The sequence below is a fragment of the Colletotrichum fructicola genome (assembly GCF_000319635.2).
Source record: "Colletotrichum fructicola Nara gc5 chromosome Unknown KSG_Nara_v1_contig01, whole genome shotgun sequence".
Taxonomy (NCBI): Eukaryota; Fungi; Ascomycota; class Sordariomycetes; order Glomerellales; family Glomerellaceae; genus Colletotrichum; species Colletotrichum fructicola.
The window spans coordinates 3867649-3973499 of record NW_027094051.1 but is presented as its reverse complement, the minus strand read 5'-3'; the positions used below and the strand labels follow the sequence as shown (position 1 = coordinate 3973499).

Genomic DNA, 105851 nt, shown 5'->3' with positions numbered 1-105851 from the left:
AATGCACTCATGGGCCACGGATGAGGAGGGACGGCCCTATGGCCCTCTCTGAATGGACGTCCGGTAAAGTTCGGCCCAGCGCGCATCGTGGCGGATCGGGCGCGCCACCAATAGCGTCATTCGACACCCATGCCGCCATGCATTGGATTTGGGATTTGGGGGAGACAGTCCCGTCCCAATCGCTAGGTTGTGCAACCCAAGACAGACAGCCCTGAAAGACACCGCATTGCTGCAGGTTCGGACCTGGGCCGCCGTTGTCAATGCCTGTGACCGCCCAATTGGAGCAAGTCGTACCTTGCGGATGGGTGCAGGACGTCCTGCGTATGTGCCTGTTGAGGCATGAGTGAACTGCGTCCCCCCCCACGCATCTCTCTGAAGAAAGCAGCTGATAGCGCTTGAAGAGGAGCCCGGCGGATGGCAGAGGATGTTGAGAATCAGTAATACATATGTAGCTCGACGATCCCTGGTGAGGAGCATACTGCATAAGGTAGCTCGAGACTCTTGGCCAGATGCAGTATGCGGTGAGAAACTTGTTTGCGCAATGCCGTGCGTTTCGGAGTCTTGGTCTTGTCATCTTCAGTCTCGCTCTCTTTCCCTCTTCCCAATGCTCATCCGCGCTCTCTCAGGTGATGGCAATTCCTCAAGGCCGACATGTCTAGCCCCAAGCGCCATGGCGATAAACGCCTGCTAGCGAAATTCGGGACAACGCCCAATCTCATGCCCAACATATGTCTGGCTTTAGTGTAGTGCCCTGCCGTTCGAGGAGTGCCCTGGTAGAGACCCAAAGACTGAAATCCCATTCCACATTCCTTTCACCTTCCCTAGGTACCTACCGTACCCCACGGCCCGTGTCTTGCCTTTCCAGACATCATCGCCTCGGTACGTAGTGTTGGCTTACTGCTCAGTGCTCAGCCATCTGAAGACTGACGAGTCCCAAGGAAACGATGACCGAGGCCAAGCAAGCGTGGGAGTCCAGCGAAGCATCCGCCCTCCAACTAAGCCAGTGGGACGCGCGTGGATGACTGAGATGACTGACTGGCCCAGCGGCCCCAAAACACTGGGACCCTACCTCTGACCTACCTAGGTACCCTCCGAGAGCCCATGGGTGGGACGGCACGCCGTCCGTCTGCAGGACCAGCGGGCATGGCGGCAGCACCGTCCTGCTACCCGCGTCCACTGACCAGTAAATCCGCTCACTGTGGCACGGTCCCCGCGGCTGCACCAATTTTCTGCAACGTCCGCCTTCTCCCACTCCGCCTTGCTTCTGTTGCGTTGTTCTACCTAGCAGAGCTCTCCATTCTTTGAGACTTCTTTGATCCGAGGCGAGACGAAGCAAGGCGAGCGAGGCCCGAAGACCGGAAGAAGCACACGCACCGGCGTACGTACCTCTGACCCTTGCACCAAAGAAAGGGCCCCCGTCCGTCCCGCCTAAACGACGCCCGAGCCGTTCTTTGTCCCGCTCTCCGAAGCAACACCACCACCCCCCTGTCCGATTCCGATCTCATCCTTCAGCCTTGCGAACGCGGTCGCGCAAACCGGGGCCAGACCGACGACGCGATCCCCAAACGACTCAGCCGCGTTGTACGCTTCTGCTATCGACGGCATCATCTCCCACCCACCCGATTCCATCTCCGCAGCATCATCCACCACAAACCATGGCGGTCAACGACCTGGTATCCGACCCGAAGCTGTCCGTGGTCCTGCAGACCTCCGGCTACGCCCAGGACCAAGCCGCGAAGCTCCTGCAGCTCCTCACCGAGGTGTCCGCGGCCGGCGACGCCCTCACTCCGGAGCTGCAGGCGGGCCTCTCCAAGGAGCAGAAGCTGCTGCTCACCAACATCTCGCACCTCCGCGGCCTGCACCGCGCCGCCAACTTCACCGCCAGGGAGACCAAGGCGCAGACCGCCGAGGCGCGCCACGAGGTCGACCGCCTGCACCTGCAGCTGCAGAACCTCTACTACGAACAGCGACACCTCGAGGGCGAGATCGAGGCGTGCGAGTCCTACGAGTACGTTGCAGTCACGAACCCATTGAACCAGAGTTTGCTGACCGCGAATTGCACAGCCATACTTACCAGAAGCTTCCCCTCATCCCCGTCGAGGAGTTCCTCGCGCAGTTCCCCGAGCACGCCGACGCCGATGAGAACGCCCTCATGATTGCGCGCATCGGCCACGAGCGCGCGGAGCGCGAGACCCTCGAGCAGCAGCGGCTGGAGCTCGTGGGGAGGAAGCAGAAGCTCATCGCCGAGAACAAGAAGAGGAAGGACGACCTGGCGAATCTGGACAAGGACCTGGAAAAGTTCATCGATGTTAGTCAACCACCCGCTATCCGTGTGAAGGCTCAAGCTAACGTTCGATACAGGCTGCGAAACCAATCCAGGAGCTCTTCGAGAAGGTTGTCTGAGTGCCCGGCGTGTCAGATACAATCCTCGGCCAGCATATGTGTCACGACCGCAATTCCCTGGCTGGGCTTTACTTTGACCATGATAACTGGCCGACATGGAAGATGGACTACGATTACCAATCCCGCGAACCGGTCCGGCATATATCTCCGACCAAGTATGGAACAACCCGAATTGACGAATCGACGGGGACGGGGAGTCTAGACGCAAAGGACGCCGTAGGTCCTGGTATATCAAATCTCACCTCGGCACGGGTCCCCCATCAGGGAAATAAGAGGATAGTCGGGAATGAGATAAAAGCGAAGGAGCGACCGAAAATGTCCGCTCCCCGCCCTCGCTTGGGAGACGGGGCCCTCATGGTAAGGTGGTCAAACGGTTGCGCCCAAAGATATTTCGGCATCCTCATCACCAGGTGGACACTGTATGCACCCCGGCGGAGGAAAACAAAAGTTGAGGGATTTTGGGTTGTAATCCCTCGAGCCGCGTTTCCGAGAACCGGCAGATACGGACAGCAGCGGGTTTACGGACATGGAAAGCGAGAGCGTGACTGTTGGAGTTTCCAATGGGAGGAGACTGCTGGTACTACTACGGTCTACCATATTCGAGAGCGCGACCAGCGTCATCATCTTTCGTCACGCTGTCGTTGCTTGCGAGCTTGAATATTAATGCAATCCGACACATACGCCGTTCAGCCCTGTGAATGCCATTGTGACACTGTGACTGCCGCGACACACTCTCCCCGGCATACCAGGCCCGCTAAGAATTGCCGAGGCCGTTGGGACATGGCATGCGGGACGTCCAATTTGTTCCCCGTCACCGGCCCGCCGCCACTTGGGGACTCCGAGCGAGACGGCATATGGCCGGTCGTCGATCAAGCGGTCCGGCGACATGGCAAACTAAGCACGCGTGCGTGGGCTTGATTGAGGATTGCTCCGTAAGGCACAGAGAGCGCACGCACAGGGCAGCCCAAGGTCTCACCTCGGATCCGGCATGATACGACAAATGTCAGCCCCGTACGCTGACTGGTTGGTCGATCCGTCCGGCTGTCGGGGATGATGTACGTTGGCTTTTGTGAGACTTTATAAACCCGGGGGATTCTTTTTTGGCTTTTTCCTGGTCGGAAGGCGCCTGGGGCAAGGCCGTTTCATCGGTGCCTTCGACGAAGTACATGTCCCAGAACAGCCTTTCCCCCCTCGACTCAGTCAGGGAGCATGCGGCATGCGGGTGCCAAAAGGGCCCCGTCAGCTTGCTGTCACTGAACTTGATCAGATGTAGATTGTCTCACAGTCGCTTGGGCCACACTGTTCGAGAAACAGGTCTGAAGGAAGGAATGGTGGGGGAGGGCGGCGACGAGATGGTGGTCGTCTCCAGTTCATGAACCTGTCACAACCCGTCGGACATTAGAAAAAGTCCCTTGGGCCCAAACGAATTGCATATCCCTCCTCACCACCCTGCCCGGGGCCTGAAATCTGCACGCGCGGAAGTTGCGTAGAGTTCGCTTTGCGTGCGGCGTGGAGAAAAAAGTGTGCCCATCCTTTGAGTGTTCTTGCAGGAGCCTGTTTCAAGATCGTTTCCTGCATTTCGACGCAGAAGTTGGCTCCCCGTCGGCCGACTAGACGGGTCCGCCGATACACTCATTGGGAGTTGGGTGTGCAGAATGGCAGCCCGACGGCTTTGGGGCGAACCCTCTGAGTCGCAATAGGTTGAGACATGCCACTTTCCATCAACCGGACGAGTCCGAGAGCTCCCATCGTCAACGGGGTGAATGTCTCAAGGGCGAACCCTCATCCATACCGCGGGTTAGGTGGTTTGCGAGCGAGACGGCAAGAAAGTGCGCAAGGTTTCTTTAGAGAGCAGCCTCGCTGCTGATACTTGCGAAATTGCTCGCATACTGCCCGTGGCTCAACCCCGTCCACCCCGTTAAAGTGCCCCTCGACATCGGATGTATTGTACCGATTTCGTTGTTGTTGATGAATCAGCGTGCCTTGCAACCGAGGTCGCAACCAACTCGAGTCAAGTGCTTCCAACTTTAACTGCAAGTCCACATTGGCAGTGATCGTGGGCAAAGGAGCCAATAAGAATTGCAAAGCGTGGCTGGCTACTTGTGAGTCTCTTGGACCACCAAGACAGCCAAGACAAATGCGCTATCAGTAAATCATAATCACTTACTGTCGATGGCAGTTGGATCGAGCTAAGGAGCCAAGACACATATAGGTGGATGGGGGTCCAGTGGTGCAGTACCAGTCGCGGCCGTTCACCGTTGGTGGTGTGATGGATGTGAAGTGCAGGGCACGCCTTTGCAGCCTTCCTGGCCCGCTTGGCCTGCTTTCCTTTTCCAATCACCCGCCGACGCGTCTGCATGTGGTGTAGTTAATGGCGATCCGCGGGTGCGGGTCAACGTGGGTGCCGCGATACCAAGCTTGGAGGGTGGCCGGTTTGGGGGAGGTCGAGTGTCAACTGACAACCGACACAAAGACTCCGATCCCAGCCCAGCAGGCCTCAAGACGCCGACAGCGACCTCCTTGAAGAGCCCGATGGAATTGACGAGAAAACATGTTGGCAGCCGGGCAATTCTTCTGGCAGGATTGGTTGGTTGGTCAGGTATCGCGTACGTGGAAACCTGGAACTCCAGGTCCGGCCTTGTTGGCCCACAGCGGCCAGTCAGATTCGGAGCTTCAGAAACGTTCAATCTCAAACGCCGGCCCGCCAAGGGTTTGTCCACTCCACCATCCGGCACGTCCCCCTTTCACTTTGTTCTGTTGCTTGCGCTGGGTGCCAACCGTCATTATGTCACCGCCGGGCCCATTGACCATGGAAGTCCGCGGCACCGGTATCTCCTTGTTGATGCCGCCGCTGATTAAGTCTTGGGAGCGCGCGGGGGATGCCATGGCCTCTGCTCTATCAGCGTTTCTCAGCTGAAGCAGCGGATGATGTGCACATCGCCTCAGCGTGTCTCCAGCCTGATACAACCAGCTCGCGAAAACCAGGAAGCGCTCGATGCGCTCGCCCGTCGTGCTGACGAACAAAAGCCCGTATCCGTTTCTTCTCAAGGCTGCATCGTCCAGTACGGCGAAAAGCAAGCACTCGCTTGTGATTTTGAAATTGCGGAGGGCTGCGGAGACGTTTCTATAAGCCGAGTGATACTTGGCCAGAGGGCGGCGGCGCGGCGAGACGTCAAGTACCCAAACCATTAAGATACCTCTCGAGTTGGGACTGCGCTGGAAGGACAAGCACAATCTGCTGCAGGGATGGTCGCCGCCGTCTTTTCCCTGCCTGCCTTAGTCCTTGGGCCCTGGAGGCGCCACTCCGTCTCCGTGCACCGTGGTGAGATGTTCGCTGGTGTGCTCGTGTCGCATACGAATCTCAAAAGTCTCATACACCGATACTTTCACTCTTCTCGCCCTACCTACTATTAGCATAGCACGCGTCTAACCTCGCCGTTGCTGTTCCTCATTAGGCGCGAAGGAGAGGCGCCAAGTCATGCCATCAACTGCGATAGCACGGATATCCGAGATGGCTGGGATTGCGGTGAGCGCAGGACCTCGAAAGAGCTAGCTGGCGGCGCTGGTGATTCGGACGACATGTTGCGGCTCCTCGTGGTGCCATGGCTGTTGTTCAACTCCACGACCAGCCATCATGATGATGATGATATGCGCTTGTCGAGCACATGATTATATCGGGCGGTGTGACTAGGACCACCACGTATGCGACTTGCAGGTCGAAATCTCCCGTCCCGATTGCCGTCGCGGCTGGATCCTTACAGGCCTGGCCAGAGCGCCATGCTTTTTTCGCTCTTCTGAATGATTTGCGCTTCAAAATTTTCTCATTTGGTGGTTGCGACTCTGAATAGGAGAGAACGAGGGGAACGAAAATTGGAGAATGGGTCTCAGTCTCCCATCATTTCGCAGCAGCGGTATCCCAGCTCGCCACGAGATCCCAGGCCGGCTCGCCAGCCGGTGATGAGTAGTGTTGGAGGAGGGGAACGCACTGTCTTCTACCCTTTAAGCCCAGCCACATCTAATTTATAGAGGCTTACGCTACACCATAAAATTCTATTTTTACTTTAATAAATACATACTATATATTATAATACTATTTATAATAACCAGAAAAGCTTTAATCTAGGTTTATAAGAATATTATTCATAATTTTAATAACTTATAAAAAACTCATAATATAAAATTATATAAAAGAAAGAATATAAGTTTTTTTTTCTACTTATTAGCTATTTTTAATAAAATTAACTTATTATAATTAAACTTATTAAAATACTTATTACTAAATTAATAAACTAAAAAACAAAATAGAAAGTTAATTTTATTACTCTAATAAAAATATACAAATAAAAACTTTAACTTTTTACTAGTAATATAAGCTTTAATATTAGATCTCTAAATAAATCTAAAGATAAATATTGTTACTAAATATTTATTTACTAAATTACTATATTCCTCTTCTTCTAATTTAATAAAAAAAATACTTAATATTAAAAAGTATTAAACTAACTAATAGTAACTCTATAAAATACTTAGAAATAATAAAAAAATAGAAGAAGTTTAAAATAAGTTTAATAAACTAAATAAGTTTAAAGAATATAAAAATGAAGTAATTATAGTAATTACTATAATCCTCCCTAACTATTAAAACTAAGAGAAATAAAAGGAGAAAAGAAGGGGGGTAGTTATAAGGGTAGCCTATGTACTAGCAGAGTTTCCAAAAAGTACACTTTAATACACTATGTCACTTCACAGTGAAGGGAACGCACTGTGACTGGGCTGGCTGGTTGGCTTGGGCAAATGTCAGACTCGGCGAGGGATTGGCACCAAATGAAGGTTTGCGATGGTGGGACGACCAAGAAAAAACATCGTAGGGCCTCGGCCACGAGCTAGTTTAGCAGAGCGCAATCAATCGTCGTGACCCCTGGCAATGAGTGCGACGGTCTCGTCAAAGATCGAATGCCATGGGATGACATTTGTTGTAGGCGGACAAGGAAGCAAGCAAGCAAACAGACAGACAGCAGCAGAGGCCTTGTCCCGCCTGGCATTGCCTGCCCTGTCTGCCTGATGTCGATGGCCATGTCGCGAATTGCTTGCGTGGGCGCGTTCGCATTTCGCTTGTCGTCTCTCTATCCGCGACCCTCTTCCACCGGCATCCCTCGCCCAGCTCCTATGACGACGTTGCCGCAGTATGGCTACAGCGATGACGACGGCAGCCACACGTAGCCAGGCCATGCTGGGCTCCAAGCCCCAGCCGCTGACTTCTTGACAGCAGACAACTGTAACCTCGCTGGGAGAATCGCCAGCGATCACCAATACACTGCGGCGGCGAGGATGTGGCCAACAGCAACGAGCGCCTCTAGCCCTGGCTGAGCCACAATTTGCTCCGCTTGGCGTACTTACCACTTGCAGACGGGACGGAGAGAAGCGACAGCAGTGCAGTGCATAGCACGCTAGCCGTGCCATTGTCGCAGTGGTCGACGAACTGACCTGAAGCTCTCTCGACTGTAGTCCCCAGGTAGCGTGGTACAAGCAGCAGCATCTGTCCGCCGTGTATCTCGATCCGGGTTCGCACGCATGGCAAAGAAGTGCAGCCACGACGGGTGGCCTGGGGAACCGTCTTTGTTCCGTGACACTGAGGCACGTATGGCGGGATCCATGGCGCGTGGCTGCGAAGTGCTGGCTCGTCTGCGCCGGGCACACACACGGGTTCGCGCAGTATGCGCGCCACGGGCAAATCGCTTATATTCCGAGACCGAGGATCACCAACACAGCCCGTCCAGCTCACGGAGACAACAAGACCGTACCTTCGTGGCCGGGCGCAAGTGCGATGAAGAGCATGTAAGACGACAGGACAGCAGCCAGGGCAGACCCGGCGACGGAGCGAGTTGAAAGACGGCCGAGTATGGCAGTGGACGGGCTGTCGCAAGGGAGAGGAGCGGCTCCCGCAAACCTCATGTAGCCCGCAAACAGCTGGATCGTTGTCGGTGACATGCGCACAAGCACGCTAGGTGGCTCGCAGGAATTGAGTGTTTGGCTTGCTGTTTCCAGGGGCCTTGGGGGCGGGGAATGGAGGGAGACAATGGCACTGGCCTCTTGGCCTCCAAGATAAGGTGCGGATATGGGATGAAAGGATTCAGAGATCCGAGGTGGATGATGTGCTTGAGGTGAAGTTGACAGGAGCTACCTTATGCTGTTGGTGTGTTGGTGAATACGTACCAACAACCAGCAGTAAGGCAGATGTGGTAAGGCAGCAGGAGGAAGGCATTGATCGTCAGTTGGACTTACACGAGGCAGGTACCGTCCTCACCGACTTACATCCCAAGCCAAACCCGACTGTTGCTCTCCACGAGCCGAGCTGCTGCGTCGGCGCCGCCGTTGACGAGCCAGTTCCTCGGACGAAGCTCTGTTTGGCAGGAGGGCAAGATGGCAGAAGACGGGTGAAGCTTCTCCCAGACGCCCGTGACGACAGATGGCTTGCTGTTCGGCGTGTGAGGTGGTCAACCTATAAGCTTCGAGACGGCTTACTACGCCGCCCCCAAGCAGCTTTAAAAAGTAGCTTACTAAATCCGATGCCTGCGGCGGAGAAGGATCCAACGTGAACGCTACCGCGCTGCTGGCATACTGGCACGCTGGCACGATGGAAAAGGAGGCCTTGCATGCCGAATCCTCCTCCGATCCATCTCCGCAAAGCCAATTCCTCCTATTCCCGTCGGCTTTTGGCCGCCAAGCTGCCATCAGTTGGACACAATAATGGGCACTCGAGCAATGAGGTCCCATCCTCCTTTGTTCTCCGAGCCCTGACGAGACAACCGAGAAGACGGACCTCGACAGAGCTGGGCCGGTCAGCATTTGGTGTAGTGGGGAGCAGTAGGGGAGACCTGGTTGCCGTGGGGCATGCCCAGGTGCCTTGCACAAAAGTCTTGGGCGGTGGACACAACACTGTGGCGTCCCCAGGCGATGCATCGCAAATTTGTTAGTGGGGAAGGCACTATTTTCTTTCCAAATCCCCCAAAGGGGATGCCGTTTGGGCGACCCAGAGCCAGCCCAGTTCGTCAGAGCGGGAGGAGCGACCCTACAGCAGCTTAGCGTTCTTAGCGTAGGTGCTTGGTAAAAGTAGGTACCCAGGTAGAAACCTAGCACAGGCAGAAAGCGGTCCTTGGCCCAAAGGCCCTGCCTTTTTTCTTTTTCTTTTCTTTTTGTTTTGACGCCGCTTGGAGGATGCGGAAATGACCGCACTGTGCGAGCACTTTCCAAATTCTTGCCAGTCTGCCCAGGCAAGGCACGGTTTGTTGGCATCTGAATGCGGACGGCCAGAACAGCAGAGAACAAGACAGCGCCGATGGAACAGACCACAGAACAGAGTCTTGGACAGTCGGGCGCGGAAAGAAGACAGCAATAGCTGCCAAGTGCGGCTGAGCCATTGCCCGACGGGTAGCGACTCGCAAGCGATTCGCAAGCAACGAGGACGGGCGACGTCGAGAGCGCGCAGCAGACGAATCTACGGCAGCGGTCAGCAATATACCTGGAGGGGAACCCGCGCGATGCGTGTCACGATGTGTCTCGATTTGGGGAGCTGTCTAGCTTGGCTTTGCTGCTGTGCTTGTCCGTAACTTAAAGCCATGGAGCAAGTGAAGGTACTTGTTGATTGCCCCGCGTGGCTGGGCAAAGGGCCAAGAGCAAGAAGAGTGCAGAGTTGAGAGTGTAGGAGTGAGCTAGAAAGGTTTGAAGCTTCTCTGGGCGTCAGCATTGCGAACGCCATGGCAGGCGAAAGGAGACATTCCGCAGCGGTTGAGAGGGAATTGTGGGCGCAGAGCGGAGAGTGAGGCGGTGTCGAGAGTCTGTCTACAGCAGGCAACCACGCAGAGCTGGAGGTGACTGCCGCTTCCCACAGCAGAGCAGACTGATGAGGTGCTGGACAGGAAGTACACAGTGCGGCGGTGCAAGCGTGGCCGCTTAGCCGGTAATTTCTCATTGCTCATTTCCCGCGGGGCGATTCAGTGCAGGCGCAGAAAATTCCCAAGGCAACCCAACCCTGTCGCGGCCGTGCCACCCCTGTCATCTGCGAACCAATGTCCCACTTCGCGCTAACGCAATTGTCGAGGCGGGAGACTGTGGTGAGCAGCATCAAATCTGCAGAAGCACCCGCACGACAGACAGCAGCAGTAGTGTAGCAGCGGCAGCACCAGCACCACCAGCACCAGCAGCGGTGGCAGAGGCAGCCCGCCCACCAGAGATGTGAGAGAAGGCGGGCAAGAGATGCGCTAGCCAGAGCACGCACGGCGGCACCACCCATCCCCATTTTGTCTGGGGCCTCTCTCAGGCTCGGCGGTGACAGGCCAATGGGATGCCCTCCCAGCAGCCAGTCCCAATCGACAGTCCAATCAATCCCCCATTCAGGACCAGACCAGCCCAGCCAATGCCACACTGGCCCATCGCCCATCTCGTTGCTCATCGCTTCTATCGAGGTTTCTCTCCTCTGAGCTCATAGGCACATCCTGGTAGCTGGACCGGCCCCATCGCTCCAGTTTGGACCCCAGTCTGTTACGGCTGCCATCACCGCTGCTGGGTTGGCCCCTTGTTTGTCGTCTCGCCAATCCAGACGCTCCTTGCCCCCCTTCCTCACCCACTCCAGAGCAGTCCTGCGTCCGCCGTCTTTGCTGTGCTGCTGCTGCTGCTGCTGCTGCTGTTGCTGCTGCTGCTGCTGCTTGTCTTGTGTCGTCTTGGTTGAGTGCTTTGGCTCACGTTTTGGCTGGCGCAGGTGCTGTTCACTGCTTCGATCTGCTTCCTACAGCTGCATAACCTCTATGGGTAGTGTTTCCATCGAGGTAGGTACCTCCCGGTGTGGACGAGGTAAGTGTATGTGTTAATGTATCTTTTCAGAGTTCAACGCTGGCGAGGGTACTTCCACCTCCGGCTGGCCCCCCAAAACAAGTGCGGCTGCTTCAGGCCTGCTTCTGGCTCTGACGCTGGCGCGCACTTGCATAAAACAAGTACCTTTTCTGAGCCTTACCCGCTTCCCGGTACATGCCTGGCATCCAGGTCTCGTCTGGTCCAATACAACAAGCACGAAGCTCCCAGCTCCCATCTCCCAGGTCCATCAGTACCTTCAACTCCCCCCAAGAATCAACAAGTGCTGCTGCCGCCCCCCCCTTTCCCCTGTCCCGCCGACGGCCTCGATTCACTTGTACCGTGTGCGCGCGAGTGTCCACACCACACTCCATGTCACAGTCCCGTCCTCTGGCCTGCTCTCTGCTCTGGCTCTGTCCTGTCCTAACCAAGAAAATCATCCACTCTCTCAACCTAACCTTGCACTTTTCTCCCTCCTTCTCCTTCTCTGTCCCGTCCCGTATCCATTAGCTTGCACTTCTCTCCTCGTGAATATCATCCGACAAGACGCACTCTAATTTTTCTCCAGTCCCTCCCTTTTTTCCTCTTTCTCTCTCTTCCTCCCCTCCCCTCCTCTCTGCCAACCCTCCCACCTGCACTACTCCAACCACTCCTCCTCCTACGTGACGAGAGAGAGAGAGAGCGCGTGCGAGAGACCGCTGTCCGACCTGCTGGGTAAGAGGGCTCCATTCGACTGCTTCTTGGTCTTGACTCCCTCCTTCCCCCCTCCGTTCCTCTCTCCCTCATCCGTCCGTTGCTTGTGCAGCTGTTGGTCTCGCCCTCCCTCGAGCAACCTAAACCGGGCTTCGCACATTCCCTATCCAAGCCTCGACAGATTAGACACCTCGCAGTCGCCTTTCTGCCGTCGACGACTCACCTCCCTGTCGCTCTTCCGTCGACGACGCCCCTATCGCTGGTATCGCGCCGCCTCCATCTACAACACACAGCTTCAGTCGGTCATCGACAATGTCCCTCTTCGCCTGGGCCTCGCGCCGTGCAGGCGGCTTGGCCATGCTGGCCCTGCTGTCTCTCAGTTACTGGGTTATCTCGAAAGAATCAGCTGCTTCGGCACAAGGTTTCAATTATATGCATCAGGACAGCCTTAGCGCCATCACGCCGACGTTCAAGGGCGCCGGCTACTGGACCGTCATCTTCGCATACTACTGCCTGTTTATTCACATCCTCGTCTTCGCCTTCCCTATCCGATGCTGCTACGCCGTCTTCGACATGACCCGCAGCCTCAAGAAGATCGCCCGCAACAAGACCCTGAGGGATTACAAGTTCTCTCATCGCCGTCGCGGCTCTTCCACCTCCCTGTCCAGCTCCGAGACCTTGACCTCATCCCACGGCTGCTCCGCCTCCAGTAGCGAAGCTGGCGACACCGAGCCCGAGCTCTACACCGACGCCGATGGCGAACCTGACCGCGTCATCCACGCCATCATCATTCCCAACTACAAGGAGGAGATGGACACGCTGAAGGAGACCCTTGAGGTCCTTGCCTCGCACCCTCAGGCTCGCAGCTGCTACGACGTAAGTCCATTTCCCACATGTTGTCTTCTTTCCACCGGTCGAGCACTTGCGCAACCACGGTAAACTTTCCGCCGGCTTTGGATGACGCGCGCTCCGAATCATGCGTCCAACCGCTAACTCGGACCCCTCTAGGTCTACCTGGGCATGGAGCAGCGTGAGCCCAACGTCGAGCTCAAGGCCATGTCTCTCATCCAAGAATTCGTCAAGAAGTTCCGCGGCATCGACTACACTGTTCACCCTTCCGACATCCCAGGGGAGTCCGCCGGAAAGGGAAGCAACGTGGCATGGGCTGCCCGCAAGTTGAGCCAAAAATACTCAATGACCGCCCGCAAGGATGTGATCATTACAGGAATTGACGGTACGTGCGCATGTCAGAATCAGAGATTCTGCCGCAGTCAATGTTTCCAATTTTTGCGCGTGTAGAATGATTCGCTGACCAAAACGTGGGGTATCTACAGCCGACAGCCACCTCTCGGTCAACTACTTCGCCCTGCTTACCACCATGCACCTATCATACCCCGAAACAGCAAAGACCACCCTGTACTCGGCCCCAATCATCTTCGACCGCAATGCCCACGCCGTTCCCGCCATTGTCCGTGTTGCCGACATCCTCTGGGGTGCCGGCGGCATGTCCGGATTGTACGGCGGCTCGACCATTGCGCCTCCCACGTCCGTCTACTCTGTTCCCCTGGATCTTGTCGACCGCGTCGGTGGCTGGGACTGCGACAACGAGGCTATCGGAGAGGATTTGCACATGTACCTGAAGTGTTTTTTCGCGCTCAACGGAAACTTGACGGTCCGAACCGTGCTCAGCCCCGTCAGCCAGAGCAACGTTTGCGGCAACGGCTCCAAGGGTCTGCGCGGACTCTACTCGGATATGCAGGCCCGGTACAAGCAGGCTATGAGACACATGTGGGGTGCTCTGGATTCCGGATACGCTCTCCGCAAGGTCGTCGAGCTCTGGCAAGAGCGCAAGCACACCTCTCGCGCTTTCCGCCCTCTGCACACCTCTCTCGGCGACGCCTCTGATGTTTACGTCCCCGAGGCCCCTCTTGACCAGGAGAACCCCGAGCAGCCCCGTGAGAGCGGCATCTTCTCCGATGTCACGCACGACACTCTCCAGGCCCCTAACTGGGAACGCATCGTCTACCTCTTCCACCGTCTGTTCGAGGCCCACTTCCTGCCGCTGCAGATGACCATTCTCGTCGTCGCTTCCACTTTGTACGTCTGGGTCACCGAGGGCAGTGAGGAGGTCGCTCACCTCCGCTGGATCTTTGACATTTGCAACGTTCTGCGCACTCTCGGCTTCATGGAGATTGCACTCTACCTGTTCCTGTACGAGAGCTTCCACCGCATCTGCGTCAAGTCCCGCCAGCGCGAGATGTCCGAAGCCGGTCTTTCCGACGGCATGAACTTCTCTTACCGCAGCGTTAAGAAGAACTTTATCGACTACGCCATGGTTCCCTTGGTGGCTCCCATTTACGGAGCCATCCCCTGCGCCCAGGCCCAGCTGTGCCATTTCTGGACGCTGGACCTGGTGTACTCGGTCAGCAAAAAGGTCACCCGACAAAGGGCGAAATCACTTTCAGCAGACGAAATGGCGTAACGACAATTATATTCCCTTCACTGTTATCATTTACCTACCTTTCGACTGGACCGCGCTCCTTGGCATAGGCGGCGTTGGCTCCTTTTATTTTTTCCTTCGATTCGACGCACAGCCCAATTCTAGCAAGACCCACCAAACGGCGGTTTTTAACTCGATTTAACGTGTTTGAAGACGTTGGGGCTCTGAGAAGCCTCATGTGTAAATAGATGAGGGCATTCTTGATATGCATGGCATGGCATGGTATCGGCATTCTAGAGATATTGGGGATTCATGGGGCCTCAAACCGGAGTTCTCGGAGCAACACGCAGGAACTTGACGAGCGAGAGAGCCGTCCAAGTGCATTCGCTTATACGGAAGACGGAGTGGAACGAACGGAGTAGGACATATCCACGCCAGCATGACGATGTTCAAACCACCAGAGGCAGAAAGATGCCAAGAGGGTGACAAAGACGACGCATCCGCTGGGGACAGGACGAGCCCGGCAGGAACAGCTGAGAGTGGGTTCCCCACAACCAACAGATGGGAGGCCGACACACAGAATCCCGGGAACCCATTAATGGACGAGTCCTATAATATTTAATTGTGTGTACATAGAACGATTCATGATCATGGCAACGCTAGAACGTGGATCGGGGAGTGGTCAATAGGAAGACAGTTGCCACCAACAATACGAATGATGTGAATTTGTAAACGTTTCTCCCTTCGCTGTTCAGTGTGTATGTGGCCTTCGTGTGTATCGTCGTGCTTGATAATTGCAGATTCGTCAGCTGCTGCGGCTGGGTCGTTTCTGTGGATGAGAGGCTGAACACGTAACCAGCATCAGCCCGTCCGGACGATAGACGTTGACTTGGAGGCCGCGTGTCGTCGGCTTTGGTATGCTTAAGCCCAGCGGATGTCAGCACGACAGTCGAGTATTGTATGACCGCCAGTACCCGACGCCTCTCGGAAGTTGGTCATGTCATGGCCAATCAGCTTCCCCGCCTGCAGCCAACGGCGGCCGGCCCATTCTCACAACGGTGTTGAGAGGCCGTAAGAGCCGGCCGAGGATGGGGCCGGAGACGGGGCTACTCCGTCGTCGTCCGGAGCCACAAGGGCCGTCGGGTTGGCGTGAGGTGATCGAGCGAGGCTGTCGCGGCATTAAATACGATACAAGAGACGACGGTGGTCCTTTGCATGTGGTTTCTAGAGCTGACCGGTAGAGGCTTTTCAACTCGAGTTTCCAGCTTACGGGTAGATCAGGTGAGACATCTGAATACTTTGGTTATTCGTCGCTAACCTCCACAGACAACTAGACATTGAATATCAGAGCGTCCCAGCATGGCGAACACGAACGTCGTCAGGATCGGCGTCTTTGTGCCGGGAGAGGTCCAACTCCTCGACCTGTCCTGCATCGACATCTTCCACATGATGTCCAGGGAGTACCTCGGCCTGGAGTCGATGGACCTCCTGCCGAAGCACATGCGGGACCTGGCGCCCAGCGTGGAGATATCGTACATCACCTCCGCGGGCTATTCTCCGTCCGCCTCTGAGACGAAGTTGCTTCCCATCACGTCGAATCTGCGGATCGCGCCGACGCACGACATTGCCCATCCGGACGTGCAGCCCGGCCGGCTCGACATCTTGCTAGTCCCCGGGCCGGATCCGGGGGGCAAGTGGGAGGAGGACGTGCTGGGGTTCCTGAGGGCTCACGCGGAGAGGGAGGAGACGGATGTACTGAGCGTGTGTACGGGTGTCTTCCTGTGCGGCGCGGCGGGCTTGTTGGAGGGGAGGACGGTGTGCGGGCCGAGGGGGGTACAGGACCTGCTGAGGAAGAAGTATCCCGGGACGAAGTTCTCGGGGGAGAGGTATCGGTGGGTTCAGGATGGGAATCTCTGGAGTGGTGGTGAGTTTTGTTTTGCTTCTCTTGTTTTCTTTTGAGGCTTTGCTGATGATGAGGAATAGGTGGGATCACGAATGGGAACGACCTCGTCGCGGCGTATGCGAGGAGGAACAGCAAGCACTTCCCGGGGCCGGTGGCTGAAATTGCGTGTTCGATGGCGGATGTTGGTGATCGCGGGCAGTTCTACGGGGAGGGGCAGACGGTGTACTTTTTGGGTGTTGTGTGGCAGGTTGTCAAGGCTTGGTTCGTGAGGCCAGGCAAGGCGAAGGGCGTGTGATCGAGAAGGGGATGAGATGTGAGCTGTGTGACGGAGTTGTTAAGACAGCTTGTCTTTTCCTAGTATCTTTCCTTTCGTAAGTTGTTACTGGAGAGATATCCTCATCCGTCAAATAATTTCGAGACAGAGCATCTATAACAGGCCTTGCGAGACGTGGTCAAGATGGTGTGCATTCGAGTCCTACTTCTGTAACGGCGGGTTCATGTTGGTTTTGAAGACCCAGTTTCTTTTCAGAGCCTTTATGAAAAATCGGTTTTGGCAGATTTTTAGAGGGAAGAATTCTTCTTAAAAAAGGTCAAGGTATCATCAGATATCCTGCCATTTATCCTCATCTCTCGAGATATATGACAGTCTTTGCGAGACGTGAAGATGATGTGCATTCCAGTCCGGATGTCCTGCCTCTGCAACGTGCAACGGCGGGCCAGACTCCCAATAAATCGCATCAGAGCGGGTCTCAGACGTTATCCAAGACCCATGTCAACTGCGCTGGATCGCGCCGAGGCAGCGGGAGGAAGAACAGAGCGGTGTACGCTGATGCTTCTCGGTGGCTCCATCACCATCCTCACCGTCCGCAATTGTGCAACTGGAGTCCATCTTTTTTTTTTTTTTTTTCTTGAGCAAGGGTCCTATGCAGTTCTTTCCCCGGACGCAGCTTCCCTGTCAAGGTCGTCGTTGTGCAGCTGTTGCTATGGCAGGATAAGACCGATAAGGCGGCGCTAGTGCCTTGGGCGGTGGGGTCGACGCCAGAAAAAAAAAAAAAAAAAAAAAAAAAAGGTCCCGGGCAGGCTTCGATGAGGAAAAAAAATTTCAGGCAAAAGCTCTTCTACCTGGACCTCACCTTCTCTGTACAACCTCTCTCTCCCTCCACTGCAACTCTCATCTCTTCCACCCCCAATTCCCTCGATACCCAAACAAGACATTCTCAAGTCAACGGTCCTTTGACTCCTTTGACGTTTTAATTATTCCCAGTACAAGTCCGAACGCGGCATCCTTTTCACTTCTTTTAACGCAACACTTCACACACCAGCAAAATGGCCCAGCCTGTCGCTCTCTACGGTCTGGAGATCCCTCCTGGCGATGTCCTCATTCCCGCTTCTCCCGACTTCCCTGCCACTGTAAGTATCTTCCTCGCCTCTGGGCTCCCAGCCTGGGGTGCGCCAGCGCGCGAATCGCTGCTGGACTGCTACTTGCGCCCGGCGCATTCGCCTCACGACAGTGACTGATTGTGCAATTGCAGTTCCGCATCACCATGGCCGCCATTGACCCTACCGAGGCGCCTGAGGCTGACAACGACGGAAACATCCCTGCTGTCCCCCGCTCTACCCTCCGCCTGGTCAAGCAGCGCTTCGGCGACGACCTCGAGGAGGATGGTGATGATGAGATTGACGAGGAGTACATGAAGGCTCTGATCGCCGCCAACGACGATGACGAGGACTCTGATGATGACGACGAGCCCAACGGCGGCCCCAGCGACCCCGCCAAGTCCAAGAAGCAGAAGCAGGCCGACGCCCTCAAGAAGCTGATCGAGGCTGCCCAAGAAGAGGAGGACTCTGACGAGGAGATGGACGATGCCAAGCCCAACGGCAAGAGCAAGAAGGGCAAGGCCAAGGCTTCCGACGACGACGAGGATGAGGAGAGCGAGGAGGACAGCGACGACGAGGACGGTCTCGACCTCGAGAACTTTGTCATCTGCACTCTCGACACCGAGCGCGTAAGTTGCGCCACAACCCACAGACGCCTTCGAGGACCCCGCTAACAATGTTACAGAACTACCAGCAGCCTCTTGACATCACCGTCACCGAGGGCGAGAAGGTCTTCTTCGTCGTCTCTGGTACCCACACTGTCCACCTGACCGGCAACTACGTTATCGATGCCGAGGAGGGCTCCGACAGCGAGGACGAGGACGACGAGGACGGCGAGTACGACCTCTCCCCCGATGAGCTCGAGTACGCCATGGGCGAGGTCTCTGACGAGGACAGCGATGACCTCGACGACACCGCCGACCCCCGCGTCATGGAGGTCGACTCCGACGACGAGGAGGCCCCCAAGCTGGTCGAGACCAAGAAGGGCAAGAACAAGCGCGCCGCCGAGAGCCTCGACGACCTGATCGCCGAGAGCAAGGACGAGTCCAAGCCGTCCAAGAAGGACAAGAAGAAGCTCAAGAACAACAAGGGCGAGGCCGTCGCCGCCGAGGAGAAGTCCACCCCCAAGTCCGACAAGAAGGTCCAGTTCGCCAAGAACCTCGAGCAGGGCCCTACCGGCTCCGCTGAGAAGGCGAAGCAGGCTGGCAAGGTCGGCGTCAAGGTCGTCCAGGGCGTCACCATTGACGACCGCAAGGTCGGCTCTGGCCGCGCCGTCAAGAACGGCGATACCGTCGGTGTTCGCTACATTGGCAAGCTCGACGACGGCAAGGTGTTCGATGGTAAGCACAGATGAGAACGATCCTTCAATTTTCGCTATGCTAACTCTGCCTGCAGCCAACAAGAAGGGCAAGCCTTTCTCCTTCAAGGCCGGCAAGGGCCAGGTCATTAAGGGCTGGGATGTCGGTATCCTCGGCATGACTATTGGCGGCGAGCGTCGTCTGACCATCCCCGCTCACCTTGCCTACGGCTCCAAGGGCCTGCCTGGCATTCCCGCCAACAGCACCCTGACCTTCGACGTCAAGCTCCTTGAGATCAAGTAAATGTCTTGACGATATGCCCGCCTTCGGCGAAGAGACGCCGACTGAGGGTGCCCTACTGTACACATACTTGCCTGGCATGTCTACCACGAAGATGGCTTGGACTAGCTGGGCACCGGCGTCCAGACGATGACTATCCCTTATAATGATGTGTGTTCGCGGGATTGCGAGCATATGCTTGCGCCGTGCCGCAATGGAGAGTCTCCGACCTGTGGCTATCTGTGAAGATCTGCAATCATCACTTTGCGGGAAGCAGATTTTGTTGGATGGGATGACGAGGCGAGGACTTACACTGCATTGGTTGGCGTACCACAAAAGAGTTTCCGTTGTAGGAATTTTCGCACCGGTTATGGTTTCTTCCGGTCGGTCTGTACTTAGTTTCGGTTTCCTAACGAAAAGATTTCCTTACTGTTTCCATTTTAGTCCCGGACCTGCTGCTCCATCCGTCTCGTGATGCTTCGGCAGGTGGCCAGTTGCCGTGGAAACATGCCTCTTGCCACCAGAAGGAGTGACGACATTGCCCCTGCCGGAAGCCAATCCCTTGCTGAGTGTCATTTGCTGAACGTGGCTGGAATACTTATCTTGTCGTCTTCCTTTTGCTCTGAAACCCGGGAAACATCAACGTCCACAGACACATCGCCAGATCAAGCACCCATCGCTGGTCGGCTTTCCGTCTCTCTTTTTGGACTCTACGTCATTCATACAGATCGTTTATCAGCAAACTTATACATCACGCCAGTTACCCAATCGTCGCCATGGAAGCCTCCCCTCGCCGTTCCAGCAGCACTCCGCTGTACACCGCACCGCTTCCATCTGTCCATCTGAGTCCCGTCCACGCCAAGGCAAACCACCCGATGAAACTTCGCCATGAGAACGGGACAATGATCCGCAAGATCCAGGGCTGGGCCAAGCTCAGTATCTCCTCTGCAGGTACAGCCGTGCCAGATGAGTAACACGTCGAGGTGGACGCTGACGTTAAGGCAGGACCCAGATCAAGCGGCAGCAGCAGTTTCTCTCGCTTGATCCAGAATATAAAGGTCCCGATCCGGATGAACGGTGACCGCGACCAGAGCCCTCGCAGGCTCGCGGCCGCCGAAGAGACCTCACAGCGATCGCAGCGATCGCAAGAAGACGAGGCTCCCACGCTCCAGCCAGTTGACGTTGAGAGGGTTCGAACCATCGAGAAGGTCGCCGCAGCCAAGATCTACTTGGAGAGCTACTAGGAAGAGATTCTTTCTCCTCGTGGTGCGCACAGGGGGCCACTCGAGCAGCGTCGACAGCGTGTCTCCGCGCTCCGGCACCACTTGAACCACTCGCATCTATCCAACACGGAGGTTCAGCAGCAGATGGATTTGTGCTTCTAGGAAGAGTCTAGCAATCTCCGCAAGCAAAGAGTCGACAAAGCTCAGAGCTGCAGGTCGATCTTGTCCACATGGTCAACGAAGGCATCGGGAAACAGCAAGCATGGGCATCCCCTTGGATTATGCGTTGATGACTTCAAGACCATGAGTATCCTCGGTAAGGGTAGCTTTGGTGTCGTGAAGCTCGTCCGAAAGATGGTTCGAGATAAGTACGTCCGAAGAAAGTACAATGAGGTGTACGCCATGAAGATTATTCGAAAGTCGGACATGATTCGAAGCTGCCAAGAAGGTCACTTGCGGGCGGAAAGAGACTTTTTGGTCGCCGCCTCAGATTCCGAATGGTGAGCTTGCCTCTTGCTATTGGTGTTTTTTTTTTTCTCTAACCAAGAACTATCCGCCAGGATTGTCCCCTTGCTGTTCAGCTTCCAGGACATGGCGAATCTCTATCTTGTCATGGACTACATGCCTGGGGGCGACTTCCTAGGCTTGCTGATTCGAGAAAAAGTGCTCAGCGAGTCACGGACACGGTTTTATATTGCCGAGATGATACTCTGTGTTGAGGAAGCGCACAGGCTAGGTTGCATTCATCGGGATGTGAAGCCCGACAACTTTCTCATTGGCGCTGACGGTCATCTCAAGATCTCAGATTTCGGCCTTGCGTTCGACGACCATTGGTCTCACGACACTTCGTACTACAGATGGCAACGACAAGGGCTGCTCTCGAAACAGACATTCGCCCTCAACGGAGACTATGAAGACCGAAAGTCAAATTCGGATCCAGCACAAAAGCAGAGCTCATGCCAGCTGAACTTTACACGACACGAGCCTCCTTTCCAAGTTGTACAAGGCAGCAAGCTACTCCTCAGGGAGCGATTGGGGCAGGAGAACAGGAACGGAAATAATCGTCCACGTGGTTCTTCAGACTGCCTTCTGGTCGATGATCTTCTCAACTGGAGAGCCACTGCCACGCGCCGGTCGCATGCTCGCTCCGTTGTGGGCACCAGCCAGTACATGGCTCCAGAAGTCGTCATGGGTGAGAGGTACGATGGCAGATGCGACTAGTGGAGCATCGGAATCATTCTTTATGAATGCCTTTACGGGTATACGCCATTCATCTCTGATAAGGGTCGCCAGTACACCAAGAAGAACATCACCGTGAGTAATACGGACTGCTGAAAACCTGCTATTACTAACTGTGGACAGAATTTCAAGGGACCCTTGGCTTTTCCCGAAGAACCTCCAGTATCAGACGCATGTAAAGATCTGATTAACCGCTTGCTTCTGGAGAAGCATCACCGTCTTTCGTCTCCGCAGTATCGCGACCAAGAAGGTCTCATCCGGCACCAGTACGTGTTTCCGAACGATGCTTCTGATATCAAGAGACATCTGTGGTTTCGAGGGATCAAATGGTCTCAATTGCGTGAACGAACGCCACAGTGGCTGCCCCTCATCCGCGGCGACCTCGACACCCGTTATTTCGAAGAAGACGAGCCCATCAGTGACTGGTCCGAGTCATCAAGCTCTGATGGTCAAGATGTAGTAGACGGGAACGAGGCCATCCCCGACCGAATCTGGCTTAAACTAAGGAGATCTCTTGCGGCCTGTGATTACAGAGAAGAACACGTCGTTTTTGTAATGAATGCCATCAAGCAGCCTTACGACTCAACGCGGCTCAAGCAAATCGATCGCGACATTGACGAATGTTTCTCAAGGCTAAGTTACGATGGGAAGAATGGCTTGAAAGAGTACGTCAGGAAGTATGGTCGAAAGGAACGCAAGCGACCCAGAGACATGCTGCTCAGGGACCCGGACACGAAAGATGAAGTGATGCAGCTGAGGAAGCAAACGGCGTTTCTGGGCTACTCGTGGCGCAAGCCTCGAAGCAGGCTCCGGCCGGCTCCTGCACAGTATGACGCTGAACCATACCATGCCGTATTACAGGGCGAAACGTTCGCGTACCCTTCGCAGATTGAAAGCCTGCAACCGGCTCAAACATTTTGATCTGAGGTGGCTACTGGTGTAATGGCGTTTGATGAGGTAAACGAACCAGAGGTATTGGATAGAAATAAGACATAAACATTATCGTGTATATACAAGCTCTTCCATCATCGCCATCGACACTATTCTGGGGGTTGCCGCTCACATAGGCTTTTCCATCCCTGAGGCCCTCCCAGATTTCCAAAGAGCTTGACCCTTGGCATTTTTCATTTCCCATTCGAACTCCTTGAGGGCCCTCAACTCTGTGTTGAAGAATAGCAATGACAACAGGCCATCGATAACACCCGCGACCAAACCGAAGCTGCTAAAGAGCATCAGAATGAAAGCCACAGCGTTGTGCTTACTCCACCACACGCCTATAAGACAGACCCAAAGAACAGTGAACCAGAAAGCGAAGTGCATACCCCTGTTAAAACGCTGCTTCTCCTCACGCGTGACGTACTCACGCACCGTGGACAGAATACTGTCGTACTCAGCATCGGAAAGGGACAGGCTCTGCAGGAGGTAGGGTTCAAGCTGGATGGACAGCCTGGCGGACAGCCTGGGATCTCTGCGGATCCTGGTAGGGTGATATGACAGCGTCGCCTCGACGGAGAAGTGGTCGCTCAGGGAACAGCCCAGGGTGGGATGAGGCTCTACCATGCCGACTTCCGCCTCCTTGATGACCCACTCCCCGCCGTTTGGATCCGTGGGCGCGCCGAAGAAGATGTAATCCAGTCGCTTGCCTTTGAGATCAATCGTGTCTGGGGGCATGACGACGGGCTGCTTTCCCTCGCCGAGCTTCTTTTGGAGGTGCTTGGGCCAGCGCCAGGTGTTGAAGGGCCCGTCCGAGGTTGCGCCGTTCTCGTGGAGGTTGAAGTCCGCGGTGGGCGCCGGGCGGCCGCGGGTTTTCTCGAGTGGGTCCTCCACGGCGCCGAGGGACGAGTCCGGGTGCAGCTCGCGCCAGACGTCGCGGACGGGGGCGTGGGCGGTGATGATGCGGTGGGGAAGGCTGAGAGGCCGCATGTTGAAGTCGCCCATGGCGAGGACGAGATGACCCTTCTCCGCGGCGCCGCGGCAGAGTTTGGACATCTCCCAGGCCTGGGCGAGGCGGTGGGCGAGGTAGCTGTCGCCAGGCTGGTTCTCGGTGTAAGGGGAGTGGGTGTGCGTGTTGAAGATGCTCAGCGTCTGCTCTCTGGTGGTGGCGATGTCGTCTTCGCCGGCGGCGACGGGGATGCGGATCTGGGCGCATGCGATGCCCTTGCCGACGTACCAGTCGCCGCGCCAGAAGGCGGTGGGACGCCCGTTGAGAGGGTACCGGTGCATGGAGGACTCGACGATGGGCCATCGCGAGAGGATGGCGAGGCCGCCGCCAAAGGGGCCCGAGTAGTAGAACTTTGCATGCGGGAGGATGGGGGCGAGGGTGTGGCGGATGGATTCGAAGTCGGCTGTGACCCAGCACTCTTGCAGACAGACGATGTTTGGCGGTTTTGGGAGGGAGAGGATGCGCCGGCCGATCGCTTCGAGGCGGGCAGCGCGGAGGGTGGAGATGTACTTCAGACCCCAGCAGTTCAAGGTCAGGAGGCGCAGGTCATTTGGATTGTCCATCTTGACGCTGTTGAGGCTGCTGAGGGATTGCATCTGGATGTGTTGGGATGGGGGTGAGCTGTGTTGCCTGAGAAGCTGGGCGGATTCGTACGGGCTCTCCATCTTGGCGGTGGTAGCGGGGTGAGTGTGGGTGTGGTAGGATGGATGGGGCTAACTAGTGTTTCTTTAAGAAGCTGGGCTGATGGGCGTGGTGATGATGAGGGCGGTTAGATCTGGTTGCATTGAGGCATGGACGGATGCGGTGCGGTCAAAGGTGCGCCGAATGTTCCGCAGCAATGCAAATTGAGTGAAAACTCTTCAAAACGGCCAAGCTTCATGATCATAGCCTCAGGTTTGAACTTGAATAAGATGAGACGAAGCCATCGCCCATCGCTCAGACTGACTCTCCAAAAATGACGTTGCGCCGTGAACTCTCTCCTCCGTCGGCAGCCGGCCGGGGGTTCGGGAGGGCCCCGTTTTTACGTGCACCTCAACGGCGCCGCTCCACCAGCAAAACGCCCATTGACCAATCGGTAGCCGCAGTGTCACTGCAGCATTCCAGACCCGCTGGATTGTTTCTAGCGTCCCCCAGCGACCCTCTGGCGATCCGTGCGGTGGGACGAGGCTGACAGTGAGTGCAGTGCGCTTTACCGCCAAACGTCAGGCCCCCTGCTCCCTGCTGCTGCTCCTTGCTGCTGCTTCCAAAAGTTCATGTCCATCGTCACTTTCAGCCTTGTCCTGGCCTCTTTCCCTCGCCGCCCGACAGTTCCTCCTACTTTTCCCTTCTTGCCTTCGATACCGACATATCGAAGTTCCACAACCTGCGGCTTCCCCGACCCAACAAGATCGACGCGACGACCGCGGACGGTCCCAGGAAAATGCCAGACCTCAACTCTCCAGCAGTCTCGACACCCCTCCCCGAACCGCCCCCGAAACGTCGCAAAGTCCTCGACCAGACAGCAACCCCCCGCTACAGCTCCCCCGACGAGCTGACGGTCACCGGCGACGAGCTGGCTGCCTCCGTCGCCGCAAAGCGCACAAAGACAACCCACCGCCGCCGCCTGTCCACCCAGCGAGCCCGTCCTAGCATGACGCCTAGCAGGTCCCCAAGCGACGACGAGCTCAACGGGGCGTACTACTCCCGCTCCTCGCGCTCTCGCTCCCGCTCACCCCGCTCCCCGACCGCATCACCCTCGCGCTCTCCGACGCCCGCCTCCACGTCCCGCGGCTCGTCATCCCCGCGGAGCCTCGCAGACAATGTCGACCGCAGACTACGACTCTCGCCTGGCGCAGAGGAGGACGCTGAAGTCACGACGGGAGGCGCAGTCACCCCCGCGACACCGGCACGCAAGGGTCCCGTGCGGCCGACGTACCGCGAGACGCGCGTGCTGAGCGGCCACAACGGCAAGCCCGTGTCGCAGGTGCGGATATCGCCCGACGGCAGGTGGATCGCGTCGGCCTCGGCGGACGGCACGCTCAAGATCTGGGACGCGGACACGGGAAAGCACATGGACACGCTGGTGGGCCACATGGCGGGTGTGAGCTGCGTGGCGTGGAGCCCCGACAGCGGCACCCTCGCGTCCGGCAGCGACGACAAGGCGATCCGGCTGTGGGACAGGGTCACGGGCCGGCCCAAGGTCACGGCCAAAGGCATGGGCGGCGTCCTGGCCAAGGAGGGCAGCAGCCACAGGCCGATGCCGCCGCTGCTGGGGCACCACAACTACGTGCACTGCCTGGCCTTCTCGCCCAAGGGCAACATCCTCGCGAGCGGGAGCTACGACGAGGCTGTCTTCCTGTGGGACGTGAGGGCGGGGAGGCTGATGAGGAGTCTGCCCGCGCACAGTGACCCCGTGAGCGGAATCGACTTTTGCTGCGACGGGACGTTGGTCGTCAGTTGTTCCACTGACGGACTGATGTGAGCACCCTCCCCTTCCCCTTGGATGAGACACTAACGAAGAGTGACAGCCGTATCTGGGATACATACACAGGCCAATGCCTGCGCACCCTTGTCCACGAAGACAACCCCGCCGTCACCTCCGTCTGCTTCTCGCCCAACGGCCGCTTCGTCCTCGCCTTCAACCTCGACAACAGCATCCGCCTGTGGGACTACGTTTCGGGCGCCGTCCTGAAGACCTACCAGGGCCACGCGAACAACAAGTTCGCCATCGGGGGGTGCTTTGGCATCGTGCCCGACGAGGGGGCCTTCATCGCGTCCGCCAGCGAGGACGGCGAGATTGTCCTCTGGGACGTGGTCACCAAGGAAGTCGTCCAGAGGATGCCCGCGCACCGACAGGACCGGGACGGCAAGGGGAGCGTCTGCTTCTGGGTCGATGTCCATGGGGACAACATGGTCAGCGCGGGGCAGGATGGGTCTATCAGGATTTTCAGAAGGGTGGTCGCCAACGGCAGTGATGCTGCCGCCGCTGATGCTGTTTTGACGAATGGGCACGCGGAGGCGGACAAGGTGGATGAAGCGAGCAGCACGGAACCGCCGATAAAGCAGGAAGAAGACATGGAGATGGGCGGGACGTGAAGAATGACTGATGCTGTGTGAAGGGCGCAACAATATACTTGAGACTCAAAAAGTCCCAGCATTTACTGCTATTATTACCTACATTTGATACCACGGGAAAAGGAGATGTCTGCTCGGGTCAGGACCTAGAATTTGAGGGGAAAAGCTTTCTTCTTCGCATCAAGATGCAATGTGCTATGTGATCTAAGGTACCATGATGTGATGATCAAAACAATTTGGCCGACCGCCGTGAAAACTCCTTGCGTGTCCCGCCCCCAATAACGCGCAACCGAATCGCAGCAGATGGAGATGCGCAAAAGTCTATCCACTAGATGGGCTATCACTAAAGGGGAAATAATTCTAGCCGCCAATGTACTCCGTCCCTCTCTCTCTCCGCTCATTGCCCAACCTCACGAAAGTCGGGCCCCTCTCTTCCTTTCAGAACTCAATCGTTTGTACATACGAACAGTTGACCTCCACCCCTCAAATCGTCTCCCACCCTCCGTTGTTGATCTCCGCTTCCAGCTTCCGGCTGATGAAGCTGGGGATGCCATGGCTGAGGAACGTGTTTCTCAGCATCGAGTCGTAGCGCTTCTGGTTAAGGTACAGCTGGCGGCCATGGCGCAGTCCGAGATCCGTCTCGCCGTACTTGTCAATGTAGGGGGCGCTGCTGAAGGAGCCCGAGAGGCGGAAGAGGTAAAAGATGCAGCACTTGCGAATGTTGAGGAACAAGCCAATGTTCTTTTGACACCTGGACGCGATTTCAGTCAGTAAGGAACTTGCGAGGGGTCAACAATGTGGATACTCACTTTCGCATATGTTGCTGCGAGCCGCCAATCCTCTGGGGCTCGCGGTCTCCGGATGACGTCTCCTCCTTGAGGCAGCAGACCGCCTGGCCGCAGAAGACTTCACCACAGAGCAGGCAGATCATGGGGTCGGAAACGTCCTTGCCGGTCGTGGGGCACTTGCGCTTGGTGGCCTCTTCTATGAGGGCATCGTAGTTCTTGGGCAGTCCCACCAGCTCGAATATGCCGGGGTGGCTGATCAGAGCGGTACTCGGAAGGTTGCTGTCAAAATCTCCAGGCCACATGATCTGGTGCCGGATCCAGCCGCTGACCAGACCCATGGTCGAAGCTGGCCAGCCGCAGGATGGGCCGTGGTCAGTGACCGCGGCACACATTTCATCGAACGTCGGGACGCGGAGGGCTTCGGTCAGACGTTCCAGCTCGTCCGCATCGGGTTGGGGAGAGACGTGGCTGTTGAAGTCGACGCCGTACTTGACGTAAAGAAGAACGATGCTCTTCCTCAAGAAAGTCAAGGCGTACTTCTTGACAAAGGTGTAGTAGCCCTCCAAGTTGTCCAACTCGGGCTGGCTGAACCCGCGGTTCTCGCCCAGGTCTTTGGGCATCTCGTGGGAAGACACGTTGATCTCCATGCGGACCTTGGTGATTGCAAGGCAGAATTCGGCAAAGTTCTTCAGCGCCGGATCTTGCGTGGACTTATTCAGAAGATGACCGACCCAGGTGGAAACTTGAATGTTGCGACCCATGTGGTAGACAACCTTGACAATTTCTGCGAGGTAGCATAGTCGTAGAATGTGGGTGATGTCAAAGTTTTGGGCAGGAATCAGACCAAATACGCACTCCGAAAAGAAGATGAAGGGGTCTTGTCCCAACAACGGCGCGTAGATGTCGGTCGGTCGGCTCACAGTCTCCGTCTCTTGTCCAAAGTATTGAGAGACGAAAAGCTGCACGTGCTGGCGCTCGCTGTTTTTGCGGAACTCCTGCTCTATCAAGTTATCACCGCCTGCCTTGAGGCTGCCAGTTGCGATGTATGAGGTTGCCGTCTCAGCCAAGATGCGCAGGTGCGTGAGGCTTTGCTCAGGAATCTTCTCGAGCAACGTCAAGCCATACTGTGCCTCTGTGCCTCGCTGTTGTATCTCTGCAGCAGAAACTGAGAAGCCAACCAGCTTGGCCAGGATGTCACTGTAAACCAGCTCGTTCTTCTCTCTAAGCTCACGAGCGGGGTAGGTGTGGCGAGACTCGAAACCGTTGGACGACATGGTATCGCGAAGACGGCGGTAGACCCGAACCAATTCGCCGACAATGGTTGAGCTGTTGCTCGGCAGCGATCGGCGGTTCGAGACTGGCGTGGTGGCTGTCGGGAACACATTCGTCAATGGCGTGTTGACAACAACAGAGTCGAGACCCGAATCATCGGCCGACCAAGCTTCGTCAACTAGCTGCGACGCCTTCTCCGCCAAGGCGCTGGTGACATGTCCATCAGTGTACTTGGCAAACGATGCTTGGACTTCGTCCGGAGGACGGCTGGCGCCGAGGATGTAGTATCCTGACTTCATCTGAGTGTCGAGGAAGTCTCTGAAGATATGCTGGGACTGCAAGGGACCAGGGAATGACTCTTCCTGGCCCTTCCAGATGATGGGCAGGAACGCGTTGCCGAGAGCTTTGCACAGAGGGCAGACGAACTCCTGTCTCCTAAGATTCTCTGGATGATGACGTGCGATCTGGTGGTGATGCCGGCGATTGGTTGCGTCAAAGTACATCTCGAAGCAGCTGAAGTGCATCATATGCCCACAGCCGGTAGAGACGGGTCCAGGACGGGACAAGTTTGAGGGGAACCCCTTGCCAATCGTCTGGCGTTCCGCAGCAAACTTCTCGCCCTTGGCATTGACCTTGACGACTTCCTCGCGGTTCTCGTGGGCGACTCCAAAGGGACGGATATCCTCCGCAGATCGGTCCAGGTTAGAGGGGGTATGGAACGCCTCCCGCACAAAATCAGGATCTTGCAAGTCGGTCTGCCTGAGAACCATGCTTTCATTGAAGAGGGCAAAGGTTCCATAGAGTCGCCTGTCGTCCGTGTCCTCCTGGCAAAGGATGCAGGTCCCTGTAGGGTACTTCCAGTTGTTCTTTCGATCGACGTTTTGCTCGACCTCATCCTCATCCTCGAGGTCGGAACCCCAGTCGATGTTGCCCTGGTTCTCCAGGAAGCTCTTCTGTTGCTGCTGAAACTGTGCCATGACCTTGGCCTGGCGAGAGAGTGCCGCCTTCTTCTTCCGCTCTCGCTCCTCCTCGGCCGAGTTAGTAGCTGGCGAGGCAGTATCGATGCGGTCGACTGAGACGCCCAATCGCATGTAAGCGTTCTCGAAATTGCGAGGGCGCTTCTGACGCATTCGCTTGAGAATTAGACCGATCTTGGGGTGGCATGCCTTGAACTCCTCCTTGGTCGACATCATGTCAAGCAGAGAGACAATTGTCTTTGCAGTGGGTGCTTCTTGCATGAAGTTGCTTCGGGCCGTACGCGTCAAGGCGATGGAGATGAAGGAGCTGTGCGATTCGTCTGGCATGATACTTTCATCCTCTTTGTCTTCAGAGATGGCAATGAGGATGAGGTGGAGAACAACCTGGAGGAAGGTCTCGATGCGCGTGTTGGGGACGCCTGGTGTGAGGCGGCCAGCAACCAACGGGTACAGCAAAGAGTAGTAAACGATCTGCGCGAACATGCCCGTACCGGTGAACGCGGCCAGGTCCTTGAACAGACCTGAGGGGATGGGTCGAAGCTTGGGCTCGTAGACGATCTCTTCCACAGGCTTGCCGGTCTTGATGGCCATCTTCTTGCGGTACGCCAGCTCAGACTCCTCTCGCTGGTTCTTGTTGTAGTGAGCAATGTATGGGTCGATGTGCTCTACGAATTCAGGCTTCAGCTCGAAAGTGCCAACGTCAGACACGCCTTCAGGGGGCTTGAATGAAGCCATCTCGTCCAGGACAGCATGGAAGTCTTCTTGTTCTTGCCACTTTTCTGGCAACTTGTTGCTAATCTCATTGAACGAGAGGGGCTTGAAACACAGAATGTGGGTGAGGTCGCGGCGAATGGCAAGGATGTTGGAATTGGGCTCATCCCCAGGGGCGATCAAAGAGGTGCGGTCGCTCAGAAGCACAATCAGCAGGTGGATCATGTCTTCAACCACGTCGAGATGCTGCACGTCATCCTGAGCCGCCGACTTTTGCTCAAAGAAGCCCTTGACCCATTTCTCCATACCAAACCGGTCAATGATGGACGCAAGAACACGACTCGGATCGGCGACAACCATGGCAGTTTGAAGCAGGAAAATGTCACGATGGTGTGAAACATCTCTCTGGCTGACTCCACGATACGTGGCGGCTTGGTGGCGAAGGCTGATGCCATTGCGCACCCACATGTTGGCCTTGATTTGGGCGAGCCAAGCACAAACACGGAGGGGGTAGTCAAAGGTGGCCATGAGGTTGTCTTCAGGGGAGTTGTCTCGTTTGGGCATCATCTTGCGACCCATGGTGCGCGGTGGCAGCCTCAAATCTTGGGTGGTGAAGCTCAGGAGAGCCTTCATGCTCGAAGCAGGCAGAGACTTTCCGCATTCGATAAGCCAGGAGAGCGTGTAGTGCAGGGCGTGGTGAAAGCTGATTGGATCCTCCTCCACGGTGAACTTGACAACCTCGTACCGAGACGACTCGTTGTCGAATTCGAAGTCACCCAGCGTCTTGAACTTGACCTCATCTTTGATTTCTGCCTGCTTGAAACGGTGGCGTTCCGCGCCAACGGAGTGCAGAATCACGGCCTTGGCTGTCATTCTGATTGCTTGAGCCACGAGGTGCGCTTCATTCTCGGGGACGTTTCTGAAGGCATCCGCCAACTGTCGAGCCAGTCGGTTGATCTCTCTTGTGACCAGTGACGCCGTAATCCAGCTGTCTGTTTCGTACTCGACGTGTTCCCCAACCGCCCTAACGTTCGGACCAATGCCTTGGTGCAGCTTGACGAGGTCTAGGAACTGCAACAGGTAGCGCTCCTCACTACGCAGCTTCTCCTGGACATGGGGCGAACCAAACAGGTATTTCAGGTCCAGGTAGAAGTGATACATCCGCCGGTTGGTCACTGATCCCGAGTCAAATGCGAGAACGGCGTTCGATGAGACGTCCCAGGGGTACCCCACCTGCCTAGTTGTGAGAAATGTGTAAAAGATGGCGAGCAAACTTGTCATGAAGTTGCCTCGTTCCACGATCTCAGCGGTGATCGACGGCGTGGTAAGCATTTGCAGCGACAAGTTGATGATGGAGTGATCTGGCTCTCGGTCACCGATCAAGTATAATTGCGCCAAGGTGGTGTATAGTCCGGAAAAGCGAAGACCGAGAATACGCTTGAATTCGGGTATCGAGACGACTGTCGATATGTAGAGGGATCTCAGGTCATTTCTGACCTTCTTCCACATGCGGAGATCAAACAGGATGAGCCAATCAAGACGAACGCGTTGGAAGACGTCCTCGGCGGGGGGGACGTTCTCCCGGTTCATGTATCCGGGCGGCGTTTCGAGCCAGTACCTTCCCGGCTTAGGAGAGGGGACCTTGTCTCCTTGACCCGGCGTCTTGGGAATCTCAAGGTTGGCCTTGGCGTAGATGGCAGGGGCTATCAGAGGCTCGGCCGTATCCGAATCTGAGGGCGTCAGGTCGCGGTCCCGCGCGGCCCGCCGTGCTGGTGGAGGCGGAGGCGGCGGGTACCCGGCCATGGTGGCTTCGTCTTCCTCCAACGCCTGGTCGTTTCCGCGCCATTCCAGGCCAATGTCCCCGGGAGCTTCAGCCCGAACATCCACCATCATGATGTCGTCGTCGTCCATCTCATCATCGTCGTCGTCGTCACCCGCGTCGCTGTCCGGAGTGCCGTTCCCTCTGCCCATGTCGATATCTTCGTCATCACTAGCATCGAAGGCGCGCGCTGCCTGCTGAGCGGCTATGCGCTGCATTTGCAAAAGTACGTGCTGCGTGAAGGTCTGGGACTGCTCAAGGTTTCTGAGGAATCGCTCTTCATCATAGATGCCGTCTTTGCCCACGACAGCGTGCGTGCCGGGGCTGCCCTTCCTCCAAGGCTTCATCATCTCCTGACAAACGGTCTGCCTCAAGATGGCATGGTCCGATCCGACACTGCATCCCGAAATGTCACTGAGCCACTCTATCATTGCGCCGCACATCTGCTCTCGGAATGTGTCGCGTGATGACCGGATAGTGACGGTGACCTTGATGTGCTCCAGTTTCGTGGCCATCTCGAGCAAGGTATCAAGGTCATCGAGCCGCTTGAGAATGCTTCTGCCAATGAGATCCGTCTCGGTGGCGCGCTCCAGGGCCTGAGCTTCTGTGGTCCTGCAGGCTCGTGCAATCTGATTCTGCACATCCTCCACGGTGTGCTTCTCGTCGTTCCAGAGGACCAGCGCATACTCGGTGTGATCGGAAGGACCCTCGCCGTATGTTTCTGGGGACAGGCGCGACAGCTCCTCATCGGCGTGAATGGAGTCCAAGGTCTTGGCCTGTCGGAGCTGCTCCGGCGAGCACGATATGACGTCGCAAATGTAGTCAAAGACACGGCCGATTGTCATCTGCATGCTCTGCACCAGGTCCTCCGGCAGGCCGGCCGCTTGCTTGCCCTTGCCCTCTGCCTTATCCGGGTCGGTCTCGGAGTGGATCGTGCAGAACATGGGGACCTTCCAAGCCTCGTCGTCACCGCAGTCGCAGCAGCCGCTGTTTCCAACCGAGATGCTGATGCGCACCATGTGACCGGCGTGGTCTGTCGAGTCGAAGCATCGGCTGCACAAAACGCAGGTGTCGTCTGTACTACAGGTTCGGCACGAGTAGGAGGCCTCTCCAGGCTTGAATATGTGGCCGCATCGCTTGCCGCGGGCGGCTTCGGTGTACTCGGCGCCTTCGACTGCGCCCTGGGCGTCGTGGAGCTTGTGGTTGTGGGAGGGCCGACCGGACGGAAAGAAGAGAGGCATGTAGCGGTCGCCGCCTGCTAATGACCAGAAGAGGATGTCGAGGAGGTCATGGTGGGCGTTGTCGTCGTACTGGAAGTTCCATCTCCTGGGCAGGTCTCTGAGGCGATCGCAGAGCTGGCGCTCTGGGGATGACATGGAGGATTCCATCATGCCGCCTGGATCATGTCGGTGGGTGTGTGTGATTGCCCAAGAATTTTCAGAGCCAGGGAGCAAAGTTGTGGTATCGAGAGGTGTGTGGAAGTCTTCGCAAGTCGTTCGTTCGGCAGAGCAATGAGCTTTGGCGGGGTCCTTCAGGCGATGCGGCGTGGCGGGTCGTTTGTCTGCGTATGCGGTGAGTAATCTTGGCGGGCAGTGCGACAGACAACTTGGATGCTTCTGAAGATCTGTCGAGATCCAGGGAAGGAACAACCAGCACTGACGAAGGAAAGGACTTACTGCCAGGAAGGTCGCGATATTTATCGCCGACCGTTTACGACGTGTTTCCCCTCAAAATTGTGAAAGGATAATGCAGCGGTTCAAAGGTGGTTGACAAAAGGCACGGCGGGAAGCTGGGAGGCCCACGCTAGGGACCGGGCCTGGGTTCGGTCGGTCTTGGTGTTGGTGGGGTGGATTAGATCAGTGAGAGGTCAACGACGCTGGACACCGGGACGATTGAGTGGTGGCAGGGGCAAGGGTACCTGTGGTTTGCTGGCACATGCCGCTATCAATGTAGGTAGCTGCATGTACCCCGCTGATTGCCTGGAGCTCTTGAGAGACTGTCAAAGATAGCCTGAGCAGCTGCATCTGTCAGTCAGTCGTGATTCTATCTGGCTTTTCAACTTTTATGAACGCTTGCAAAAGATCGCAGACTTTGAAGACATTTTCAGTATAAGTGGAGATATTGATTATCATGATTAGACATACTGCATAGTGACGCTGAAAGACGCCACCCCACATGTCCCTCTCTAACTTAAACCAAAGAGGCTGCGAGCTTCAATGTCTGCTGGGTTTCTGCCAAATGCTCAACTCAGCCAAGGAGAGGCTTCCTTTTCAAGCAACACCAGCTCCTCAATCTCATCACAGCTCTCCAAGTCTCCTAGGAATGCACATAGCTTCCTTGCAGCATCTATCTTACATCTCTCTGCTTCCGACCGACTCTTTGTATCGTCGTCTTCGACATGCGAAATCGTGTAGGACCAGTCAAGGAGATTCGCCATGTCCCCAACTGCTTGTCGGTCCCGGTAGATGTCGCGTCTTTCTTGCCATGACCGCGCCCATAGCCCATCGCAAATGCGCCTGATGTTGGACGAGAACAAGTATCCTTCAATCTGAAAGAAGCCATTGAATGTCCCGTGATTGGTTGTTGCATATTGACGGTGAGGTTCGTCGTTGGCCGGATAATTGTTATGCGCATGTCTGTTGACTTGGCCGTCTACGTACCTCTGAGCGGCTTCGAAGCATATTCGGTCAATTTGGCGCATGCAGGAGCTGTTATCTGGACTGGGTTGGCGGAACTCAACGTGCCATCGCTGAGCGTCGAGTCGATGCGGTTGCGGCCCGTATGACAGCCCATGTTGAACGTCCGATTCTGCGGGTCTTAGTTGCGCTGGCACGGGGCTACCGATTGACAGAGTCGCGCTCTGTACCGACCGCTGCCGTCCACGGGGGTTGTAGATGAACTCGCTCGGGGAGATTGGAGAGTCCATGTTGTGGGCTGAGAAGAGGAGTTGGAGAGTCCGCCGACGAACAGCCAAGGGCTCCTGGGTTGACGATATCTTAAATACGTGCGTGCAACGACCTGAACTTGTTCACCGGTCTTCTCGAAGGTCTGCTGGCCGGGACGACAGCCTGGCAGAAAGTACGGTAGAGGCCTAGAAGAGTAGGTTGAGACACTGTGGTATTTCATTCAAAGTTGCTATGTAGGGTAGTCTAAGTGCTCCAGATGACAATTCTTCCGTCAACGCCGGTAGCTGTGTCAAGTCAGTTTCATGGTAATCAAAGAGACAAAGACGGTCGTGCAACTTACAAGTAAACTTCGTGACGTTGCCGCCTGACTCCTCATACGAACGGATTCTGGTGACGGTGTTCTGGTGGACCGTCTTGAGTTGGGTATCATCCTTGACCTTGCCCTTGAGATCCATCTGCCTGAACATGTTCAGCGCGGACTCCTCGCGGGCATCCTCGAGGCCGGGGCGGCCCTTGGACTCAAGAGTTCCGGTCAGGCCCCAGCCGCCCTCACCGCCCTTGAAGCGGAACGCCTCGCAGTCGTAGCCGGCAGCAATGATCTCATCCTCGCTGCTCCAGATAAGGCTCATGAAGGGCAGGAGCTGGGTAGAGATGGTGACGACAGCGCGAGGGGGCTGCTCGGGCGCGCTGGGGTAGACGACGGTGATGCTGCTGTCGTGGGCGGCGAAAGCCAGAGCGTTTCCGCTGGGCGAGAAGGAAACGGAGTGCACCCAACCGGCAGAGTTGTTCAGGTACTCTCCGCAGACGGTGTTGAAGGGCAACCTCTCACCCCAGGCGGTGGGTTCCGGGCGCTGGTCGACGCCCTTGATGAAGCTGGAGAGGACTCTGGCGTGGGCATCGGTAGATCCGGCGGCGAGAAGGACGGAGTTGGGGTGCCACGCGACAGACGTGATGGTGCTGCGGATGGGCTTCTTCAAGTGCTTGGAAACCCACCAGTCGTTTTCCTCCTCGAAGTAGCAGATGGCGATAACGCGGTCACCTGAACCGACAGCGAACTTGGTCTCGGACGGCGACCAGCGCACAAAGGTAGCGGCGCGGCTGATGCGGAGCAGGACGAGAGTGGGCTTGTATCCGTTCGGCGAGGGCTCCCACACAAGGGCGTTACGGTCTGGCGAACTGGTTAGCTTCAGGGACCGACTGAGGGGCTGGTGCAGGCATCGACATACCCTGGGAGCAGGAGACAATGCGACCGCTGTTGGGAGCAATGTCGACACTGGTGACGGTCTTGTCATGCCCCTTCAGCTCGTCCTTGAGCTTGAAGGAGTTGCCGGCGTGTCCATAAAGCTCAATGGTGGAATCGCGAGCGATGGCCAGCGTCTCGCGGTCGGCTGAGAACGAGTGGTCCGCGATGGGGGCGTGGAAGAGGTGGTGGACTTGAGGGGGCGCCATGATGAGGGTTTCGTCTGCGATAGGAGTATAGCTCTCTACTACCGCTACTTTGTCGAATGGCGGGAGATGTCGAGGAAGGGAACGAGTGTTGGTGGAGAAGAGCAGAGGATGTTGAGTGTCGAGTGGCAGTGCGAGACGATGCGCTGCTTACCTGCCACCTAGGTACATGCCCAAGGCGCTGCTTTGCGTACAATGCGGTGTACCACGAGCGGCTGCTCATGGTGGGGCAGAGGTTACGTAGCTGCTTCAGCAAAGCATGTCGCTCAGTCTGCACCGACTTCAGGCCATAAGGCCACCCTGGGGTGTCCCCTCAATTGAAGCATGGCGCTAGTAAGGAAGCTCCCGAAGGCCAAACTGCGGTGGCCGGACGAAGATCAAAAATTCAGATCGCGACAGTTACACAACAACAGACCCGCGACGCGCTCACGATCACTCTTGCGAACCCTTAAAACGAACCACTCCACGACTTGTTCAATCCATTGCCGCGTCGACCGAACTTGCAATGGCAGCCGTCGCCCCTCCTCGCGGCCTTGCGCCCAACTCATCACTGCCCGCCAAAGTTTCCCAGATCTCTCCCAATCAGACGTACGTTCACAGCTCCTGATTGCATGACGGTGTGCTAATGGTCTATAGGCTCTACGTCACAAATCTCCCGTCCGCAAAGATCCAGAAAAACGACCTTCGAACGGAGCTCTATCTGCTCTTCTCTACGTACGGTCCGGTGCTCGACATTGTCGCCATGAAGACCATGAAGATGCGAGGACAAGCACACATCACCTTCCGCGACATCCAAGCAGCCACACAAGCCATGCGATCTCTTGAGGGCTTTGAATTCCTCGGCCGTCCTTTGGTGTGTTTTCCAAACCACTCCGCGGGAAAATGCGTTTACTGACCGGATACCAGTCGATCCAGTACGCCAAGTCCAAGTCAGACTTCGTCGCGAAGCTTGACGGCACGTACAAGATGCCGAACTCGACCGCCGGAGCCTCCAATGTCGAAGTCACCGAGTTGCAGCAAAGCATTTTCAACGCTCCGGCACCAGGCGAGGCCGCGGCGGCATCGAAGCCCGCTCCCAGCGGTGACCAAACGATGAGCGATGCACAAGCAGCCGACCGGGGCCAGAAGCGGCAGCGCGACGAGGAGGAGGATGACGACAGTGACGTCGCTATGGAAGAGGACAGCGACGACGATTGAGCACCCGCGGGGTCTCGTAGTCTAGTCCAGCAAGGGGAGATGCAGGAATAATGCAGCGTGCTTCAGCCGGAGGAATCCGTGGCCATCTCCTTGGGCACCCAGAGCCCAACGCAACCGCCGACCAGGCCCAGCCAGAGCATCATGTACTGCTCCTTGGAACAGTCGAACCCCGACATGGCGTCTCCGAGGAGGCATGGATGGATGAAGAAAGAGGGAAGTCCCGTCAGGGGGTGATGCTACGACATGATGTGTTAGTACAGACCTACAAATGGTCTCTTTCAGAACTTATAATTGACTGGTTCACAGCTGGTTCGCACTCACATCGGCGGAAATGCCTCCGATGCCGCCCGTCTTGCGGAGGGCGTCCTTGTATTCGTCGGGTACTAGCCTCCGAAAGACTGTATCGAGATTGAAGGCTGGCTCGTCTGCTGGCAGCCCGTGCAACGTGAACCACAGGCATGGCATCCGATACGTCGGGTGCAAGTGAACCTCATAGACAACATGTCCGGCGTCTGGGACGCGCGGCTTGGAAAGGGCGGCCTGTCATCTCGTAGTGTCAGGCAAAGAGCCGCACGAGGATAGATCGGGCGACATTACCTCATCAGTCTCTTCAGCATCTATCATAGCCTCGTCATTTAATCCAGGGGCCTCTCCGTCTCCAAACGAGAACTTGTCCAGAACCAAGGAGAGATCACCGCAGTCCAGTGTAGCTTCCAGCGGCCGGATAATTTGCAGGTAGGTTGTGTACTCGACGCCCATCGCAAAGGAGGTGTCCAACGCCGTGCAGACCCTCATTTTCCATCGCTGTCGAAGGGGACCCAAGGTCGCGCGGCAGTATTGGCTGTCAAAGTGGTGGCACGCTTCCGCAAACTCTTCTGGGGCCAGCGATGGATAGTCCTTGAACGACATGCCTGGTCTCTGTTAGGCGCTGTCGGTATGAAAAAATCCCTTCGCTTCAGACGGGGTCTGGATATCGATGAATTTGCTATATTTGGTGAATATGAACCCCGGCCGCGATGTGATATATCACCAAAGATTCGTCTTCCACTTTAGTTCGATCTGCTGTGCGTGTTTCCAATCCCTTCTGGAATTTAGGTGTGCCTTATGATGCTCTCATCTCGTTCTGCGACAGGCCGATATCAAAGTCGTCGGTGTTGGGCGCGCTAGGTCTCAGTACCTCAGGAACGTTGATGATGCTTGCTGCCGATTGTGTGCCCTTCCAGACCCCACCGGCCCGAGCAACGGGAAGCGGAGGTCTGGGCGGGTAGGTACTTTGGCAGGGGAGTGACGGGGCCCAGTCCAGGCCACTCACAGAAGTGACATCCATCCAATGTCCACCCGACAGTGGCTCACTCAGCGCAGTAGCGTCACCCATTGGGTCACGAAGAGCCGCGCCGGAAATGTCGGGCTTCTTTTCTCCTGGCATCCACATTTCAGCCATATCTCCCGGAGTGCCCGCCCGCCATTGGCGACTGGTCTCTGGCTTTTACAGGTGGCCTTTCCAAGTCCAGGGGTCCCAAAGGGTGGTTGGAAGAGAGGCCAAGCCTGCTAAACCGTGCCGAAGGCTCTGGGCGCGACGGACTACTCGCTCAAAGGTGAGTCCCAAAGCTCAGGAAGCAGACGAGAGCACGGGTGGGCTACGGACAGCGAGAGAGACAGAAACGACAAGAAGAAAAAGGACGGAGGCTTTATGGATGAAGGTCACAGCACAGAAAAGATGGACATGCTCATTTGCGCCTGGTGGGCAACAGTCGTCACTGTCCGTGGTGTATTCGTACCTTGCCTGGGTAGCTAGGTAGTAGGCAAGGTAGTTGGCTAGGTGGCCCGCCTACCGCCTGGGTGATACCGCCTCTCCGGTCCAGTCAATAAAAGTCCACATCATCGAGATTCGCGTGCGCATGTCTCAGTCGCTCTTTCGCATCCATTGATGTAGACTGCATTTGCATTTTCTGTGCTTCGTTGCCGGGGGTGATCTCGTTTTTGCCCTTTCTTCTTCGCTCGCGCTGCCGAATCGCACCTTCCCAGCCCGTTGCGTCTCTTCGAAACCGCCAGGTCTCCACTGCGACAATGCTGAGAGTGTAATATGAACGTCCGCGACCCCTTCAATCTACACAAAAGTCCAGCTCTCAACGTCTTCAAAATCACCGCCGCCCGCGCTGCCCAGAACATCAAGGAGAAGGCAGTTGAGGCCGGAGCCAACGCGGCCAACGCCCTGAACGACATCGACATGGCATTCAATGTCCCCAAGAATGTCCCTTCTTTCAGCAACCCGCAGCGACAACTGGAGGATCGGTATTGGGGCTCGGGCGCTGCGAACAGCAGAGCCCGCAACCAAGGCCTCTTCCAAGGAGTCCAGGGACGAGTCGAGGATCTCTTGGGCACAAAGGGCCAGCTTCCCATGTACAAAGACAAGCCGTACTATGCCTCGCGGAGGTGGCGACCCCTCTGGCGCAGGAAGCGCTCCATAATCGGCACCCTGCTGCTGCTCTTCACCGGCCTCTGGTGGTTTGGCTTCTTCTCCGAGGGGTCCAAGACCCGGCAATCGGCGTCGCAGCTGACCAACGGATGGCTGGGCTCGGCGGAGCCAGCAGGCAAGAAGGCGGACTGGACAAAACGACGAGAACGAGTTGTCGAGGCCTTCCAGCTCAGCTGGGATTCCTACGAGCGCTACGCATGGGGTAAGTCGAGACTACAATCACAAGCGGCCGCTCGCCGATGCCAATTTGCGACCGCTCCAGAGCTTGACAGCATTGGCGACGGGTTTGTTGCAGCTGGGGAGCTTGCCTCTCATGGGTTGGCGCCGAACAGTCAACCGAGGTGGCACCTGGCTCAAGAAGAGCTGGGATTTGCGACGCACTTTCTTTGGATGTGTAGGCTGACATGTTGAATTGCAGGTTACGATGAGTACCACCCGATTGCGAAGACAGGCCGGCAGATGGCGCCCAAGGGCCTCGGATGGATCATCGTCGATTCGCTGGACACAATGATCTTGATGAACCAGACATCGCGCCTGGCTCACGCTAGGGAATGGCTCGCCACAGGCTTAACCTACGACCAGGACCAGGACGTCAATACTTTCGAGACGACAATCAGAATGCTCGGTGGCCTTCTCTCAGCCCACTACCTCTCGAACGAATACCCCGACCTAGCTGCCACAAAGGACGACGACCCCGGCCAGGCCGGCGAAGACCTATACTTGGAGAAGGCGAGGGACTTGGCCGATCGCTTGATGGCCGCCTTCGACTCGCCGTCAGGAGTCCCGTGGGCCAGCGTCAACCTGGCTCAGTACAAGGGCATCCAATCGCACGCGGATGGCGGTGCTTCCTCGACTGCCGAGGCGACGACTCTGCAACTCGAATTCAAGTACTTGGCCAAGCTCACCGGCGAGAAGGACTTCTGGGACAAGGTTGAAAAGGCCATGCAGGTTGTCGACGACAACGGTGCCCAAGACGGCCTGGTCCCCATCTTCGTTTACGCCACGGACGGAAAATTCAGGGGCGACAACATTCGCCTGGGCTCCCGCGGCGACTCGTACTATGAGTACCTGATCAAGCAGTACCTGCAGACGAACAAGCAGGAGCCAATTTACCTGGAAATGTGGAACGAGGCCCTGGAGGGAGTTCGAAAGCATCTCATCACATACAGCAAGCCTTCCGGCTTCACCGTCCTCGGAGAGCGACCCAACGGTCTCTCGAACGATTTGTCTCCCAAGATGGACCACTTGGTGTGTTTCATGCCCGGGACGATTGCTTTGGGAGCTACCGGGGGTATTCCTGAAGCCGAAGCCAGAAGACTGCCGACGTGGAACAAGAAGAAGGACGCAGACATGAAGCTGGCTCGCGAGCTCATGCAAACCTGCTGGGGCATGTACAAATGGATGGCAACTGGACTCGCCGCTGAAATCACCTACTTCAACGTCAACAGCCCGCCGGCCCCTGCCTCTGCCTCCCATAATCCGCCTTCGACCTTCGACCCCGACCCGCACGCCAAGTGGCGCGAGGACTACGACGTCCACGCCATGGATGTCCACAACTTGCAGCGTCCAGAGACTGTTGAGAGCTTGTTCTACATGTGGAGAATCACCGGAGATCAGAAGTACCGTGACTGGGGCTGGGAGATGTTCAAGTCTTTCGTCAACTACACCTCGGTCGAGGACGGCGGTGGCTTCACCAGTTTGAGTAACGCCAACACAATTCCCCCAGTCGTCCGTGACAACCTGGAAAGTTTCTGGATGGTAAGTTACATGCTCCTAGCTTTGATAAAGTGGTTGCTGACATGCTCCATCAGGCCGAGACTCTCAAGTACTTCTATCTCCTCTTCTCTCCCAACGACCTGCTCCCCCTGGACAAGATTGTCCTCAACACGGAGGCGCACCCCCTCCCTCGCTTCGACATGGGCAAGCTTTTCAGCACGGGATGGTCGCGCAAGCCCAGGGAAAACGGCAAGCTCAAGGTGCAGCCGTGGGCTTGATCTGATATGCTTGACTGATGAGGATCCATGTCTTGGTCGTCTCTCGTCATCTACTGTCTTCCCCGTCTTGTAATGACCAAGCAAGTGTGGGATTATGTTTATATTACAGCATGACTGTGTCTTTGGAGGCATCCATGCCGACTAGCACAGGTGGCGTTGTACAAGGAGTGATTTGGGTTTTTACAAAACGCGTTGTAAGAAATGTTTCCAGTGGATGTCATTGGAAGATTGTAAGCGTGCGTTCGGGTTGACGAAGCATTGTGATGTACCTTGATTCATATGATGGGAGTGATAATGCAGCCGTTGATTTAAAGAATGATTGATGGTACAACCCTCAAGACGAGCCTCTAGATTCGAAGTGATGGACATTCAGAGCACCGCTGCAAGAGAGGAACAATTTTTCAAAGCAATGTAGGAGACGGCGGGAAAGACTGATTCTCCAAATATCCATCACAAACAATACGCTCGATAAGACTCAAGATAGCTCGTATGCTGAGGCGCAAAAAAGTAAGAGATGTCCCAGAATTGATCACGTCAAACCGCCACGGCGCTCCTTGCCAACGCAAGACGGCCTGGGCGCCTAGGAAATGGGATGAGTTTGGCTGACAGCCTGCCGATGGGGCCTCATCCGTGCGTGCGCGGGGGTGTCAGTTGTCAACGCAAAGGCAAGCACGAACAAACGTTGCGGGACGAGCCGATCTTGCGCAGTATATCGAAAAGGCAAAGCGAAGCTTAGAAGAGACGACGCAAGGCGTAACGCTAGGTTGATTTGCGAATCGTCAAAACCTGAGGAATTCCCAAACAGGTGGTAAGAGGTCACGGATTCAATCACTGAAGGATCGAGAGGCAGGGGATGTCGAGCGAGGGGTCTCCCACTACAGCTGGCCAGTGCGGTGTACGAATCTCTCCCGCATGTCAGTCAGTGGATCGAAAGGTGGAAGGCGGGCAATGCTGGCGCTGGAGCACCCCCATAAGGCGCCCCCGGACAAGCATGTGCCTCCCCTTGCCGATTGCGACGATGCGGGAAGCGAGGATACCAAGAACGAGATGGAGATAACGGGAGACAATGATGTGGGTTTTCTTCACATGTGTACCACACACATATTTGTACACACCACGTCCATCATCAGCAGCGCGGGATGTGACACTTCAAGGGAGAGAACCAGAGATAGACAAGCCCTGGAAGGAAGCTAAAAGGATTCAATCGGGGGCCTGGGCCGCGGCGACTCGTCCCCCCCATTCGCCGAACGAACATTGACCACCCCAGCCCGGCCTTTAACCCGTTCGAGGATATCGTTCGTCTTGTCGCCGACAGGTTGGATGGATTGGCGTTGCGGGCAACATCCTTGTCGCCAGATAGCAGCGAAAGGCACCCTTTCCCGCCGCCAGCCCATCCTCTCTCGACGCCAATGCGGCAACTGGACTGCGCTGCTTCGGTGTGCCACAGCCGCAGCAGCATGATAAGCATCTCCCTACACGGGCGAGTCACCCAACCCCCTTAGGTAGCCAGGCTCCTTTGCGTCGCGCCGTTGTTTTTCAAATCTTTGAATTGCAATCTTGCGAAGCCAGGCGATCTGCTACGACGACGAAGCACGATACCCGACATACGACTCGAACCACCCGACGGCATTTTCCCAAGCGGCCAACATCACCACCCCGTTCCCTTCTGCGACAGGCATGAGGTCCTCCGCGGAGCTGACAGACGCCTAAAGTCCGTTAGCCACGCCGATCGATCGAAACATCGAATATCGCAAGCGAGTCGGAATCACGGTACCAGTCCCGTGCCGACGACGATCGAAGAACCCCGCGACGAAGCGGTGTAAACCCACAGAGAACCCTATACCCCCCCCCCCCCCCCCCCCCCCCTCCCCGCGAAGCCTTGCCCACCACAAGCAGCAACGGGAATGGCGCCTTACAACGAAGACGTGGAACTCAGCACGCTCAAGATCAAGGAAGACTCCCTCACGCTGGGGAGCAGCTACAGCATGCGGCGCGAGCCAATCTACGACCCGTCCCCGGCGCCGGGCGTCTTCGCCCGCGTGCTCGAGTCCTTCCGCCGCGACCCGGGCCAGCACCCGCGGCCGAAGCACTCGTCCATCGACATGGAGGAAGCCGGCGGCGGCGAGGAGCGCGTCCTCAACGGCGTGCACTACTTTGACATCCACCACGCGAACCTGCAGACCTCCAACTCGCTGCTGTCGAGGAAGCTCAAGGGCCGCCACCTGCAGATGATTGCCATCGGCGGGTCCATCGGCACGGGCCTGTTCGTGGCATCGGGGACGGCGCTCGAGGTCGGCGGGCCGGCGTCGTTGCTGATTGCGTTTTCGCTGGTCGGCGGCATGCTGTACTGCACCTGTCAGGCGCTGGGAGAGCTGGCCGTTGCGTTCCCCGTTGCGGGTTCCTTTTCGGCGTATTCGACGCGGTTTCTGGACCCCTCGTGGGGGTTTGCGATGGGTTGGAAGTGAGTTCACTCGTACAGGTCCGCATCGTCGACTTCAGACTAACGCCTTACAGCTACGCCTTACAATGGCTCATAGTGCTTCCCCTTGAGATCATAGCCGCCTCCATAACGATAACGTACTGGGACGGACGCATCACCAAAGCGATATTCGTCACAATCTTCTTGGTCGGCATCATAGCTATCAACTTATTCGGCGTAAAAGGATATGGCGAGGCCGAATTCATATTTTCAATCATCAAAGTCATCGCCGTGATTGGCTTCATGTAAGTCCCATACAAACGCCCTCGATAAGGCTGCCTCTCATTAACACGCGCCCTCAAAGCCTCCTCGGAATCGTCCTCAACTGCGGCGGCACCCCAGATTCGGGCTATATAGGCGGCCGCTACTGGCACGACCCGGGCGCGTTCCACAACGGCTTCAAAGGCCTCTGCAGCGTCTTCGTCACGGCGGCCTTCGCCTTCGCCGGCACCGAGCTCGTCGGCCTCGCGGCAGCCGAGACAGCCAACCCGCGCAAGTCCCTGCCGACGGCCATCAAGCAGGTCTTCTGGCGCATCACGCTCTTCTACGTCGTCGCCCTGACCCTCATCGGCCTCCTGGTCCCGTACAACGAGAAGCGCCTGCTGGGCGCCACCTCCCCCGCGGACATCACCACCTCGCCCTTCGTCATCGCCATCGAGAACGCAAAGATCGACGTCCTCCCCTCCGTCATGAACGCCGTCATCCTCATCGCCGTCCTCTCCGTCGGCAACTCCGCCGTCTTCGGCTCCTCGCGCACCCTCGCCGCCCTCGCGGACCAGCAGCAGGCGCCTCGCTTCCTCTCCTACGTCGACCGCAAGGGCCGCCCCCTGACCGCAATCGGCGTCGCCTCCGCCGTCGGCCTCATCGCCTACCTCGCCGACCTCGACGCCCAGGACGAGGTCCTCGACTGGCTGCTCGCCATCTCCGGCCTCTCCTCCGTCTTCACCTGGGCCTCCATCTGCCTGTGCCACATCCGCTTCCGCCACGCCTGGCGCGCAAAGGGCCACGGCCTGCACGAGCTCGCCTTCCGCTCACAGGTCGGCGTCACCGGCTCATACTGCGGCCTCGCCATGAACATCCTCGTCCTCATCGCCCAGTTCTGGGTCGGCGCCTTCCCCGTCGGCTGGGAGAACGAGGAGGCCTCGTGGGTCGCGCGCAACTTCTTTTTGAGGTACGCCGCCTTCCCCATCGTCGCCATCTTCTACATCGCCCACAAGCTCTACTTCCGCACGACCTTCATCCAGACCGACGCCATGGACCTCACGACGGGGCGGCGCGACTTTAACCTCGGCATCCTCGTCGCGCAGGAGGAGGAGGAGAAGAGGACTTGGCCGAGGTGGAAGCGGGTCTACAAGTTTTTGTGCTGAGTTTTTGTGTGTGTTTCTTTGGTTGGGAATTGTAAGCGATGGGATATTAGCGCGGCGTTTTGGATGTCATGGGAAACTTTTGGTGGATACCAGTTTTTAGGAGGGACGTTTCCTGGTCTCAGACCTTTGGCAGTAATGAAATGAAACTTTCTCAAGCTCGTTTTTCAGGGCTCTTCGCTTGCTCCGCCAGTTTGCAAACATGTTACATCGTCCATTGGCACGGAGACGGCCCGGGCCTAGTCTGGGTGCACAGGTAGGCATCTCACATGGAACAAGAATGCGTTGAATGAATAGGAATAAGTTGTCTGTTGGATATCATGGGCTTTGCAACTTTACAATAACAGAGGACCCTGTTTTTCTCTCCTCACTCTTCAACACCCCTGATCCAACAAAACCTTCTTTCTCTGCCCTTCCCACACCATGGTAGGGATGGGGCTAATACACATTCTTACATCCAGGCATTTCTCGGCTAGACATCCCCCCAAAGAGTTGGGCAGGCGCTGGACCGCTCTGGAGTAAACAAGACAAGGTCTGGTAATATCGCAACAATAAACGCTCCCGTGAATCGTGGGCAGCATGCAAGACATCTGAGTCGTAACAAAACAAAGAAGGGTGGCCCCGGAGGTCTTGCGCGTATGGTGTATGCGGCGGGCCGATCTAGAGGCGTCGATTAAAAGTCCCAGAAGCTCTTCTGAGCCGCGGTCAGACCAGCGGGCTTGGAACCTCCCTTGGGCGGAACGGCCTTCGGGGTGTCCTCCTCGTCGTCATCTCCACCGTACAGCCAGTTGCGGTTGGTGCCCTTCCTGCCGCCCATACCGTCGCCGGCAATGTTGATACCACGCTTGTCGCCGTCCTGGTCTTCGACCGCCTTTCTGGAGCCCATGCCATCGCCGGCAATGTGAATGCCACCCTTGGCCTTGCCCGTGGGCGCCGGCTCGATGTTTTCCTTCTGGGATGCGGGGGACCTGTCGTAGGATTCCCAGTTGGCGTTCATCATGTTCACCGCCTTCTTGCGAGCGTCGCTAACACCGGGCCGTTGCTGAAGGCCGGCCTGCTGGCTGGGAGAGTCGTCGGACATGGCGAAGTGAGGGTCAAAGTCCTTGTGGCGGTTGTTCAGATTGGTGATGTTACCAAGGGCCTGATCAGAATCGGTTCCAGGCAGGGGCTTGCCGTCCTCGCTGTACAGGTTGTTCTCGTAGAGGTGCAGACCAGTGTTGTGCGCCGCACCCTTGGGGCGTCCGGCGGGTCTAGGCTCGCCGTCCGGGCCGTCATCCTGGAACTCAAAGTGCGGCTCGGCATCGCGGCGGGGCTTCTGCTGAACGGGACGGGCGACCGGGGTCTCCTTCACGGCGGTGGTCACGTCGGTATCCCAGTGGCGCACGTCCTGGGTGCGCAGAGTCTTGGTAGGCTTGACCTTTTGAGGGGTGACAAAGTCTTCGAAGCCCCAGCTGCTGTCGTGCTTGCCGGCCTTCGGGCGGCCGTCGGCGGGCTTGGGGGTGTCTTGCGGGTCCGAGCCGTCGGCAAAGTCAAAGTGCTGGAACTTCTTGGGGTTGGGACGGATGAACTTCTCGGGTGACGTCTTCTCCTCGGGGCTGTCGGGGACGTGGGCGTGCTCGTCCGCGTCGAACAGGCGGCTGGGCTGGAAGTTCTTTCCGGCACCGATCTTGGGAGCAACGCGATCGCGTCCTGCGCTGGGAGAGGCGGGCTCGTCGGCAGGCTCGTCGCTCATGATATCGTTGAAAGACCGCTGCTGAGGTCGGGTACCCGCATAAGGTGACACGACGGACCTGGCCGGGCCCTCTTCAGCCTGCTGCTCTCTCGGCGCAAACAGAGAGAGGGAGGCATGGGGGTCGCGGAGTGCATTGGTCGAGCTGCCACGGGACCGGTTGATGAGCTCGTTGGTGTCGGGGGCGTCGGTGACCTTGCCGGTGGCCTTCAGGCCCCTGGTGATCATCTTGATCTGCTCCTGGCTGTCACGGATGGGCCAGTTGCGGCCGGACTTTCCGATAATGTCGAGCTGCTTGAGGAGTGATCCCTGGTCCCAGCTTTGGCGGATCTGGGCGATCTTGCCCTCGCTGTCAAAGTTGACGACGTGCATCTGTGGAGGGCCTCGTGTTAGCTTGGTCGCGCACTCAAGTGTAGACTCCTGGAGCGCGGGGCATGACAAACAATTGGCAGGTGGACGGTGCGGTCAGCCAAGAAGTTGTCGTCAAGGCCAGGCAGGTAGGCACCTCCACTGGTGACAAACTCCAGCGAGGTCTCAATCTCGGCGGCGATGGCATCGCGACCCTCAACGACGTCGAGGATGTCCTCCTTCTTCTTCTTCAGCTGGTTGCGCTGGGTGTTGAGGTGCTTGATGATGTCGGTAGGTCCATTGATGGTGGTGGTGGTGGTGATGTAGAGGAGGGTGGCGTTCGGCGCGAGCAGCGACGAGTTGGGAGCAGCCAGAAACTGCTTGTACGTGGCAGACATGTTGCCGGCGTCGTGGGTGTATTCGGGTGAAGAATGCGGCTGCGATGCGATGCGACAGAGGGTAGGGTATTCGTTTGTTTACTTGATCCTTGTGGGGTTTCGCAGCTGCTAGAGTGCACGGCTCGAGGGGCCCAAGCAGATACGGCAGAAGAAAGCAGAGCAGCAAGCCAGAGGGACAAGAGGCATGAAGGAGTCGACGGCGACACTCGTTGTAGAAGTGAAAAAGAAAGGAAAAAACAACGGATGGAGAACGTGTGGGTGGCTCAGCCCAAAACAAGCAGTGGCAGACCAGATGAGTTGTTCTGGAAGGGGGAGAGGGAAAATGAAGGGATGGGCCTGCGACAAGGGAGCGACGAGGAAGGGGAAAGCGCGACACGTCCCACGCTCATGCCCACGCTTGCCTTCCATTTTGGAGGAGGCACCATGGGAGGCACCATGGGAGGGGCCCATTTCTGGCAGGCCCCCAGAGTCAGCGCCGTCCTGTCATTGGATCACGACTGACTACCTTAGCTACATTACACTACCTAGCCTGCTGGGAAGACAAAGGGGACGGAGGGGGGGGAGCATTATTTGCCGGCCTAAAAGAGTACAAAGAATGCTGCCCAGTCGCGCGGTGCTGCCCCGTGTCAGAATGTCATTCCTTAGCAACGGCCCGCAGCAATACCACCAAGCTTCAATAGAGTTTCCCATCGATCTCTGTTTGCATTGCATCCCGCCGCCCAAGAACACGGCGACATGACTCCGTCCTGCTCCTTGCCTGCGGGAACGACGTCAAGCTCTCCCCAAACATGTTCGGGACCCGAAGAAGCCTCGACTTGTCATGTCGCAGAAACCCGTGGAGTGGTTTGCGCCCAGCATCGATACCCCGTCGTCCGCAAGGCACTTTGACAATTTGCGAATCTGGGGGCTAAAAGATCCGCGACCCGTGATGCGGTGAAACAATCAGATACGCGAACATATCCACTGCCCTTCCGTCATTGACTCTTATCTAAGCCGCCATCAAACCCGCCCAACGTAAGCTTGCATCGGCGCTGCTGTGTTGTTGTTGCCGCAGAGTTTACGTGGCAAAACTATCTCACCACGAGCCTCAGCAAATACACGTTTTTGACACGGAAACTCAACAGCACATGGTTGCCCGGGAAAGCCACCGTGGCTCCCCGACTGGCACGTCTATCTAAACACACGGAAGCTCGGCTCTGTCGTGTCAAGTCAAGTCAAGTCAAGTCAACAACGAAAGCAAGATAAAGGGGCGCGACCGTTACTGCGGTCTCGCTCTAAACAGCAGACGTCCACCTCGTCCAATGAAAAGAAGTCGCCGATCCGGTGGTAATACGCCTCAATATGGACGGATATGCACAAAATGCATCAAAACCACTCTCGAAATGCAGGTCATGCAAAGCGCGTCGTCCCCGCTGCCTTTTAGCAGCTGGCTAGCAGCCTGTCAGGCCTGTGGTTGGGCATGTTTCATCCCGGTCCCCTGTTTCATCCATGCTGTCCTCCCGAATGGGTTAGCTCTGCCGTCTACGGCGTCCAGTGCCTCCAACGATGCTCCAAGCAATTATTGGGGATGATCAACGAGGCAAGCTTCTAGACAACTCGAGCTCACGATTGTCTCTTTTGCCATCTGTTTGAAATGGCGAGGCATTATTGCAGACCGAGACTAAGGCTTGGCCTGATTAAGTTACCCCGCAAAGAGGCTTGCATCGTCGGATGTAAAGCCGAAGATTAAATGGGTCATACGTCATTCATCTGGTTGCACCGGCTAATTACTAGACTAGTGTACATGCCCTACTGGCCCAATGTGTGCAACTCTCACGACTTAACCGTTGACGATGGTTCCACCATTGCAGTGAATTGTCTGGCCGCTGATGCATGAGCTGTCAGTCGATGCGAGGAACACCACGCAGGTCGCAATCTCAGAGGGCTGCGCTGGACGGCCCATTGGGGCGGTGAATTGCTTCTGTGCCTCCTCGTTCATCGTGGCAGGGATGAGCGGCGTCCAGACGGGTCCTGGAGCGATGGCATTGACACGAATGCCCTTGTCGACAAACTGGTTGCTCAGGCCTCGTGTGAATGAGATGATGGCACCTTTCGTCGAAGTGTAGTCAAGCAGGTCTGGACGGCCGACGTAGGCGTTGATGCTCGCGTTGTTGATGATGGTCGAACCCTTCTTCATGTGAGGCAGGGCGTACTTGGAGAGGTAGAAGAAGGAATGGATGTTGACGTTGAACGTATGCACCCATTGGTCCCTGAAAGCACCGTCAGTGATCGAGTCTCACATACAAAGGTCATTCACGTACTCGGAGAGGTCCTTGATGTTCTCCTTCATCATCTGGTATGCGGCGTTGTTGAACAGAATGTCGATGCCGCCCATCTTTTCGATTGCCGCGTCGACGACCTTTTGGCAGTTTGCACGGTCGGTGAGGTCAGTGGGAACCAGGTAGCACTTTCGGCCGTAGGCCTCGACGCGCTTCTTGGTCTCCTGTGCATCCTCCTCCTCCTCCTTCAGGTAGGCGATGAGTGAGTCGGCACCCTCCATAGCGAACAGAATGGCGGATGCTCTACCGATACCCGAGTCGCCACCTGTGATGATGGCCTTCTTGTCCTTGAGCTTTCCAGCAGCTTGGTAAAGCTTTGAGCCGCCATCGCCGTCTGGAATGCGATCAAACTGAGGGGTGATGGGCAGCTTTCCCTCCTTTCCTGGGAAGCTCTGATCCGTCACCGGGACGCTGTGGCCTGGTGTTCAATTAGTGCTGGTGCTATTACAGAGGCATTGTGTGCCATACCCTCTTGGAATTGAGACTTGTCCGTCATCTTGGCGCGAGTGCGTTCGTGTAATCTTGGTTTGCAATATGGGCTGGAGAAACTCTGAAGTGTGGTGTTTGGGTAAGGTGCAAATCACAAATGAAGCACCGTCGGATGATTGAGATGAGCTCACAAGCGGCTTCCTTCTGTGTATGTCTTCGACCGAGGAAGGCATGGTGCAGGCGGGTTATCCACATACCTCATCATCGACGTCATCGTGACTGCAATTGCAGGCACATTACATGGTCGACGCCCAGGCGCTACTCCCTTGCTCGTCATGATGCATGCACCAAAATCAGTGTCTTTGCGGCAAAAGATTGTGCAGTCTTGCTGACGGCCCTGGCCGGAGCGTTTACTCCAGGATGCCATATTCACCGCTCAACGGTATCTTCTTTTTGATGAACCGATTGATGTATTCAATCGTTTCTACACTGCCCTAAGTGGTTTTACCACGTGCGTACGAAGCAACAGATGGGACACAGCATTGTGCAGGACTCACATCAACTGATTCAAAGGGTCTCGCTACGGTAATGTCGACGTAATGACTTCGATCGATCGTCCGGAGACTTCGGCCGGAAGGTCTGTGCATCTCGGCCCCGCCTCCGCAATCCAGACCCGCGACTACAACGGCGATCGGTGTCAATGTGGGGCACATCTCTGAACATCTGTCGGAGGCCGAAGCGGTCCCAATTTGAACGTCCGAAGTACGCTTACCAAGCTCCGGTTGTTTGTTATTTCACTTTTCGTGGCTCTACCCCTCACTCCTCCGCTGTTCAGCCACTTGTGTCCTGAAGCGAGAGAGGACCCACCTTCGCAACGTCATAATCTGACCATCAAACTAGAACGCTTTCTTTTTCCTCGACGGCTCGACCTCGGGCCAAAAGGTTTCATTTTCCAGAGGCCAGCGCCGGCGTTCGCAGCGATGGCAAAACGGCATATCAGAGCTGTTATTGGCAGTCCAGCCTTTAGTTTCCTGCGTCGAGTGGACGGTATCTAATCCCAAGCAAAATTGGAGGGTATCGAGGACAACGGTGACTCCTGTAGTTTTTAATATACACGGGCAACCTTTGGTGTTCTCGACACTACACCACGAGACAACTTCTCTGCGCCATTTCTCAAGGCTAGACATTGCCCGACATAGTCCGAACGTGGCTGGCAAGCCGTTCCCGACTCCCGAGAGACATTTTGCAAAAGACCCGAGGAGATGAAGAAAAGAAACCGAGCGAGTCAGTAGCGGCGCATAATTGCCAAAGTAGCGGATAATGGAGAGGGTCTCCGGACCACTCAAAGATACTTTGAACTGACGAGTCATTTTTTTGGCTGGTCATTTCTCGTGTATCGGGTCCAACAACAGCGACGACGAAAATACTCTTCGAATCGATCGCACGAGAAACCACAAAAGAAAGGAACAGGCTGCAGGATTTCGACAGAGTTTTCTTTGTACGCGGCTTCGGCCAGGGCAACGAAAACTTGATGGCCCGGCCCAGTACAGTTCATCCCACATCAATGCATTGTGCAGCCGGGGAACCAGGGACGGACAAGGAGCGCCGGGTCCGCTTCGTGAGCTGTCACCTCAGATCTCGACGTCGCCCTGGGCGTCTCGCAACCTGAAGCACAGCATGATGCCGCGCAGGCCGGGTCACATCAAAGGCCTTCCTCGAAGTGCGCTTCGGCCGGTAGGCTGCCCCAAGCTCTTGTCAGATGCAACCTTTGAGACGTTGGCAGGCAAACATGTCCCGCTCCGAATGCCACCGCGGCACCTGCCCAGCATCAAGAGATCTGCCCCAGTAGGAACCCTCGGTATCGTGACTGGCACAGTTGCCCTCTTCCAATCGATTGGCGAGATGAATCCTCGGCCCCTGCCTCCGGAGGTCCCTCGGGCCTGTGCCACCCTGGCCTCCGCAGCGTTGCTGCTCGACCTCCACCACGACTTCCCCTCCACATAGCGCCAACACCTTTCTTTTTTCTCTTGCCCATCCTACGAAGCAACCGTCAGCCGTTACGAATATACGGCCAGAATCCGATCCTTTCTGCTCACAGTCCGGGTCCTCTGCTCATTGCCCACTCTGTTGCATTTGACAGGTCACTTGAAGTCTTGGACTCTTGCGCCGGCTTGGCCTGGGCCGTCTTCCCCGTTGCGCGCCCACATTTTCGACAACCTCGCAGGCTAAGCGCTCACGACCGTTGGCCGATCAATCCGACGTGCCCCAGTGGCTCGTAAAGGACCCCTGGACCTGGGGCGGGAAAGGCTGAGCTTTGGGCCTACGGCCGGTACTCCTGGGATGTAGCTCTCGGCTGCTACCCACCCATCGCACCTGTCCAACTTGCAATGTGGGTGATATGCATGTCACTTTACCTTACGTGCCTTATTTCCTACAATCGTACGACACCCTTTGCCAGCCCTGCCCCGAGGAGAGTCTAAGGAGATGGCAGGATTCGGACGGATCATCCAGGGTAGCTCTGTGTCTCCCATCAGAATCAGCAGCAATCTACCTCGTGCTAATTTCACGGTCAGGCGGAACTTTGAAATCGCCGTCGGTACTTTGCTGGATCGCAATACGAAAAATGAAAAGTTTATCGAAATTGATGGGGGCGGTAATATTTTAAACCTGATGTGGACCAGGTCGATAGAGAGCAACGAGCCAGACGGCTAAAATCGAGCTTGCTCCATACCGGATATCACAAACGAGAAGTGAGCGATCGAGCGAAGGCCTCTTTGTTCCCAAAATTGAGGCCCAAAGCTGGTTCTGATGGTTTCTTCTTCTCGTGGGATTCGAATGGCCATAGCGTACTGACGAATCTCCAGATCGTTCGACGGCCACGGACCCTCCGCCACTGTGATATCTGCAAGACGTGATAGCTAAGACATCTTCGGCATCACGCAACATTCTGGGTTTGCAGAAGGTGACACATCATGCCTTCGGTAATCGAGGCTTAGAAGCACGGTTGTGATCAGGCGGCGCCAAGATCCCACAATGTGGGCTTCAGATCCAACCCTCAAAGCCTAGGACTGATATGCGAGATATATCATATTTCAATCTTGCTTCAGGAACCGAGTCTCATATGATACCCGGAATCAAGGATGAAGAGACCCGGTCAGAGGAGCTTTGGTCACGGGCAGTTTCTCTGCCTGGCGACGGCACTTCTCACGCCGCCAGTCGACCGTTTCTCATGGAAGTCGTAGCATTCGGGAGTAGTATCTGCCCGACTCCTCTTTCCAAATCACTCGTCCAGCCACGATTCCTGTTACACCAGCAGTCTCTGTTCGTCTGATCTCTCGATCATGTTGGTAGCCGAATTCTGACAGTGGGGGTTTCTTTTCTCCAGCTGTGGATTCTCGCCTCTTTCAAGATGCATACCACTTGCAGAGGAGCCACTCGGGGCCGCAGACATACCAGGGCTTCGAAGGTGGGCACCTGTCAGCTGGCAATATCGTTCCTACATGTATGCATACAAGCAGTCCGTATATAGACGGCCCTGATCTTACTTTCCCAACGAACCACTCAAAACCTGGGACGCGGAAGTATCTGACCCCTGCACGACCCTGCACGGGAGATGCGAGTGTGCTCCTCAATCCATCGGCTTGCAGACGTACCTGATCAAGAAACCCGCTCGCCGTCATACCGCCAGAGAACCCTCCATGAACACCGTATTTCTTTTTCAATTTCTTTTCCTAGGCCCCCCACCAGAGGAGTTCTTTTTTGACAGATGGGGCCGGCACGACTTTGCCTGGAGGCTGGACTTATAAGTCCCCTCCCCATCCCATGATCATGGGACGGTTGATGGCGGTTTCTCCTTGTTCCTCAAACAAAGCTATTGTCATTCTGTCAACATGGACAACACGAGTTTAATCTTTGCGCGAGATGCTCACGGCGATGTCCACAACCGTGGCATGACGCTGTTCGCAGTGCAGTTGTCTTTCCTCATCGCGGCTGGCCTCTTCACACTCGCCAGAGCGTACGTAAAGGTACGGATCGTGAAGAGTGTTGGAGCAGATGACTACCTCATCTTCCTCGCAATGGTAAGTCTGGAGATGTCTCGATTCCCCGTCAGCCATACTCACATAAAGGACAGATCATGTACACAGTCTACGGCGCCGTCGCGCTTCACGGAGTCATCCAAGGCGCCACCGGGAAACACCTCACAGAGCTCACGGTTGAACAAGCTGCCATCTCCCTAAGGGCGTGGTACATCTGCGAAGTCATCTACTCGCCCATCACCCTCGCGATCCGAACGTCCATCTGCTTGCTACTCCTCCGACTCGCCCTCAACAAGGTCCACCGATGGGTCATCTACGTCAACATGGTCATCGTCTTGCTTATTTCCATCGCCTACTTCTTCGTCATGACGTTCCAGTGCAGCCCGCCCTCATACTTTTGGAGACAGCTATACGGCGAGAAGGGGAAATGCATCAACTACAACATCGTCCCCGACGCCACCATCGCGCACAGCATTATCTCGGCGGTTTCGGACTGGTGTATCGGGTTGTTACCGATAGCCTTGTTGTGGAATGTCAATCTCAACCGCCGGACCAAGGCGTTGGTCGCCGTGCTTCTCAGCATGGGCATGGTGTAAGTGAATGAATCCCATAGCTGACAGGCGCCTCTACTAATGCCATGGTAGTGCCGGTGTAGCTCTCATCATTCGGATTCCCTTCATCAGACGTCTCGCTATCTCCACGGACTTCCTGTACGAGACGATGTAAGTATGACCGCCGCCTTGTCACAGAGACGATGCTGACATCCTGTCAATAGTGACATCGCGATTTGGACCGTACTAGAGCCCGCCCTCGGCATTATCGCCGCTTCAGTGACCAGCATGCGCCCCCTCTTCCAAGGCTGGGGCTTCGGATGGAGCACAAACAGCAAACACTCCCGTCCTTCAGGACCCAGCTCTGGCCACCCCATCAACAAAGAGGCTGCCACTCCCCGGACGAAGGGGATCACAGACCACAGCGACTCCACCACCCGCACGTACGACGACATCGAGAGGGCGCTGTCGCCTGAGGGCTCTGACATTGAGCTCAACAAGACCGCCCGGGAAGACAGGGGCAGCGACGAGCACGAGTACCCCGAGTCCAGGCCGTCGTCGGACCTCGGGCAGAGGTATCAGCACCGGGAGCCTCAGCCCTGGCCCAGGCCGGTGATCAACGTCCGCACGACCATCGATATCACGTCGCACTCTATAGATCATGTCCTGCCGTCTACGACGTGTGTGTCTGATCACAGTAGCAGCGACGACGACGAGAGACCGAGGAGAGAGGAGAAGATGGCGCATGATCAGGCGCAGCGTTCAAAGTTGGAGCAGTAGAGGAGTTTGGGATACCCATTTGCCAAGATGTTAGCGATTATAACCATAGATGGAGGGACTGGAGTTTTGGGTGCTGGGTGCTGGGAAGTCTACATCGCGGGGATGTCACGCAGCCGGGTACTTCGACCCAGGCTTGTTTTCTTTTGTTTGACGATTCATGACAAAGGTATGATAAGAAAGGGAAATTGTCCAACACGAGATTGGACATTGTATGTATGTAGTAGAAAGTCGAGAGGGGATGACAGTTTGATTAGCATGACGAAACAACATCGCTAGGGGTACGAAGTCTGAATAATCCCTATTCAATCACGAATAGCTTTACAGAAATGTTTAGAAGTGACGAAGCAATATTTTGTTATTTTTCCAAAGCCTACTCGATCAAAATGAACGTGAAGCCATGTATTGCGTGTTGTGTAAATCATCGCCGCCAATACTGCCCTCGCGTCCACCGAATTTTCTAGCAGCTATCATTGCTTCTGCGGAAAGGAAAGAAAGTCCCTCACAGAGACTCAACTTATACTCATACATGGGGGGGTGTTGGGACACAAGGCAGCTAACGACCACAGAGGCAGTCAACACATCATATGTCAGTCGGCAAGTATATTAATACGTTGGGAACTTCATTCAGCACACTTCAAATCAAACAACTACGACACGGTCAGTTCCATCTCGAGAGGAGAAGTCAGCAAGACGCGTCTCGTATACTCGGTGCGGGTTCGCCTGGTGAGGCTCTGTAAAGTCAGGCATTCTCTGCATGATGCGACATTTGGTTTCGTCGTTGTTCTTCACCCTCACTTTCATGTTATTCGCATGTGAATGCTTGAGAAAAACTACACCTGTGAAGATAGTGCTGGGCTGACCTGTAGCAACGGTTGTATTTCACCATCGAGTCGTCATGAATCCGGAAAAGGTTCCCTGAGGCTCAGCCTGAAGGCTTGAAGAGAAAATATGATCTGGGCTCTCTGGAGAAATTAAAAGACCCTTGACCTGTTGTTGTATAGTGTGCCGAAAAAGCCCTGTTCGTCCAACCCGCGTTCGCCTCTGTTTATCTGTATCACAGCACTACTGCTAGTTTCTCTTGCTCGAGGTTAAATATAATTTTAGTATGCTGTGATGGCTGAAAACAACAAAGCAATGGATGTCATTTCCGTCTGTCTTCTATTGGATCATCCCTTGCAATGCGGGATGCAAACATCACAAGTGAGGCTACAACTCACTCAAGGCAATACTACCTAAGCTCAAGCTGAAATTATCACCAGTATCTGTCGCCTTGGATGAAGTATTGTCCTTCGAAAGAGTTAGGATACTTAGAACGGAGCTATTATCATCGGCTGCCACATTCCAGCTCATTCATTTGTCAACATATGAGCACGTTCTAGCGGGGAGGTCCTGGAGGACAACGGATATCCTACTTATGATCAATTTGAAGAACCACTCTACCATAATTTGTGTTGTATCATTCATATAACCAGATAGTCGCAGCGTAAACTGCTTTTCCTCAAAGCAGACCTTTGAGGAGATGAGCATCCCCAAGTCACTACGCAACAGGATATCTGACGGCGAAGAACTACCTTCTCACAAACGAATGTCTGCCTTTGTATTTTTTTGACAATTTGGCCGGGTTGGTGAGCTTGAAAGTGTAATGGAAGTGAAAGCTATTCAGAAGTTGGGCCGATGCTAGGTTCTGTTGAATAGACATATACCTGTGGTTGCTTCTTCGTCACTATCCGCCCGTGTCTTCAGACGTTTCGTGTTTATTTCAATCACGTTTGTGATCAGAATTGTCTAATCACAGCGCCTTGCTCGGTATGGACTCATTTGACGTAAATCACTACCAGAAGTGTCAGCCACAAGAGTCGAGCGAATCAAGCCTGGGATTACATTACGGAGAAAGTCCAGTCTATAGCCACTTTGCAATCTATGTCCGTTTTATAGAAAGTCGTAGTAGCAGAGTAGGTACCGCTCTGGCCCACAGACAACTGGGCAGGATGTCTAGAGACTTCAGCGCACTGTCATTCTGTTTGAACACATCTATGAATTCTCGTGGTTTGTGATCCAATACTTGAGGGCGGCAATGATGGTGGTGGGAGGATTATACCAGAAATCTTGAAATGGCCCCATTTAGCACCTGATTGAGTTCATTGCTGCTGTCGGCACATGGAGTTCTGCAGGTCAATGTTGTCCGCCAGTCTCCCTCTTCTTCTGATTACTATACTTGAGAATACGCCTGAAAGGTGGTGTTGATCTTTCACTGTCACTTTGCGGTAGATGTATCTCCAAACAGGTGAGCTCCTGACGGGCAACAATGCTTCCAACGGTCTGGAGGAGGAGAAAGAGCACGACGATTTTGACCAGGATAATCTAAGACAAAGACAATAAACCTAAGCTATTTCGTATATTAGATCAATCATAATTGGACGCTAGCGGATTCACGCAAATAGGTCTTCACTGATCGTTGCCATGCGTAGAGGAGCCCCAGCAAAAATGATATAAACATCTTTCGCCTGTCGTAGAAGCTGGGAATCCTACAGAAATATCACCAGATAGATAATCACGACGTGTTTGATGACAACAGACTGAAAATGATGTTCTTGACCATCGTCTTCTATACGTAGAAGCATAAGCTGATGATCCCCTTACCCAAGATGGCACTTTCTCTGGTGGTCCTGATGTATTCTCTCGTTGTGATAACGGACACCGAATATAGTAGATGACCAACGAAAGATGATGGCTATCGTAAGATGAACTCGGGAAGCGGGAGCAGTAGTCGTGACCTTGGGAATGATACAGGTAGATGGAATCCTGAAGTAAGGAAACACAGAAAGAAGGAACAAAGAAAAAGGCTGAAAGCCCAGCTCTACCTTCGAAGACCGAGCCTACCATGCTCATAAGTCTGCACTTTTGACCTTCACTTTCAGTAGACGCTAGGCAACGGCTGCCAACGGCCAGCCTACTTGAGCCACCATACTAGCCCTGCATGCGGATCAGTTTGTAGGTGTTGCTGGCTGTATCATCAAGGTAGGTAGGAAGGCGTAACCTATCCGGCAGCGCAGCCGAGATTTTCATTTTTGGATGAGCCTGGAAAACAGCAAACCTCCAACGATGTTCATGGCGACGGCCTCATGTTTGTGTCAAGTTGAGGAGGGCTTCACGCCACCCCGTCAGACGACCAGACATCCTTCGTCGGCATAAAATCATATTAATTAAGTTCAACATACATACATCAGGGGGCGCAACGTGCTTCCTTTGTCATCCCCCCTTCATCGTGCTTCTCGTGTTCCTGGACCCGTGGCTGCATCGTATCATTAAGCCTCGTCTCGGTACCCCCATCCGTATTTTTGAGTTTCCATCATCAAGTCGTAAAGGTCTTTGGTATAGTACAATGGGTGTTGCGACATTCATCACAAAAGGACTCGTCTTTTCGTGTTCCGAACCCCTGGGTCGTAGTTGATCTGTCACTGGGCGTGGGTGACAATGGCGGCGTATGTGTCGTCTGGTATTCTCTCAATGATCCAGAGCGTGCGTTCAATAATCTTATCCGCCTGGAGCGAAGGGAACGAGCGCAAGAGCTTGTTAGGGCTGGACTTTCGTTAGTGATCTGATACTCCAACTTGTGCAAAGCAGCTTACCTCGGCGAGCTCATCAGCTGGTCCCGCATGCCCATGAGCTGGGCCACGATGCAGAGAATGTTCAGGTGAGGCCCGTAGGCGAAGAGAAAGTCCCACAGGCGCAAGACCTCGGGTAGCGGAGGTGTGCAGGCGCACAATGTCAGGACGGAAGGGAATGCGTAGATCTCAGCTGTCAAGCCCTTGGAGTGAAGGTATCCGCTCAGCTTGGAGTCGACAGTCGCCAAGACCTTGTCCACCAGAGCCAACCCCTTGTGGACGCCATCCATTGCGCCTCGAATGTATCCGGGGCACTCCCGTGTGAGCAGGGTGTAGAACGCAGTGAACGCCTCGGCCTCACTGCGCGCAGCATATAGGAAGGGAGCTGCCAACACATTCATTCCCTGTACATACGTCCCCGGCTCGGCAGCGTGGCAAGACTCGGAGCCCTCCGTTGTCAAGGTCAAAGCTCGCGCGCGATTGCGGGCAGAAGGTGAGGCGGGGTTCGTGGAGTGCGCGGTGGCTGTCGAGTTCGAGCTGTCGTGGGATATGGAGCTTCGTCCGGTGCTGGGTCGGCTGAGCGAGCGGTCGCGGTCGCGATCGCGACTTCGCTGCTGCTCGCGAGCGTCGTGCAGGCGCCAGGCGACGGCATTGAGGAGGCGGATGAGACTTGCCTCGCTGACGCGTCGGCGGAACAACGGGTCGGTGGTGAGGGTGCGGAAAGTATCGTTGCGGATCTTGGAGTACGCCGGGGACGCGCCGCGGTGGATGAGAGCAAGATAGTCGTCGGTGGGGAGGACAGGAGTGTCAAGAAGGATGATCCAGACGTAGATACGCAGCGTAGACTGTTCAATGGCGCATTAGGTTAAGAGGCACGTGAGGTAGGGGAGAAGCACATACCATGCCGTCACTGTCGCTTTTGATACCCTCGCTCAAGACCTTGCGACGGGCCATTCCCAGCGCCTCGACGGTATCTCCTTCGATTGGGCCGTCCTTGATGAGCTGGTGCAGAGACATGTTGAGGTACCGCGGGTTGATACCCATCATGCTGCGCTTCGTGGCAGCCATGGCGTTCAGGTGGTGGTGGTTCGTCGCATCGCTGTTGGACCGTCCTCGCTGCGGTGATCTGTTCACGTTCATGGCGGAGGAGGTGCTCGCATCGCGTCGCGTGGGCGAGATGTTGCGTTGTGTCAGTCGCTGCTGCGCGATCAAGGAGGGCTGCAGGGGCGGGATCTGTTGGAGGGCGGCCTTGGAGCCAAGATTGTGCGCCGACTGCAGTTTGCGCAAGGCGCGATGCGTCCGCGGCGAGGGGGGCGGGAGCAGCTCGGTGGTTTTCGCGTGTGACTGCACAAAGGCATGCGGCGCCGGGGGGCCGGTGAATGGATCTCTGGTCGGACTGGACGGCATGTTTGCGAATGGAAGGGGAATATGCGGAATAAGGTAAGGTTGATAACGTAGGCAGGGGTGGTTTTTGGCTACATTCACTCTAAGAATTGGGAATTACAACGAATTATACGGGAATATCCAGACAAAAAGTAGAGCCCTGGGGATAGAGAACGATAGTGCCCAGCACAAAAAGGGGGCAATTGCAGTGTGGCGAGGTGAGGAACACCTCGTGGACTGCTATTTTTGGCCCAAGGGCGGGGTGAGGAGGTTGGTGATTGCAGTTTTTGGTGTTGCCGATGGAACAGGCACAGGCACAGGAGCGCAGCGATGGTTGTGGTGTTGCTGATGTTTCCTTTCTGACTAAGGCGGCTCAGTTGCCCGGTGAGAGGAGGGGGCCGGAGAGGGGGGGTAGGGGGGTTCGCGGTCGCTGTAGCGGCCGTGTTTTTACGCGTTGCTGTCCGGGGGTTTGGGGGTTTCGAGGCTTCAGCTCCCGCCTTCTGCGGCTCCTGAGTGGCTGATGCACTCAGCTCTCGCCCAAGAAGGCAATCGGAGCAGTGAGTTTCAGGGCATCCAGCCTCCAGAGTTGAACCTAGCCTCCAGGTCGTTCAAGGCGATCGCTTCCTGACGGCGCCAAGACTTTGCCTAACATTTTGTTCTTTTTTCTTTTTCTTTCGGCAGTGCGTCCAGACGCCTAGTCGCCGAGTCAACAGTCCCGGACGGTGGTGCGCAGGTGGCTGGTAATGCACGGTAAAGGGGTTCGACTGACCTGGATATCCCAAGCATTTGGCCCTCGGGAATGCTTGGGAATTTAAGAGATGATGCGCCACACTGAAGCCACAGTCCAGCTGCATCGCCACATAGATCGCTTACATAATTGAGAAGGCATCCGGTCCGGAAGAACAATCTCGCGAAATCTTAGTCATCAACACGTGTCGCATGACTTTCGTCATGCGGCGTCGTGGGCGTCTTGGCATTGTGGTACATGCGGACACCCATGACGTCTGGTCATCCGCAACCACATCCGTCCGACGGAGCCCCGAGTCCAGCGTCGATTTGTAACGGATCCGAATTCCAGCCAAAGCTGACAGAGTCGTCCTTCGAGCTCCCATCCACAAACCCCATCACCTGGACCTGGGGGCCAGCCCGTCCCCTGTCTCTCCAGACTCTCATCCATCTGTCACTACGATGGCATGGCCTCCTCCAGTCGAGTCCAGCCAACGCCTGGCCTGTCTGATTCGCACGTCTAAAAGCCATTGGAACCATTGAGGCCCGTTTCTGTGCGAAGGCGTTCCGACCGTGTCGGCGTCTTTGGAGTTTAATTCCGACAAGGTCAGGGAACAGCCCGGTTGGCATCCACGGCAGGGAAAGCTTCGTACCGCACTTTGCCTCAATAGCAACAGTCCATCTCAAAAATGGGCCAACCAGGTTGAGCATCTCCGCACCCATCTGCTCCACTAGCCATCACCTCAAACAAGGGTGCTATTGCACCATCGCCGAGTTGCGGAAGCTGAACCTCATTGGTCAGATCGTCCAATCCCGCACCCAAAGCGGTAGTTCGCTGGAGACTCGACCCCTCTGTTGGAACACTTGTTGCACAACAGAATGCACATACCTCATCCGACCGTCAGCTCTGATTTTTTCAACATCTCCATATTATCACCTCTGTCATCAAGGCACATTTCGCCCCGGCTCCATGACTGACGACACTCCAGGCATTGGCATTCTGCAAAATGTCCACCCGGGGATAGGGGACCCGGATTTTCCTCCATGCGAGTTGTACGTACAAACAACTCTTTCGAGTATTCTGCATCCGCACTCTTTGTGACACAACTTGGGTGCTCCCGTGGCTCGACCTTGCAGTCTCTTTGGCTGACCACGCGACGCATACCTCCGAGAGTGAGACCGCCTCGAGCGTCGCCCGTTCCCCCACGCGGGCATTCTTCCGTCTTTGGCGCCTAAAGAAAAAATCAATTGAGCGAGCATTCGCATTTGTACCGCTGCCTGTGTCATTCCAATATCAAATAACCAACAACGCGCGGGTACCTCCTCGCGTTGTGGGTATAAGATAATTGGACTCGCAGCATGTCCCGTCCCCATCGGAGGCCCCGCTAAGCTTGGTCTGGCAAAGACTCGATGGCGACATCGCCCCGGTTTCGACATCGCGGGAGGAGTGCCCGCCCGTACAACCACCATAACAAAAGACTCTTCCGCTCCCTCCAACCCGTGCTTGGGACATTGTCGCCTGTTAAAGCCGCGCCATCATTCCCTGACAGTCGCATCCTGAGTGATTCGCCCACCCCCCGTCAGGGTTTTCTCGTTTCTCGCCGTCGTCTTCTCCTCGGCCTCTCTGCAGCATTTCATTTCTTGGCTGCCGCCGTCATCCCGGAGCCACATCTCTTGGCCCACGAGATCCATCGTCTTGTCCAGCGGGAGGACCGTAGAGCCTCTGCTTGGCACTTGGCACTCCACTACCGAAGTCTCTGAACTCAATTAATAACCTCGAGGCCCGTCCTCAATAACCTGTTGAAGAGCTTCGAAGAGCTTTGAAGAGCTTCCGTTCCAGTTGCACAACTTTACCGCCTCGCGCGCGCGCAACACCCTCCGGTCCTTCAACATTGACACCTGATCGTCACTGTTGTCCCAAACGGACACACCTTTCTTTTCAGCTGTGTGATTGCGAGCGCACCAGTTGGCCTTATCAGACGCCGTCAGATCACTACTGTCTGCCTGAGTCGGGGGGCGTTCACGAACTCGTCATTGAGTTGGGTCTCGACCAATTAATATCCCCTTGATTCGATTGCGCAACTTTGCAAGGGCTTTGTGGGAGGTGTCAATCTCGCACCTACTACCCCAAACCGCCACCTCCGTCGAGGTTCGAGGCCTGAAAGCGTTCTAGTCACCTCTTGCGGCATTCAGCTCTCATATATCGCACCCTGGTTCAAATTCCTTTCACCCACCGCTCAGTCGGTTTATTCCGGGGCAGTTTGCAAGGGCCCAATTCGTGTGTGTGGCACGGTAGCCCCAGCGAGTCCTATATATCCTTGGGGGCGTCTTCCCTTGAGAGAGAGTCAGCAAGTACCTTTGGTTACTCGCTTCCTTAGCCGCCTGTCCGACCACTTCAACCCTCGCCAATTCAACCAACATGCCGGGCGCAGGCTCAAAGATCGGCCACGGCCTGGCCAAGGTCTTGGGCATCAAGCTCGACAGGCCCGAGAACGAGGAGATGCTCCGTGGAGAGTCTGTCTTCTCCGTTCAGTCTTCAGACACCTTCGTCGAGGAGGAGCCGACAACCGCAGAATGGTTCCTCGAACTTGTGCCCACGGGCGAAGAGGTTGTTCAATACATCCGCTCCCTCTTCCCCTTCCTCACCTGGATTGGTCACTACAACCTGCAGTGGTTCATGGGTGACTTGGTTGCCGGTGTCACTGTTGGTGCTGTCGTCGTCCCTCAGGGCATGGCGTACGCGCTGCTGGCGAAGCTCGATCCCGAATTCGGTCTCTATTCATCCTTCATGGGTGTTATTCTCTACTGGTTCTTTGCTACATCCAAGGATATTACGATTGGCGTAAGTTTGCCGCTGAAGCATAGTTTTGTGCGCTACTAACAGACCCCAGCCTGTCGCTGTCATGTCAACTGTCGTTGGCAACCTCATCACCGATGTTCAAGCCGACTTCCCCCAGTACGAAGGACATCAGATTGCATCGGCACTCGCTATCATCGCGGGCGCCATCATCCTGTTCATCGGTCTGATTCGCATGGGATGGATCGTCAACCTGATTTCCCTGACTTCGCTTTCCGCCTTCATGACGGGCTCGGCCATCAGCATCGCGGTCGGTCAGCTCACGACGTTGCTGGGTATCAAGGGTGTTAACACTCGTGATGCTACCTACATGGTCCTCATCAACACCCTGAAGAACCTTCCCAAGACCAAGATGGATGCGGCAATGGGCCTGACTGCCTTGACCTGGCTCTACCTCCTCCGATACGTCTTCACCACCGCCGCGAAGAAATACCCCCAGAGGTCGAAGCTGTTCTTCTTCCTGTCAACCTTGCGAACTGTCTTCGTCATCCTGCTCTACACCATGATCAGTTGGCTGGTCAACATGCACAGGCGCGACAACCCCATGTTCAAGATTCTTGGCGATGTTCCCCGAGGATTCCAGGACGTCGGTACCCCCAAGATCGATACCGACCTCATCAGTGCCTTCCTGCCCTTCCTTCCCGCCAGTATCATCGTTCTTGTTATCGAGCACGTCGCCATCTCCAAGTCCTTCGGCCGTGTCAACAACTACACCATCAACCCCTCCCAGGAGTTTGTCGCCATCGGTGTTACGAACGTCATCGCTCCGTTCCTCGGCGGGTACCCTTCTACCGGATCTTTCAGCCGTACCGCCATCAAGTCCAAGGCTGGTGTCAGGACCCCTTTTGCCGGTGTCATCACAGGTCTCATCGTCTTGCTTGCTATCTACGCACTGACGGCCGTCTTCTTCTACATCTCTAGCGCCTCCCTGGCCGCCGTCATTATCCACGCCGTCGGAGACTTGATTACGCCTCCCAACACTGTTTACCAGTTCTGGCGTGTCTCTCCCTTCGAGGTTCTCATCTTCTTCGTTGGTGTCTTCGTGACCGTCTTCTCTTCCATCGAGAACGGCATCTACGCTACCGTCGTCATCTCCGCCGCCCTCCTCTTCTGGCGGATCCTCCGAGGCCAGGGCCGATTCCTTGGCAAGGTCAAGATCCACTCCGTTATCGGCGACCATGTCATCGGAGAAGACCACAGGCAAGTCGTTGGCGAGTACGGCACCTTCGATGCCGGCGATAACGCGGCTCGCAATGTCTTCCTCCCGATCGACCACGGCGATGGTACTAACCCCGAGGTCGAGCTCGACCAGCCCTACCCCGGTATTTTCATCTACCGCTTCTCCGAGGGCTTCAACTACCCGAACGCCAGTCACTCCCTTGAGTACTTCACTGAGTACGTCTTCGAGCGCACTCGCCGTACCAACCTCCAGAGCTACGGTCGCCTCGGAGACCGACCCTGGAACGACCCCGGCCCGTCCCGCAAGGCTTCGAAGGCCGCCGCCCAGATCGCCGCTTCCGAGAACAAGCCCACGCTCAAGGCCGTCATCCTCGACTTCAGCTGTGTTAACAACGTCGATCTCACCTCCATCCAGCAGCTCATCGACGTCCGCAACCAGCTTGACCGCTATGCGGCGCCCGATAAGGTCAACTGGCATATCGCCTGCATCAACAACCGCTGGACCAAGCGCGCCCTCGTCGCCGCAGGCTTCGGATTCCCCGCCGACCGCGGCGACGGCCTGCAGCACCGCTGGAAGTCCATTTTCAGCGTTGCCGAGATTGGTGGAGCCGAGTCGGCTGCGGCGGTCGCGGAGAAGGAGGCCAACGAGAAGGAGATCTCGTCCCACGCTAGGAACTCCCGTCACGCGGACGAGGAGTCTGGTAAGAGCGGGGCGTACGACGCGATCGACCCCGTGTCATCTACGGGCTTGCATCACGAGCGCGGCACAAGGGGCCTGGCCACCAAGAGGAGAGGTGTCGTGGTTCACGGTTTGAACAGGCCGTTCTTCCACGTCGACCTGACGAGTGCCCTGCAGAGTGCCATCGCCAACAGCGAGGGACACGGGGAGGTCGAGCCGGGCCCGAAGAGCCCGGACACTTCTAGCGAGTAAAAAGGGATGGTTTTTTCTGGAATACTGGATTAGCGATTGATACCCATGTTGGGAAACATTTGTTAGATTGGTGTGGATGAATCATGAAAAAGAGGTGGTGCTTAGGTTTATGAAGAGGCACACACTCAGACGTTGTTCTTGTCATTTACGCTTTGTTTGTTTGTATATAGAGCTTTGTGCTCGAGATATTCAGCATAATATTAAATGGTCTTGCTGAATCGTTTGGCGAATTGCTTGTGTAACTATGTCTCCGGCTGGCGATACGGCAATGCGGCCTCGGTCGTTACTTGAGGGGTTCTCTTAGACTCAAATACGACCGTCCAAAAGGATCTCTCAACGGACGGTCCTAACCACATTTGTCACGGCGGACCGACAGTGACTATGTAATGAGTCTTCTATTGAGGCGCTGTGAATAGGACAGCCAATCGTGGGGCGTGTTGAACATTTTGGTTTTGATAACATTGATCAGTGATCTCTGGAGATCCGTTGGTTGCGCGGTGGCTTGGATGGATCCCTTCGAAGGAGATGGGCCAACCGTTCCGCTTCTTTCCGTCTTCCCAGGCGCCGGAGTATTCAGGCGTGGATTCAAGAGTCTTGCGTCTTGTTCTCTTCGGTCGCTGCTCGGCAGTGGCGTTTCAGTGACGGTGGTAGGCGCAAGATGGAGCAGACGTTCCCCGGCCATTCTCTGCATCCTGAACCATGAGGGATTTAGAGAACCTCGTATTCTCTTCTGAAGGGCCATGTTGTTCTGCCCCATAAGATATTTATCTTGCAATAACTGCTTAAGTAGTATATTTCACAAAATCACAACTCTTCTTCTTCAGGAACCAAGCCAACCGATGTGTCGGTCTCGCTTTCTTTTTGGGTCGAGGCGAACTTCGACCCTGTTGCCCGTACAGAATCGGACGACTGTCCTGTAAGCTCGCATGCTGCGCCAAGAAATACAGCGTGCGTCCTCAATTTTCATCATTGCTGTCTGCCGATTATTGCGGTGCTTGTGACCATTGGCAATGAGGTTCAGATATTGCGGGTGTGAGTGGTCAGTGGCGATGAGCACAGCAAGTAGCCGGGATAGTGAGGATGAACACGACCAGGCTTTGGCAGTGGCAAAATGGACGCATAAGTTCAAATCTGTCTTGGAAAGTGCTTGTGAAATCATCACGTGGCCCCGGATAACCCTGTCGACGAATAGATATAGCTGGTATGTTTTTCGAGAGCTTTCTGATTTCTAAGAGCATTGCGATTTCCGAGGGTGCCGGAATTTCGTGGAGAACATTGAAACCGTAGGAGGCGAGGAAGCAGCTGAGTCGGGGCATGCGTCAACTAGGCTTAATATGAACCAAGCCCTTGGACGAGGTGCTTGGCGTCTCTGCGGACGTCAATGACTCAGGCTCGTTCAACTCCTGCGATTCGGAGTGAACTGTAGATGACCTTTCGGGTTGCAGGCGATTTCAGTTTGACTTGGGCGAGTTGGTGGTGTCGATTTCCTGAAGTTTCTTCTTACTACGACTGAGAAGGCCGCAGACCTTGACTTCGCCATCCTAATTGCCTGCAACAGCACTGAGGCCTTGAGAATGGACGTCAGAATGCGGGGTTAGGTAGACTCCAGGAGAGTTGTAAACCCAAGGTACTCTTCTCCCCGGGCATGTCGTCTGATTTTGGAACGACGATTTGTTGACAATCTGGATAAGGTTTGTGTCATGTAAAATGATTGAGCGGTTCATGTACGCAACTGCTACTAAACGCTACATAGATCGATTAGATTTACTGCTTTTAAGGTGTGATTTGATTGATTGTATGAGTCAGTTTTGCTATTCTGCGACTGTAAGAGTACTTGACAATCTGATACCGTTCAATCTAAAAGAAAGTTAAGATAGAAACCAAGACTCGTTCCAATATATTCCATATCTCAAGTCACCTGCCGATGCAAGGATCCAATTGGGGTACTTAAAGATATCAGTATAGCCGCTTAATATTCATATCCAAGGCTGTGTTACTGTTTCCCACCATTCGACGATCATTGCGTTAGTCTCAGAAGCAATCGACTGTCCCGATCACATCAAATTTACACCTCAGCTATGCGCTTCTCACTCCTTGCCATCGCAGCCGCGGTCTGTGTCTCTTCAACTGCGGCAGAAGTATATCTACAAATTGGACAGGCTTGCGCCTCAATCGGAGATCCTTCTGTTCGTACCATAGCCCCTGGCTGTCTACATGATGTAGTTTTACTGACCATGCTGCTCTTCCAGTGGGAGTCTAACTGCAATGCTGCCGACTCAGACAGGTGCGCAAGCTTATGCGAAGGCAGAGTGAGTATTCCACCACTTGTCGTTGAATCAAGGCCTGAAGTTCCTTTGCTTATAAAATATTGCAGTGCCAAAGTGGTGACAACGGACGATGGATGGCTACTCCGAAGGGCGACTGCGATTGTTACTGCAACTAGCGAGTGCACGCATGGCAGAAGATACCCGTTGAGCCACGGCTCATTGCTCCTGTTGTAGACTTAGTATGTGTCAAAGCCTCGAAAAAATAGTCCAACTTGTTACATCAAGCTACCCACGGCGTGTGCTATTCAACACAGTAACAAGAGTCGCCGGCGTGGTGCATCCAATTCCAGCCTTAGTTTCTTTGGGCTACCATATTCCCTCAGCCCTGGGCCGACCCAAAAAGGCCGAGGCCATATACGAACAGGCTAGAAGGCAATAACTGCGTGCAAGCTGCAATTTGGTTATATTTTGAGACACTCAAAGAGGTCGTAGAGGTTCGCTAAGCCAGCTGTCTCAAGATTCTCCTGAATCGATCCCTCTGACTAGACGCTGAGAATCGTAATACTATCCTATAAGCTCAGATTCTATGACAGATGAAGACAGAGCAGAGGGTGAACTTCATTGTAGACAATACGTGTGCAACTATCACGTAGCCCAGGATGATCCTGTCGACGAAGCCTCCATGGGCCTCTTCGCTTTCAATGTCTGGCACATACGATCATACCCACTGGAAAACTCGGGATCCCGTTCGCTCTCCCATAGATAAGCCAGTGAGGGACAGAGTAGTAGTCGGGTCGGTGACGACCGGCGAATGCCTGTTGTTGTATGTTTTTGCCTTTTTTTTGTGACCCTTAGCGGTGGATGTGGAGGCCATCACGATACGTGTGGTTGCCGACGACTTTTCCTTCACTTTTAAAAGCCTCGTGAACGTGCCTTAATCAAGTATAAGCTTAAACTGCATAGAGTACCATTCAATACACAGAGAGTACTGGCTACTGGGGACAAACGAAGTGCAATTAGACATCGCCCCAGAAGAGTGCGCAAGACCTGGTGTGCCAACTACAGAGTTGCGAGTGTATCAGAAGGCTACGCTCAGTGAGAAAACTCTGGCATACTTTGTTGAAAGTTTTTTCATCGATGTAAGCTGAACATGACCCTGTTTGGGGAAACTAAAAGAGGTCATGAAGGTTCTCCAAGCCCGCTGCCTCGAGATTCTCCTGGATCGAACCCTCCAACTGAACCCCAAACGGCCCTGTTTCAAGCGGACAGTATATATCTTTTACACAACTCGTGTCTTGGAAGTAAGATTTGACAACCCCGTAAGCACACAAATTGTTCGTTGCCGTGCCGGTGTGCTGTGTCCACGTTAGCCTAGGCGGATAATCAACGACAGAATACTAGATTAGACTTACACCCGTGCCCTCAATCGTCAGTCTCCTCGCGTTTTTGAAGCTCGGGGCGTTGGAAATAGCACTGTGAATGGAGTAAGCAAGACAGATAACCAGCACTCGAGGGACCAGCAGACTTACTTCTCAATCGGCGTCGTCGGATCAAATGTGTTGCTCACAAACAACACCCTCCCCTTCGTCTCACCTCCATACGGGCCCGTAAACACATCATCGCTCTTGATCTTCCAACCCGTACAGCCCAGCGTGAACCTGATCCACGTCTCCCCGATAACGCTCTGCCCCTCGAGCTGGTCAATCAGCCCCCGTATCTCCTCCAACCCCTTGCCGTACTGCTTGTTCTCCTGGTCAGAGCAGATCACGCCGAGCCCCTGCTCCGGGCTCGTCGCAGCATATGACGCGACCCCGGGATCCCCAATCAGCCCGTTGACCTGCTCCGTCCACTGTCCCAAGACACCGCCCTCCAACGCCTGCTCCAGCCCTACAAGCGCCTCCGCCACGGGCCCGAACATCTCCAGCGGCTGCACCGCCATCGCCAACATCCCGACCTTGAACGTCAACAGCGCCGCCGCGATCTCGCTGCTATTCCCCCAACCCTCCGCCGTCGCCCTCCCCGCGTCCAGCCTCTCAAAAGACGCCTTCCACCGCTCAAAGATGTCCATCGCCGTCGTCCCCGTGTAATACGCACACGCCTCCGGCCCCGCGGCGTGACAATACACAAAGAACGCGCCCACAACACCATCGAGGTGATTCACACTCCGCCACGTCCCATTCGCCTGGAACGCCGCCGGGTCCACCACCCCGTCCAGCGCGACATGCCCCACGCGGTCCGGGAACATGCTCGCGAACGTCTGCCCGAGAAACGTGCCGTAGCTGATGCCGTAGTAGTTCAGCAGGCTAGCATAAGTCGCCGCGCGCGCCCCGTCAGGCGTCCGCGCGAAGGCGTCCACGATGCTGAGCATGTCCCGCGCCGTGACGGCCGTCGTCATATGCCTCCCCGCCCCCGTCGACCCGCCGGCCTGCTCCGCGCACTGCTCCCCGAGCGCCCTGCCGAAGTCGATGAAGGACTGGAAGTACGCGTCCTGCAGCCTCGGCGCCTCCCTGGACTGCTGTGTTTGAGCGAGGATCCCCGCGGAGCAGTTCGGCCGCGGCTCGCTCAGCCCGATGCCGCGGGGGTCGAAGCCGACGATGTCGTAGTTGGTCCCGATGGCCTGGGCGATCAGGGCGCCGTTCTGGCTGATGAGCTCGATGCCTGAGCCGCCGGGGCCGCCTGGGTTGGTGAGGATCATGCCGCGGTAGGGCCCGTCTGGGGAGGAGGGCGCCGCGGGGAGCTTGATGAGCGGGACGGTGGCGCGGGCGAGTCCCGGGTTGAGGTAGTTCAAGGGTACCTGGTGAGAAGAGAGGTTAGTAAGTGAGGATGTGAGGGGGTGGGTTTTGGGTTGCGGACATCGAGTTTGGCGCAGAGGTAGTCGCCTTCGCATCGGCACCAGACGAGGTCCTGTGAGGGCGTGATTGAGTCGAAGGTGCAATTCTGCGCTCTCGTCACGGTGCCGAGTGACGCGAGCACCGCGCTGAGGGCCCCGGATCTCATGATTCAAACGATTGTGGTATTCTTGTTGAAACGAATGTGAGTAGTAGGGTCTGCTGTTGGCCGAGATCTACCCATCAACGTGAGAGATCACCCCTCGTCTTATAGATCATCTTCAAGACAATTTCGTCGTGCAGCCTCAGACAATCTCACCCTCAGCTCAGAGCCCGTCGCCTCACAATGACATCCCTTGCATGTCAACGTCAGTGACTTCAAATTTCCAGTCACACTCCTGAGTCCATCTCCGTTCTAGCATTCTCGCAGGATCGTGAACCCGGAAGAAACAGAAGGGAAAGCCCTCAAAACACGCGAAAACAAGCCAGCTGTTGATACAGAACATCGTAAAGGTGTCTCAAAAGGAGGCTGTGAAGTAGGAAACACGCTAAAACCTGTGCATAGCCTCAGTGGTGGTAGCATCCCCGGAATGCATTTCGCGGGGTCCCGGCCAATCCAGGCACCAGTCTCGTATTCTCAAAGCGTCAGTATCTCGATAATTTCCCCCGCGAGGGGTTTTGCATGAAATTAGACAGCTGAAGAAGGTGAAATCGTGGGCGTTGCACAGCCCATCTACGCCAAGAAAATCTAAAGACCTTGATTACGCCCGAGGAACCCAAACACGACACAGGCCGTCCGTCGAGCAGACGGGGAAACGAATGAAATATGTACACAAACAAAACCACGCAAACACACTAATCGTCACACTTTCCTTTGCTTACATGGGTCGGCCATCGTACACAACGCCGTAAGGCACAGTCTCAATGTCCCCGTGACAAGCCCGCTCGTAGTCCGCAAGCTTGGGCATCTCCTCCTGCACCTCCAAGAACGTGTCCAGCTCGCACCAGCCGTCCTTCCGCTCCACGTCGCACTCGGGGAAACTCCATCCCAGCGGGAGCGTCCTCTGGTTGAGCACGAAGTGGATGTACTTCGTCTCGCCGCCGGACTCCTCGTACCCGGAACGGTCGGCCTTGAACGGCTTCGGCGTCTTGATAATCTCGATGTCGAGGCGCGCGCCAAAAGGCGTGATGTGCGAGACGGTGAAGTTGTGCTTGCCGGGGTACTCCGTGGGCTGGAGCAGCTGGGCAAACTGCTTGAAGCCGAACGCGGTCAGGATGGAGGCGATGTTTGTGTCGTGGGAGAAGTCGAAGTAGAGGCTCTGGTTCAGGGGGAAGGTCTCCGTGTTGTTGTCGAGCGTGACGTTGATCTGAGAGCCCGAGTAGCCTAGGGTGTGATTCTGGAGGCGGGCAATGACCTCTTGTTGCCAGCCGATACCGACAGCGCGCTGCGTTTTGTCAATACATACATCTCTAAGGACAACCATGCGTGACAGTGACTTACTCCTGTGGGGTTCTGGAAGGCATTGTTGCCAGCAAAAGCGAGATCGACAGAGTACGAAAAGCCAACCCATTCCTCATACGTAAAGAGGTCGCAGAAGCGGCTGAACCCGTAGGCGACCGTCTCATAGGGGCACATGGTCTGCGCGGCGTAGGTGTCCTCAATCGTCCAGTCGAAGCCGTCAACCATGTCCTTGAGACGGGCCGTGGCGTTGGCGAGGTAGTTCGAGACCCAAATCTTGGCCGCCTCGTCGCCGCCGTTCTGCTTGCGGGCGTTGGGGCAGTTGAGGTAGCCGGCGAGGGAGTTGTTGGCCCTGTCCTGCTCAATGATGACTTCGATGGTGGCGTTCCTGGTCCACTCGAGACCGAAGAAGCCCGCGAGCCAGTACTCGGCGGACTTGAGCATCCTGTCTTGCGTCTACAAGTGCGTTAGTCATATAGAATGGTCGCAAACAGATGCTGAGCATACCGTCGTCCGCACAATGATCTTGCTGTTGGGGTTGTACAGCGAAGAGTACATGTACGAGTGCAGGATGCCAGAGTCAAACAACTCCTGACGACCCTTGGGGACAAGAATCTCATGGCCCAGCTGATACCTCCAGTTGTTCAGGAAGCTCAGCGCGCCCTTCGCTTTGAGCGTGTCACTGGCCTTGGCAACCTTTTGTCCAAAGTCGAAGACGTTGGAGCCCATTGTGGGATATCTGGACCCATGGCGAGAGAGCATCTGGTACATGTCAGTCAAGCCCTCGACTCACACTGGGGGCTACATACCTGGACCTGGACAATGTCCGCACCCTCAGGCAATGCATACTCCTCCACACCGAAACCAGGACTCGGTTGATACGGCGTGAGATATCTGCCGCGGTCAGCACTCATTTCCACCTTCCCAGGCGGCAAGACTCACCCCATCATGTTGAAGATGCTCTCATTCCCTCCCTTCATTCCCTCAATCGGCACATCCGTCTGCAGAGGCGCGTTGGGGACAAAGCTGCCCGTGGGAAGAACCCTCGTCTGCGCCATAAAGGCGGCCGCTCCCGTCGCCGTCGGCCCGGCCCACAGCTCCGGGCTCGTCCTGAAATACTGCGGCACATCGGGGTCTTGCCGACACGGACAATCATCGCCCCCAAAGTTCTTGGCCATCCCATCCGGCCCGTGCCTCATACCGTCCACGCCCAGCCCGAACCCCAGCACCGCGAACGCAATCAGAAAACCGAGAATGGTAACGAGGATGGCTAGGCCAATGGCGACCGTTGCACGGCGGTAGCTCCGCTCACTCGGCGAGACGTTGTGGTCATCGTCATCGTCGAGGCTGATGGGGAACGTGGCGTCGGCCGGCGTACCCGGCGGCAGCGCAGGCAGCGGCTTCTCGCTGGGCAGGCGCTTCTCCCTCCGCCCCGAGGACCCGGAGCGGCTTCGGCGGGGCACCTGCTGTCCTCCGTACGGGGACTCCTCCTCGCCGGGAACCCGGAGGTAGCCGGCCTGACGGGGTGCCATTGTCACACGTCACGCGGCAGTCTCACAGTCAAAAGCCAAGACGGATCAACGGCTTGCAACGACAAAAACGAACGAGATCCTCCCCTTTTCGCTGCAACTTGACGTCGTCGAGTCAAACGGATAAACCTGATGCAGCAAGCACCACCGCGAGATGCGCGCGCGCACTCTGCACGCTACGTCGGACGGCGCGCCTATCGGACGTACTGCGTCGATGACTCGGGATGGCGGGCTGCTCCACCACCAACGCACACAAAGAAAGCAACGATACGCTGGGCCTGCTTCAGCCAGCCAGACGAGCCCGATGACAGCGGCAGAAGGAGAAAAGGTGTGACCTTGAAATACGTGACGTGGGAGGGGCGTGTGGCAGGTGCAATACCGAGGTGCAGGTTGGCGGTCAGACGGGGTACGTTTCACATCCGAGTGTACCGCGGCGGTCCCATGAATGTCCTTCAGAGGCAGCTAGGTGGATGGATTGGATTGCTGGACTGATGATGCAGGCGCAACCCACGGCAGATAGCGAGGTCGCGTTCGGGATGCCCGTCGATGCAGAAAAGGGGGCGAGAGATTCTTCGAGCTGTCGGACTAAGGCACGTTGCCCCCAGCTATCGGGATGGGTGTTCCGTCACACCCAATTGGCCACCTTGACGGGTAAGTCGGGTAAAGGGGGCCCAAGACCCCGGACGAAAGCAGAATGAACGGGCGGAAAGAGACGCGCTGAGGTGAAGAGAAGGGGGGCCAGGAAAAACGAAGCAAACAGAGCAAGGACAATCTCTCGGATGCTTGCGAATGATACGCGCCGCGGGAGCAGCCCTGGGATGTGCTGGATGGCGGATGGACGGCGGTGGTGCGTGTGATGGGATTCGCGATAGAGGCGTCGTCGTTTGGAGGGATTCCAAGTTCAGGGAGGCTCTGGTCTGGCTTTAGGGGGGCGGCACCTAGGTGTCGTTGAATGCGGCAATCTCATTTGACGCACGGCCTGGACCATCTGGCCTGTCTTGGCTTTCCAACGGGAAGATGGATCCGGTCCTGAGGAAACGGACCATTGGCCAATTGGATCGCCGACAGCTGCCCCCGGGTCGTCCACGCACTGGCCACCGTCGTTGAGCTACGTTCCCGTCACAGTATCCAAACCTTACGTCTCGCGAACCGTCTGCAGATTCACGTGACTGCATCTTTGGGGGGAAGGCAAAGGCAAACCTCAAAAAAGACAGATACAGGCATAACCCTCGACTACTAGCTCCAGCCGACGTCCGCTGTCATCCAGCCAAACCACACTTGCATCACGCCCTTTTCTTTTTCCCCCAGACGCATCCTCATCCTCGACACGACCCAACCACGTTTCAACGGCGACATTGCTGGCTCGTCCCAGCTGCTGTTCCGTAATCAAGCCACCAGTCACCACCAGAGCTCAGCTGTCCGTCAGCTCTGATTCCAGCCCCTCCCCCTCTCTCGCGAGACGGCACCGGATGGCAAGCGAGCAGAGAGAAAAACCCCACCGTCGTTGAGACTGTCATCTATCACACAACACACACACACACCCCTGCTCCAACACACATTGACACAAGCGCACGATACCACGCAAATACGCAAAACTGACATCGTGCCCACCCCGAACTAACACTTCAATAATCCAAAGTGACCGCGCATGGTCCCATTTCAGGTTCTTGGCCGCATGCCGTGGACGCTTTTTGATTAGTTACCCGTTCTCAAGAGTACCCCTCCTCCCTGCCTCATCTTTTCTGCTAGCGACCCATCATCCTTTCTTTTTCCTTTTCCTTCTCATCCTTTACAAAAAGACGCGGCTTGGCGCACAGGCAGGTCGAATAAGCAAAGATAAGGCAGAATACAAGCAAAAAAGCAGAACCAAATAAAACCTCTTAGCGCCCTTTGCGAATGATGCACCAAAAAAGTTGTCTGTCTCCCCATACTGCCCGCCGAAAACACGACCAACCCCAGGCAACTTTGAAAAGTCTCACTTACAAAGACGCCCCTCTCTCACTCCCGACCCCATTCATCTCCCTCGATCGATCGCCTGCGCTAGGAAACGATGACAACTCCCCGGTCATGTACAGTGTGTTCCTGGTAGCGAAAAAGAAAAAGCAACAACTGGGAGTCAGAAAAAGAATGCAAGATGGCGGAGAAGCAAAACAGCCGCCAAACGAAAAGGAAGAGGTCAAGGGCCACGCTGCAACTGAGACCGACGCAGAGAAATCCACACTACCGACGTCGGACCAGCGTCGCTTGTCGATCCCCAAGAAAACTCCACCCATGTGCATGTTCAAAAAGCAATTGCGCAACACGTTGAACGCTGACGCTCCTCTTCTTCCTCCTGCTTCTCCTCTTTGCTGCTGGCTTCGTTGTGTACGCATACGTGCAGAGGCTGCAAATCCCATCCTTGACCTGCCTGCCCACGATGGGAAGGTGTTCGTCAAGAGCAATCATCGTCATCACCAAAACCCCAGACCCTTCAACATTGAAGACAGTCGAAAAGAAAAATATACCGGCATAGGGGTCTCGATACAGAGCCGACGCGCTTCCGAAGATAGCAGAAAGGTTCCCACACAACTCCCCTTCAATGTCCACTCCTTCCAATGCGTCCACCGTCCTTCCTCATCCCCATATCATCCCATCCCTTGTACGGAAGCGATGCGTCGTCGTTCCCAGCCGACATTCGATCCTGTCACCAGCAACCAAACCCTGGAAAGGCCCCGGGAACTTAGACCATAGCAGCCAACGATCCGGCAATCGCATGCACCCGATGTGAACATGCATCCTCTTCGGCAGCGACACCACCTGCCTGGCCGGCCGTTGTGCAGACGTCAAACCACCGCGTGTCGTCGTCCCGTCAAGCCTGCAGCCACTCGTCTACCGTCCTGTCGTCGGCAGACCTTGCAGACTCGACATCGCTTGGGGCCATGCCTCTGTGCATGCTTTTCTTTATTTTTATTTTTTTTGGCCACACGTTGAAACGACTGTCGCCGCCCACTACCGGTGAGCACTGGCGAGAACTGCTGAAGCCACTCCCTGGCCCCAACGCCTGCGGCCTTCCATGCCCAAGTGTCGGTCAGCCTTTGACCGGTCAAGGCATCTCTGACCGGAATCCACATGTTGTCTGATGGCCGTTTGCCCCTTTCATAGGAATATCGGGCAGTGATGCCTGTCGTCCTCGAGTGTTTGCTTTTTCTCGTTTTTGCTGCTGCTGGTCCCCTCTCTCTCCATCGCGAGCTTGACACGGGAGCGTCACATGCACGTATTCGTACGTTGAAGGAAAAAGAGAAAGAAGAAATTCCGATAACTCAAATCCGCAAACAGTCAAGCGGCCGTTCGTTCGTGTCATGCTGTCGTGTCCCGTTGCATCTCCATCTGCAGGCCGGTATGGAGGACACTGACCGGCTTTTTGCGCTTGACCATGGGAATCTTTTCCAGAAAAATCAACCATCTCGCAGTTGCACAAACCAGACACGCAAGCCGGCTTTGCTCCGAGTGTTTTCCCTCTGTAGCATCCCGTTGCTCGAGACAGAGGTCGTCAATCAGTCGGCCAGCCGGCCATCCGAAGGGGCCATGGCCAGTTGAAAATTTGGCTTGACGTCCACTTTCCCGGAATTGGCACCCGCTCACCGATGTCTTGGAGCATCCAATGATTGCTCGCGGCTCTCTGACCGGTGCTGCATGGTTGTAGAGTTCCAGCACCTCGGTCGTGTGATCAGTGGCCGCCGCACCTGCAGCCACGCGGTTGACATTTGACTGAGGCGAAACCACACCGGTTTGTCTTGCCCATATCTCTGCCAGAAAAAAAAGTCCGATGTTCCACGTTTGGAACATCCGGTCAATGATCAGCGCTTGCGATCCTCACTAGTTGGGAAAGACGGTGAATGGGTAATTAATTTCTATTACAACGAACTCCTGGTCTTACATCCCATCCATGTATACATGCTTTTTTCTTGCCCGCGCTCTACTTCGCGAACTCCCATTGACTCCGTGCTCATCTGACCGTGAATGACAAGGTAAGGGAATAAACTTTTGAGGCGACCAGGGTAATAGGGAACGGTGAGGGAAAAAGCAAATAATAGATGATGCAGTAGTCGCTCCACGCCATAGGGAGCCCGTGTTCCCAGGGATAAACAATGCAAGCAGAAGAAATGCAACCGTGACGCCCCTTCTCCAGTCTTTGACGATGCTCCTTCAAAGTTCCCCGGCATGAACGTGTAACGGAAGACAGCAAAATTAGTTGGGGTACTTGCGGAGAGGAAAAAAGGCATCCGGCATGGGTTCCAGGTGCCAGACACGGTCGGCGGGCTTCTCGAAGGCGTCGTACCACTCGCGCTTCAGCTCCTCGGGGATAGACCAGCCCAGTTTGTCGTTGCGTACGCGCATGCGAACGAGATGGCGCTTCTCGCTGGGTGCTTGGCCGTTGACAAAGCCTTCGCGACGGTGAAGGATTGCGAGGTTGTTGATGAAGTGAATGTCACCAGGGCGGGTTTGGATTTCCATCTGTGTCGCCTTGGCGATGGTCTCCACGGCATCGAGAGCCTCAATCTGACGAGGGGTGAGGGTGGGGAAATGTGCCGGTCGGGGATGCGCAGCAGTGCCCATCAGGGGCGTGCGGCCGAAGTTGATGATGATGTTGCCATCTTGGTGGAAGAGGATGGGACGACATTGGAACTTGGGACTATAAGCAAGTCAGGAAAGCAGCTCGGATATGTCGGGTCACACTGAGACAGTTAGACATACAGGGCAAAGGGCCAGTCGGAACGAGACAGTGTGCGGATGATGTCAGGTCGAGTGGCGGCGAGAACGTTGTAGACAGTGTGGGCAGAGGCGATGATGCACTTGCCACCAGCAGCAGCGGTGGCTCTGGTCAACCAACTGATGATGTCTCCAGACTCCTCGTTGTGAAACGTCTGGAAGAGAGGGCCGAATTAGCAGGCCGTCGACGACGACGATGACGGCAAAGGTGTACTTACAATTGATGAAGTGGAATGACGGTGATGATCCGCCTTGGCTTTTGTGGTGTTGTCTGCAACAATGTGAACTGGGGACGAAATTAGCATCTTGCTGAGCACGGACGGTTAGGCCAACGTCACGTACCAAGCATGTTTCCCTTCTTGTCCTGGCGGCCACGTTGGTTGGCAATGTACCCCTGGATGCCAAGATAGAGTACCGTAAGATCCTCAACCGAGTGCTTTTGCGGGTCAATGCCGCGGACCACGGCAAAACCCTTGCCTTGATGGATGTCGTGGGCGATGCGGTCAAGGGCGGCTCCCAGGGTAGGGAGGGGGAAGTTGTCTGGGTTGACAAGATCGCCGTCAAGGCCCAAGGCTGTTTCGGAGAGAAATGTCAACGGTCAGACCGTTTGAAGAGGGATCGGGGTCGACATACCTTTGAAGTGCTTCAGCGCAGCCATCAGCTCATGGAGGTCTGTGTTGGTGAGGTTGTACGTGTACTGCGACTCTTGGGTGAATTGCGGGCCGGCCCAGGCTGATTCGAGGTCCAGTGTCTCGGGAAAGTCGGTGGGGAGACCAGGAACATCCGCGACTGGAGCGTTACAGTCGATGTGATGGATATGGTGGACAGCAGATGCCGCGGCGGCACCCATGACCGGACCAACTGCAGTGGACGCCATCTTGCTGATGTGAGAACTGAAAACCGACATGTTAGAAACGACGGGGCTCCGCGATGAGTAAGCCGGGTCGAGGGACGACAAACCTGGAGATGGGTGTCCGATATTACTCTGTTGTGCGTTGTGAAGCACGTAATAGACGACGACGGCCGTGAAGAAGTAGAGAGATAGAGAGATAGATAGAGGGAGGGAGAAGGACCCGAATCAAGGAAAGGCTTGGAGTATCACTCGAAGGAAGCTACACAAAGAGCAGCGATGCCTTGTGTATGCGTGTGGGAGAGTGAGAGATGACAAGATTTCCCGTGTGGGAGCGACTGTATATACGCGGCAGAGACAGTCTGGGCTGGTGCAGAACTCCAAAGGAAGGACGGGAAATTGAGATGGAAGAAAGAGACGCGGGTCGGGTCGTCAACGTGGGCGGGAGAAGAAACTGTTGGGGAAGAGGTTGTGAGGAGCTGTCATGAGATCTGGCAGACGAAGAAACTAATATACCTTCGAGGGACCCCTTTCCTTCCCAGGTAGGAGAGGCAGTTGCAGTCGGTGAAGGAAGGGACCGACTGCTTGTTTGAGCGGTGGGTGTGATATGGCCCAAGTTTCCTTCTTTTTCTTTTCTTCGTTTCCCTCTTCCTCGCGAGGAAGGACACACGGGACGGGCAACGACGAGATAGCAAGGCAGGAAGCCGCGGTGACCGTATGGTCTGCTGGGACCCTGGGAAGGCAAGTACCCGAATGCGCGCGCCTGCCCGCCGCGTAGGGGTTTTTGGCGAACTAAAGGTGATGGAAGAAAAGAGACAGGCGGCGACGATGATGTACGGGGAGGGTACCGTGAACAAAACAACGATCCCGTCAAGACACCGTAGATGCCCGCTGCTTGCTTAATGCGTACCTATCATGCGTGTGCGCGCGCGGAAGCAGGAAGTGCGGGAGAGCGGCAAGGTAAGGCGAGGCAAGGGCTGGATTGGTGAGCCGGGCCGTTGGGAGGACTGGGGGAGGTAAGTGAGACGATGTGTGATGCGATGCGATGCTAGTTTCCCAGTGGTCCCGTCAAGACATTTTAAGTCAAGGCCGGAGAAGAAACAGTAAAGAGGTCAGAGGACCAAAGAACGGAAGGGAGATGGAGTCGCAGCTACCTCAGGTAAGGTGTGCAGAATAAAATAAAAATATGGCAAGGTAGGCAGATGAGGCAGGGACGGGAAGCAAGCACGAAGGTAAGGTAAGGTAAGGTAGGTGCAAGTCGAGACGAGCATGAGAAGCAGCAGCCGCAGCAGGAACAGGAGCAGCAGAATGACAAGTCGCAGGTGCACTAGATGCGATCGATACACAAACGACTTTGGAAAGAGGTATGGATACCGGTAGAGAGAGGCAAGAGAGAGAAAGGCAGACGTGGAGTGGAATAGATGCGGCAAGGAAGTAACACACACGCCTTCCTAGCAAGCCAACCTTGCCTTGCCTTACATTTGTTGCTGCAAGCACTGTCATGGGTGTTTCCAAACTGGAGGGAAAGAAAGATGGGTATTTGCACCTGCTTCATCCACAATCCACAATCTGAGGTAGGCGCCGCGGGATGGGACGTGGAAAGGTAAGGAAGGAAAGGCACAGAAAGAAAGCACTGTCCCGAACCGGTGAGGAGGGACCCAAGTACCTGCACCTGGCTACCTTTTTTTTTTTTTTTTTTTCTCGATCCCCTACCGTGTGTTGTGTGTTGTCCTCGACAGGAGTGAAAGAGGTAGCTAGCCAGACGGCCCAGTGCGACGACATGAGATGAAAGCGCATAGCAACCTCGCAGGTACCCGGCGGAAAAGAAGAAACGATAGGGGAGTAGAGGATGATTTGGGGCTGGCCGGGCTAGGCTGAGCCGTGATTATGATGAACCGACCTGAATCCAGCATGGTAATAGAAAAAAATAAAAATAAAGAAAAAAAAGGTACGATGCGCACGCGCGCACGCGCGCACCTAGGGTCGGTATCCAGCGAAGTGCCGTGCTTCAGCTCACCCCCAGCTGCTTCATCCTGTCATTGTTCTGCGTATCCTGACAGCAGGCATGCCCTTGGCTTTGCGGGCATGGGTGTGGACAGCAGAACGAGTGTGAGAATAAGAGTTGATTAAGCAATGGACGTTGGTTCATGTGAGACGGCGGGGTTCGCAAAAAAAGACACCTGGACAGGGTGGAGGGACGTGGACGACGACGCGATGCATGAGGGGAGCTGGGTGGGCTAGAAACAGTGGCTGCGGGAGGGGCACGCATCCGTAAACGTCCATTCGTCGTTGGGTCCAGAAAATCCCTTTTTTTTTTTTTTTCCTCCTCCGGGACGACAGCTGTGTGGCGAGTCGCGAGGGATAGAAAGAAATTGAGCAAATAGACGCAAGAATCCGATGGACGAAAACCGAGATTGAAATGTAGACACCAGACCAGTCGAGAGGGCCAATTGCAGACCAAGCTAGGGTAAAAATGGATGCGCCTTCGCTCATCCGTGTTGTTGATGATGTGTGTAGTGTGTAGGTATCTTGGCTTGGGCATGCTGTGCGCCTAGGCATTCGTCGATTGTATGTACCTACATGCATACGCACGTACGAACGAACGAACGGATTGCTAGCTGCTGGCCTGCAACAAGAACGGCAGCTAGCCACAGGGATTGATCCAATGCGCGCTAGAGACAAGTGGAAGGAAGATAGACTTACTCCGATGGAGCTCCATCCTCGTGGTGGCACGGATGTCGCCTTTCTATTCCATGACGGGATCGTGACGGGAATCGAAGACAAGTGGTGACCAAGTCTTTCCAATGTGGATTGACAAACGGACGCTTCCATGCAGATTGAAGCAAGCCAGGCGGTGGTGGATAAGAGGAGGGATGCAACGGGGACCGCGGCGCCAGCGACAGAGACGGACGAGGGAGCTCGACATTGGATGAACATGGATCACCAACTCTCTTCTCAGCCATGGAGCTGCCCAGCAGGGCGGGGTGCTGTGGAGCCAGGGCGTGCACTGAGAGACAATGTTTTTGACGACTTTCCTTGGTAGGAGAGCAAAAGCCACGTTTTGTGGCGAGCGCCTCTTTGGCCAGTGTATCCGTACGATCGACCAAGATCCCGCGAGACGAGACGGGCATCGAGAAGGGGTGAGGAAAAGGGATTGAAAGAACAAAAAAAAAAAATTCGACAGAAGTCGCGACGCGGCGGGAGATGATCAGCATGGACGTTTTATGTCCGCTGTGTAACGTGCACTAGGAGGTGAAGCCGTCGGGGCGATGACGGGTCGACGGGTGTTCGGGAGCACCAGGCACGGTCGAGCGGTGTGGTTGGCGTTTCCAGGCCCCGTAGGCCGGGCAGTAAAATGGCTTTGTGCGCTCCGGGAGGTCGATGTTGGCAAACCATGGTCGATCCGATCCATGTTGTGCCATCCAGTGAATGTGTGTCATGGTGCTGATGGTTGGATGGAGCGTGGGCAGACTGGACTGGCCAGTCAACTAACTGCCTTCACCTCAAGCTAATGTGGTAATAGCAGTGCAGCGCGACGACGATGGGCGTGCTTTCCACCGATTCATTTCTGTCGTGGCCCTGGGCTGGTTTTGGGACGGTTGTAGGCGAGAAGATCAGCGTCTACCGTGCCTCAAAGTACGGCTACCCGAAGCTGAGGTTCCCTTTGCTTTGGCGCATCTCGTCATTCGGGCCTGCTGTTGGTTGCGGCGCTCGTCGTTTGTCCAACGCAACCTTGTTCGATCTCGGGAGCCTGGACGAGAAGCCGTAAATCAGATGGAGCGAGGACGAATCGCAGGCGGCTTCAGGGCCCCCTGCACGCCGCGATGTGTTCCAGGTCCAGGGTGGTAGCTAAAACAAGTGGGAAAAAAGTCGAGCCATGTGGTTGAAAATTGAAGCCGAATCTTGTTTGGTTGCATGCCCCGAAGTTGGGAACTGCAGCGATGGCTTTTTCGCAGCTGGCTGGAGGGTTTTTCTTGCAGATTTGGCAGAATCCGTTGCGCTATTGTGAGTGTGTCTAAGCTATCCATGTCGGAACGTGGAGTCGACAGCATGGGTAACGTAACTGTGTCCCAACGGGAAAAGCAATAAAGAATCTCAGGACGACGTGTATCCGCTAGAGGCGCTAGAGGCACGCACTGGGACCTCGAGTACGAGATACGTACCGTAAACGAAAAGATACCTTGTATCTGCATCTGCGCTGCTGTGCTGTGGGTAGAGGCGTTTTGTCCCACAGACGCGAGCAACTGGAGACATACATAAACCGAGGATAGAATGAGGAAAAAGCAAAGAAGGGAACCTGCAATGGTGGAGAGGAGGGGGGGGGGGGCTGATGGAGAAGGCCCGAGGGGTCTGTCTGGGCAGACATACTCCATAAAGAGAAGGCAGAGCAAAAAGGGTATTTTGGTGTGGCGGCGGTTGAAGACGACGTCGCAGCAGACTCTGTGCGTCCCGTCCACGTCCAGTCCGTATTCGTAGGGGAAGCCGGAGACGACGACTGGAGAGGGACGTCGACGGCTGTTCCATCGGGAGTTGGCGATGTTGAATTGGACATGTCCCGGGAAAGCATTTACTGGTTTCTGCTCTGTCTGCGCCTGGGGCCCATGCACAGAGGCAGGCAGCCGAAGAATAGGCGAACGGGATGCAGAAGCCGCGACCCCTGACACCGATGGTTGGGACCACTGCAAGCCGTTCCGGACGCGCCTTCCATTGACGAGTCACATCCCTGCCACTTCCCACAGATGGCTGGCGCCTGCCGTCCGATGACAGTGAGTGTGGACTTCCAGTGGAAGGGATGGGGGAGTGGGGCCACGGGTACGTATCGCCCAGATTCCGACCTCACCTTCTCCACTCTTGACTACACCTCATTGAACTTCATCGCCCAACCCACCACCACGACCTCGACCGGTGACCGTCATCCACCCTTGAACGCTCCTCGCGCCCCTCCTCTCCGACCTCTCCGTCCCCGGGAACCTTGTAAATCCGTGGCCGCATTGCGACCTGCAGGCCAATGGCAGTTTGCGCACCCGCTGGCCGGCTGGGTTTCCTTACCGGATCCGGACCGTACGAATAGTTGCCGAGGGGATTCGATCCCATCCAGCGAGAGAATGTGGGAGCTTTCCTGGCAAGCGACACGGATAGCCAGTTCGGATGCGTGAGGTGTTGCGAAGCCAGATGGATGGCATGGCACGGCACGTCAGGGGACCCTCATGGTTCTTTCTTGTTGATTTTCCACCATTTTCTTTTTCTACCTCTCCGTGTAATAAATTCTGCTCAATCTCGCCACAAGCACTCTCTTGAGATAGGAAATCGTGACTGTCGAACCAACAAAAAAAAAAGTCTAGACCGGCGCATGCTCCCTCATTCCCGTCTTCATGTTGACGAACTGGTCTACTTACAAACGAACACCACACCGCATTTCTCCATTCCAATTTCCCGTCCCCCCTCCATCGGCATCCCCATCCCCATCCCCATCCTCATCCCCGTCCCAACATCCCAATCTCGAACCCCCCCTTCCATGACACCCCCAGCCTCCATTCCGATCCCCTCTCCTCCCACCCCCTTGATCCCCAGATTGCCACTCGAGGGCTACATTCCGATTTTCTCTTGCTGTTCATTTGCGCGCGTTTATCTGTGCCCATCAGCCTGTCTGAGCTCTGTCTTGTCTGGGATTTAAGTTTTTTTGACAGCACTGGCCCGGCCCGCGAACCAGAGATGCAGATGAAATGTGATGAAATGGCGGGGGCCTGCGACGGCCGGTGAAGGACTCCTACGAATGGCGTTGGACTCCACACCTTCTACGGCACACTCGACTGCAGGACACATGCAGGACCCTGTCCAACGGCACACCTATCGCTGATCTACAAACCCACCCCGAGACATGGTTCGTCAAAGATTCCAACAGAATCCAGAGTTCATGTGATGGCCACTGATGCGATGCCACCAGCCAAAAGGAATGATAAACGACGTTCGTTACTGAACCAGTATCTGAATTATCGTACGAATCCCATTCCATCCCCCAACGTCGTCTGCAGCTCCATCGCCTCTCCGGATCGGGACTGTTGTCGCCTATTTGCACCCGGCGAAACACAAACATGACTGGACGCTTGTGATTTTGATCCCTCACGGCAAATTGCACCTTGAGCTTGATAACGCAATACATTACAACGGCCACGCGCGCACACACACACGCCAAGTGTTTCGCTGAACATTTTCTCCGCTTGTCATCATCGTTATGGCTTCCGCCGGCATCCCCATTCTTTCGCAACGAAAAAAACATGGTATCCCGACAAAAGGAACTGCCAAAATACATTCTTCCTCGTCGCTCGGCAAACTCGACAGACATGGACAGATCTCCGATCGAGAGTCCCAGCACAGTAGAGGCGGTAGAACCGGCGAGGGCTTGGCCTAAAAAACTCCGATTCCATGCCAGACGTTGAAAGCCAACGACTTCTCTTTTGGCCTGCTCGCATTGCGCCTCTGCAAGCCCCTGCAGTGCATCCCTCCCTGGTCCCAGACATGATGAAAGTGGAAAAAAGAAAAAGGAGATCCTCCCCGCTCGCGCCACGCGCCACGGCAATTCCACCCTCGGTTCGCCTAACACGCGCAGTTTTCCAAGTTTCGGGGTTCCAGGTCATGGGCTGACCAGTCTTGGGGTCGCCAGTCTCGCTGGAAGAGTTGACTGACGAAAAAGTATGGCTTCTCGTATGCGTTGTCCTCGTAAAGCTCGTCCCACTCGTTTCCTGGTTTCCATCACGTTAGCCACTAGTCTCAACGCAGCTGAGTCCTTTGCCCCTCATCTGGCACATTAAGAGCACGAGATCATCGTCTCCGAGATCAGTGGAGTGGTTGAATGGCTCCGCCGCATCGCGAAAAAATGAAGAAACCCCGCTTACTGTGTGCCATGACCTGTGATCGAGTCCAGTGAACAAATTGGATCGCTTGTTCGTCCAATTGAGCCAGCTGTCGCAAATCCTGATCTCTGCAGTCTTCGCTAAACGGGGCCACGTTCTTGTTGCAGTAGTGGAAGTATGCCAGAAGAATCGTGCCTCCTATCCACCAGTGGTCCGTCAGCATGTCTTACTCAACAAAATCACTCGCTGGGACGATAAAAGATCACTCGATCCCAGCAGTCGTACGTACCCCAGTGATACTCTTGAACATCTGCCTCTCGAGCGAACTTTGTCTGTAATGACAGTCATCTGTCAGCAATCCATCCAAATACAAAGCGTCGCGTCCCAAGTCTAATCAATTCTCCCGTTCTGACTCCAGTCTTCTCACCTTCATCCCGTGTTTTCTGGCGTAAGATGCATCGTGGTTTGCCAGAAGCGCAATGTTGTGTAGTAGTATGAATGTCACCAGGTACGTTGTCAGCCATGTCTTCTGCTTGTTTTGCTGGGTCATCTTCTGGAGTTTCTCCAGCATGTCGCGTCTGAGCCTCGTCTGGATATGCTGGATGAGGACTAAGTCCAGCTGGGCGCCCATGACTGGCGGAAGAGGGATCTTTCCATGCTGTGGGCTGCTGTTGTCCAGGATGTTACGGTCCATGCCGAGCGTCTCGTTTCCCACAATCTCCACCGACTTTGTGGTTAAGCGAACCGCCACCCACAGCTCCAAAGTTTGCGTCAAAAGCTCCCGCTCTTCTGGGGAGATTCTCGGATCTTGAGAAAGCTGCCAAGCCTTGCTATAAGTTGTGAAGAGTAGATGATCCCGGGCGCCCATTACGCCCTCAACTAACGACGAGAAGCAGTCGACGACGCCCCTTTTGATGTAGTCCTGGTACGCTGCCTGGGCTTCATCGAGGTCGGTTATGGCGTAGGGAGGAATCGGTACCGACTTCTTCGAACCATCCGGTCCCACCCAAGAACGCTCCAGCTTGTCGCCTGGCTGAGGAATAAATTCACGCACGTGAAGCTGCACCGACATCCCCCGCGCGTAGCCCTCCGTCACTCTGATGATCTTCACATCCGAAGACGCCCAGTTGGCGATATTGTCTACAGGGCCGTTGTCTCCCCAGCGCAGCGTCCATTCAAACCCATGCACCTGGCCCGGCTTCATGCATTTGACGTCAGTGAGCTTCGCACGGATACAAGGGAGACGAGAGAGGTGCTTGTGGTGGATACTGTTCGCTTTGGGCTTGCAGGTAAGGCAGCACGCGGTTTCATCGTCGGGATCCGGTACGCACTGGTCAAATCATCAGTCGTCTTTCTGGGATGCCTCACCCGACGTCTGTCCAGACGCATCCTGGTCTTTACTCACGCGAATTCTTTGCATCTTGCAGCGCACACACGATCCAATCTTCCTGGTGTTGGCCGTCTCCTGGCGCTGCCTGATATCCTTGAACGGTCCACGCTTCGAGGCCGGGGCTCGCTGATGAGAGTAGACGATATCAAGCCGAGAAGCCGAGCCCGATTGCCCGATGTCCTCATCCTTGACGCACATTTCCGGCATGGCATACGGATATTCCGAGGCCACTGCGGCCAGGTCCCGTTGATGTTGCATGGTTGGAGGTAGAGATGGACCTACGAGTGCAGTATTGTATGAAGTTGAGAGCAAATCATTCGTGGGCGCAGGATGGCTGGTGATGCCCGACGAGTTTTGAGAAGCGTCAGGAGCGGAGGCATTTGGAGCATTGGTGTAGTAGGCAGGCACCGGTATGTCAGTGTATACCAGGTTGTCGGATACAGCAGGCGGTAACGTCAGAGCCTGGTTCGGGCTTTCTTGTGCAGACTGATAGCTCGTCACGTAGGTGCCCATCAGCCCAGAGTCTGCGCTCGAGAATGCGGTGGACTCGTTCGGCGGTATGGTTGTCGGTACATAGACATCCTGTTGAGCGACGTTCACTGAAGGCCGTTTCTCGACCTCATAACCGGTGGTAGCTCCATAGTCAAAGGCACTTGGTGCTGGGACGAGCTGGTACCCTGATAGCCTGTGAATAAACGACCAAACTAGGACACCGGGAAACATGATGCGTACATACCCTCAGGAACAGTAAATGTACAAGGAGAGAAGCACGTTTGGCAACAACCTCCTAGAAGGCCGGCTATGCCTTCAACTAGCCCAGTTGCAAGACCAGAACCATGAAGACCGGCGGAAGGTCCCGGTTCGCCATCAGCAAAATGATGTTGACCGTAGTGTATGGCCTGCTGAGACTTCTCCGAAGAGCCCTGAGCAATGGAACCGCCGGGCATGTGCGAAGACATCGAGTTCTCTGGTAATGACCTAAGTCTTTTGGGCGGCTGGTCGTAATATGTGCCAAAGTAAGTTTCCAGGGCTGCTTGATGAAGTTGGTACCCTTGGAGGTTGTAGAAGGATGCGATTTGATTAATCTGATGTTTGAGGTCTGGGTGTAGACAGTGGAAGTCAAATGGAGGAGGAGCTAGGAGAGGCTGCGAGCTCTGTTGCGCTGGCACTAAAGGAGATTCGTCCTCGAGGCCGTGAGGCCGGCGCCTCTTGAGATTATGATGATTCTAAGACGAAATCAATTCACCGCACATTTGGGTGATAGGGCAAACGGAGGAGGGGGCGTGGCCAGCAAAGATAGAAAAGCCTGGGCTAACAAAAGATATGAGGGGACAGCGTGTGTGCAATGATGCGGGTGCTAAGACGGCAGCTGGGCTGGAAGGACAATGGGGAAGATCGGTGATATATCCCATGCACGCTGCCGCAAGCCGGGAAGCAGGGACATCTCTTACCATGATTGATGCGACGAGAGAGGGTGTGTTGGACAGAGCCTAGTAGCGAGACGAAGTACCACAACCGGTGGCGTGTATAATGTATACAGCAGAGACAAGCAGCAGCAGCAGCAGTAGCAGCAGCAACAGTAGCAGCAGCAGGCAGGCAGGCAGGAGTGAGCAGGCACAGCGAAGCACAAGGGCAGCGTAGAAAATTGCGCCTCACCGGGAGGGGGTGGGGGAGCTACGGTCTCACGAGAGCCATTGCCACATAATGGCACCCCTTGTGCGCGAGTGGAGTACTGGAAAGAGGGTAAGGTAGGGGAAAGGAGAGGAGGGTTGATGACTCGGCGAGAAACAGGAGGCGGAGGAAGAACAAGTCAGTGTAGGGGAAAGAAAAGAGGAGTGGAAGCGAACAATAGGGAGTCGGGCTAGAATGGGCAATTGTGAAGAGCAACAGAGACAGACAGAGAGAGACAGGCCCTGTTTGACAGCAGACACTCGGCCGAAACGGGGGGAAACAACGAAAGGAAAAGGCGGCAAGGCAAGTGTGCGCTGTGCTGCCGACTCTCAACGGTATCTGGCTGCGAGTGTACGTGCGTGCTCGATTGGTATGGTATACCGCTCTGTTGTCTAGGTGCGTCTGCTTCTGTCGCTGTTTCTGCGTCCCGGATTCCTTCTTGCTGGCTTTTCGCTGCTGTCGCAACGTGCTTTTTGGTCGTGGTCTGAGCCCAGGCGTCTCGCGCTGTCTCGCCTGCTCGCGACCAGATTTCGGAGCCGTTGGGGTTCTCGATGCTCGCTTTAGCAATGTCTCCTGCGGTGGAGCAGAACGTTGCGCGCGCGGGCTGGCTAAGATCAGAGAGCGTGCCGATAGAGACTCTGTTGCTGGCGATTGGCGTGCCTGTGCTGGTCGGTCAGTCTCTGTCGAAGGAGTCGAGGCTGAAGTGAGAAGACTCGGTGAGAGAAGTTGAGGAAGTGGGCTGCACCCGTGCTGAATTGTATTTCACCGGTCTGAGGGGTACTCATGAAAAGGACAGGGGTTCTTGAGACCACGCCACGCGAGAGGAGGAGCCGAGCATCTTCCCGCCCCTGCCGAGTGGATGGATTTCAGGCTGCCCGTCTGATGGGAACAGAGCAGCAGGGGTGGGGAAGAGGGCGCCATGGTACCGAATGTCGTGAGCAGTGCTGATCCTGATTCTACCTTTCCGTTGCGTTTCTTCTTGTGTTACCAGCAGCTGTCTGTTTGCTCCGTCTGCCTAGCTGGAGAGCCCAAGACTAAGCGCCAGCAAGACCCCGAGGCTAATCTCAGCCGTGGGATCTGCTGATTCTCATGATCATTTACCGCAGCGAACGCCGCCAACGAGAAAGCGCATCGTGGCCTCCGGGGTCCTCGGTTGGTTTCGGGAGACGAGTGGTTGCTCAAGGCTAGGCATTGCCTAACATGTGGGCTTTCGGGTGCGAGTGCTTACGTGAAGTTGTCATTAATGACCCCATGCGGGCGACGACGTGATCTGACCAGACGAGGAGTCATCATACTTCATCGCCCGGCTAACACCCTGTACCGTGCCATGTTACCAGCAGGCCGAGGCAGCCAACCAATTCCCCTGCGGCCGCAAACCCCCCGGATTTGGCTCATTAATCATCTGTTTGCCAATCTGACCTCCACGCTTCTCAACGTTCCATCGGAAAGCGCCACGGTCCCGAGGGTCTGACACCGTTCACCTCTTTGACCAGGTTGGTAAGTCTCTGGAGGAGCTAAGTCAAAGAGGTGTGTACGTCCGCGGTCTGGCACCTATATCGTATGTGTGGGTGCTGGGAAGAGCCTCGTTGTTGGTTTTCTTTAGGGAAGTGCATCCGTCGCAACCCAGGGGCCGTCACCGCTTGTCCATGAGACGGCGCAAAGGTGTGGTGGATGGAAATGTCTCTTCGAGGCACAATGCGATGATGCCCCCCTGTCGCCTCCACTATAGCCGAGATAGACACGACATCAGTCCCAGAAAAACGGTCGACAAAGAATCTTGGGGATTTGGGGGGAGAAGCTTCTTCTCCATCTTGTCGGATCGAAGGCGCTCCGTTGGTCGAATACCGACTCTCAATTGGCTGATTTCCCAGTCTATTGGCCGATCGGCCAGGCTGTCAGTTGACTCTGTCAGTGGCTTACATATGATTGAGGAGCATCAGCATCCTCCGCTCTAGAGGATGATGTAGCCGTGTCTGGTCCAGTAACCGGGCGTGCGTACACCACCCACCACACCTACCAACAAGGCCACTGCCACCAACACCAACACCAACACCAACACCACCGCTGCCCAAGTCCACATGGCCAGGCCGCGCCGCCGCGCTGGGCCGTCAAGCGAGACGCTGTGTGAAGAGCCCTGCCGATTGTCGAAAAAAAAAAGTGAAGCTTGCAGGATACGCACTTTTGCGTCTCGCCAGCCCCATGTCCAACCAGACAGCCTTGACCGCCCTTGACGCCGCCCCCCTGCTTTAGCCGTCATCCATGGATGGCGGTCCGCCAGGCGACTGATGATTTGACGCAGCTGGCGACGACCCAGCAATTGACCGCGCTATCTGCAGCTCGCCCGTCGATTCCAGAAGAGTACCAGGCTGCGGTTTCTAGGTTCTCGGCCACGAAAGGTTGTCCTCTTCTGGAATTCGCATCTGTCAAATCGTTGGACGGTCGACGAGGTGCATCATGCGGATCATGCAAAATGGTGTCCCGGCAGAGAGCAAACACTCCCCATCTCTTCTTGGAAAATATGTCGGTCAACGGTTTTGGCCTTTTCAATGGCAAGGGAGCCTGCCGAGCAGGCCCTCCATGCGCGGCCACCACCAATAACGGACGCCTTAATCGATGCAGCTGATGAGGTCAGGGAACCACCCACTAATGGCCTCGTATCAAATCAACATCCGACGTTTCTCTGCATGAAGCCGTGCCAGTTGTGTGAGGCGAGGTGAAGTCAGTATTTCGCACCTGCCGCACAAAGTACATGAGTTCGATCCCTGAACCAAGCTTGGTCGCCCGTCGGGTGCACAAAGTTCGTCTTGTCTTGTCTTTCCAACAGTGACGGTGACGAGAAGGAAAGCAAGCATCGGGGAGTGAGGGGCATCGGCGTAGAGGGACGCAGGATACCGTGGCTGGTTTAAGCTCAAATGGGCAACCGGTGAGCTGGGAGTGTTATATGTGGATGGTTACCCAACGAGCCGAGAGAATCGATCCGTAATCGTATGAACAGACCCCGGGACGTTCAAATGAGGGTGTGCGTGAGTCTAGGTAGCTCGCATGTCTCCTAGTGTAGCGCGAATTATTTTGCGGCCCACTCGTGCGAAAAACACGTCAATCTCCCACCACTGTTGGACTTCTCGCCAATGCTCTGCGCTTCTTCCGTCCTCCTCGCTGCTGTATCCGTGCAGAAACTTGCGTTTCTGTGTGACGGCAACCTTGGAATGCAGCATATTTTTTTTCTGGGCTGGCGGGAGTTGATAGGAGCGGGACGGTAGGATTGGGGGTGGCCCACTGCCACACACCCTGGCCCAGTGGCCGGCAACATGTGAATTGACGAATAACGGACGCGGAGGTCAAATCCGATCGAGGTGTCGCTAGTGGTCAACTTTTTTTTTCTGGCAACTTCTGTGTATGCCAAGACCATCAACGAAGAGTTAACGAGAGTTTTCAACCCTGAGAGTTCAAAGCCCGGCACCGTCAATCCATTACCGGACTTGCAGAGGCACTGCTCTTCCGAGTTAGGCTTGTAGACCTCCCCAGCTGGAAGTCGGCAAGCTGAGGGTTACAAGCCCGTGGGAATTGTTTGAACAGGCGGTATCCTTGGATGAAGGTCGGATCTGTGTCGTTTGTCAACAACTTGCGGGCATTCGGTCAGGTCGAAATAACCTACAGTGTTCCATATGTAATGTAGGTGCAGCCGCACTTGCATGGTCCACCTGCGGAAGACGTTCCGTCACTCTAGCCTCCGCCGGAGCAAGGCCAACCTTGCACTCGGTGAAGGCAAAGTGGCCGAGCGGGCGGGCGGGAGACTCGGGCACCAGCATCGGCCCATGGCAAGGAGTGGATATATCCACCCGGTGAGAACGAACCTCAGGGACGGCCAGGTTTTCATCGGGAAACTTCCTCGAAAGTGGGCAGAGAGACGGTGATGATTTCTCAAGATTTGCGCTTGTCGTGGCAAGCAACCATTTGACCCATCGAAAAGGCGGCTATAATGGGTAACCGGTTCTCTCCAGGGTCGCGGCACGGTGGCATTAACACCGGCGAGGGGAGGCGGCTGGTTCCCGAAATGCAGCTCGGCGTACACGGCGTCTGGACTCGGCCTGGGCGGCCAGCCGCTCAAACAATTCTCGGGGAAGTTGTTGAGGGGAAGGAAGTGCAAGGGTCGTCGTCTTGTTCCATCTGTAGGCGGACAGAGGCTGTGCGGCCTTTCATGAACTCATAGGCACGTCCATATTATGGCTGCAGTATTGCTTGAGTTATCCCAGGGACGTCTCTGTACTTGGAACTGAGAGGACGGCCCCGTCCGGCCCTTCTTGACCCCCAAAGATGGTGCTGCCGGCAGTGGTCAAAGTCTCGCAAGCCCCCCACAGAACCTGCATGGTGATGGAGGACAAGCAGCGAATGATGTGATGGTTTGGTGACTTGCAGAGAGAAAACAGCATCTCATCAAAGGGATGGACGGCCAGAATTTGTTGAGGACGACGCTTGCTCCAACAGCTGGACGTGCTGTACAGTGGCGGCAAGGCACGATGGACAAGCATGGCGCAGAACCGAGAGAGGAAAGCGAGAGACCGAGAGGTGCCGTATGGCCAGGACGTCGGAAGAAGGCTGGCGCCGGAGAGTGCCAGGACCAGATGGGATGAACATGATCTCAAGGATCTCCGAAAGTTGGGGTAAAGCGGCCGTGAGGTAGGGTAGCGAAGGACATGGTGCAGCAACGCCGAAGTGAAAGATGACGGGACTGACTGGACCGGCCAATCGAGGAGCAGTAGATCCGGCTGCGATCGGACTACTCTGGGTTGGCACAAAAGCAAACCCCAGCGGTCAAATTTTTTTTGGGGAGGATTGGCGAGGGATGGACGGATGGACGGGTGGATGGATGAATGGGTGGAAAGCACGATGAAGGTGCAGCTGGCGTTCGAGCATCACGTGGGGTGCATCTCAAGTGCAGCTGCTTCCGGATGCAGCGTCGAACTTTCCCAGCCCTTGGACAGACGGAAGGGCGTCTCTAGCGTCATTTCATGGCAACTTCGAGCTGGACGTTCCTGGCACCTTGCCTGGTCGAGACAAGCTTGGTGATGGCAGGGCCTGGGCCAGTATGTCTCTGACGCCTCCTACTGCCTTCCTTCCCGTCCTATCCAACTGCCAATGGCATTCATGTGCCCCTTCCTCCGTGCCGGCAGGAGCCTCCTTCCATTGGATGCTGCCCGGCACCCAGAACGGACGGGACGGCACAAAGCAGGCGCATTACCTAAGGCAAGGCAAGGCGAGGCAGACAGACCACGGGCAAGCACGGTACTTCTGACTTCAGGTGAGGCAGGTGCAGGTGGTGGTTGGGGGAAGGAGGAGTGGAGAGGCATGGAAGGTAAGGTCCGTCCCGTCTGTTGCTGCGTGTTTGTTTCCTCCCCTCATCGTCAGATATTCCAGCAACTTGGCCTTTTTCTTGCCTACCTACCGACATACCTTGCCTTAGTACCTTAACTACCTACCTTGTTAGTTGACGATGCCATCATACCTAGGTACGAAGCTGTGCCTGTCTGCCCGCCCGTACCTTACCATACAGGGCAATGGAACGTACCCGACCTTACCTTACAGCATGGAACGTACCCAGGCACGTATGTAATGTAGGGGGATGTACTCTGTATCCGTGCTCATGCGGACCTGGTACGGTCTCGAAGCACAGGGCAGCTCTTGTGACGATCCTTGAAAAGATGCCGCGCTCTCCAGGTCTTGTTTTTTCCTTCTCGAGGCGGGCGCTCCCGCGATTTGTTCCTTCTGCGATGCCTTGGCTGACACATGGACTGTTGAGATGGGCTTCTGGACAATCCGCCAGATGGATTGTCACTGCGAGTAAGGCATCCAGCTCTCGCGACACCGAAACGACCGGTACGACATGTCCGAAGTCCGGTTACTCACGTCAACGGCTTGCACTTTATTTAGTGGCAAGTTCCCGTGTCGACTGGCCTGATGTGCTGCTTGCATGGCTTGCATCTGTCGCCGGAGGTACCACTGTGCCAGTCCCAAGCGGTCCGATTACGCGGCCGTCAGCCGTCGGCGACTGAGGATGGCATTTATATCATCTATCACATTCAAGTAATATATTCGGTCTCTGGCCAACGGGATTCCCACTTGAGCTTATGGCGGCTATTGCCTGCATACCGCCTGCTGTGCCCTCTGCTCAGGCGCGATCTGGACCCAAGCTTGCAATCAGCCGTCTTCCCGAATGAAACAAGCCGGGCTAGCAACCACCCGCCTAAGGCGAGGTTCTTTACACTGCATAACGGCTGGTCGCTCTCACTGCCCTACGAGTGCTTTGTCTAAGACACGGGGTCTGGGAGATGGCGGGGCCCTTTTGAATTGAGGGACAGCGAAGTGGCCGTTGGAGATTGTTGGAGTGAGGCGTCCGTGAAGAGGAAAAAGAAACGACGAGGCCGATAACGAACCTAACAAGGCAGGAGCCATGCAGCTTCCAACCGCCATCGGCAAGGAAAGCAGTTTCAGTTGAGCTGGCCTCGACCGTGAGCTTCTAGGTTTGTTTTGCTTCTGCATTCTTGGCTTTCTACCTTAGCCTCCACTGCCTCCTTCCTACCGACTTGCCTACCTTCCTTGGGTAAGAAGGGAAGGTAGTTAGGGAAGGAACGTATGTAATCTCCTGCCCATCTACCTACCTTCCTCAAGGTACATGCTGCTTACTCTCAGAATCGCACCTTCTTCCAACATGTGATGTGCCTGCCTTCCACAACTCAGAAGGCACGCACGACACAGCAAGCAGCCATCTCATCGGAAGGACTTGCCTGGCCAGCCAGCCAGCAGCTGCCTCACCTCACATATCACCTTATCTGACGTCGGTCACCTTACCTGGGGAAGCCGTGGCTCTTGCCAAGGCGATGCGGCTTACGTAGTACAGGCAATGGAAGTCGCCACTTGGTTCTCTGAGTGGACGGCACTGCCGTTGCAGGACCACCCCGTTTTTGATCCGCGCTTGTCCGACTGCCTCGGTGTGTAAGTTAAAATACCTTAAGGTAACGTCTGCAAAAATTCGGGCTTCGAAACCTCCCCCCCTCCCCAGCCACTTTGGATCCAACATCTCGCGACTCGCGACTGAACTGGACCCTGGCACCAGCACATGGGCAGTCAAGTCCACTTCCCTCTCCGGTCGAACCAACATCATTTTCCTTGCTCCCGCAGTCAGCCCTCTCGGCCCCAACCAATCAGCTCACGCCCTCCCAGAGGCCGGTCGACGTCTGTCTGCAGCTACCTGCAGGGCAAGCACACAAACACACAAATCGGATCCCAGCATAATCATGCAAAATACCCACGTCCACGATCACGCCCAGCCGAACCCGTAACCTCCGCGCCTCTCCCCGGTCGCCCCGCCATCGTCTTCCATAGTTCCCGTTGGTCGCCCATCGCGGATAAGGCCAGCCAGGAGGAGACCTTCAGCATCCCCCCGCCCTCTTTCGTCCTCCAACGTCTCACAGCATCGCTCGACGCGACCAACAACCCAGCCTTCGGCGATCCGTCACTTGATCACCCGTCCTTCCCCCACGCGCCACCTGTCTGTCGCTAACTCTGACGTTGACTGCCACAAGCAACGTGGTTCGATGCCGTGAAACATCTTCACTATACAACCTTTGCGCTATTGGACGACCTGGTCTCACTGGGCCTCTGAAACTTGACGTCGTTGTCGCCACAAGATGGAGTTGGCGTCGGACATAATACACGACATTATTCATCCTACGGCCGCCTTCACTGACGCCTCGAGACGCGAAATTAGCCATAATGACAATGCCGATTCAAGGCAACCGCTATCGGCGGACTGGGATGCGTCCCAGCTCAATCCGAAGAACCGAATTGACAGTCTCGATCCCCTCCCCGACCCTCTCTGGCGGATTGACGGTTGTACGGGCCTCGGGACTCAGTTTTACGTCCTGCCGTTGTTCCTGAAGTCCATCACACCGATGCGCATCGATGCCTTCATCCCGGAACAGTCGACCCAGTCACAAGAGGTTCGCCAACTGCTGGACCTTGACGTGGCTTTCCATACAAGAGACCGGACGCGGGTACAACAGCTCAACGTTGCCAAGCACATCCTCCGCGCTTTGCAGTATTGGACCAAGAGCCTCGTCGAACCCGAGTCACTCTTTACCTCGGTACCCTTTGGGTCTCGGATCGTGTTCAAGGATCTATCGCTCGATATCAGGGCCATTCAGATCGAAGTCGCACCTACCTACTATCTAGAACGCCAGCTACTTTCATCAGCCGCTCTTTCTGAAATGTGGGGTCCTTCAGTCGAGATGCCCGAGTGCGTTGACATATCCGAGGTACACGTGGTCGAGCAGATTCACGACAGCGTATGTCTCGTTCGGATCCGAGGCACCGAATGGATCTTCAAGACCTTGACCAGTTACACCAAATACCTGTATCATGAGATGAAACTACTCTTGTCAGCAAAGCCACACCCGAGCATCATGTCACGGCCAGTTCATCTTGTTACGAAGCAGTGCACCTTCGGAAGTAAGGTGGCGGTCCTTGGATTTACTCTAGAGTTCCACCGATACGGGACGATGAGGGACATCGTGCCATTTTTGCAGGCAAGCAACACATTGACACCGGCGGAGCAGTTCAAATGGGCCACACAGATCACCTCCGGTGTGGTACACTATCGGGAAACCTCTGGCACCTTCTACCCAGACCTTCGCTTGGACAACGTCGTGCTGTCTGAAAATAGAGACGCCATCATGTGCGATTTTGAACAGCGCGGGGTGTGGTGCGAGTTCGCCTCACCAGAAGTCAACGCCATCGAGTACATTCGTATCCTGGCCACTGACGAGAATATGCCTGACGATGCCAAAGACCACTATGTTGAACTTTTGAAGAGGTTGTGCCCGGACTTCGAGTCGCTTCAGGATAGAGAAGAGTACACGAATCCCGAAAGGGGCTACAATATTTGTTGGTGGGGACTGAGTCCCCAAGAGCAGGAATCTTCAGAGGTGTATATGCTTGGAAGAGTACTGTGGTGTTTGTTTGAAGGCGCTGGCGCTCCGCAGCAAGCCTCTATTTGGCAATCCTACCGTCGAGAAGCGCATATCGAGTTTCCGGATTACCTCAGGACACCGCCTAAACTGAGGGCTCTCATTGATCGTTGCACCCGCGGACGTCGAGCCACTCTTAACAGCAGAATCGTCAGAAAGGGGAGCAAGATGGCGTTTACGAATGCGGAGAACGGCGATGACCAGAAGGACATCAAGAAGGCCGCATCAGCCTGGTGGAAGAAGGAGATTTCCTGGGCAGAAGACTTCTTGGCCATGAGGGAGCGGATGAAGGCAGAAGGCGGTTGGAAGGACAACTACTTTGACAGACCCTCGTTGCGCGACGTACTCGAACAGCTGGAAAAACTGCAGGCAGAGTTATGACGAGAGGCTTGTTATGAGAAGGACGCACACTTAATCATGTAATGCATAGGAGGAGGGGGCTAGATGAGTTTGAGTGATGGGTCATGGTATGTTAAATTACAGAACAAAACTCCGATTAAGATAAATGTACACCAGTTCTTGCACAAGCACCCAAATAGGGCCTTGGGCTCAATGTTCTATGTACAACAGCTGGGCAGTCTAGACGGAAAGATGGTGTGTGTGCAAAGAAACCTGCCTGGGGGGATATTCAACTACAGAAAATCAAGGAAATGTCGACTGTGATGAACAGAGGATTTGTGATCAAAGGGGAGGGTGGAAAAAGACGGAGGCAAATGTCGCAGACAGCCAGCCAGAAGAAGTGAAGCATGGTAGGAAAGCCGGTCCCCTCCATAAGGTGACAACGAGGAGGTCTCTCTGTACAAGAGACAGCGACTCACTTCACCCTCTTGCTGCCTCGATCCGGGCCCTGACTCTGCCGTTTGGATCCCGTCGCAGGCGTCGAGGAGGACGCGACGCTCGCCCGCCTCCTCAGCCGCGACATGAGCGAGCGGAACTTTTCGACGTAGCTCGCGGGGGCGCCATGGACGCCCAGCTGGTCCTGGATGGCTTCGAGGGTGTGCAGGAACGGCGCGGCGGCGTCCGGGGGGAGCAGGTCGAGCACGTTCAGCACGAAGCCCTCGTCGCGGTCGCCGACGAGGCGGAGGAAGAGGTTCCGGTCCTGCCGCGGGACGGATGACGCCGCCGTCCTCAGACCGGGGGGCACGAAGTCGCGGTTGCGCTCGACGACGCCGGCGAGGATGCGGACGAGGGCGCGGGCGGCGCTGGAGCGCTCCCACGGCTCGAGGGGCCGCTCGCGGGTGAAGATGTTGGTGCGGATGAGGGCGACGACGCCGGTGATGTGGCGGGCGGCCCAGGCGACGTCGCGGGGCCCTTCTGCGGAGGCGGGGCGGGAGGGGTCTCCTGCGGCGAAGGCGTCGAGTTCGTGCAGGACGCGGTCGACGCGCTGGGAGAGCTTGCGGAAGGGATCGTTGACGGGGTCGGTGGAGCGCATCTGGGAGAGGAAGTAGTGGAAGAACTCGTCGTTGGCGAGGAGCATGCGGAAGACTGTGGCCTCGAGGTCGCGCCGTTTGATGGGGCTCTTTTTGCTGCGCCGGGAGGAGGAGGTTGGCGAGGAGAGGAGGTCGGGGCGGAAGTCCTCTGGGGCGCTGGAGGAGATGGCGGAGAGCATCTCGCGCACTTCCTGGATGCGGTGCGGGATGGGCCGGTCGAGAGGACGCGATGTGTCGCCTTCTTCCGAGGAATCGGATTCGTCGGATTCGTCGGAGGCATCCGAGTCGTCGGAGTCGTCTCCGGTTCCGAAGTCGGGGTTGAAGACGTGCAGGCCGTCGGCGAGCACGTCTGAATGGAAAGCTGATATGTCGTTGTACGGGTCTCCGATTTCCTCTGGGAAGCCGCCGGGCGTCATGGTCAGCGGAGACGACGGGTCGTGGTCGTACAGCGTCTGCTTGACGACCTGGTCCAGGAGCCAGATCAGGTGCTTGCAAGGCAGCCCGTCCCGGCTGTCTGTCGCCCTGCAGGAGCAGTGAAGACCGTTCCAGCGGCTGCCGGGGCCTCCGATGCGGATGGAGCGGTGCACCAGCTCCGTCATCTCGAACCCGTAGTGGTTGTCGTGGAGGAGGCAGAGCTTCAGGGAGAGCTGCGGCGGCTTCTTGAAGGTCTTGCGGACGCGTTTGCGGTCCTCGGGAGACAGCCTGTCGAGTCTGTAAGATAGTTTGGAGGGAGACGTGACAACGTCGGGCTCGTCTCCCTCCCCGTTGTCATCGTCGTCGTCTTCGCTCATGGCGTCGTCGCTGCTTGAGCCGCTCTCGGACTCGGACTCGGAGCTGGAGTCATGATATTCGGATGAGTCCTCGTCGTCTTGTTGTTGGGGCACTTGCCGTTGAGCCTGCGATCTGGTTGTGGGAGGCATCCTGGTGAGAGAAAGCTCTCTGAACTTGGAGACTGGGACGGCAGTGGGAGAAGACATTAGGCTGAGAAGGTGCGGCAGAGTCCTATATGCTTCCTGGAGACTGCGCTGGTTGGGGTCTCCATGGTGATACGTCCATCGACTTCTTATAGACCAGGCACGACGAGGCACATATGCCGGGGGAGGGGCGGGGAGGGGCTGAGTGAGGCCAACGATGAAGAGACCCCCAGCCAGAGAGAGGAAAGATGCCGTTGGCGATGCTGGATTATTGTTGGAACCAGGGGGCAGTGGGAGGAGGAGGCCCGACGAGACCTGGGCAGGGCCAAGTGCTCACGCGAGTGGTGGGCGTCAAGTCCCATGGAAATGATATGGGAAACAGGAGGAGGGGGTGGGATGCGCGGGAGAAGGGAGTCAATGGCAAAGTGAGGGCAGCTACTGGCTGGCATGCCCCTGCGTCGAGGAGCTGGTCAGATTGACCTTCTAGAAAGACACAATTCCATTTTCCGTAGCCCGCATTTCTGTCCTTCTCCAGTCCCAGTCGCAGTGTCAGTGTGGTCCTGCGTGTCTGCGCTGGCCTTACCGCAGCCCGACCCCTGGCGCCGCCCTCTCTTCGTCAACCCCCCCTTCATGGGAGCCGTAGTCCCGGGATTGTGGGAGAGGAGAGGTCGTCCGCCCGCAGCTTTGCGAGTGGTGACTGAGCGCATGTAGTTGGGCGGCGCGCGACAGAGTTTGGGGTTGTGAAACCAGATCAGGTGGTTTGTAGAAGCTTGAGCAAGCGAAGCAGACACCGCAGACTTCAGACGCGTGCAGGCGGCGGGCATGGGAGCCCCCCCTGGCGCCTGGACTGCTTCGATGCATGAACAATATGAGATAACGATCCGTTCTCTTGCGCGCAAAGACCTTTTTTGTTTCTCTCGCCCCCCGTCAGCCGTCGAGATAGGACAGCATACGCGCTGTGGGGTAGAGGGAGGAGCACGAGGGGGACTTGACGATGCGACGACGAGCAGAAACACGACGACTTTGCCTGTTTCGTGCGCTGTGGTTCGTCAGAGTGCGATGGCGACCCTGGCCAAGTGTCGATGAAAGAGTCGAAGTCGAAGTTGAGAGTAGGCGACACCCTGGTCGACGACCTGGAGTGAAGATGTTAAAAGTGGAGACGCCGCACCGCACGGCCGACACCGAGGAACACTGGACCGAGAGGGGATGGATGTCCCCCGTAATGTTTCGCTCACCACGCCGTTCAAGGCTTAGGTTAGGCGGCTTCCATTACCTAATCCACTGGTTTTTGGCTTCCACAGCGCTGTTCACCGTCCGAGAGTTCGAGGGGAAGCAGCACCGTCCTTCCCTCTCCATTCAGCCACGGCTTCCCTCTCCTGCCGAGCGCTCCCATTGGCCGAGTGTCGCCGTCGGCCGCTGGTGTAGGGCGGGACTGGCCTCCCTCTGGGCCGCCCGAACGGGCCGCTGGAACCCACCGAACTACGCTGCAAACGGACCACACACAGCCCCCACGGCCGCCGAACGGGCCGGCTGTCCCCTCCGGCATCCTATTCTTCTTCCACTCAGACCGTCGCGGGTGGGGTCCATTTTTAGACTAACAGCCATCCACAGCCTTCCACGGCCGCCTTCCACGCGGCCACCAACCACACTCTTGACCCACGGCAGCCGTCACTTTGACCTCACAAGGCTTCCTGTTTTTTGCAGTGCTGCTTTGCGCATACCGGATTGCTGGTAACATTTCTTCCAGGATGCCTCCGTCTTCCAGAATGCCTCGCTGTCAGACTCGGGAGGGCTCAGAGGGTTGTAGGAACGGCCAGTCCGGTCAACTCACCATGGCTACGACCCCGGGATGATGGCGAGCGGCCTCTCATCGCCCCCTCATCTCGTCATTGGTCCCGAACTGCCGGATTCTCATCAAAGAATAGATCAGGCAGCACCGAGGCCGTTGGCTCGACGTTGCGGTGCGGCTGACATCCCGTGAGTTGGTGATGCCGTTTGTCGCGAAGGACGCAGCCAAGCTTTGACGTTGTGCGATGTAGACGACAGGGGCCAAAGGGGCTGCTCTCGTCCATTGGCTGTCTGTCTGTGATCATGACGACAGGGCTATGAAGCGCATGCGATGGTGATGGGGTTCTGTGGTTCGAGGTATAGTGAGTGCTGTCAGGCAGGGGCAGCGTCTGTGGCGCTTAGTGGCTGTCTTCTCCCTAGACCGGAGATGTCCAGGAGGGTTCACTTCCGTGTTGGGTAATGAGGCATGCTGCTTCGGGTGAGGCCGCTGCAGTTTGTCTGGAACATGAGTCCATCTCACATGATGGCAGTTGTACGCGGGCTTCTGACTGGTTGAGACCGTTAGAGTCACCACGGCCTGCCTTGTCGATGTCTTCTCCTGATTGGAGATGACTCCTTCCCCTGAGACCAACTGCCCTGTGATAGCCTGAACTGACATGATGGCACAAGATCGAGCTCGCTATCGTTCGTCGAGCGTGAGTCAAGCGGTGAAGATTCACATGCTGCACATGGCATCCTGTTGGGAGCATATCTCGCCAGGCGCAACTGCAAGGGATCGGGTTCGAGCGAGCCAATTTGCCGACAGGAGTTACTCCACGGCTACATCAGTCAGTATCTTCGAGAAACCACCACATGCGGCCATACCCACTGGAGAACTCGGGATCCCGTCCGCTCTCCCATCGATAAACCAGCGAGGGCCGAAGTAGTAGTTGGGTCGGAGACGACCAGCGAATGCTCGGTGTTGCATGTGATCTTTTTGATGAGACTTTCTCTTTTGGCTGACAATACCCGACGGGCTACCAATTTACGTGTCAAGGGGAAGTCTGATGGTTGTGGGCGGCGTCGGGGCTGTGACGTGCCTCCTGCGGTGGCGACTATAGATGGTCTCTGAAGTGTATTAAACCACACGTGGGTGCAAGTATCAGTAGGGCACTTGAACATGCCACTTTAAGGACAACGTGTAGCATAGGAGCTTCACTCTGTGCCGCGTGCTAAACCAGGCCGGCGGAAAATCGCATCGCTGAGACGCTGTCTCAACTCATACGTTGTAGCTTCATATTTTATGGGAGTATAGATCCTCTTAGACCTCAGCAGCGTTGGTGCCCACTCCGGCTTGGGTTGTCTAGGAAATATTTTCAATATTCAAAATACACAGTTGACTAAATGTAGATCACCTCCTATACCGAATGCGTTGTGTGTACATATGTTCTTCGGAGTAGGGATATTACTTAGCCCATGCACTGTTTGTCCCTGGAATAACGAAGACACAAATTGGGGAGGCGCGTGAGCCAATATGAGATGACATTTCATCATTTAACACGGAATTTCTGAATGGGCTTTCACGCTCTTCGTCCGTCTCCTCTCTGCTCAAGCTCGGGCGTATCCGTTACCGTGCTTTGTTCCGGGCACTTACGCTCTCGTGTCACGAATGCCGCGCAGATCGGGACTGCCTTCCACAAATCCGATTGGATTGTTTCCCAATTAGAG

The 105851-nt window shown here is 55.7% G+C and overlaps 29 protein-coding genes across 29 annotated transcripts; 15 read left to right on the top strand and 14 right to left on the bottom strand.

Moving 5' to 3' along the window:
- Positions 1–1655: 1655 nt before the first annotated feature.
- CGGC5_v001132 (putative THOC5 family protein) lies at positions 1656–2403 on the top strand (the record flags this gene model as incomplete). Its single annotated transcript, XM_032029998.1, has 3 exons — positions 1656–2008; positions 2065–2308; positions 2362–2403. The coding sequence occupies 3 exons, from the start codon at positions 1656–1658 to the stop codon at positions 2401–2403; spliced, it is 639 nt and encodes a 212-aa protein (XP_031890328.1).
- Positions 2404–12252: 9849 nt separating this feature from the next.
- CGGC5_v001131 (uncharacterized protein) lies at positions 12253–14422 on the top strand (the record flags this gene model as incomplete). Its single annotated transcript, XM_032029996.1, has 3 exons — positions 12253–12816; positions 12949–13174; positions 13275–14422. The coding sequence occupies 3 exons, from the start codon at positions 12253–12255 to the stop codon at positions 14420–14422; spliced, it is 1938 nt and encodes a 645-aa protein (XP_031890323.1).
- A 1317-nt stretch (positions 14423–15739) lies between these two features.
- Positions 15740–16578, top strand: inhA-1 (Isonitrile hydratase; the record flags this gene model as incomplete). Its single annotated transcript, XM_032029995.1, has 2 exons — positions 15740–16304; positions 16364–16578. 2 exons carry the CDS (start codon positions 15740–15742, stop codon positions 16576–16578), a joined length of 780 nt encoding a protein of 259 aa, XP_031890454.1.
- Positions 16579–17609: 1031 nt separating this feature from the next.
- On the top strand, positions 17610–19261 carry FPR4 (FK506-binding protein 4; the record flags this gene model as incomplete). Its single annotated transcript, XM_066150778.1, has 5 exons — positions 17610–17693; positions 17816–18289; positions 18346–18497; positions 18558–19000; positions 19056–19261. 5 exons carry the CDS (start codon positions 17610–17612, stop codon positions 19259–19261), a joined length of 1359 nt encoding a protein of 452 aa, XP_066009978.1.
- Positions 19262–20013: 752 nt separating this feature from the next.
- On the top strand, positions 20014–20481 carry CGGC5_v001128 (uncharacterized protein; the record flags this gene model as incomplete). Its single annotated transcript, XM_032029993.1, has 2 exons — positions 20014–20188; positions 20243–20481. The coding sequence occupies 2 exons, from the start codon at positions 20014–20016 to the stop codon at positions 20479–20481; spliced, it is 414 nt and encodes a 137-aa protein (XP_031890325.1).
- Positions 20482–20763: 282 nt separating this feature from the next.
- cbk1 (Serine/threonine-protein kinase cbk1) lies at positions 20764–22620 on the top strand (the record flags this gene model as incomplete). Its single annotated transcript, XM_066150777.1, has 4 exons — positions 20764–20960; positions 21021–21659; positions 21687–21774; positions 21823–22620. 4 exons carry the CDS (start codon positions 20764–20766, stop codon positions 22618–22620), a joined length of 1722 nt encoding a protein of 573 aa, XP_066009979.1.
- A 138-nt stretch (positions 22621–22758) lies between these two features.
- css1 (Inositol phosphosphingolipids phospholipase C) lies at positions 22759–24306 on the bottom strand (the record flags this gene model as incomplete). The annotated part of the gene is made up of 1 exon (XM_032029990.1): positions 22759–24306. One exon carries the CDS (start codon positions 24304–24306, stop codon positions 22759–22761), a length of 1548 nt encoding a protein of 515 aa, XP_031890536.1.
- A 755-nt stretch (positions 24307–25061) lies between these two features.
- Wdr5 (WD repeat-containing protein 5) lies at positions 25062–26716 on the top strand (the record flags this gene model as incomplete). Its single annotated transcript, XM_032029989.1, has 2 exons — positions 25062–26098; positions 26149–26716. 2 exons carry the CDS (start codon positions 25062–25064, stop codon positions 26714–26716), a joined length of 1605 nt encoding a protein of 534 aa, XP_031890531.1.
- Positions 26717–27178: 462 nt separating this feature from the next.
- ubr1 (E3 ubiquitin-protein ligase ubr1) lies at positions 27179–33650 on the bottom strand (the record flags this gene model as incomplete). Its single annotated transcript, XM_032029988.2, has 2 exons — positions 27179–27446; positions 27505–33650. The coding sequence occupies 2 exons, from the start codon at positions 33648–33650 to the stop codon at positions 27179–27181; spliced, it is 6414 nt and encodes a 2137-aa protein (XP_031890530.2).
- Positions 33651–35411: 1761 nt separating this feature from the next.
- arc1 (Actin-related protein 2/3 complex subunit 1) lies at positions 35412–36617 on the bottom strand (the record flags this gene model as incomplete). Its single annotated transcript, XM_032029987.1, has 3 exons — positions 35412–35452; positions 35509–36336; positions 36395–36617. The coding sequence occupies 3 exons, from the start codon at positions 36615–36617 to the stop codon at positions 35412–35414; spliced, it is 1092 nt and encodes a 363-aa protein (XP_031890529.1).
- A 502-nt stretch (positions 36618–37119) lies between these two features.
- snrpb2 (U2 small nuclear ribonucleoprotein B'') lies at positions 37120–37811 on the top strand (the record flags this gene model as incomplete). Its single annotated transcript, XM_032029986.1, has 3 exons — positions 37120–37202; positions 37251–37467; positions 37521–37811. 3 exons carry the CDS (start codon positions 37120–37122, stop codon positions 37809–37811), a joined length of 591 nt encoding a protein of 196 aa, XP_031890528.1.
- Positions 37812–37873: 62 nt separating this feature from the next.
- On the bottom strand, positions 37874–38720 carry ATG10 (Ubiquitin-like-conjugating enzyme ATG10; the record flags this gene model as incomplete). The annotated part of the gene is made up of 3 exons (XM_032029985.1): positions 37874–38047; positions 38133–38351; positions 38409–38720. The coding sequence occupies 3 exons, from the start codon at positions 38718–38720 to the stop codon at positions 37874–37876; spliced, it is 705 nt and encodes a 234-aa protein (XP_031890535.1).
- Positions 38721–39894: 1174 nt separating this feature from the next.
- On the top strand, positions 39895–42281 carry MNS1-1 (Mannosyl-oligosaccharide 1,2-alpha-mannosidase; the record flags this gene model as incomplete). Its single annotated transcript, XM_032029984.1, has 3 exons — positions 39895–40489; positions 40706–42045; positions 42099–42281. 3 exons carry the CDS (start codon positions 39895–39897, stop codon positions 42279–42281), a joined length of 2118 nt encoding a protein of 705 aa, XP_031890534.1.
- Positions 42282–44185: 1904 nt separating this feature from the next.
- Positions 44186–46127, top strand: GAP2 (General amino-acid permease GAP2; the record flags this gene model as incomplete). Its single annotated transcript, XM_032029983.1, has 3 exons — positions 44186–44742; positions 44796–45005; positions 45065–46127. The coding sequence occupies 3 exons, from the start codon at positions 44186–44188 to the stop codon at positions 46125–46127; spliced, it is 1830 nt and encodes a 609-aa protein (XP_031890533.1).
- Positions 46128–46797: 670 nt separating this feature from the next.
- On the bottom strand, positions 46798–48599 carry CGGC5_v001118 (uncharacterized protein; the record flags this gene model as incomplete). The annotated part of the gene is made up of 2 exons (XM_032029982.1): positions 46798–48225; positions 48297–48599. The coding sequence occupies 2 exons, from the start codon at positions 48597–48599 to the stop codon at positions 46798–46800; spliced, it is 1731 nt and encodes a 576-aa protein (XP_031890532.1).
- A 1819-nt stretch (positions 48600–50418) lies between these two features.
- CGGC5_v001117 (putative oxidoreductase) lies at positions 50419–51413 on the bottom strand (the record flags this gene model as incomplete). Its single annotated transcript, XM_032029980.1, has 3 exons — positions 50419–50848; positions 50900–51335; positions 51386–51413. 3 exons carry the CDS (start codon positions 51411–51413, stop codon positions 50419–50421), a joined length of 894 nt encoding a protein of 297 aa, XP_031890698.1.
- A 343-nt stretch (positions 51414–51756) lies between these two features.
- Positions 51757–52059, bottom strand: CGGC5_v001116 (uncharacterized protein; the record flags this gene model as incomplete). The annotated part of the gene is made up of 2 exons (XM_066150776.1): positions 51757–51840; positions 51904–52059. 2 exons carry the CDS (start codon positions 52057–52059, stop codon positions 51757–51759), a joined length of 240 nt encoding a protein of 79 aa, XP_066009760.1.
- Positions 52060–53733: 1674 nt separating this feature from the next.
- Positions 53734–54245, top strand: CGGC5_v001115 (uncharacterized protein; the record flags this gene model as incomplete). Its single annotated transcript, XM_066150775.1, has 5 exons — positions 53734–53785; positions 53838–53858; positions 53920–53942; positions 54028–54157; positions 54211–54245. 5 exons carry the CDS (start codon positions 53734–53736, stop codon positions 54243–54245), a joined length of 261 nt encoding a protein of 86 aa, XP_066009761.1.
- Positions 54246–55236: 991 nt separating this feature from the next.
- CGGC5_v001114 (uncharacterized protein) lies at positions 55237–56714 on the top strand (the record flags this gene model as incomplete). The annotated part of the gene is made up of 4 exons (XM_032029979.1): positions 55237–55425; positions 55479–55975; positions 56028–56105; positions 56159–56714. The coding sequence occupies 4 exons, from the start codon at positions 55237–55239 to the stop codon at positions 56712–56714; spliced, it is 1320 nt and encodes a 439-aa protein (XP_031890699.1).
- Positions 56715–60169: 3455 nt separating this feature from the next.
- cdc16 (Cell division control protein 16) lies at positions 60170–61726 on the bottom strand (the record flags this gene model as incomplete). Its single annotated transcript, XM_032029978.1, has 3 exons — positions 60170–60293; positions 60344–61164; positions 61220–61726. The coding sequence occupies 3 exons, from the start codon at positions 61724–61726 to the stop codon at positions 60170–60172; spliced, it is 1452 nt and encodes a 483-aa protein (XP_031890646.1).
- A 3121-nt stretch (positions 61727–64847) lies between these two features.
- On the top strand, positions 64848–67395 carry CGGC5_v001112 (Sulfate permease 2; the record flags this gene model as incomplete). Its single annotated transcript, XM_032029977.1, has 2 exons — positions 64848–65270; positions 65320–67395. The coding sequence occupies 2 exons, from the start codon at positions 64848–64850 to the stop codon at positions 67393–67395; spliced, it is 2499 nt and encodes an 832-aa protein (XP_031890474.1).
- A 2078-nt stretch (positions 67396–69473) lies between these two features.
- CGGC5_v001111 (uncharacterized protein) lies at positions 69474–69838 on the top strand (the record flags this gene model as incomplete). Its single annotated transcript, XM_066150774.1, has 3 exons — positions 69474–69581; positions 69645–69704; positions 69770–69838. 3 exons carry the CDS (start codon positions 69474–69476, stop codon positions 69836–69838), a joined length of 237 nt encoding a protein of 78 aa, XP_066009759.1.
- A 993-nt stretch (positions 69839–70831) lies between these two features.
- CGGC5_v001110 (putative hydrolase) lies at positions 70832–72659 on the bottom strand (the record flags this gene model as incomplete). Its single annotated transcript, XM_032029976.1, has 4 exons — positions 70832–71017; positions 71075–71135; positions 71192–72456; positions 72516–72659. The coding sequence occupies 4 exons, from the start codon at positions 72657–72659 to the stop codon at positions 70832–70834; spliced, it is 1656 nt and encodes a 551-aa protein (XP_031890644.1).
- Positions 72660–73368: 709 nt separating this feature from the next.
- Positions 73369–75481, bottom strand: phyA (3-phytase A; the record flags this gene model as incomplete). The annotated part of the gene is made up of 5 exons (XM_032029975.1): positions 73369–73935; positions 73992–74405; positions 74457–74711; positions 74759–74843; positions 74892–75481. The coding sequence occupies 5 exons, from the start codon at positions 75479–75481 to the stop codon at positions 73369–73371; spliced, it is 1911 nt and encodes a 636-aa protein (XP_031890645.1).
- Positions 75482–79705: 4224 nt separating this feature from the next.
- Positions 79706–81994, bottom strand: CGGC5_v001108 (Taurine hydroxylase-like protein SAT17; the record flags this gene model as incomplete). The annotated part of the gene is made up of 10 exons (XM_066150773.1): positions 79706–80150; positions 80213–80382; positions 80446–80513; positions 80570–80800; positions 80861–81016; positions 81090–81120; positions 81188–81212; positions 81426–81531; positions 81594–81701; positions 81988–81994. 10 exons carry the CDS (start codon positions 81992–81994, stop codon positions 79706–79708), a joined length of 1347 nt encoding a protein of 448 aa, XP_066009969.1.
- Positions 81995–87671: 5677 nt separating this feature from the next.
- Positions 87672–90772, bottom strand: SAT20 (Satratoxin biosynthesis SC3 cluster transcription factor SAT20; the record flags this gene model as incomplete). The annotated part of the gene is made up of 7 exons (XM_032029971.1): positions 87672–87817; positions 87971–88126; positions 88218–88260; positions 88356–89258; positions 89334–89995; positions 90055–90544; positions 90770–90772. 7 exons carry the CDS (start codon positions 90770–90772, stop codon positions 87672–87674), a joined length of 2403 nt encoding a protein of 800 aa, XP_031890647.1.
- A 3679-nt stretch (positions 90773–94451) lies between these two features.
- CGGC5_v001106 (uncharacterized protein) lies at positions 94452–94798 on the bottom strand (the record flags this gene model as incomplete). Its single annotated transcript, XM_066150772.1, has 2 exons — positions 94452–94591; positions 94645–94798. 2 exons carry the CDS (start codon positions 94796–94798, stop codon positions 94452–94454), a joined length of 294 nt encoding a protein of 97 aa, XP_066009968.1.
- Positions 94799–98674: 3876 nt separating this feature from the next.
- CGGC5_v001105 (uncharacterized protein) lies at positions 98675–100393 on the top strand (the record flags this gene model as incomplete). Its single annotated transcript, XM_032029969.1, has 1 exon — positions 98675–100393. The coding sequence occupies one exon, from the start codon at positions 98675–98677 to the stop codon at positions 100391–100393; it is 1719 nt and encodes a 572-aa protein (XP_031890523.1).
- A 433-nt stretch (positions 100394–100826) lies between these two features.
- On the bottom strand, positions 100827–102362 carry CGGC5_v001104 (uncharacterized protein; the record flags this gene model as incomplete). Its single annotated transcript, XM_032029968.1, has 1 exon — positions 100827–102362. One exon carries the CDS (start codon positions 102360–102362, stop codon positions 100827–100829), a length of 1536 nt encoding a protein of 511 aa, XP_031890522.1.
- Positions 102363–105851: the final 3489 nt, after the last annotated feature.